The 144,179-nt window shown below is 39.5% G+C and overlaps 2 pseudogenes; one reads left to right on the forward strand and one right to left on the reverse strand.

Moving 5' to 3' along the window:
* Positions 1–2,130: 2,130 nt before the first annotated feature.
* Positions 2,131–2,865, reverse strand: LOC135230461 (calcineurin B homologous protein 1-like; annotated as a pseudogene).
* Positions 2,866–14,726: 11,861 nt separating this feature from the next.
* LOC100658168 (olfactory receptor 2T11-like) lies at positions 14,727–114,844 on the forward strand (annotated as a pseudogene).
* The last annotated feature ends 29,335 nt before the right edge of the window (positions 114,845–144,179 follow it).

Genomic DNA, 144,179 nt, shown 5'->3' on the forward strand with positions numbered 1-144,179 from the left:
GGTTTTCTCTATTCCTATGTTATGGAGCTTTTTTTTTTTTTTTTTTTGTACTTGTATGGCTTCAGGAAACCCTGGTGGCATAGTGGTTAAGAGCTATGGCTGCTAACCAAAAGGTCGGCAGTTCAAATCCATTAGAAGCTCCTTGGAAAACCTATGGGGCAGTTCTACTCTGTTCTATAGGGCTGCTATGAGTTGGAATCAACTCGATGGCAATGGCTTTGGTTTGGTTTGGTATAGTTTAATTTTATATATATATATAAATCTCTGATCTATTTGGAATTTATCCTGGGATATAATTAGAAAAACTGACCCAATTTTATCCCGTTCCATATGACTACATAGCTTTCTTTCTTTTTTTTCAGCCACAAGTATTTATTGATGAATTGAAAAATACAATTTTAATGGAACAATAGGGCACAACGATGGATTAAAACAGTTTGCTATACAGCCGAAAGGGGGAAAATCCATAACCTTAGGGATTTTAAATATGTAAGTAAAGGACCCTCTGAAGTACCTTTCTAACAGATCAGCATCAGACAATTCTTCCCTTTAATACAATTCCTCCATTACATCAGTTGATCACAAAATCAGGCTGATACTTCATAAAGAATTCATCATTCATTTATACTTCAGCCATCCAGTCTGGCCATTCCCCTGCTCCCTATCCCTTCCCATCTCTTTGCAGTGGCATTCTTTAGCAATTATCTTCTTAAAGAATTGTGTGTACATCCTAGATCACCTTCCAAAGCAAGGAAAGAAGGAAGGGAGGGAGGGAGTGAGCAAACAAGCATTGAGTCAAAGAAAGTCAGCCAAGGGCAGATACATAGATGAACAGATTCATACAGACAGATGTTAGGACAGCAACAGCCTGATTCAGTGTGGTCTAAACTAAGCTGATTTTGGAGATAAGTTGTTCTGACTTGCTCAAAGGCCTGTAATGCCAACTCAGGTTACCAATGCAGCTCCTTGTTTCTGAGGGATTAGCAGTGGTCTGCATGAGAAGCTAGGAAGCCAATATAACCAGGCAGCTAATGTTAACAACACATTCAATACTCTGTAGTATAGTCATTTTCTAAGTGTAAAATTCATAAAGAATTTTGTGCAAAATGTCAAGGCACTGAGGACAATCTTTAAACCTCTGGACTGGGATAAGTTAGGCACTTCCTTAACACTAATCTTTCTACTTGGAAAGGTGAAATGAAAAATATTCCAATGCACGTAACACTGAAGCATAAACCATGCTGCAGAGGTATGAATACGGGATACTTTATAGTGTACCCGAAGTTTCTCAAAAAAGCCACGAGAAAGTCCCTAAGAGTATTCTCAGAACAGCCATTCTGGTGGTGACAGTGCCCCCAAACTAAGCAAAAATCCAGGCATATGGCTGTTTTCTGAAGAGTCAATACTGCACTAACAAGAGTAGTCACATCGGTATGTATGCTGAGAATCAGAAGCCAGACACAGTGACCTGGCCAAGCCACCCAGAAGACTTGGCTTTATACCTCTCACCAAGACCATCACTTTTCAAGAACATCTCCATCTAGCAGCTCTTTAATGACAGAACAGGGTGTAGGGAACCAAGAGAGGGTCACATTCTTCTGAGAGAAGTGCTGGTTACCAAAAAGCTCCTGGAGAGGCAACATCCCAGACCCATTTACAAGTGAAGGTAGAGAAAAACTGCCAGGCCACCAAACAATCCTGCTGAGTCAGAAACATATTTAACAGGCATAGCTTGGGGTGCCAAGTAGAATAGAAGGGGGTTCTGAGGCTTAATAAAAAGCAGGGAGACTGACAGCCTAAGTGGATGGTATGTTGGGTGACAGAGAAGTAGGAAGTAAAGGACATATTAAAAAAGAGGATGAAGGAGCATGCTGGAGCTTAGCTAGAGTAAAGGCAGCAGAGCTACCGTTGACATCCAGTTAAAGAGCTTTGCTGGCAGGTACTTGGCATGACTCCTTCTCTCACTTTCTCAGACTGGATGGACATGTAAATGGAGAACCAGTGAATACATACTGAGAAGAAATGGGCTGGGTGTACCATTCTGTAATGTCTTGTTTACACCAAAGGCAGGTTTGTGTTGACAGATCATATCTGAAGGTCATGCAGTAGTAGTACTTTGGGAGAAGGGAAATGATGGGGTGGAGGTGGGGTGGGGCTGGTGGATAGGAGGACTCTCAATTTCCAGTTCTCAAACACTAAAAAACAAGGGAAAGTTTGGTCTCAGTCGTTTAGTGAAGAAGACAGATGTTCATTTTCTGTTCTAAGTCTACCTTTTCCAAAACCTTAACAAATTCTGTGAAAGACAGGGCACTGTCCCCAGTCTGATCAGCCTCCTGGATGGTTCTGTCTGCAATGCTGCGCAGCTGCTCATCCGAGATATTCATCATGTGTTGCACCTGTAACAGCTCACTGCAAGAGCGCCTGTCTTTTTCCAAATTATATAATGGAAAAGGAAAATGCAGTTTGTTGCTTTGGGTGTTGAGTGGTTTTTGTCCATTCACATCTTTGCTCTTTTCATTATTCTCAATGGTCTGGAAATTAGCCAGAGTTCTCATGAATCCATGGAAGTTTACCTGGTCCTCTCCCTCTGGAAAGAAGGCATTGGTGATCCGGTCCCCCAGTGGGTATATGGCAAGTTCTGGAATTCACTGGAAATTGCTGGAAATCTTCCTGGCTGAGAGTCTCATTCTCTCCTTTGTCCAGGCTGGTGAATCGGCTGTAGAGGTGGGTGATCCGACTGTACGGAAAGCCAGACTCCTTCTTGACCTCCTCATGCTCTTCCTCCCACAGTAACTTGGAGGCCCAAAACCCCATCCCCCAGCCAGGAGCTCTTCCATGAGCAGAAGCATCTTTTTGCGAAGGAGGGAGGGCTACATAGCTTTTTTAATACTGCTTATTAAAATGTTCTCTCTTGTCCCCACTGTTTTGAGGTGCTGCTTTTATCATATACTAATTTACAATTCAGTTGGGGCTATTCCTAGTTTTCTATTATGTTTCATTCCGCTGTCTATTCGTATGCCAATGCTACAATGTATGTAACCAAATTTTTTATAAACAACACATTAAAACTCTAATACTGACAACCTATAACACAAAAATATTAATTCTTTCAAAATTATAAAGATACAGAAATAATTAAATCAATCATGAAAAAAATAAGAATAAAGTTTTATGGCATAAAATACTGTATTTATACCCTTATAACATCTATCACTTTTTGTTGTCATTATCATTTTAATAGTCTTCCCTCCTTTAGTGTAAACTATATCTACCGTAAGGAGCCCTGGTGGCACAGTGGTTAAAGCACACAGCTGCTAACCAAAAGGTCAGCAGTTTGAACCCACTAGCAGCTCCACTATAGAAAGATAAGGCAGTCTGCTTCTGTAAAGATTATAGCCTTGGAAACCCTATGGGACAGTTCTACTCTGTCCTATAAGGTCAAAATGAATGGGAGTTGACTCAATAGCAATAGATTCAGTTTTTTTTTTTTTTTTTAATATCTACCATGCTCATCACTGTACTTCCAGTGCCTGGGATATCTTAAGCTGGACATCTTTATCTATGAAACAGAATGGGGCCCCCCAAAAATTACAAAAACATATACCTTTTAGACTGGCAAAAATTAGAGTACCAGATAATGCCAATAGTGATGAGAGGTGGAGATATGGGACCCCTCAAGCACAGCCAGTAGAAATGTGGACTGTTGCAGACCTTCTGAAGAGCATCTAAATAATATCAGTCAAATTAAGAAACACATACCTTGTGCTTAGCAATTTTTCTCCTGGTGTATACGTGGGGCCCTGGTGGTGCGGTGGTTAACAGTTTGGCTGCCAACCAAAAGGTCAGTAGCTTGAATCCAACAGCTGCTTCTTGGAAACCCTATGGGGGCAGTTCCACTCTGTCCTATAGGGTCTCTATGAGTCGCTATGAGCCAGAATCGACTTGACAGCAACAAGTTTTTAAAGATGTTCTTTCAGCACTGTTTTTAGTGGCACGGAGTCAAAATAACCTGGGTCTCTAATCAATGGGGAATTGATAAATTGAAAAAAAAAATGTAAGAAGCAGAACGAGCATACCACTTAAACGTAAATTAAAAACACATGCATACATACCAAATGAAAAACATTTTGCAGAATGCATACAAACAAAAGCCTGTTCTTTAAAGACATGTGAATGTTGTTATGACAGTTAGAGGTGACTAGAAGAGGAAAAGCCCTTTCTGAGTGACAATTATGATGATGTACCATGAATTGAGGAGCAAAATGAACTTAATCTTTATATCTCTAGGCCAACTGAAATAAGTAGCAAACTACCAAACTAATATTTGCCATGCCAGTACAGTGTCTTGAGAACTTCCAAAATCAGCCACAGCAGGCCTAGAACTAACTCATCTCAAAAATCAGTCCCTTATGTTGTGACTGGTCACCAGAAAGACTTCCAAGAACTGGCTTACTGCCCTATAGTTCATAATTAAGCACAGCCACCCATGAGATTTTCTCACAATAGCAAGAATCTTCACCAAAGTGACTTTCTATCTCCCTGTTAGACATAGAAGAGTGTGTGTCTGTGTGTGTGTTCCTATGCATATATGTATGTGTATAGGTAATTTTTGAAATATCCCTATACTAGTACCTTATTGGAAACCCTGGTGGTGTAGTGGTTACGTGCTACGCTGTTAACCAAAGGGCTGGCAGTTCGAATCCGCCAGGCGCTCCTTGGAAACTCTGTGGGGCAGTTCTACTCTGTCCTATAGGGTCGCTATGAGTTGGAATCGACTTGACGGCACTGGGTTTGGTTTTTGGGTTTTGTTAGTACCTTATTACAATGCATACAAAAACCAGACTTAGCAAAATAAATAACGAAGTAGAATTTTAGACAAAAGACATTAAAAGGTGAAAGAAATTTTATACTGACAAAAATTTACAATCCACGAAGCAAATCACACACCCTTCAGAAGTGCAGCACTGTGCAATACCTCAGGTGCCATTCACACAATAGTCTATGGTTCTCTGATTACCCCTCAACCCCAAGGCATGTCATTTACATGAACTGTGATGTGAATGCTGCCTTGGAGTTTTACATGTGTGAGCCTGGTTGTTGCTCTGAGCTATATAAGACAAAGAGTGTTAGTAATGCAATAATTCCAAAATCATAATGGAAGACCTTAACAAGCATCTCTTAGAATTTCAAAGAATAAGTAGATAAAAAGTAAATGAGGGTATAGATGATTTGAAGACAGAATAACAAGGTTGAAAATAGACACACACACAACACACATTTGGGTCCCTGGGTGGCAGAAATGACCAAGTGCTCGATTACTAGCCAAAAGGTTGGCAGTTTGAACCTACCCAGAGGTGCCTCAGAAGACAAGCCTGGCAATCTGTTTCCAAAAGGTCATAGCCTTGAAAACCCTATGAAGGAGTTCTACTCTGCACACATGAGGTCACATGAGTTGGAACAGACTTAACGGCAACTAACAACAACAATATACATGTATTTATACCCATAAACATAATTCGTTTTTTTCAAATAGGCATGGAATAGTTAGTGATATGTTGAAAGCTACTAATTAAAAAAAAAAGTCTCCAAAGAAGAATTTCTATACAGCACATTCTATGACCACTATGAAATAAAAACAGAAAAAAAGTTACACAAAAAAATTTTAAAAATATAATCGCCTGTAAAATATTAATATTTATAAAACTAATTTTGGGTCAAAGAAGAAAATAGATTAGAAATTAATAATTAGACCACTACATATTAAAACTTAAAGGATGTATATAAAAGTGTTCAGTGAATAATTTATGGCGTTGAAGGATTTAATTAACACTGGAGAAAGACTAAAAATAAATGAAATAAACTAAAAAAGTTGGAAAATAGTTAACTAAGAATACAAAGAAAAAATTAATTAAAAATGAAAAAGGAGAGATTAATAACTGAGAAAGTAAAAAGTGTACAAATGATGAATAAATGTTATCAGTTCTTTGAAAGAACAGTAAAATATGCACCACTTTGCTGAGTCTGAATTGATGTTAAAAGAGACAATAATAAAATTGATTTAATCCAGATATAAAATTTTCATTTTTTAGTAGAAAAGAATACTATACATAACTTTATGCCATTGCATTTGTAAATATAGATCATTATATTCACTGTCTTCTTTTTCATTGAACAGTTCCATAAGCTGTCGATGATTCATGGCATTTGCCTGCATATACTGAACAATTTTAACAACTTTATCCATGATACTTTCATAGAGTTTGCTTTCGAAAACTAAGACACCATTCATCACGGAAGTAATTTAATCATACTTAGCTGAAAATTTTCTTTGACACATGTAAAAGGTTAAAAATATCTATGCCATAAGTTTGATTTTTTTGGTTATGAATTGACATTTCTTCATAAATTTGGAAGTCCTTTGAGACAAAAATGTATTAATTTGGTTAGTGTTCTTATATTGAAGAACTTATCTAAAGCTAATGAAAAGTACTTGGAATTTTTCAAATTTTCTCTGAATTGACATTTGATACTGTTAGAAAGTTCTTGTGTTCTACATGCAATTATTGGCTTGAGGATTTTTCATTTTGTATAACAGTGTCTTAGTTACTTAAACCCAAAAAACCCATTGCTGTCAAGTAGATTCCAACTCATAGCAACCCTATAGGACAGAGTAGAATTGCCTCATTGGGTTTCCAAGGAGAGGCTGGTGGATTCAAACTGCTGACTTTTTGGTTAGCAGCTGTAGCTCTGAACCACTATGCGACCAGGGCTCCCTTATTTACCTACTGCTGCCTTATAAAAAAATACTATAAGTGGATGCTTTAAGGAACATTTATTTCTCACAGCCCTGGAGGCTAAAATTCCAAATCAGAGTCTCAGCAGTGTCAGTTTCTTCTGTGGTCCTCTCTTCTAGTTTCTGGTGATGGCCAGCAATCATCGGTGCTCCTTTGCTACTTATAGATGCATTTATAGAGCTTTCCCCTGTGTCTTTGTGTCTATTCTTCTCTTTTTATAAGACACCACTCAGAAGGGATTAGGTTCAGGAACCACCCTACTACAGTAGGATATCATTAACATAACAAAAGAAAATCCCTATTTCCAAAAGGGGCCATATTTACAGGTACAGGGGGTAGCAGTTCAATGTAAATTTCTAGGGGACGCAATTCAATGAATAAGAAACAGCTTTTGTCTTTTCATCACACCTCAGTGTTTTTTAACAGTAGCTGCAAATCAGACTCACTAGGGAAAATTAAAATAAGTAAAAGACAAAAATGAGGTCCAGGGCCAGGCCTGACCCATGTAAAGTAAATCAGAAATCCGGTGGTGGCCAGGAATGTACATTTTTCTTTAAGGTTCCAAGGTAATTCTAATGAGCAGCCAGGAGTGAGAGCAAAAAAGAGCCCTCAACCTTTAGATACATCCGCCAGTGGACCAAAATGAACTGTTTTTCACTAAGGAGGATACATGTGTATGCTCCCATGCTCAATAAGACCACTGTGTTCACCCATGGGTGTCACACTCCATCACTCTTCCAACTAAGCCCATGTATTTACTGATATCTTTTTCTTCCCCACTTCCCCTGCCATTAACCTCAGTTGCTGTTCACTCTCCATTCCCTTGACAAATAGTATGCATCTCCTCAAAGTTCATCAAATTCCTATACCTTTTCCCTAATCAAATCCAGTCTTCTGCTTCTACCCTGTGTCCAAACCAACCATTTCACTACTTGAGCAGAGCTCTACTGCTCTTATTCCTGCTTCTCTCATCGCTTTCTCCCATGCATGTCCTCATTCTCTAAATGACTTGGGACCTTCTAAAAGGCAGGGACCCAGTGACTGACTTTGGCCCTGACCCACTTTGTATGAGGCTGGGTACACAACGGGTAAACTTTGTTTAATGAGGAAATAAATGAACAATTGGCTATTCCTATGGAGAAATTAAGAGACATGAAAGAATGCATAAATAAAAAAATTCTTGTTTAATTCATAAATGGAGATGGCTGGACCCTTCCAAGGACTCAATGAAGTAGCTTTTCCAGGAAGAGAATAAAGAAGATGGGAGTTGGGGGTTGACTCTTGGCTCCATTTATGATGGCTGATCTGCAACGTATACTCTCATTAGCAACTGGCAAATTCATATAAGAAGTTACTGACTCTTCGCATAGATCTGCTTTTATGCATCTTTTCATTTCAATTGCTATGTTGCTAATACCTGCAAGAAAGCATAAATAAGACCTTTACTCTCCTCCTTCCTATACTCCCCTGTTTACTACTAGTCTGGAGTAGGATATAAGCTAGGCCACAGTCAAGTGTGTGAGTCATTCAACAGGGTTCTCCCTGGTAGAGGCAAGGGACTGGCATGGCATCAGTTAAACACAGAGCCATCAAATCCCTAAATCCCCTCACAACAAATGATCAACCAAATAATGTAAGATTTTCCTGAACTTTTAAGTGAATTTTTTTCCAATCCCTACTATTACTTAGGATTTTATCATAACGTTTTAAAGGCATTTTATGACCATGGTATTAAGAACTTCTTCCTCTTATTAGACCTCGCATGGCTTTGTTAGGATCATCCTGTATACTACTGATACTCAGGGATTTGGTGCATCTGTATTTCAGTTATGCATATGTTTTGTAACTTTAAGGACACACCTAATTTCTTCTTATCCTTGGTGTGAGCTATCTATTAAAAAAAAAGCTATCATCTTGATTGTGTTTACTGCTTTTCAAAGTGCCTTTAGATAGATTCTTTCACATGGCAGCTACTCTACGCTTTTGATGATTTCATCTGGCCTCCTCTGAGTGTCACCCTTAGTGCTTGCTTTTTTAAAGCAAAGAATCACACTCTGTTACGTATACTACAGAAAGTAGAAACATAAAATCCAAGAGACCAGCTGACAAGACTAACCCCTGCAATTACCTCACTGCTAATAAACTTGGAAAAAGATGAGCTCACTAGAGACAATTAGCAGCAGGAAGAAGTGAGTGAGATGGTAAAGAAGAGCTATGAAAACAACCCACCCCTATGGAACTCAGCCCACTGCTCTGTATGCTATACCATGCTACCACTGCTTATGCACTCTTAATTATGTTTTCAATTCGTTTAGAACTTTGTATTGGATTGTCTTAAAGCAAATATAGTAAAAAAGTTTTAGTCATTGCTTCTCTTCAAAAACTTTGAAAACAAAAATTCAGGGCAAAAAACACAAGTTGTTCCTGCATTTAAAAAATTAACCAAAGTCTGCAAAGGATGAAGATTCATCAAATATGCTGAACCAACTTCCTCAAAGTCAGCAGAGCCTACCAATAAATGCATAAATAAATTCATAAATGAGCAAATGAGTGAGAGAAAGCCAACTGAACATATTTTCAGTGAGGGCAGTGCTGTTTCCTCATTTTACAGATTTGGACAAAAGCTGGTTTCTCCTCAATCCTACACTTGGGACACATGCCCCATAAGCTCATGAGAACGCCATTTCTTCTTTGTCTACAGAATATTGAATGCTAGAAAAATACCTGTGTTTATGATGCCATGGAATTCAACACACTTTATTTTATCTTTTGCACACCATTTGAGTTCTGTGTCGCATTCTCCTCCCCGCACTGCAAGGCACGTTGGGCACTTAAGACCATTGGAGCTGAATTCATCAACATCCTTCTCCTCTAGGTCACTCATCTTAATCTCCCAGGAGACTGTTATTTAAAAAAAAAAAAAAGAAAACCAGTTGGCTATTTGCCAATGGCAGGCAAATCTACCCAGGCTCACAGGGCAGACTCTAGAATTAGATCTACCCCATTCACCCTACCCTACTCCCTGCTTCAGCACTCCTCAGGTGACACCCTTGAACTCATCCACCTCAACACTAGAGTTACAGCCAAAATACTGCCCTCCTGGAGGCTACCCTTCTGGTGAGGGTGGCAGACAAAAAATGAGTAAGAAAAAGGCATGGTGTGTCAGATGATGATAAACACTACAGAGAAAAATAAAAAAGGATAGGAAGTACAAAGTGGGGTTGCAATTTACAGGGTGGTCAGGAAAGTCCTCACTGAAAAGGTGACATTCTTTGAGTGAAGGCCTGAAAGAGGACTACTTCCAACCACTTACACAGAATAATTCAATCTTACAAGTAAAGGTCAAAGGATGAGGCACCCACAGAATGCTCAAAGAAGGGGCCCCAAATGACAAGGAGCCTTAAGCTCCTTCTTCATTCTGTGCTTCTGGGGCTCCTTAACAATTTCCTAGTGAACCAAAGTTGACTGACTTGCTGTCTCTACACAAGTGTCCCCACTGGCACCCAGGAAACCAGATGTCAAGGACAAAGACTGGGCTTGGCTGTTCCTGTGAAGGATGTCCCAAGGCAGAGCAAAGTGGAGGGGGCTACAAATGGGAGTAAAAGTCACGCTATTATTTATCTCCAGAATTATTCTCAGGCAATCAAAAGGTGGTTTCTATCTGTTTACATTCTGTCATAGATTGAATTGTGTGCCCCCAAAATATGTGTATCAATTTGGCTAGGTCATGGTTCCCAGTATTGTGAATGTATGCCATTTTGTCATCTGAAGTGACTTTCCTATATGTTGTAAATTCTATCTATATGCTGTTGATGAGATGGGATTTTTGGCAGTCATGTTAATGAGGTAGGACTCAGTCTACAAGGTTGGATTGTGTCTTGAGTCAATCTCTTTTGAGAAATAAAAGAGAGAAGTGTGCAGAGAGATGTGGGGACCTCATACCACCAAGAAAGCAGCGCCAGAAGCAGAACCCTTCCTTTGCACCCAGGGGTCCTGCTCCTAGACCGAGGGAAAATTGATGACAAAGACCTTCCCCCAGATGCGACAGAGGGAGAAAGCCTTCCCCTGGAGTTGGTGCCCTGAATTTGGACTTCTAGCCTACTAGACTGTGAGAGAATAAATTTTTCCTTGTTAAAGCTATCCACTTGTGGTATTTCTATTACAGCAGCACTAGATAACTAAGACACCTTCCCCCTCCGCCAGTAACTCTGCTAGACCCTCCTCTGGATCCACCTTTCCATACAGGGTGAGTAGTGCATGATACCAAGGGAGCATGCCCACCAGAAGCCTGCACACCCTCCCTTCACCATGCCGGAATTTCTTGCTCCAACAGATCAGAGGGCAGGCCAAGCACTTTGTAGAGGTGGTGGAAGTGGGGAGCTTGGATTTGAGGGCTGGTGTGTTCACACACATGATCACAATGCCCTTCACAGTGAAGGGGAAGTTTGGGTGAGAAAAGGAGGAGGTGGGCTGGGGACCAGAATCAGGATGTCTCAATGCTGCTATTCCCTCGCATGGAACTCTAGGGAGTTTGAAAATTCTAGGCCCTTTAGCTCTGAACATATATTTGTCCAGGAAAGAGAATAGCAACTATTTTAACAGTTTCTTAGCTTAAGGTTTACCTTGTTTAAATATTTAAACATATAGTCTGTGGGCCTCCATTTGTATCTTTGCCCCAGGCCCTGGGCAGGGGCCTGAACTGGGATGTGGGGGATTGGAAGGGAACACAAGGGGCCGGGAGCCTGAAGACACCCAGATGGCTCTCTGGATGGATCTTTAAGGCACTACAACCCTTAAAGATCTAGAGCTAACTTGGCCTGGTCTCTCTAGAGAGTCCTGTTTGAAGATGTACAGTCCAAAGAGCTAAGAATAATTTAAAAAACAAAACAACACAAAATAGAATCCCAATAATTAACATTAAAGGGACTTTCCAATTTTTAATTTCTCAGCAATACATCTATATCCCCCTTTCTCTTTCTAAAATTCTTCCACACCCCACTCTACTCCAAAACTGCCCTGTCAATGTGTCTATTTAAATTAATTAAAATTAAATGAAATAAAAAATTCAGCTCCTCAGTTGCACTAGCCTCATTTCAAATGTTTAGTAGCTACACATGACTGTAGATGTTGTCAGGTTCCGACACTTAGCGACCCCTATGTACAACAGAACAAAACACTGCCTCGTCTTGTGCCATCTTCACAATTGTTGCTATGTTTCAGTCTGTTGTTGCAGCCACTGTGTCAATTCATCTCGTTTAGGGTCTTCCTCTTTTTTTGCTGACACTCTTTTACTGGGAAGAAGGACCTGGTGATCTACTTCTGAAAAACTGGCCAGTGAAACCATATAGTGGCACCATATTGGACAGTGCAGATACAGACATTTTGATTACTGCAGAACGTTCTACTGGACAGCACTACCTCAGAGTATTTCACAGTAAGTGCAAATTAAAACTTAAAGTGTGTTGGGGCAAGTGTGGGGGATTAAGCATTCCCATCTATTTCTTGTGGGTAAATTAGTACAACTTCTATAGAAGGCAATTTGATTATATGGAATCAAAATTTAAATTACACAAACTCTTTAATTTAGAACTTCCTAGGTATTTTCCTATATGTATAATTGTATGTGTACAATGTCATTCACTGCAGCATTTTTAGTGATAACAAAAGACTGGAAATGATTTAAATGCCCATGGTTACATGGATTCTGGCATATCCATAAAAAAGTATACACAGCCATACCCAGAATGGGGTGTTCTATACGCCCTGATATGAAAAGCTCTCCAAGATGTACCTTAAGGGAAAAAAGCAAGAGGTAGAACATTAGGTATAAAAGGCTAGCATTGGAAGAAAAAAAAAAAAAACACATTTGAATATGTTTGTAAACAGAAAGAATATCTCTAGAAAGGTAAGCAAGAAACTGGTAACTATGGTTGCCTCCAAGGAGTTGAGCTGGGAGGGTAGAGGAAAGAGAGCAGAAGATGATACACTCTCCACTGTATACATTTTGCATTTCATACCATGGATATATATTACTTATTTGAAAAGCTATACAATTAAAACATAAATAAAAACAAGAAAAGAAGGATTCTGAAGTTTGCGTCTGTCTGTGGGGGAAAAAAATTATAGAAATATTCCAGCTAACTTCACCACAAATCACGTACACAAAGCAAGCTCTGTTCAGTAGAGTAAACAAGGCCACTTCTGAGAAACAAGTGGTCACCCTGGTTAAGATGCCCTCACACCTCCCCTACCACTCCCATACCCAGCTGGGGTGCTGATTCCCAGGGCAACTGCACCTGAACTGGAAGGGAATACAGTGTGCCATATGCAGACTGACAGGTGTCCCTGCCCTCAACCAAATGCACATTCCACACACTCTCCTATGCTTGATATTCCAATAAAAAAATTTAATTTTATTTAGCTTTGGGCTTTAGTTTCTATTAAAAGGCAGAGCACCTTGGACAGGATAACACTTCTCATTTATTCACAGCAACAGAAACAATGATTTTCCTATCCCCCTCTGAAAACAAGCTTCAAAAATGAAAATTCAGTGAGGCTGGCTTTAGGCTGTGGAGGAGGCAAGGTATGATGGAGTGGGGGAAGACAGGAATTGGGGAACGAAGAAAAGAACCTGAAGACTTGAATGCTCCAAGACAAACTTCCACATTTTACAAGTGATTTTCTGTCACCTTTCCTCAAGAGTAGAAAGCAGGGAAGGAGGAAAAAATAATAAGGAAAGACTTGGAGTTTCACGTTAAATTATACTGACCTTTTCAACAATTCTAAACTGGCTCATATTGAATTCTTACTAATTGATAACTGTTTATATTGGTATAGTTTATATACCAGGGAACTTTCTCTCCACTGGGAGATGAGTGGCAAGTCTATTTTCAGTCAGTCCTTCCCCTTCTTATCAAAGGAAAGATGAAAAATTGTGAGGATGAGGGCATAAGGGAAAGTGTGAGAGAGAGGACATGAACAGTCAAAGACCCTGGTGACTGAATTAGTGGACTATTCCAGTGATGGAGGATATCAGCCTGGGAGGTGACCCAGGATGCCCTGGCAATAACAGGGGAAATGCTAAACCGATTATTTGGTATTAACTGAATTACTCCTTCTCATAAGCAGTTCCAGAACATTCTGCAACTGGTGAGTAACTAAGGATAGCTACATGCTGTTCATACAGTACCCTATAGTGTCGCTACGAGTTGAAACCGACTCTATGGCACCTAACAACAACAACACAGTACCCCATAATTCTCAGCATTATCCTTGAAGAAACCAAACTACTTGGAAGAGGGCCCATGATTGGGTTCCAGCGGTGAACATTTTCTCTTTTCTTTCTTTTCTTCAATATGAAGCAGTCTCTGGAGAAAAACAAATAAAAAGCTACCATCTAATGAGAGCTTATTAAGTGCCAGGCACTGTGCCACCCTTCATTATCTCACTTATTCCTCACAACTCCTCCAAGAGGCAGGAACTGTGATTCTTAGTTTTCCAATAAAGACACAGAGGCACAGATGGGGTCAGTAGCTTGCCAGAGCCCAGGCAGTCAGTAAGTGGCTGCTCTGAAGGTGACAAACCAGATTCTGGCCCCACACTGGTCACAGACTGTAAATGTTATGAGGGTAGGAATCACGACGACTTATTCACTGTAGGTACCATGCTGTGAAGATCACAACAAGAGAAGGCGAGGCTGAAGTTTCAGGACAGAAAGCAGGCAGAATTAGGTGGGAATGCAGGCACGGCCATCTCACCTGCAAGGAAGGGCACCAAGGCAAGGCTGCAGGCCAAGAAGAGTCGCTTCAGCGCAGCCGGACACATGGCTGCTGGCACGTCCTCTTTCTCTCTCTGTGAAAGAGAGAAGCTAATGAGCCAAACTGATAAGGGGCACACCCAGGTTGCCCCCCGCCCCGCCACCCTCCTACGCGAATGGGCTCTGTGTTGCCCCCAAATGTTCCTCAGACACTAGGCCTCACACTGCCGGGTTACCTTGGGCCTCAGAAAAGACGTCTAGCCTTGCAGGCCCTGCGGGAACTTCTAACTTCTCAAGAGCAAGGTGAGCTGCTGGCTGTGGGTGTGGACAGTGGGGGCCGCGACCCGTTGGAGAACGCAGCACAGGTACCTACCAGGCACAGCTACCCCTGAACGCGGTGCTTCCTGGCACTGATGTGCTTCCTGGCACTGATCTGAAGGAACTGCGCAAGCGCGCGGGGGGGGGGGGCTTTCGCCTTCCGGTGGCCTGGAGGGGGAGGGCAGACGCCACTTGTCCCCACTGGTCCCTTGCTCCCGCTCTTTCTGCCTTAGGAACCCTGGCCTAAGAGGTCCCCGTGCCTTGGGGTGGGGGGCACGTGAGGGGGAAAGCCTGGAGGGCTATGTCTGCAGTTCTGAGATGCGGGAGAACACAGATACGTTACAAACCAAAAAACCACACCGGTTGCCGTGGAGGTGATTCTAACTCACAGTGACCCTATAGGACTGAGTAGAACGGCCTCATAGGATTTCCAAGGAGTGCCTGGTGGATTCGAACTGCCAACCTTTTAGTTAGCAGCCGTAGCTCTTAACCACTACGCCACCAGGATTTCCTCAGAGAAGTTGAGTCCCTGTTTTCCTGATGCTCTGGTTCTGATAGACACTCCCTTCCCCTCTCACCCCCCTCGCTTTCAGGAAGTAAAGAAGTGTTACTGTGGCTGACCCTCGCCCCTACTCCAAGCACCTCTGAGGAGAGAGTATCCAGATGCTTACTCTCTGCCCTGCTTTCTCCTGGATGTACACCATCCAGTACATTTAGAACATTCTGACACTTCAAAGTATCTTCTAATATACCCACAACCTCCTTAGACTGTACACTAAGTGGGCAGGGACCTGATGCACATGCATCATTCACCGTATGCCCAGTCAGTAGCACTGTGCCTAGGACATAAACACACTGTCATTATGTGTGAAATGAATGTAGGAGCCTTCTACCTTTGGGTACAAAACTATTAGAATTTTCCCCAATGCCCCACTGCTGCCTTCAGACTTTGCTTTTTTAGCAGCTGCAAAACCCTATTCCTTTGACGTTTATGACTACAGCCTTCATTCCCCCTCTTCATTTTTTGTGGTAGATTCACCAGCCACTAGGTCACTTCTAACCTTTATCAAGTGTTTTGAGCCTCGTTCATAACCTTCCTCTACACCAGCACTGTGCGAAAGAACTTTCTGCAATGATGAAAATGTTCTGTATCTGATACAGTGCTGTAATGGGTTGAATGATGACCCTAAGGATACATTCACGTATTAGTCCTCAGACCCTGTAAATATTACCTTACATGGCAAAGATGTTATTAAGTTAAGGATCTTGAGAGAAGAAGTTTATCTTGGATTATCTGGGTGGGCCCTAAATGCGGTCATATATGTATCCTTATAAAACAGGGACAAAGACTTTTGAGACAGAGCAGAGAAGACCATGAAGACAGAAAACAGAGTGATGTGATCACAAGCCAAACAACACCTACAGCCTTGGAAGAGGCAAAGAAGGATTCTCTTCTAGAGCCTCTGGAGGGAGCACAAACCTGAAGACATCCAATTTCAGACATCTGGCCTCTGGAACTGTGAGACAATAAATTTCTGCTGTTTTAAGTTGTGCAGTTTGTTGTAATTTGCTCCAGTAGCATTGGGACACTAATATAAGTACTCATGAGGCAAGTGTTGATAAAGAACACTTGAAATGTGGCTAGACTGAGAAACTGAATTTTTAGCTTTATTTAATTTTAACTAATGTAAATTTAAACAGCTCCAAACCCTAGATCCATCATCTTGAGTTCTCTCCTCTGCCTTTTGCCTGCTCTCCACTCCAACAGCTTACTACCACAGTCACATAACGAGATACCTAACTCCCTAGTTCCTGAATTGAATCTGCTATTACTTATGCTGTTTCTCCCACTTCTAGTCCCCTCAGTACTCTCGATCCCCCTCCACTGTAGCCTGTCCTAACCCATGGCTTCTCAACTTTCTTTTTTTAATTCTCATTTTCCCCCCTAAGAAGCCTTTTCAAGATCCTAAAGGTTGACAGTTGAAACCTACCCAGAGGCACCCCGAAAGACAGACTTGGTGATCTGCTTCCATAAAGATTACAGCCAAGAAAACCCTATGGAGCTCTGTTCTACTCTGTAACATATGGGGCTGCCACAAGTTGAAATCAACTTGATGGCAATGGGTTTGGTTTTTTTTTTTTGGAAGAAGCATTTTCAGACATATTTTTAGACATATTTTCCTAATTGGCCTCTCCCCATGAAATTTTAATTATGTTTATCTGTTTATGTACTATGATTCTTTGAAGGGCCACAGACCATTGTAATATCTAAGATTCCCCCTCCCCCACCAAAATCCCCAAGAATTTTGCCCCTTGTGTATGAAATCACCCCCATTGAGAATGCATGTCCTAGCCCAGTGGTCCTCAACCATGAGCAATTCTGCCCCCTCCTTCGTAGGGGACATTTGGCAATATCTAGAGACATTTTTGGTTGTCACAGCTTGGGAGGGGTGTTACAGGCATCTGGTGGTTAGAGGCCAGGGTTGCTGCTCAACATCTAACAATGCACAGGGCACCCCCTCTCCCCCCATCTCACAACAAAGAACTATCTGACTAAAAATGTCAATACAGCTAAGGTTAAGAAATCCTAATCTAGTCCAGCCAACTAAAGACCACCAAGGACAAACCTGTAGTCTGATGTAGTTAAATTTCTTGGTTTGATGAACTTTGGGGCATCTCACCAAACAAAGAATTATTATAGGATTTTCAGGAAATTTAAGAGAAATTTAAATGAAATTCAAAAAGCAAGTTGTATTTGACATCAGGTCTGAACTGTGAGGTGGACATAGGGTCCTGTTTCCTTGAAAACTACAAATTTAAGATAGATGTGGAATGTGGTGTCCAGAAACGCCTTATCCGCACCTTTGCACCTGGGTTGGAAATGAAGGTTGCTTCTCTGTCAAAGTGACTTAGATTCTCCAGGCAAGTTTTTTAGTGAATAAAATAGCAGTCATCACTCAAAGAGGAGGTTGTTATGACACTGAAGTATGTCCTTGGGAGAAATACTGCTTTTGTTAACTTGAACCTGTCTTTGTTTGTGTGTCTTCTCAGCCAGATAAATGGCAGAGAAGATGTTAACTCTTTAAGTCAGTTTTGTTTAAGCTGATTTTTACTTTCTCAAGTCCCATCAATACCTTAAATCCTTTGAAGCCATCCTTTGTCCCCTTCCACCAGAAAGTCCTTTTATTTTCTCAACTCATTGCTGATCCAGTTTAGACCCCAGTTACTATCCCTTTAGTCTCTGGCTTATGCACTTGCTGCCTTAGTGTCCTATAAAAGATGAAGCCAAAAGGGCAACACCTGCCCAAAAGCAATGACAAGAAGGCAGGAAGGAACAGGAAAATTGGATGGATGGAAACAGGGAATTGGGATGTGGAGCAAGGGGTTTTATGATAGGAAAAGCCGAGTGGAAGCCGCTAGAACTGCCCCTACCTAGGAAAATAGTAAACCAAAATCAATACCACACTCCTAGAGGGATCGCAAAGATTACTGCCACCATCAAGGACTTGAAGGATGCAGGGGTGGTGATCCCTACCACATCCCCGTTCAACTTGCCTATATGGCCTGTGCAAAAAACATATGGACCTTGAAGAATGACAGTAGGCTATCGAAAACTTAACTAGGTGGTCACTCCAATTGCAGCTGCCATTCCAGATGTAGTTTCATTGCTTGAGCAAATTGATGTCTCCTGGTATCTGGTATGCTGTTGATCTGGGTAATGCCTTTTTCTCCATACGTGTTTTGAAGGACCATCAGAAGTGGTTTGCCTTCAGCTGGCAAGGCCAGCAAAGCACCTTCACTTGCCTACCTCAGAGCTACATAAACTGTCCAGCCCTATGTCATAATTTAGTCCGGAGGGACTTTGATCGCCTTTCCCTTCCACAAGACGTCACACTGGTCCATTACATTGATGACATTATGCTGATAGGACCTAATAAGGAAGAAATGTCAATGACTCTAGACTTATTGATTAAACATTTGCATGCTAGAAGGTGGGAAATTAATCCCACAAAAATTCAGGCACCTTCCACTTCAGGTAAATTTCTAGGGGTCCAGTGGTGTGGGGCATGTAAAGCGAAGGATAGGTATTGCATCTGGCTGCTCCCACAACTAAAAAGGAGGCTTAACACCTAGTGGGCCTCTTTGGATTTTGGAGGCAACATATTCCTCATTTGGGTGTACAACTCTGGACTATTTATCAAGTGACTCAAAAATGTGCTAGTTTCGAGTGGGGCCCAGAACAAGAGAAGACTCTGCAACAGGTTCAGGCTGCTGTGCAAGCCACTTGGACCATAGGATCCAGCTGATCCAATGGTTCTTGGAGTGTCAATGGCAGATAGAGATGCTGTTTGGAGTCTTCGGCAGACTGCTATTGGTGAATCACAGTGCAGACCGTTAGGATTTTGGAGTGTTGCCCTGCCATCCTCTGCAGGTAACTACTCTCCTTTTGAGAAACAGCTTTCGGCTTGTTACTGGGCCTTAGTAGAGACTGAACGCTTAACCATGGAACAGGAAGTCACCATGCGGTCTGAGCTGCCCACCATGAACTGGGTATTGTCTGACCCACAGAGTCATCAAGCTGGACTTGCACAGCAGCACTCCATCATTAAATGGTATACATGAGATCGGGCCCAAGCAGGACCTTAAGGCAAAAGTAAGTTGTGTGAGGAGGTGGCCCAAATGTCCAGGGTCTCTACTTCTGTCACATTACCTTCCATCTCCCAGTCTGCACTTATGGCCTCATGGAGAGTTCCTTATGATCAGTTGACTGAAGAAGAGAAAACTCGTGCCTGGTTTACAGATGGTTCTGCACAGTACGCAGGCACCACTTGAAAGTGGACAGCAGCAGCACTACAGCCCCTTTCTGGGCCCTCCCTGAAGGACAGTGGTGAAGAAAAATCCTCCCAAAGGGGAGAACTTTAAGCAGTGCACCCCTAGAGGTCTTAGTTCCAAAGGGGAGAATGTTCCCACCTGGAGACACATCACTGATTCCATTGAACTGGAAGCTAAGAATGGTAGCTGGCCACTTTGGTCTCTCTATGCCTCCGGATCAACAGACAAAGAAAGGAGATATTATACTGGCTGGTATGATTGATCCTAATTACCAAGAGGAAATCAGATTGACGTTACATAACAGAGGTAAAGAAGCGTATGTCTGGAAAGCAGGCGATCCCTTAGGATGTCTCTTACTACTTCCATGCCCTGTGATTAAAGTCACTGGAAAACTACAGCAACCCAGTTCCGACATGACTAGTAATGGCCCAGACCCTTCAGGAATGATGGGTGCCACTGCGTAAAGAACCACGACCAGCTGAGGTGTTTGCAAAGGGCTGAGGGAATACAGAATGGGTGGTGGAAGAAGATAGTTCTAAATACCAGTTATGTCCATGTGACCAGTTGCAGAAATGAGGACTGTAATTGTTATGAGTGTTCCTGCTTTGTATGTGTGCATCAAATATTTTTGTTTTCTTTGCTTATAAAATATAAGATGTAAACTGGGCTAGTGTGTTTTTGGTTGCACACATGTTAGTTGTATCATGTCAGATGCAAGTATGACTTTGTATTTGTCTTTATTCAGAGATTATGTATGGTTTGGGGAGATGTGTATGGGTGCCAGGTTGACACCTGTGATGGTTAAGACTGTGTGTCAACTTGGCTGGGCCATGATTCCCAGTGTTTATATGTGATCACCGCCATGATGGGATCTGCTGTGAGCAGCAAATCAGTTGAAAGGGAGTTTCCTTGGGCATGTGGCCTGCGTCTGAATTTAAGTGAATGTCTGGCTTTTGCCTGCTTTGAATCCTGCAGCTGCCTCCTGTTTGTCTGACCTCCAGTCCTTGGGACTTGAACTAGCAGCTTACCTGCTGATCTTGGGATTTGTTGATCTTCACAGCCTACAAGCAAGAGCCCTGCTCTCTAACCTGCCGATCTTGGGTTTGCCAGCCTCTGTGGCTACGTGAATCAGGAGAAGCCTCTATTCTGATCCATAAATTTCAGATGTTACAACTCTACAATCATGGGGGCCATTTCCTTGACATGAGTCTCTGTATATACATATTCATACACTTTACTGGTTTTGCTTCTATAGAGAACCCAACCTAAGAGAGTAGGTCAGGAATCCAGGCACAGGTTACCTGATTGTTTGCTTGAGATCTCACTAGGGTAAAATCAAGATGTTGGCCAGGGCTGTGATCTCATCTGAGGCTTGGGGTTCTTTTCCAAGTTCTTTCAGGTTCTTGGTAGAATTCAATTCCTTGCTAGGACTGAGGCCCCTGTTTTCTCATTCGTTGATGCCTAAGGGCTATTCTAAGCTCTTAGAGGCCACCCTCATGTCCTAGGCACGTGGGCTCTCAGACATGGCACTTCAGAGACAGCAGGAGAATCTCTAGTCTTTTAGGATGGAGTCTTATATAATGTCAACATAATCATGGAACAACTATCCCATCACCTCACTCAAATAATGTAACCCATTCTATCAAATTCATAGGTCCCACCCACATTCAGGAGGATTATACAGAGTGTGTAAAGCAAGGTGCAGGGACCTTGGGGATATCTTAGGATTTTGCCACTTCTTCTAAAGGAAACTGGGAGATAGTAAGGCTTGAGGTATGAGCAGCATGGTAGTGGGTCAAAATAGCTCTTTTGTAGTACAGGAGATAAAGTTAATTATAAAAACCTAGGTCTGTGAAGTACACTAGAACTCACACTTGAAGTTGTACAGCATGGCTGTTTAGAAGGCTGTGTAGTTTTTCTCTAGAGCTCAGCAGCCAGGGTAGTCAAGGGGGAGGTTAACACATTGTTTGATTCAGCACTGGAGTTTTTCCAGGTGAATGTAACCTAAAGAACACAGAATAAAGTTGTGTATAACATTACCTAGAGAACTATTAGAAGAAATTTCTTATAGAGGTCTAGGCTGAGTAGATAAAAACATGAAAAAAGCAGAGTATAATGGGTAGTGAGGAGGGAGAACAGTCCTGAAAATAGCATGTTTTTGGGAAGACAGTGGTTTTGTTCAAAACAAGGTATCTGAAATAAAGATTTCAGGGGGAAACAATTCTTGGCGATGGCACAATTTTTTTTTTTTTTTTTACATTTCGTTGTGCTTTAAGTTAATTTCTCATACAAAATTTTTATACACATATAATGTGACAACACACACCCCATTTCTACCCCTCGTTTCCCATGTGCATTCAACCAGCTCTTATCCCTTTCTGCCTTTTCATCCTACCTCCTGACAGGAGCTGCTCATTTAGTCCCATGTATCTACTGGAAGGAAACCCTGGTGGCGTAGTGATTAAGTGCTACGGCTGCTAACCAAGAGGTTGGCAGCTCGAATCCGCCAGGCGCTCCTTGGAAACTCTATGGTGCAGTTCTACTCTGTCCTATAGGGTCTCTATGAGTCGGAATCGACTCGAAGGCAGTGGGTTTGGTTTTTGTTTTTTTTTTTATCTGCTGGAAACCCTGGTGGTGTAGTGGTTAAGTGCTACAGCTGCTAACCAAAAGGTCAGCAGTTTGAATCCACCAGGAGCTCCTTGGATACTCTATGGGGCAGTTCTACTCTCTCTTAAAGGGTCACTATGACTCAGAATTGATTCGGCGGCAGTGGGTTTGGTTTTTCGGTTTTTTTAATCTACTTGAACTAAGAAGCACACTCTTCATGAGTATAATTTTATGTTCTATAGTCCAGTGTAATCTTAGTCTGAAGAGTTGGCTTCAGGGATGGTTTTAAGTCTGGGTTAACAGAGAGTCTGAGGACCATGTCTTCTGGGGTTCCTCTAGTCTCATTCAGATGATTAAGTCTAGTCTTTTTACATGAATTTGAATTATGCACCACACTTTTCTCCTTCTCCATCAGGGACTCTGTTGTGTTCCCTGTCAGGGGGGTCATTGGTGGTAGCCAGGCATCATGTAGTTCTTCCGATGTCAGGCTGATAGAGTCTCTGGTTTATGTGGTCCTTTTGTCTCTTGGGCTAATATTTTCCTTGTGTCTTTGGGGTTCTCCATTCTCCTTTGCTTCAGGTGGGTTGGGACCAATTGATGCATCTTAGATGGTCGCTCACAATCTTTTTAAGACCCCAGATGCCACTCACCAAAGCGGAATGCAGAACGTTTTCTTAATAAACTTTGTTATGCCCATTGACCTAGATATCCCCTGAAACCATGGTCCTCAGACCTCTGCCCAAGCTACTCTGCCCCTCAAAGTGTTTGGTTGTGTTCAGGAAACTTATTAGCATTTGGTTTAGTCCAGTTGTGCTGACTTCCCCTGTATTGTGTGTTGCCCTTCCCTTCACCTAAGGTAATTCTTGTCTACTACCTAGTTAGTGAATTCCCCTCTCTCTCCCTCCCCACCCTTATAACCATCAAAGAATGTTTTCTTCTGTGTTTAAACTTTTTCTTGAGTTCTTATAATAGTGATCTCATACAATGTTTGCCCTTTTTCGACTGACTAATTTCACTCAGCATAAAGCCTTCCAGATTCATCCATGTTGTGAGATGTTTTTCAGATTCATCATTGTTCTTTATAGTTGTATAGTATTCCGTTGTGTTAATATACCATAATTTGTTTATCCATTCATCTGTTGATGGGCACCTTGGTTGTTTCCATCTTTTTACTATTGCGAACAATGCTGCAATGAACATGGGTGTGTATATATCTATTTTTGTGTGGGCTGTTATTTATCTAGGGTATTTTCCAAGAAGTGGGATTGCTGGATCATATGTACTTCCATTTCTAGCATTTTAAGGAAGCGCCAAATGAATTTTCAAAGTGGTTGTACCATTTTACATTCTCACCAGTATGTAAGTGTTGCCGTCTCTCCACAATCTCTACAACATTTATTATTTTGTATTTTTTGGATTAGTGCCAGCCTTGTTGGGGTGAAATGGTACTTCACGATTTGCATTTCTCTGATGGCTAATGATCCTGACATTTCCTCATGTATCTGGTAGCCTCCTGAATGTCTTCTTTAGTGAAGTGCCTGTTTATATCCTTTGCCAATTTTTCAGTTGGGTTGTCTTTTTGTTGTTGAGGTTTTGCAGTAGATTTTAGACATTAGACCCTGATCAGATATATCATAGCCAAACATTTTTTTCCAGTATGTAGGTTGCCTTTTTGCTCTTTGGGTGAAGTCTTTTGTTGAGCATAAATGTCTCATTTTTAGGAGCTCTAGTTATCTAGATTTTCTTCTAGGATTTGTGCATTGTTAGTTATGTTTCGTATTCTGTTTATGCCATGTATTAGGGCTCCTAGCATTGTCCCTCTTTTTTCTTCCAGGATCTTTGTCATTTTAGAGTTTATATTTAGGTCTTTGATACATTTTGAGTTAGTTTTTGTACATGGTGTGAGGTATGAGTCTTGTTTCATTTTTAGGCACATGGATATCCAGTGATGCCAGCACCATTTGTTAAAAAGACTGTCTTTTCCCCATTTAACAGACTTTGGGCCTTTGACAAATATCAGCTGCTTATAGCTGGGTGAAATTACATCTGGATTCTCAATTCTATTCCATTGGTCTGCGTATATGTTGTTGTACCAGTACCAGGCTGTTCTGACTACTGTGGCTGTATAATAGTTTCTAAAATCAGTTAGTGTGAGGTTCCCGCTTTGTTCTTCTATTTCAGTAATGCTTTACTTATCCGGGGCCTCTTCCCTTTCCATATGAAGTTGGTGATTTGTTCCTCCATCTCATTAAAAAATGTCACTGAAATTTGGATTGGGATTGCATTGTATCTGTAGATTGCTTTGGGTTGAACTGACATTTTCACAAAGTAGAGTCTTCCTATACATGACCAAGGTATGTTTTTCCACTTATATAATTCTCTTTTGGTTTCTTGAAGTAGTGTTTTGTCGTTTTCTTTGTATACGTCTTTTACGTCTCTGGTAAGATTTATTCCGAAGTATTTTATCTCCCTGGGGACTATAGAAAATGGTATTGATTTGGTGATTTCCTCTTTGAAGTTCTCTTTGTTGGTGTAGAGGAATCCAACTGATTTTTGTATGTTTATCTTGTATCCTGATCCTTTGCTGAAATCCCCTGTTCGTTCCAGTAGTTTTCTTGTGGATTCTTTGAGGTTTTCTCTGAATAAGATCATTATCTTCTGAAAATAGGGATACTTTCACTTGCTTCTTACCAGCGTGGATGCCCTTTATTTCTTTTTCATGCCTTATTGCTCTGGCTAGGACATCCAGCACAATGTTGAATAAGAGTGGTGATAAAGGGTGTCCTTGTCTGGTTCCCATCCTCAAGGGGAATGTGTTCAGACTCTCTTCATTTAGGATGATGTTGGGTGTTAGCTTTGTATAAATGTTCTTTATTATGTTGAGGAATTTTCCTTCTATTCCTATTTGCTGAGAGTTTTTATCATGAATGGATGTTGGACTTTGTCAAATGCCTTTTCTGCATCAGTCAGTAAGATCATGTGGTTCTTGTCTTTTGTTTATGTGATTGATTACATTAATTGGTTTTCTAATGTTGAATCATCCCAGCATACCTGGTATGAATCCCACTTGGTCTTGATGAATTATTTTTTCTGATATGTTGTTGAATTCTATTGGCTAGAATTTTCTTGAGGATTTTTACTTCTATATTCATGAAGGATATTCTGTAATTTTCTTTTTTTGTGGTGTCTTTATCTGGTTTTGCTATCAGGGATATGCTGGCTTCATAGAATGAGTTTGGGAGTATTCCATTCTTGTCTATCCTCCAAAATACCTTTAGTAGTAGTGGTGTTAACTCTTCTCTGAAGGTTTGGTAGAATTCTCTGGGGAAGGCATCAGGGCCAGGGTTTTTTTTCTTGGCCGGGGGGCGGAGGGGGGAGTTTTTAAAATTTCCTCTTCTATCTCTTCTTTTGTTATATGTTTACTTGTTTAGTTGTTTTGTCTGTCTTTGGGTTAGTTTATGTAGGTAGTATGGTTCTAGAAATTTGTCCATTTTCTCTAGGTTTTCAAACTTGTTGCAGTACAACATTTCATAGTATTCTGTTATGATTCTTTTAATTTCCATTGGGATATCACCCATCTCATTTCTTATTCGGGTTTTCACTTCCTCTCCTTTTTTTCTTTTGTCAGTTTAGCCAGTGGTTTATTGATTTTGTTGATGTTTTCAAAGAACCAACTTTTGGTCTGGTTAACTCAATTGTTTTTCTGTTCTCTATTTCATTTATTTCTGCTGTAATTTTTATTCTCAGCTTTCTTCTGGTGCCTGTGGGCTTCTTTTGCTGTTCTCTATTTGTTTGAGTGGTAGGGTTAATATTTTGATTTTGGCCCTTTTTTCTTTTTGCATGTGTCCATTTATTGCTATACACTGACCTCTGAGCACTGCTTTTGCTGTGTCCCATGCTGGTAGGATGTGTTTTCTTTCTCATTTGATTCTGTGAATTTCTTTATTCCGACCTTGATTTCTTCTATAACCCAGGCATTTTTGAGCAAGGTGTTGTTCAGTTTCCGTATATTTGATTTTTTTTCTTTCTTTTCCAGTAATTGATTTCTACTTTTATGGCTTTATGATCAGAAAAGATGCTTTGTATTATTTTGATGTTTTGGATTCTATTAAGTCTTGCTTTGTGGCCTATTCTGGAGAATATTCCAGGTGCATTGGAAAAGAAAGTGTTCTTGGCTACTGTTGGGTGGAGTGTTCTGTGTAAGTCTATGAGATCAAGTAGGTTGGTTGTGACATTTAGGTCTTCTGTGTCTTTATTGAACTTCTTTCTGGATGTTCTGTCCTTCACAGAAAGTGGTGCATTGTGGAGCTATCTATCTCTCTTTTCAATGCTGTTAGAGGTTGTTTTATGTATTTTGGAGAGCTGTTTTTGGGTGTGTAAATATTTATTCTGGTTATGTTATCCTGGTGTATTGGCCCTTTAATCATTATATAGTGTCCTTCCTTATCCTTTGTGGTGGATTTTGCTTTACTGCCTATTTTGTCAGAGGTATTACTGTCACTTCTGCTCTCTCTCTTTTTTTTTGCTCCTTAAAGTCTTTATTGTACACTGGGTTCACGTTGAGTTTGTGGAAAACAAAGAGTTCAATTATTTTCACATGAACTGATCTCTCCATTTTGGTGTGTTTACAATTCATTTCAACTTTTAATGTGCAGAGCCTTACATTTATCTCTGTCACATTTGCTCTTCTTGGCTTTGGGATGTTATTGCAGCCTATAAGATTCATGATGAACTTTGTTTCTGTCACCCAGAGTATCTGTTAGCAGTTTTTCAAAGTGTTTGTCATCTTCATTCCAAGTTGCCCTTGAGCCAGACAGCGAAGTGGAGAGCTCTGTGATCCTTCTTTCTTTCTTTCTTTTTTTTTTTTATTGTGCTTTAAGTGAAAGTTTATAAATCAAGCCAGTCTCTCATACAAAAATTTATATACACCTTGCTATATACTCCTAGAACACACTCCTTCTCTTCACCCTGTATTCCCCGTGACCATTCAGCCAGCCGTCTCATCTCTCCTGCAGAGGCTGCCCACATACTCTCATGTGTCTACTTGAGCCAAGACGCTCACTGCTCATCAGTATCATTTTCTATTTTATAGTCCAGTCCCTTTCATGTCTGAAGAGTTGGCTTTGGGAATAGTTTGAGTCTTGGGCTAACAGAAGGTCTGGATACCATGACTTCCGGGGTTTTTCTAGTCTCAGTCAGACCATTAAGTCTTATATTTTTATGAGAATTTGAGGTCTGCATCCAACTGCTTTCCTGCTCCATCAGGGACTCTGTTGTGTTTTCTCTCAGGGCAATCATTGGTTGTTAGCCAGGCACCATCTAGTTCTTCTGGTCTCACACTGATATAGTCTCTGGTTTATGTGGCCCATTCTGTCTCTTGGGCTCATAATTACCTGGTGTCTTTGGTGTTCTTCATTCTCCTTTGCTTCAGGTGAGTGGAGGCCAACTGATGCGTCTTAGACGGCAGCTTGCTACTGTTGAAGACCCCAGATGCCAGTCAACAAAGTGGAATGCAGAATGTTTTCTCAGTAGATTTTATTATACTAGCTGACCTAGGTTAGGCGTCCCCTGAAACCATAGTCCCCAGACTCCTGCCCCTGTCACTCTGGCCTTCAAAGCATTAGGTTTATTCAGAAAACCTCTTTGATTTTGGTTTAATCCAGTTGTGCTCACCTCTCCTGTGTTGCATGTTGTCTTTCCCTTCACCTAAAATAGTTCTTGTCTACTATGTAATTAGTAAATACACTCTCCCTCCCTCCCTCTCTGCTCTATGATGCTGAATTCCTCCCACACTAAGACACTCTCCTTAAACTTACCATAAGGTCTCAATGCCTTTTTTTTTTTTTTTTTGAGGCTCTTGCTTCTGCATTCACTCTGTTCTGTGTCATGTCTAAGCTAGATTTTAGGAAGAAGCCAGCAGACTGTGTCACTTCTCCATCTTATTAAAAAATGAAACTGTGTCCTTCTCATCTTTTCTTGGCTTTGAGGAATCAGGTTAAAGGTACCAAAATATATATACATATTTTTTATTGTGCTTAGGTAAAAGTTTACAAATCAAGTCACTCTCTCATACAAAATTTATATACACCTTGATATGTACTCCTAGCTGCTCTATCCCTGAGACATCATACTCCTTCTCTTCACCCTGTATTCCCTATGTCCTTTCAGCTAGCTTCTGTCCCTCTCTGCCTTCTCATCTCCCCTCCAGGCAGAAGCTTCCTACAAAAGAACATATAGAAAGAGAGCAACAATTGAAACCCCCAGGCACCAGAAGAAAGCAAATAATAAAAATCAGAGCAGAATTAAATGACATAGGGAACAGAAAAACAACTGAAAGAGTTAACAAGGCCAAAACTGGTGCTTTGAAAAAATTAACAAAATCGATAAACCACTGGCCAAACTGAAAAAAGAAAAACAGGAGAGAAAGCAAATAACCTGAATATGAAATGAGATGGGTGATATCACAACAGACCAAACTGAAATTAAAAGAATCATATCAGATTACTATTAAAAATTGTACTCTAGCAAATTTGAAAACCTAGAAGATATGGATGAATTTCTAGAAACACACTATTATTTACCTAAACTAACACAAACAGAGATAGAATAACTAAATAAACCCATAACAAAAGAAGAGATTGAAAAGGTAACTAGAAAACTCCCAAGAAAAAAAAAAATCCCTGTCCCTGAAGGGTTCACTGAAGAGTTCTACCAAACTTTCAGAGAAGAGTAACACCACTACTAATAAAGGTATTTCAGAGCATAGAAAAGGATGTATTCCATCCCAAATTCTTTCTATGAAGCCAGCCTACCCCTGATACCACAACCAGGTAAAGACATCACAAAAAAAGAAAATTATAGACCTATATCCCTCATGAACTGAGGTGCAAAAATCCTCAGCAAAATCCTAGCCAATAGAATTTAACAATATATCAAAAAAATAAGTCACCATCATCAAGTGGGATTCATACTAGTTACACAGGGATGGTTCAACATTAGAAAAACAATCAATGTAATACATTGTATAAATAAAACAAAAGACAAGGACCACACGATCTTATCAATTGTTGCAGAAAAGGCATTTGACAAAGTCCATCACCAATTCATGATAAAAACTCTCAGGAAAACAGGAATAGAAGGAAAATTCCTCAACATAATAAAGGATATTTATTTATACAAAGCCAACAGCCAACATCATCCTAAATGGAGAGAGTCAGAAATTATTCCCCTTAAGAATGGGAACCAGACAAGGATGGCCTTTATCATTGCTCTTGTTCAACATTGTGCTGGAATTCCTAAACAGAGCCATTGAGCTAGATACAGGAACAAAGGGCATTCAGATTGGTAAAGAAGAGGTAAAAGTATCTCTACTTGCAGATGACATGATCTTATACACACAAAACCTTAAAGAATCCTCAAGAAAACTACTGAAACTAATAGGAGAGTTCACCAGAGTATCAGGACACAAGATAAACATTCAAAAATCAGTTGGATTCCTCCACACCAGCAAAGAGTACTTCCAAGAGGAAATCACCAAATCAATACCATTTACAGTAGCTCCCAAGAAGGTAAAATACTTAGGAATAAATCTTACCAGAGACGTTCATGAGGGATATAGGTCTATAATTTTCTTTTCTTGTGGTGTCTTTACCTGGTTTGGATATCAGGGATTTGCCGGCTTCTTACAATGAGTTTGGTAGTATTCCATCCTTTTCTATGCTCTGAAATACCTTTAGTAGTGGTATTAACTCTTCTCTGAATGTTTGGTAGAACTCTGCAGTGAAGCTGTCCGGACCAGGGCTTTTTTTTGTTGGGAGTTTTTTGATTACCTTTTCAATCTCTTCTTTTGTTATGGGTCTATTTAGTTGTTCTTACCTCTGTTTGTGTTAGTTTAATAGGTAGATGTTTCTGGGAATTCATCCATTTCTTCTAGGTTTTCAAATTTGTTAGAGTACAATTTTTCATAGTAATCTGATATGATTCTTTTAATTTCAGTTGGGTCTCTTGTAATGTCATCCACCTTGTTTCTTATTTGGGTTATTTACTTCTCCTGTTTTTCTTTTGTCAGGTTGGCCAGTGGTTTATCAATTGTGTTGATTTTTTCAAAAAACCAGTTTTTGGTCTTGTTAATTCTTTCAATTGTTTTTCTGTTTTCTATTTCATTTAGTTCAGCTCTAATTTTTATTATTTGTTTTCTTCTGGTGCCTGTGGTTTTCTTTTGTTGCTGTCTTCCTATTTGTTCAAGTTGTGGGGATAATTCTTTGATTTTGGTCCTTTCTTCTTTTTGGATGTGTGCACTTATTGATATAAATTGGCCTCTGAGCACCGCTTTTGCTGTGTCCCAAAGGTTCTGATAGGAAGTGTTTTCATTCTTATTGGATTCTCTGAATTTCTTTATTCCGTCCTTAATATCGTCTATAATCCAGTCTTTTTTGGTCAGGGTATTGTTCAGTTTCCAAGTGTTTGATTTCTTTTCCCTGCTTTCTCTACCCACTCTTGACCCACTGCCTCTGAGGACCCACCCTCCTCTGCCTCATCTGCACCTTCTGCTTTTCCCCTTAGAACTCACCCTCCCTCCACTCTTTGTGTCCCTAGGACCCACTCTTTGCTCCCCCACATGATCCACTTTTCCTCCACCCACCGCCTCCCAGGACACACCCTCTCTGCACCTTCTGTCTCCCCAGGGACTCACACTCCCTCCACCTCTGCTCCCCCCACCACCAGGGCTCACCCTCCCTCTACCTCATGCCCCCCACCCATGTGTCCTGATCCCCACCCTCCCATTCATGGGGGACACAACCCTCTGTGTTTTTCTTCTGCTTCCTGAGCACTTGACACTCATCCTCCCCTAGAATGTCTGCTGTGTGTTCCATGGGTCTCTGCTGAACAAACTGGATAACTTCCTATTTTTGTTTTTTTTATTACTTGAAACCTTATGAATTTAGATTGAATAGTATCATGAACCCTCATACACCCATCACTCAGTTTCACCAGTTATTAGTAATGGCCTTGTTTCATCTCTATCTCCCTCCTGATTATTTTGATGCAAGTTTCAAATATAATATAATTTCACCCACAAATATTTCAGCACAGATCACTAAAAATTAAGTTATTTTCTCCAAGGCATAACAATTGGTCTCTATTCACCTGGAACAACAAAGGAAGAAGGAGAGTCAGGAATAGGAGGAGGATATGGAATGTGTGGTTAATTGCCTCCATGAACACCTGCCTCCTTTTGTCATGAGGCTAGAAGAACTGAATGGTGCCCAGCTACCATTATTGAACATTTTGATCAAAGATTCCATAGAAGAATCCTGATCAAAAGGGGGAAAATGTAGAACAGAACGTCAAATTTTCATAGACTTGAGACTTTCTGGAGCCATGGAGGCTGGATGAACCCCGAAACTATTGCTCTGAGATAATTTCATAGTTTTTTGTAGATTCTTTTGAATTTTTCTGTATGTAAGATCATGTCATCTGTGAATAGAAGTAGTTTTACTTCTTCCTTTCCAATTTGAATGCCTTTAATTTCTTTTTCTTGTCTAAGTGTCCTGGCTAGATTTTTCTGTTCAAAGTTGAATAGCAGTGGTGAAAACAAGTATCCTTGTGTTTTTCTTGATCTTAGGGGGAAAGCTTTCAGTCTTTCACCATTGAGTATGATCTATGATGTTAGCTGTGGGTTTCTCATGAATGTTCTTTTCATGTTAAGAAAGCTTCCTTCTATTCCTGGTTTTATGAGAGTGTTTTATAATAACGAAAAGTGTTGGATTTTATCAAATGTTTTTCTGCATCAACTGAAATGATGATGTGTTTCTTTCTTCATTACATTAATGTGTTTTATTGCATTGATAGATTTCCTTATGTTGAACCTCGCATTTTGGGGCAATCCTGTAAGTAACTTAATTCACATTAATATCCTTACATCTCCATGTTGTTCTATAATCAGCAAAAAGCTGTGTGGGGTTTGGCTTGGGCAAAGTACTATGAATATGTACAGAACTCTAGGACCTCCCTTATTACAACACCGTGACTTATTATAAAAACCAAACCAAATCAAGCCCATTGCCATCAAGTCGATTCCAACTCATTGCGACCCTATAGGACAGAGTGTAACTGCCCCATAGGGTTTCCAATCGGTGGCTTGTGCAGCTAAACTCTTAACAACTGTGTCGCCAGGGCTCCAGACTTGTTATAAATTCACAGAATAAATTCACCAGTTCTTGAAAATATAAAGAAAAAAAAGATAATTACATAAGCAACTAAGTTAATACTAGTTATTTTGTCTGGTTCACAGCACGGTGTGGATCTAAGGCACATAGGAGAGGCTTTGCAGTAATATGGGAAATGAAAAGAAGTGGATATTTGTCCTTGAACATATCATTTTGCATCTCATAGCCACATACTTTCTGACACTCAGGAGCCTGGGCTGTCATAATGGCCTTTCACAAAAGAAAAGCATTCAACATAGACCTATCTTTTCCTTAATTAACTCACCTGATTCTAGGTTATCTTTTCTTTGTATGGCCAGGAGCTGGGAGGAAAGACTCTAATTGTCTGATTTAGGTAATTCTGTGAATGAATTTTATACCACACTCTAGGTTGATATTTGTATTTTAACTGAGGTAACTCTCTGATTGTGGAATGTGTTTGAAAGGCATGTTGTTTGATGTGAAATTTGTTTCATCTTTTTTCCAAGTCTTTTCTTAGCCCCCCTTTTTTTTTGTTACCATGACTCTCTCTCTCTCTTTCTCTGTCTCTCACTCACACACATACACCACACAAATGGGCACCCTACTTCTGAAATATTGTCCCTTGTTTCCTCAAAATTGTACACACATGGGAAATCTAAATAGTTTAATGCTGGAAAAGTGCCTCCTTTATCTACTGCAACCAACGTCATCCTAAATATTCAACTCTCAATCTCTAGTCTTCACAGTTCTCAGGTTCATTGCTGAAGGGCCTGGTCAAAAGCCTTTGGAGTCAGAAATGAATCTGGCTTCATAATCTTACGTAAAATGGAGTAAATTACTAAATGTTTCTGAGACTCATTGTCTTAGATTCTTAGTGCTGCTATAACAGAAGTATGTGGGAGTGGCTTCAACAAACAAATTTATTTTCTCACAGCTTAGGAGGGTAGGAGTCTGAATTCAGGGCCCGGCTCTGGGGGAAGGCCGTCTCTCTCTCGCTGTTGGCTGTGGGGAAAGGTCTTTGTCTCTTTTCAGCGTCTATTCCCTGATTCCTTAGTGGCCGTCATGTGGCATCAATATTTACCCCATTTGTGCTTCCTTCTCTGTGTCCAATCTGCTATGTTTATATCTCAAAGGTGATTGGCTTAAAACACACCTTACACTGAAATGGTATTATTAACATAACAAAGAAACTCTTCTTCCCAAATGGGATTACATCTGCAGGTATACGAGTTAAGGATTTACAATACATATTTTTTGTGGGCACAATTCAATCCATAACACTAGTAGAAAATAGAATATCTACCTTGAATTGTTGTTGCATTGTGTAAATGAAATAATACACATGAAAAAGCCTCGTCTTGTGTTGCTTTTTGGTAGGTATTCAATAAAGAATGACTTGCAGACTGGATTGGAACACAATACTGAAATCCTTTAGTTTCAGTCTTTTCCTCAGGTAGTTAGCCTGACTTCCAACATCAGATACTAGGATATTGGAATCATGTTATAAACTTCCTAGTTTATGGGGATGGCTCACTATGTAATATAATTTAGTATTTGGTAGAAAGATTTTTGATGTTAAATTCTCCTTTCTGATGGACATAATATTTCATGCGTTTTTATTATGGTTTTCATTATTTCACCACTGAATAATAAAATTTTAGAATTGGAAGTGTTACAAAAAGGTGCTATTTTTGTCCTGTATGGTGAAAACCAGGCCCATAGATGCTAAGTGTTTGATATCTCCTGTTTAATTAGTAAAAGATCAAAGACTAAATCACTAATTTTCACATAACTAGTTAGTGGCAAATAAATGTTGTTTAATTTAAAAACAATAACTGCAAATTAAAAGTTGCTTGCCCAACTTTGTAGAATCAGCTGGTAGTGTCCAGGTAAGCTCTTTGAAATGTGCACTATACTGTTAAAATGTGAGAGATGGTAATGGTGACAAGTGCTATGATTGTAACCAATATGATACGCTAGTTATTGCTCTGTTCAGCATTAGAGATCAGCCATCATGACTCAAACTAAGAATCTTCTATTGTACCATTACAGTGCTTCTGGGTGATAGTTTGCCTTTGATTTTTGCTGGTCACTAAATCGCTCCTCATAGGAGCCTGGCAGTGCAGTGGTTAAGCGCTCTGCTGCTAACTGAAAGGTTGAGGGGTTGAACCCACCACCTGCTCCATGGGAGAAAGATATGGCAGCCTGCTTCCATAAAGATTACAGCCTTTGAAATCCTATGTGGCAGTTCTACTCTGTCCTATGGGGTTGCTTTAAGTCAGAATTGACTCGATGGCAAAGAGTTTGGTTTTTGGTTTAAATCACTCCTCACTGGTTTAAATCACTTGGTGATTTAAAATTTAAATTATTTGGTTTAAATCACTCCTAGGAGTGGTGATGACTTTTGCCAAATTTTTCTTCCCCTTGGCCACTTCCAACTGTAGCTAATACCTCACATTTATTTATTTTTATTGTACTTTAGATGAAGGTTTATAGAACAAACTAGTTTCTCATTAAACAGCACACATATTATTTTATGACATTGGTTAACAAATCCATGACATGTCAATACTCTCCCTTCTAGACCTTGGGTTTCCTATTACCATCTTTCCTGTCCCCTCCTGCTTCCAGTCCTTGCCCCAGAGATGGTGTGCCACTTTAGTCTCATTTTGTTTTATGGGCCTGTCTAATCTTTGGATGAAGGACAAATCTCTGGAGTGAATTCATTACTGAGCTAAAGGGGTGTCTGGGGGCCATACTGTCAGAGTTTCTCCAGTCTCTGTCAGGCCAGTAAGTCTGCTCTTTTTTTATGAATTAGAATTTTGTTCTAAACATTTTTCCGGCTCTGTCCAGGACCCACTATTGTGATCCTTGTCAGAGCAGTCAGTGGTGGTACCTGGGTACCATTTATTTGTACTGAACTCATCTGGTGGAGGCCGTGGCAGTCGTGGTCCATTAGTCCTTTGGACTCATCTTTCCCTTGTATCTTTAGTTTTCTTCATTATCCCTTGCTCCTGAAGGGATGAGATCAGTGGAATATCTTAGATGGGCACTCACAGGCTTTTAAGACCCCAGATGACTAATAGCTCACATTTTAAGGTGAGGTGACTGAAAATGGGAAAATTTCACTCTTAAAGAAGAAAATAATTCTCCTCCTCCTCTTTTACCTCTTCCTACTACTTCTTACCCTCTCTTTTTTCTTTTCCCTCTCCTTCATTAAATTAACATCTCAAATTAGCAAAAAGACTATTATAAGGATATGGTCTTTTCTTAGCTCGTATACATCGAGAAATGAGATTACTTTCTAAAAAAAAAAAACCTCATACAGTAAGTTAATAATACTAGTAAGTACTAGCTTTGTGAAGTACACTGATCAGGCAGGAAGGCACGAATGAGGAGAAAGGAACCCAGCACATTTTTCTTGTGGAGACTTTAGTAGAGCAGATTGGAGTATCTTTCCTCAAACTCTGAGAATCCAGAATTAGGGTATCCATGATGTCCAAACCATCATAATAAAAAATAAGAGATTCAATTAATGGAACACCTCTTTTTTGGTCTACATAATATGAAGCTATGGGTTTGACAAAATTTTTTTTTATTGTACTTTAGATGAAGGTTTACAGAGCTAACAAGTTTCTCATTGAACAGTTAATACATATATTGTTTTATGACATTGATTAACAACCCCACAACATGTCAACGCTCTTCCTTCTAGACCTTGGGTTTCCTTTTATCAGCTTTCCTGTCCCCTCCTGCCTTTTAGCCCTTGCCCCAGGGATGGTGTGCCCCTTTACTCTTGTTTTGTTTTATGGGCCTGCCCAATCTTTGGCTGAAGGGTGAACCTCAAGAGTGATTTCATTACTGAGCTGAAAGGTGTCCAGGGGCCATACTGTCAGGGTTTCTCCAGTCTCTGTCAGGTCAGCAAGTCTGGTTCTTCTTAGTTAAAATTTTGTTCTACATTTTTCTCCAGCTCTGTCCAGAACCCTCTATTGTGATCCCTGTCAGAGAATAGTCAGTGGTGGTATCTGGGCACTATCTAGTTGTACTGGACTCAGCCTGGTGTAGGTAGTGGTAGATGTGGTCCATTAGTCCTTTAGATTAATCTTTGCCTTGTATCTTTAATTTTCTTCATTCTTCCTTGCTCCCGAAGGGGTGAGACCAATGGAGTATCCTAGATGGCTGCTCACCAAAGTAGAACGTAGAACATTGTCTTTATAAAGTATGTTATGCCAATTAAGCTAGATGTTCCCCGAAACCATGGTCCCCACAGCCCTCAGCCCAGCAATTTGGTCCCTCAGGGAGTTTGGATGTGTCTATGGAACTTCCATGATCTTGCCTTGTACAAGTTGTGCTGGATTCCCCAGTACTGTGTACTGTCTTACTGTTCACCAAAGTTACCACTTATCTATTGTCTATCTAGTGTTTTTCCATCCCCATTGCTCCCTCCCCTTGTACCATCAAAGGTTGTCTCTTTTTGTGTGCAAACCTTTTCAGTACGGTAGTGGTCTCGTACAATATTTGTCCTTTTATGATTGACTTATGTCACTCAGCATAATGCCGTCCAGATTCATCCACGTTATGAGATGCTTCACAGATTCATCATTGATCTTTATCATTGTGTAATTCTCCATTGTGTGTATGTACCACAGTTTGTTTATCCATTCTTCTGTTGATGGGCATCTAGGGTGTTTCCATCTTTTTGCTGTTGTAAACAACAGTGCAATGAACATGGGTGTGTGTATGTCTATTTTTGTGAAAACTCTTATTTCTCTAGGATATAGTCCTAGGATATATTCTATGCTCTGATCTCAGATTTGAACTAGAAGTTGTAGAGAAAACAATAAAAAGAGTGTGTGAGATGTTCTAGCTTTTATTTTTCTTTTAACTTTAGCAAAATACTTCCTTTGAACACCAATATTAATGCAAAAACAAACAAACAACTCAAAAATTTTTAACAGCATCAGAGATTTTTATTAAGTAAGCTATCTTTGTCTCTTTTTTTGAAAATAGCTTACTAGACAACTTTCGGTATGAAAGGTGAGGCTCAGAGGCTGAAGGCTAGAAGACATAAAAGCTTTGCATCATCATTAACCTGGATTTGGAGATGGTGCAAACATTAACAGACTGAAAGGAAAGGGCAGAAAGAGTTGAGTTGACGGGATTCTTCAGAGAACAGTGGCTGGTGAGAAATCCACAGGGGTAGGATGGCCAATGTCTTTTAAGAATAGAAATGCATATTACTCATGTTAATAGTGCATGTGTGTGTGTGTATGAGTGTGGTGTGTTTCTGGCATGTAAATACTTTTTGTTGTCCTTGAACTTTGGACAATCGGCTACACATGTAACCTTGTGTTGAGTGCACCTGGGGAATGAGAGAGGAGGACAGGGCAATGTCTCGAACGGTGTGTTGTGATGCAGAAAAGAGGGTGCACACAAGGGTTGGCAACATAAACCATGTAGTGTCTGAAATCAGCAGAAACTGTGACTCAGACCCAGAGGTGCTCAGCTCCTTCTTAAATCCTAATACCCAAGAAGCCTATAGAAAATCTGGAAGGTTCTGGGTCTACTGTATACATGTGGCACACATTTAACCCAATTATATTCAAATTTGAAGGATATGGTAGCCTCAGTGGACACATCCCAGTTCAATAATCACTTCTAATAGAAGGCGTGAAACATGGAATGTTTGAAGCTTTGGCCCATGTGCACTAACATAATTTCAGAAGTATTTGTTTTCAAAACTAATGGTGAATAACATTACACGTACATGCTTCAAACACTGTACCTCTTCTACTATTCCTAAACAAATTCATTGAGAAGAAGGCTGAGCTTATTCTCTGACTACAAGTATTGTTTTGAATTAAAAAACAAAACAAAACACAAACAAACAGGTAGGCCAAGGGCCACATTTGGCATGCTGATGTGTTGTGTTTGGCCAAAACATTAAACGTGTAATTTGGCTGCTTTTAAAGAAGTCATGCATTCTCCAGTTTGCTTCAGCTTCCACCACTCCTTATTATATCACCTCTAGCCATATCATTAAAAAAAAAAAAATTTTTTTTTTAATTTAATCTGCCTGATTCATGAAGATATATGAGTTTGCAATTTATGGATCAAAAAAATTCAAAATATCTAGATGAATAAGCAAAAATATAGTTTTCGGATTTGGGTAAACTTTGACCATGTAAAAGCCTGAACTTGGTTAAGTGGAACCATTTGGATGAATGCCAGTATAATTGCCATGACCCTGGTTGCAATTATGGACCCATCTGAAATTATCTTCGTTGACATAGATTGCCTAATGTTGGTCTCTTTCACAAAGCTGGTGTCCTTTCCTCCTCTATTCAGTGCCCACAGGACACTTTACCCTATCTCTCTCTTCAGTACTCAGCAGTCCTGGGAGTCCATGCCTATTTGTACAATCTTCCTTCACAGCACAACCTCGCTCATACTCTGCCTCTCTGGATTTAAGGGTCTGGCCACACCAGTTCTGCCTGACAGACAGCTGATGATTTAATTCCCTATAAGATATATATATATATATTTTTAAGGTAAACTCCGGAGTCCTGATGTTGCAGCGGTTAGCAGCTTGGCTGCTAACCAAAATGTTGGCAGTTCAAATCCATCAGCCTTTCCTTGGAAACACTATGGGGCAATTCTATTCTGTCCTATAGGATCAGTATGAGTTGGAATCAACTCAATGGCCATCCGGTAGGGTAAACTCCATTTTCAAAGTGCTGCAGATTTTGGTGTAGGAAAAGCCACTGGAAGTCCTCTCTATGGGAGGTTTTTAACTTAAAAAGCACTAGCTCTAATTTTAAATACTGGCTGGTGTTAGAGTAACAGACTCTTAGGTGAGTGTGGGAGGCCCGAAATGACCAAAGTCACTGTTGGAACTATTCATCAACAAAGCCCCAATCTGGGCTCTTTCAGAACCTTGCTCTACCTGAATAATAGCCAGTTATATTATTTGTTCTTATGTTGGCACACTCTGCTCCCGGCCTGTCAAAAACATGATTGTTTTATTTATATTTTTTTCTCCAATACTAAGCCATCTGTGCCTGGCTTACAAGACTGCCCAATACTGTTCAAGGAAGAAAAGAAGAAAGGAGGAAGAGAGGGAGGGAGGAGAGAGAAAGAAAACCCATTAAGACCAGTCCCTCCTGGGAATCTCATTGATATTGTCTTAAGTACTCACCTACATGAATGAAAATTGTGATATTTCCTTCTTGAGCCTGGTTAAATGTAGGGGGTCATTGATGCGGAAAAAAAAATTACTCATGATTTTCTCAGAATGTCAACATAAGCCATCCTTAAAGCTTGGGTAGATCAGGTTGCAAGTCAGGACTGGTAGGTGCTGGGATGCTATCTTACAGCCTGCTGTCTCACGGTCTCTGTAATTGTTAATATAGATGGCTGGTTTTCATTAGACTTGAATGGGTTAGATTTAGTCCTGCCTGGTTCTCTTCTTGATCAGGTGATGCCAGAGTTTACATTGTTTTGACCAAAACATGAAGGGACATAAATAATTAATTATTACGTGTAAAATAAATGTCTGGACAGTTACATTACAAATGCCAATCAATTTACATGGCAGGGAATAATAGTTGAAATAGTCATAGTTAACACTTCTTAAGTTCAAATGGGTAACAGGTATAGAGTTTCGATTTGAACCAGGCAGCCAGGCAGAGTGGGTGTGTCATCTTTTACCCACTCACGACTTTACATAGCTACATTGTCTTCTCTTGTCCTTCCACTTAATTTCACCACTTCAGACCCGGCAGCACACAGGGCCACCCACACCCACAGTTCCCAGATCCTATATCTCACCTTGACTGAGAATTCAGTCAAGAATGCAGGGCCTGGGAAAACGTTGAAGAAGGGAAGGTGGAGTAATTGGGGAATGACATCACGCAGTGGTCTTTTCTCTTGCTGGCCTCTGTGTTAGTTACCTAGTACTGCTGTAGCAGAAATAACACAAGTGGGTTGACTTAACAAGTAGAAATTTATTTTCTCTCAGTTTAGAAGGCTATAGGTTCGAAATCAGGGCTCCAGCTCAAGGGGAAGGCTCTCTCCGTTGGCTCTGGGGGAAAGGTCCTTGTCTCTTTTCTGCTTCTGTTCCTTGGCTCTATGGTGATCTTCATGTGGCTTGCCATCTACCTTTCCCCATCTATGTTTTTCTTGCTAGCTTGCTTTTTTATACCTCAAAAGAGATAGGTTTAAGACATAGTGTACACTAATACTGGCTTATTAACATAACAAGGAAAATCCGTTCCCAAATGGAATTATAACCAGAGGTATAGGATTTACGGCACATATTTTGGGGGGACACAATTCAATCCACAACAGCCCCAATGCCTGCCTTCCAGCTCAAGCCCTGCCTTACAGATGAAACCTCCAGCCTCAACTCACCTCTTCACTGACTTCATCTAGAAACCAAGGTGACTGCTGAGATTTAGTGTCTCAATTTGAAGTTGAAGGTAGTACAAATTAACACCTTGACAGAACTGGCTTGGACATGAGCTTCACATCACTGCCTGACAAGGACCAGATTATTATTCCCAACAAAATGGAAGCCTTGAAACCTGCTCGTGCCCAGGCAGCATCGACCTTGAGAATGTTTAGCCTCTTCTCTTAGTGTCAGGCTTATTCTTTGCGGAAAATCCACTCAGATGATTAGTTGAATATCCACAGAAGAAAACTCAGCTTGAATGAGGAACGCCACATTGCAATGGGGCTGTGATCCTTCCGGAAAATAAGTATTAAATATGAGATTGTGCATCAGGCTGGAAAACACCTGATGAGATAAATGCCTGTTCTTCTGTAATTGCTTTGGGAGGCTCCTGTGCATTTGTCCTTTGGGAATTCTGTCCCCAGACACCAATTAACTCTGTTCTTGAAAGCTGCTGGGATTTTCTTCCAAATTCCAGAGTAATTATTTATTCAGGTGGAAGGAACTTTTGACTTTAGGGAATAATGATTAAGCCCCTTAGTATTGCATGTGAGGAAACTGAGGCTCAGCACAAGGTCAGTTAGGGGCAAATCAACGTTTCCAAGAAACTGACCTCAAGGCAGTCTACCACTACCTTCCTTTACACATAAATCTAAGGCCTGCTGTATCTCTTTCCATATGGCATACAAGGATTATTGCCCACCAGCACCCTCCAGGATTCCTCTACCCACTCAGATATTCTCATAATGAAGATGAGGACACAGAAAGTACTCATAGAAAATGGAAGAGCATATGCAAGTCTTCAAACTAAGGAAACCTGACTTGTTGCTTTGATAATTTTTTGCAGTTGGAGCTCAAGACCCCTGAGGGTTGGTGTGTCAGCAGAAATGAGACGCGATGACAGGGATCATTTCTACATTGCTTTAAGGATATATATATGAGGAAAGGATGCATCAGGTGATAAGGCTGATATGCTCACCTTGTTCTGGGGTTTGTGTGGCCACAGTAAGGCAGGTGAGACCATCTCCATGGTACCTGGGGGACTCTGTGGTCAATAATAGGATGGGTCATGGTCAACCTGGAACTCAGACGGTCCCTGGGGTAAGAAGCTGTAATACTGTGGGCAAAACCCTATGCTTTTGTAAGTCGCTTTTTAGTGTACATCCATAAGTCCTGTGGCACAGTCAGAAATCTAACACCTGTCCAAGATGGTAGATGTGGGTAGAGCAGTAATGACAGGGTAGTTTGTTTTGTGTTTCAGGGACTGTGGCTTGGGCATTAATTACATGACTTTCTGGAATATAGTGACTAAAAGTGCTGCTCACATAAGTCCCAGCAGTGCTAGGAAAGGTAAGGTACTGTGGATCCAAGGTCTCTCCTCTCTTCACTGTTATATCTTTTACTTGAAATAAGTAAATGCTGTACCAACTTTTTATGTCTGAGTATCTAATGTATGCTGAGCCACCGCTCATGGAGTTCTTATGCTCCAGAAATTGGGCTGGCAAACAGGTTAATGACAGTGAGAAAAATAAGGGAAAGAATAAGAGCACTATTTACTTGGGTGATTGGATGCAAGACAATAGTACTTATTGGTGGAGAGCTGTGGACCACGTGCAGAAAGAACCAGTATTTGGGTGAACTGGAGGGGTCTTCAGGTAGATAACGAAGGAACATCAAAATGAGTGGGAGTTCAGGAGGTGGAAGGTGATAGCTTGAAGACGGGGAATCAGAGGTGAGAATTCTCCAGTGCACGTGCAGGATTCTGAGAGGAAAACCTTTCTTTTCTCTTTGTAGTATTTGTGAAGCCCCAGGTCTCTGCTGCCTACCTTACAAAATTGTTAGCTAGTGGACAAGCCCATACATCACTCCTGATATTGCTCATACTTCCCACTCAGAGGAGAAGCATCCTAGGACACACACATACACACATGATATCAGAGGAAAACTAGAGGAAGTAATAGATTTATCTATACAGTTTGTCTTTCCTAAATATGGATAAAAATATGGATAGAAAACTAAAAATCATCAGATGATGAGAACATGTATCATGAAAGAGAAATAAACAGCAGAACAAGTGACTGCAGAAAAGAATGTTCAGGAAACAAGAAATAATTAAAAAAGAGGGAGACAGAAAAAAAAAAGAAGAAATCTTACTAATATGTTTAGAATTGAGAAGATGTTGCATGCTGTGATGGTTGAGATTGTGTGTCAACTTGGCTGGGCCATGATTCTCAGTGTTTATATGTGATCACTCCCATGATGGGATCTGCTGTGAGTAGCCAATCAGTTGAAAGGGACTTTCCTTGGGGGTGTGACCTGTATCCAAATATAAGCATATGTTCTGGCTTTTTGCTCAATCTGGATCCTTCGGCTCCCTCCTGTTTGTCTGACCTCCAGTTCTTGGGACTTGAGCTATCAGCTTATCTGCCAATCTTGGGATTCATTGATCTTCATAGCCTGTGAGCAGATCCCTGCTCTCTGACCAGCTGATCTTGGGTTTGCCAGCCCCTGCAGCTACTTGAATCAGGAGAAGTCTTGTGGTCTTAACTGCCAGTCTTGGGATTCATCAATATTCAGAGCCCGTGAACAAGAGCCCTGCTTTCCAACCTGATGATCTTGGGTTCACCAGCCCCTGCAGCTACGTGAATCAGGGGAAGCCTCTATCCTGATCCACAGGCTTGGGATGTTCTAGCATCTACAATCACGTGAACCATTTCTTTGATATAAATCTCCCTCTCTCTTTATAAATATATACATATATATTTATATATTACTGTTATATATATATATATATATATATATGGAAACCCTGGTGGCACAGTGGTTATGTGCTACGGCTGCTAACCAAAGGCTCGGCAGTTTGAATCCACCAGGCACTCCTCGGTAACTCTATGGGACAGTTCTACTCTGTCCTATAGGGTCGCTATGAGTCAGAATCGACTCGACGGCACTGGGTTTATTTATTTATTATATTTATATGCTTTACTAGTTTTGCTTCTCTAGAGAACTCAGCATAAGACACATGCATAGATCATGAGCAAGGTCCTTTGATAAATTTGCATTTTTTTAAAAAAGCAATCCTTCAGCATGTAAAGTAAAATGACAAGGTGATTAAAAAAATAAAATATCTAAGGGATATAGAGATTCAATCTATGACATCCAAAATATGCTTAACAAGGAATCTAGAAAGAGACAAGAGGTCTAATGGCAAGAGGAAATTATCAAAGAACATCTATAAATATTTTTTCTTCTAGAGCAGTAGGAAACAACAAATCCTAAGCTCACAAGGGCACAACATAGATTGTGGAAGATGAAATATGTTTATCTCTAGTTATTGTGAAGAGAACTAGAGAATTTCAGAGGAAGGAGAATCTATTAAAATTTTTCATAGGGGGAACAAAATGACACCCACCAGAAAATGAGAATTAGACTGACATCAGTGTACTTATCAACCATGTTGAACTTGAGAAAGCATTTCAAAAGTCTGAGAGAATGATTTTCAACCTCATTCCTCTCTACTGACAAATTATCAATCAAGTGAGAGAGCAAAAGAAAGGTATTATGAGACATAGAAGAGCTCAGAAAGTTCACTTTCTGTACACCCATCCTAAGGAAGTTACTTGAGACTATACTCCAGGAAAGAAGAATAAGAAACAAGAAAGGAGACATGTAACCCAGTACACAATGGAACTGACCTAGGATGGGCCAGTTGACCTCCCATAGGACATCATCCAAAAATGCTGGGCAAATTGCAATGACATAGTTTTTAATGCAGAGCTGAACTCTCAGGAAAGTAAATGAACCCTCCCAGAAGAAAAATTGGAACCTAGATGGTAAATTGGCCTCAATATGTGGCTGCCTTGAGGCCTTTGCCAATCTCAGAAGCAAAGAGGACCAGGTTACACAACAGAAATATGGCCAGGAGACAAGGTGCAGGCCTTGTAAGAGGAGTTGTTGAACTCAGACTACATAGAACTTGGGCCCTCAAGGGCAAAACACTCGGTGAAGGGCAAGCTAGGGAAGATCCTCCTGTCATAAAGGCAGAATGTCTTGGACTGAGCTCTAGGTAGAAAAAACTATTTTTCCTGATAATGAGTAAGTAGAAGCCTTCCCTGGTGTGGGTTTCCAGTTAAAGTTCACATTCCCTTTGTATTTTTTTTTTTTAAATCCCATGCCAAAAAATCATTGGTTTTGGCTTGGTAATCCCTTGGAGTGCCTGGCAGAAGAATTGCTGATCTCTGAGGAATACATATTCAACCAAAGGCCTCACAGGATTCCGATACACAAAGATCTGTTGAACCTGGGCTCACAGTCCCAAGGTACAAAATTATTTTCAAATGGTTGTATTAATTTACATTCCTCAGACATATGTGAGCTTTCCAGTTACTCTACACACTCATAAAAACTAGGTATTACCAGTCCATTCTCGTGGGTGAGTAGTGGGATCTTATTGTGGTTTTTATATGTATTTCCTAATGATTAGTAAGGTTGAGCACTTTTTCATATATTTTTTGTTCATTTGGGGTATTCTTTTTTGAAGTGCCCATTTTTCTGTTTTTGTTTTCTTCTCGTTAGAATTTCTTTATGCATTCTCAAATCTATTGTTTATTTTTTTATTTTACTCTTTTTGTAGGAACTAACTTTCTGAGTTTATTTAACATAAACATTGTTAAAGTTATACAAGTATGAATTGAAGAAATATTTTTTTGAATAAATGCTGCTGAATTACAAGGATGATGAATTTGTTTCTATGCTCATCGGATTTTAAATTTCACATCATGTAACAGGTATAGAATATGAAGCTGAAATAATTTCACACAGTGAAAAAATTGCCTTCATTTCTTTTTCATTTTTTTAACTTCAAAAATGCATGTATAAAGTTAGAAATAATTAAAATTAAAATCATTACAATACAGTGCTTAAAACATTACAACCTCCAATTAAATAGACAACCCCATGTCACACAATTATTTTCATTAAAATTCACATATGAATTTAATGCATATCTCAATTTGAAAAATATCCTGATGTATTATCAGAAAATTTAAATAATGCCTTATAAAAGATATGGAATTTTCCATTTTTGGTCTTTTATTTGACCTTGAATCATAAGATAAAATAAGTTCCAATTTCTGGCCAACATGGCACCGTAGACAGAAGCACCACGCCACCCCTCCACAGCAAAGACCTGAAAAACTAAGTAAGATGCAGACAAATGTCACTCCTGGCATCTGAAGTGTCAAATGAAGAGATAAAGAATTCAGCCAAACACCAAATGGAATAAGAAACTGACGCAGACAGAGAGCAAAGAGAGAGATGTGCGGCGGTTCCCTATCAGCTAATGCAGCACAGATCCACCATCTCGTACTCCTGTCAGAGATTGGAGGACAGGGAGCACAGGAGAGCAGCTTCACGGAGCTCCCAGCAGGAGACAGCGCACCTGGTAACCAGTGATACATGCTTTGCCACCCCCCATCCTCTGCCCGCTGCTTTACCTCTGCACTTCCTGGCTGGCAGCAGTGGGTCCACCGGCCGGGATGTGCAGTGTCCGTGCTGCCTGGATTCGCCCTGCCCACATCTAAAATCTGCAGACAGGGAGTACAGGAAAGCAGCTTCATGAAGTTACCAGCAGGAGACAGAGCACCTAGGAACCAGTGATATACACTTTCCTAACCCACACCCTTCTTCAATCCAGTCTTGGCCTACTCTGCTTCCCACCAGCTGCAGCCTCTTGGCCAGAACACAACTGTTTCTGCCCCGGGCCACTTGGATTCACCCTGCCCACGCTGGCTGGCTTCCTGAGTGCTATTTGTTAGTTGCTGATGTCACTTTTTTTTTCTGTTTCTTTTGGTTTCTTCTGTGCCTCCCACAACCTCCCCTCTCTTTCTTTTAAACACCTGGCTCCATATGCCATCTTTGATTCTTCTTTTGAAGAGAATTACAGAATTTTAGAGACAGAAGAATCTACTGAGATTCTTGAAAGGCTGTGAAGTGTTGCTTGACTGCGGAACCACTCCCCTGGCCCACGATACCATGCTGGTGGGATCCCCAGAGATTTATTTATTAATTTTTGTTTATTCTGTTCTATTTGTTTGTTTTGTTTTTCTTTTCACAGCTTGGGGGACCCTTCTAACTGGGTTGCACTTCATGGCTTAGGAGCCACTTCCTCAGTCAATGGGATCCCTGGGGGCATTTCCTTTTCCTTCTTTCTTTCTCTTTTTTTCCTTTCTGTCTTTCTTCATTTCTCAGCTCTCGCCTCTATACTTACCTTCTTTTCTTGTCTCCTGAATACCTGGCAATGTGTGACATCCATATCCTCTCTAGCCAGGCTATACCGTGCAGCCTGGAAATCACTCCCATGCTTTGCAGCTGCACTTGTGGGGCCCCTGGGGGCTTTTCTTTTCTTTCTTTTTTTTTTCTTCAAATGTTTATCTTGTTACTTTTTTCCTTTTTGTTTTTCTCCATTTCTTGGTTTCTCATCTCTCCACTCCAATGGCAATCTCTCTTAACACTCTTTTTAGTTTGTTTTGGCTCCTGTTCCTCTCTCCACTTTCTCATCTTTCCTATACCCATATTAGCTCCATATACCACAACCTCCCCCCTTCTTCCTGCCTACCTGCACCATACGCTGAACATCACAACCCCCAGCAGCACAGGCATGGCCTGCTCAGCAGTGATTCCTGGCCCTAGTACTTGTCACAAACAATCCATTCTACCCCTCCCCTTCAGGTGGACCTGCCCTGCTGCACGATAGCTGAGCAACTGGACCTGCCCACTGAACAAAGAGATGAAAAACATCATGACCACAGATGAGCAAACAACAAAGAATGCACAGCCTATCTGCTCAGACATAACCAAACAAAACAGAAAGCAGGAAAGAGCAAACAGATCTTCAATCAATAAACTAAGAAAATAATTACTGAATGTCTCAAAGACAGCAGACAATATCTAAATATATTAAAAAACAGGATAGGATGGTTCCAGTAGGTGTCCAAAATAAAGCATTGGATGACTTTCCAGTAAAAGGAAAAGCACTAACACTATCTGACAGGAATTAAAATCTCTAATATTCAGAGCTATCCAAGAATTGAAACAAAAGCAGATAAAAATGAGGGAAAAATAGACGAATTCATGAAAAAGGCAGACAAATTCATGGAAAATACAGACAAAAAAAAGAATTCAGGAAAATAATATAGGAACAAAATGCCAAAATAAATTCACAACTAGAAATTATACAAAAACAACAATTAGAAATACAAAAGGTAAACAACAAGATTTCAGAAGTGGACAGTGTCATAAAAGGGCTGAGGAGTAGATCTGAAATGATGGAAGACAGGATCAGCAAAACTGAAGACAAACACTTGATTACAACTCTGTTTGAGGAAAAATCAGAAAAAAGTACAAAGAAAAATGATGAAACCCTGAGAATTATGTGGGATAAAATCAATAGCAAAAATTTATGATTGATAGGAGGTCCAGAACAGGGGAAGAAATCAGAAAACACAGAGAAGATCACTGAAGAATTGTCGATAGAAAACTTCCCTAATATCATGAAAGACGAAAAGCTGACCATCCAAGAAGCTCAACAAACCCCGTATAGGATAGATTCCAAAAGAAAATCACCAAGGCATATCATGATCATAGTTAGTAAAACCAAAGACAAAGAAAAAGTCCCTAGAGCAGCTTGAGAAAAATAAAAAGTCACATACAGAGGAGAAATTATATGACTAAGCTCTGATTATTCAGCAGAAATGATGCAGACAATAAGACAATGGGATGACATATATAAAACCTTGAAAGAAAAAAATTGCCAACCAGGAATAATATGTCCTGCAAAACTCTAGTTCAAATATGATGATGAAATTAGGACATTTCCAGATAAACAGAAATTAGGGGGATATGTAAAATCCAAACCAAACTTACAAGAATTATTAAAGGGAGTCCTTTGGTCTGAAAACATACAACTTCAGACCACGGTCTGAATCTAGGATGCAAGATTGTACCAGCCAGATACCAACCTAGGAAATGAACTCTCCAGGACTATCCAAAACCAAAAGAAGCACAACAGGGAGCCAGAGAGGTTAATCTATAAATGACAACAACATCAGAACACTAAAAGAGGGAATAAATGGTGTAGGTATACAGCTTTCTAATGGAGAGGAAGGCAAAGTGATACCAAATAATAATAGACCACCAGTTCAAACCTAGGAAAATAAGGGCAAATTTTGAGGTAACCACAAAGAAAGTCAACAAGCCTACTCTTCGAAAACAAAAACAAAAAAAAAAAAGGAGAAAAACATGAAGTCTCAATAAAAACAAAATCTACAAAAACAAAAGAAATGAAAAGAAAATCCACAAACAAAAGGAATTCAACACAAGAGAGTAAGAGGAACAAAGAAAAACTCAGCACCACACACACACAAAAAAAGACTACAAAGTGACAGGAATAAACTCACACCTATCAATAATTACACTGAACGTAAATGGCCTAAATGCACCCATAAAGAGACAGAGAGTGACAGAATGGATAAAAAAACAGGATCCATCAATATGCTGTCTACAAGAGACACACCGTAGAAGAAAAAAAAAAAAGTAAATTAATTAAATACCAAAGAATGGAAAAAACATGTCAAGTTAAACAACTACCAAGAAAGAGCAGGAGTGGCAATACTAATCTCAGATAAAATAGACTTTAAAACAAAACCCACCATAAAAGACCAAGAAGGGCACTACATAATGACTTAAGGGATGATTCATCACAAAGATTTAACCATAATAAGCATCTGTGCACCCAATGACAGGGCTCCAAAATACATAAAACAAACTCTAACAGCACTGAAAAGAGAAATTGACAGTTCCAGAATAATAGTAGGAGACTTCAACACACCACTCTTCATAAGGACAGAATATCTAGAAAGAAACTCAACAAAGATACAGAAGAGCTAAAGGGCACAATCAGCCAACTTGACCTCACAGACATATATATAACACTCTACCCAACAGCTGCAAAGTGCACATTCTTTTCCAACGAAAGTGAAACATTCTCCAGAATAGACCGCGTCTTAGGCCACAGAGCAACTCTCAACAAAATCCAAAACATTGAAATAATAGAAAGTAACTTCTCTGACCATAACTCCATCAAGGAAGAAGAAGGAAAAAAAAATAAATTACATGAAAACTTAATAACACTCTGCTTAAAAACTAGCAGGGAATAGAAGAAATCAAAGATAGAATTAAAAAATTCCTAGAATCAAACAAGAATGAAAACACTTTGTACCAAAACCTTTGAGACACAGCAAAGGCAGTCCTCAGAGGTCCGTTTATGGCAATAGATGAACACATCAAAAAAAGAAGGGACAAAATCAAAACTTTAGCTACACAACTTGAACAAATAGGAACAGAACAGTAAAAGAAGCCCACAGCTACCAGAAGATAGGAAACAATATACAGCAGAGCAGAAATAAATGAAAGAGAATAGAAAAACAATAGAAAGTATCAACAAGATCAAAAGTTGGTTCTTTGAAAGGGTCAACAAAGTCGACATACCACTGGCCAATCTGACTGAAGAAGAACAGGAGACAATGCAAATAACCGAACTAAGAAATGAAATGGTGGACATTACAACAGACCCAACTGAAATAAAAAGGATCATAACAGAGTATTAAGAATGACTATACTCCAATAAATTTGAAAACCTAGAGGAAATGGACACATTTCTAGAAGCACATTACCTACCCAAACTAACACCAAATGATGTTGAAAATCTGAACAGGTCCATAACAAGAAGAGATTGAACAGGTAATAATAATAATAAAAAAGCTCCAAACAAAAAAAAAAGACTTGGCCCAGGTGGCTTCACTGGAGAATCTACCAAACCTTTAGAGAAGAGCTTACCCCAGTACGACAAATGATTTCACTACATAGAAAAGGAAGCAATACTTCTGCATTTATTCTATGAAGCCAACATAACCCTGATACTAAAACAAAGCAGTCACCACAAAAAAGAAAATTATAGATTTGGAGGCGGGGCCAAGATGGCGGACTAGGTAGACGCTACCTCGGATCCCTCTTACAACAAAGACTTGGAAAACCAAGTGAATTGATCAAGTACATAACAATCTATGAACCCTGAACAACAAACACAGATTTAGAGATGGAAAACAAACAAATACAGGGAAGCAGTGATTGTTTTTGGAGCCTGGAGCCAGCGTCCCAGTTAGGTAACCTTTGGCGCCCGATTTAAGCAGAGCCCAGGGGAGCTGACGGAGCAAACAAGGGGCCCAGCCCTACCCCCCTGAACTCACCCTGGGAGGGGGCCAAGCCAGTTCACGCGGGCGGCGTGGCCACGCAGCCGGTGGGAGAAGTCCCCAGGAGGCAATGACTGGTCTTGGAGCTGGGAGAGCAGCGTTCCTGCCGGGGAATCATGCCGCCGGACATTTGACTGGGCGCTGTCACGGCACAAGCATGGGGAGCTGCTCAACTCCCCTGAACTAACCCCGGGAGAGGGCCCAGCCGGTCCGCGGGGTCGGCGCAGTGACGAGGCTGGCGGTACAAGAAGTCCCCGGGAGGCAGCGACTGATTTTGGAGCTGGGAGTAAAGCGTCCCAGCAGGGGAATCTTGACGCTAGGATTTGGACTGGCAGCGGGTAGCTTCAGAGGGCCAGACCCCCGGGGCAATCTCCACACAGCCAGCACACATAGGCGACACGCCCTGCGGGAATCTCAGATATAATAGTCATTCCAAGCAAGACAAGCAACTCTGGCTATATTCTGAGGTGATACTTTCCTATCTCTCTGACCCCTCCCCCACTCTCCCCAGGCGGCTTCATTAACATTGGAATTGCCTGAGCCAGAGGGAAAACGGCTCCGGCTCCGCGGCGGCTTTGCTTCCCCCCCCCCTTCTTTTTTCTTTTGGCCTTTTCCTAACCCACTCTCTCGGCCTGAGAGAAGGAACCAAAAAAAAAAAAAAAAAAAAGACCCAGGGACCAAAAATCCACCCCTAATTGGACTAAAAACACAGAACCAGCTACAGCCAAGCATATATGATCCAAATCTCAGACTTTCATCCTTACAGAGAACAAGGTGGTGGTTATAATCCAAAGGCAATTCTGATAGGGATCTGACTGCATTTTTTTTTAGCGGATTTTCTGGAAAAACTAGTTTCCCGGTGATGGCTCGGAGACAGCAGTCCATATCAAACCACATAAAGAAGCAGACCATGACAGCTCCTACAACCCCCCAAACAAAAGAATCAAAATCTTTCCCAAATGAAGATACAGTCCTGGAATTATCAGATACAGAATATAAAAAACTAATTTACAGAATGCTTCAAGACATCACAAATGAAATAAGGCAACCTGCAGAAAAAGCCAAGGAACACACTGATAAAACTGTTGAAGAACTCAAAAAGATTATTCAAGAACATACTGGAAAAATTAACAAGTTGCAAGAATCCATAGAGAGACAGCATGCAGAAATCCAAAAGATTAACAATAAAATTACAGAATTAGACAACGCAATAGGAAAGTCAGAGGAGCAGACTCGAGCAATTAGAATGCAGACTGGGACTTCTAGAGGACCAGGGAAGTAACATCAACATAGCTGAAAAAAAATCAGGTAAAAGAATTAAAAAAAATGAAGAAACCCTAAGAATCATGTGGGACTCTATCAAGAAGGATAACTTGCATGTGATTGAAGTCCCAGAACAGGGAGGGAGGACAGAAAACACAGAGAAGATAGTTGAAGAACTCCTGACAGAAAACTTCCCTGACATCATGAAAGACGAAAGGATATCTATCCAAGATGCTCATAGAACCCCATTTAAGATTGATCCAAAAAGAAAAACACCAAGACATATTATCATCAAACTTGCCAAAACCAAAGATAAACAGAAAATTTTAAAAGCAGCCAGGGAGAAAAGAAAGGTTTCCTTCAAGGGAGAATCAATAAGAATAAGTTCAGACTACTCAGCAGAAATCATGCAGGCAAGAAGGGAATGGGACGACATATATAGAGCACTGAAGGAGAAAAACTGCCAGCCAAGGATCATAGACCCAGCAAAACTCTCTCTGAAATATGAAGGCGAAATTAAGATATTTACAGATAAACACAAGTTTAGAGAATTTGCAAAAACCAAACCAAAGCTACAAGAAATACTAAAGGATATTGTTTGGTCAGAAAACCAATAATATCAGATACCAGCACAACACAAGGTCACAAAACAGAACATCCTGATATCAACTCAAATAGGGAAAGCACAAAAACAAATTAAGATTAATTAAAAAAAAATGCTCAAAACAGGGAATCATTGAAGTCAATATATAAAAGATCACAATAATCAAAAAGAGGAACTAAATACAGGTGGCATAGAACTGCCATATGGAGAGTGATACAAGGTGATATAGAACAATACAAGTTAGGTTTTTACTTAGAAAAAAGGGGTAAATAATAAGGTAACCACAAAGAGGTATAACAACTCCATAACTCAAGATAAAAGCCAAGAAAAACGTAACGACTCAACAAACATAAAGTCAAACACTACGAAAATGAGGATCTCATAATTTATGAAGAAAAACGCCTCAGCACAAAAAAGTATGTGGAAAAATGAAATTGTCAACAACACACATAAAAAGGCATCAAAATGACAACACTAAACACTTATTTATCTATAATTACGCTGAATGTAAATGGACTAAATGCACCAATAAAGAGACAGAGAGTCTCGAACTGGATAAAGAAACACGATCCGTCTCTATGCTGCCTACAAGAGACACACCTTAGACTTAGAGACACAAACAAACTAAAACTCAAAGGATGGAAAAAAATATATCAAGCAAACAATAAGCAAAAAAGAAGAGGAGTAGCAATATTAATTTCTGACAAAATAGACTTTGGACTTAAATCCACCACAAAGGATAAAGAAGGACACTACATAAGGATAAAAGGGACAATTGATCAGGAAGACATAACCATATTAAATATTTATGCACCCAATGACAGGGCTACAAGATACATAAATCAAATTTTAACAGAATTGAAAAGTGAAATAGACACCTCCACAATTATAGTAGGAGACTTCAACACACCACTTTCGGAGAAGGACAGGACATCCAGTAAGAAGCTCAATAGAGACACGGAAGACCTACTTACAACAATCAACCAACTTGACCTCATTGACTTATACAGAACTCTCCACCCAACTGCTGCAAAGTATACTTTTTTTTCTAGCGCACATGGAACATTCTCTAGAATAGACCACATATTAGGTCATAAAACAAACCTTTGCAGAGTCCAAAACATCGAAATAGTACAAAGCATCTTCTCAGACCACAAGGCAATAAAACAAGAAATCAATAACAGAAAAACTAGGGAAAAGAAATCAAATACATGGAAAATGAACAATACCCTCCTGAAAAAAGATTGGGTTATCGAAGACATCAAGGAGGGAATAAGGAAATTCATAGAATGCAACGAGAATGAAAATACTTCCTATCAAAACCTCTGGGACACAGCAAAAGCAGTGCTCAGAGGCCCATTTGTATCAATAAATGCACATATACAAAAAGAAGAAAGAGCCAAAATCAGAGAACTGTCCCTACAACTTGAACAAATAGAAAGTGAGCAACAAAAGAATCCATCAGGCACCAGAAGAAAACAAATAATAAAAATTAGAGCTGAACTAAATGAATTAGAGAACAGAAAAACAATTGAAAGAATTAACAAAGACAAAAGATGGTTCTTCTAAAAAATTAACAAAATCGATAAACCATTGGCTAGACTGACTAAAGAAATACAGGAAAGGAAACAAATAACCCGAATAAGAAATGAGAAGGACCACATCACAACAGAACCAACTGAAATTAAAAGAATCATATCAGATTATTATGAAAAATTGTACTCTAACAAATTTGCAAACCTAGAAGAAATGGATGAATTCCTGGAAAAACACTACCTACCTAAACTAACACATTCAGAAGTAGAACTAAATAGACCCATAACAAAAAAAGAGATTGAAACGGTAATCAAAAAACTTCCAACAAAAAAAAAGCCCTGGCCCGACAGCTTCACTGCAGAGTTCTACCAAACTTTCAGGGAAGAGTTAACACCACTACTACTGAAGGTATTTCAAAGCATAGAAAATGACGGAATACTACCCAACTCATTCTATGAAGCCAACATCTCCCTGATACCAAAACCAGGTAAAGACATTACAAAAAAAGAAAATTATAGACCTATATCCCTCATGAACATAGATGCAAAAATCCTCAACAAAGTTCTAGCCAATAGAATTCAACAACATATCAAGAAAATAATTCACCACGATCAAGTGGGATTTATACCAGGTATACAAGGCTGGTTTAATATCAGAAAAACCATTAATGTAATCCATCACATAAACAAAACAAAAGACAAAAACCACATGATCTTATCAATTGATGCAGAAAAGGCATTTGACAAAGTTCAACACCCATTTATGATAAAAACTCTCACCAAAATAGGAATTGAAGGAAAATTCCTCAACATAATAAAGGGCATCTATGCAAAGCCAACAGCCAATATCACTCTAAATGGAGAGAGCCTGAAAGCATTTCCCTTGAGAAATGGAACCAGACAAGGATGCCCTTTATCACGGCTCTTATTCAACATCGTGCTAGAAGTCCTAGCCAGGGCAATTAGGCTAGACAAAGAAATAAAAGGCATCCGGATTGGCAAGGAGGAAGTAAAATTATCTGTATTTGCAGATGACATGATCTTATACACAGAAAACCCTAAGGAATCCTCCAGAAAACTACTGAAACTAATAGAAGAGTTTGGCAGAGTCTCAGGTTATAAAATAAACGTACAAAAATCACTTGGATTTCTCTACATCAATAAAAAGAAGACCGAAGAGGAAATAACCAAATCAATTCCATTCACAGTAGCCCCCAAGAAGATAAAATACTTAGGAATAAGTCTTACCAAGGATGTAAAAGACCTATACAAAGAAAACTACAAAGCTCTACTACAAGAAATTCAAAAGGACATACTTAAGTGGAAAAACATACCTTGCTCATGGATAGGAAGACTTAACATAGTAAAAATGTCTATTCTACCAAAAACCATCTATACATATAACGCACTTCCGATCCAAACTCCAATGTCATTTTTTAAGGTGATAGTGAAACAAATCACCAATTTTATATGGAACGGAAAGAAGCCTCGGATAAGCAAAGCATTACTGAAAAAGAAGAAGAAAGTGAGAGTCCTCACTCTACCTGATTTCAGAACCTATTATACAGCCACAGTAGTCAAAACAGCCTGGTACTGGTACAACAACAGACACATAGACCAATGGAACAGCATTGAGAACCCAGATATAAATCCATCCACATACGAGCAGCTGATATTTGACAAAGGACCAGTGTCAGTTAATTGGGGAAAAGATAGTCTTTTGAACAAATGGTGCTGGCATAACTGGATATCCATTTGCAAAAAAATGAAACAGGACCCATACCTCACACCATGCACAAAAACTAACTCCAAGTGGATCAAAGACCTAAATATAAAGACTAAAACGATAAAAATCATGGAAGAAAAAATAGGGACAACCCTAGGAGCCCTAATACAGGGCATAAACAGAATACAAAACATTACCAAAAATGACGAAGAGAAACCTGATAACTGGGAGCTCCTAAAAATCAAACACCTATGCTCATCTAAAGACTTCACCAAAAGAGTAAAAAGACCACCTACAGACTGGGAAAGAATTTTCAGCTATGACATCTCTGACCAGCGCCTGATCTCTAAAATCTACATGATTCTGTCAAAACTCAACCACAAAAGGACAAACAACCCAATCAAGAAGTGGGCAAAGGAAATGAACACACACTTCACTAAAGAGGATATTCAGGCAGCTAAGAGATACATGAGAAAATGCTCTTGATCATTAGCCATTAGAGAAATGCAAATTAAAACGACGATGAGATTCCATCTCACTCCAACAAGGCTGGCATTAATCCAAAAAACACAAAATAATAAATGTTGGAGAGGCTGCGGAGAGATTGGAACTTGTACACTGCTGGTGGGAATGTCAAATGGTACAACCACTTTGGAAATCTATGTGGCATTATCTTAAACAGTTAGAAATAGAACTACCATACAACCCAGAAATCCCACTCCTCGGAATATACCCTAGAGAAACAAGAGCCTTCACGCAAACAGATATATGCACACCCATGTTTATTGCAGCTCTGTTTACAATAGCAAAAACCTGGAAGCAACCAAGGTGTCCATCAATGGATGAATGGTTAAATAAATTGTGGTATATTCCCACAATGGAATACTAAATAAATTGTGGTATATTCACACAATGGAATACTACTCATCGATAAAGAACAGTGACGAATCTGTGAAACATTTCATAACATGGAGGAACCTGGAAGGCATTATGCTGAGCGAAATTAGTCAGAGGCAAAAGGACAAATATTGTATAAGACCACTATTATAAGATGTTGAGAAATAGTAAAAACTGAGAAGAACACATACTTTTGTGGTTACGAGGAGGGGAGGGAGGGAGGGAGGGAGAGGGTTTTTTATTGATTAATTAGTAGATAAGAACTACTTTAGGTGAAGGGAAGGACAATACTCAATACATGGAAAGTCAGCTCAATTGGACTGGACCGAAAGCAAAGAAGTTTCCGGGATAAACTGAATGCTTCAAAGGTCAGTGGAGCAAGGGCGGGGGTTTGGGGACCATGGTTTGCGGGGACTTCTAAGTCAATTGGCAAAATAATTCTATTATGAAGACATTCTGCATCCCACTTTGAAATGTGGCATCTGGGGTCTTAAATGCTAACAAGCGGCCATCTAAGATATATCAATTGGTCTCAACCCACCTGGATCAAAGGAGAATGAAGAACACCAAGGTCCCACGACAACTAAGAGCCCAAGAGACAGAAAGGGCCACATGAACCAGAGCCCTACATCATCCTGAGACCAGAAGAACTAGTTGGTGCCCAGCCACAATGGATAACTGCCCTGACAGGGTGCACGACAGAGAACCCCTGAGGGAGCAGGAGATCAGTGGGATACAGACCCCAAATTCTCATAAAAAGACCATACTTAATGGTCTGACCGAGACTAGAGGAATCCTGGCGGCCATGCTCCCCAGACCTTCTGTTGGCACAGGACAGGAACCATCCCCGAAGACAACTCATCAGATATGAAACGGACCGGACAGTGGGTGGGAGAGAGGTGCTGATGAAGAGTGAGCTAATTATATCAGGTGGACACTTGAGATAGTGTTGGCATCTCCTGTCTGGAGGGGGGATGGGAGGATAGAGAGAGTGGGAAGCTGGCAAAATTGTCACGAAAGGAGAGACTGGAAGGGCTGACTCATTAGGGGGAGAGCAAGTGGGAGTATGGGGTAAGATGTATGTAAACGTATATGTGACAGACTGACTTGATTTGTAAACGTTCACTTGAAGCTCAATAAAAGTTAATAAAAAAAAAAAGAAAATTATAGACGGTGAATATATATGCAAAAATTCTCAACAAAGTTGTAGCCAATAGAATTCAGTATCATGTCAAAAAATAATACACCACAACCAAGTAGGATTCATATCAGGTATGCAAGGGTGGCTCAACATTAGAAAATCAAACAACGTAATCCACCACATAAATAAAAGGCAAGAAAATTGTCACATGATCGTCTCAATCATCTCAAAGGATATCTATGCAAAACCAATGGCCAACATCATTCTTAATGGAGAGAGGCTGAAAATATTCCCCTTGAGAAGAGGAACAAGACAAGGATGCCCTTTATTACCACTCATATTTAATATTGTGCTGGAAGTCCTAACTACAGCAATAAGGCAAGAAAAAGAAGTAAAGGGCATCCTAATTGGTAACAAAGAAGTTAAACTGTCCCTATCTGAGGATGATATGATAAACTAACTACACTGAAAACCCAAAAGGATCTGTGAGAAAATTACTGGAACAAATAGAAAGATTTGGCACAGTGTCAGGATACAAGAAAAACATACAAAAATCAGTTGGATTCCTATACACCAATAAAGAGAACAATGAAAAGGATATCAGGAAAACAATACCATGTATAATAGCCCCTAAAAAAAAATAAAATACTTAGGAATAAATCTAACCAGGAATGTAAAAGACCTATACAAAGAAAGCTACAAAACACTACTACAAGAAACCAAAATATATCCACATAAATGGAAAAATGCCATGTTCATGGATACCTAGGCTCAACATTGTGAAAATGACAATTCTACCCAAAACGATTTACTATACAGTGCAATCCCAATCCAAATACCAACAACATTCTTTAAAGAGGTGGAATAAATTATCATTAACTTTATATGGAAAGGGAAGAAGCCCCAGATAAGTAAAACACTACTGAAGAAGAATAAAGTAGGAGTACTGACACTACCTGGCTTCAGAACCTACTATACAGCTATGGTAGTCAAAACAGCCTGGTACCTGTACAATGACAGATACTTTGACCAATGGAACAGAATTGAGAACCCAGATGTAAATCCATCCACCTATGGTCACCTGATCTTCGACAAGGGCCCAAAGTCCAACAAACGGGGAAAAAGACAGTCTTTTTAACAAATGGTGCCCGCAAAACCGAATGTTCATTGGCAAAAAAATGAAACAGGACCCATACCTCACACCATGTACAAAAACTAACTCAAAATGGATCAAAGACCTAAATATAAAGCCAAAACCTCTGCAGTTCATAGAATAAAAAATAGGATCAACGCTAGAGGCCCTAATGTATAGCATTAACAGGATACAAACCACAACCAACAACACACAAACTCCAGAAGATAAGCTAGATAACTGGAATCTTCTAAAAACTGAACACTTATGCTTATCAAAAGATTCACCAGAAGAGTAAAAAGAGAATCTACAGACTGGGAAAGAATTTTTGGCTATTACAAATCAGACAAAGGTCTAATCTCTAAAATCTACAAGAAAATCCAGCACCTCTACAACAAAAATGCAAATAATCCAATTAAAAAGTGGGCAAAGGAAATGAACACACAGTTCAGCAAAGAAGATATTCAAGTGGCCAGCAGAGGAAATGCTCGTGATCACTAGCCATTAGAGAAATGCAAATCAAAACCAGAATGAGATACCATCTCACCACGGCATTATTGGCATGAATCAAAAACAAAAAACAGGAAATAACAAATATTGGAGAGGCTGCAGGTAGGTTGGATCTCTTATGCACTGCTGGTGGGAATGCAAAATGGTAAAAAAAAATTACACTTTGGAAAATGATATAGCTCTTCCTTAGAAAGCTAGAAATAGAAACACAGTATTATCCAGCACTCCAACTGCTAGGAATATATCCTAGAGAAATAACAGTTGTCACACGAATAGACATATGCACACCGTGTTCATTGCAGCATTGTTCACAACAGCAAAAAGATGGAAACACCCTAGATGCCCATCAACAGAAGAATGGATAAATTAACTGTGGTACATACACACAATGGAGAATTACACAATGATAAAGATCAATGATGAAATCTGTCAAGCATCTCATAACATGGATGAATCTGGAGGGTTTTATGCAGAGTGACATAAGTCAATCACAAAAGGACAAATATTGTAGGAGACCACTAATGTACTGAAAAGGTTTACACACAGAAAGAAGCAATCTTTTATGGTTACAAGAAAGGGGAGCGGTGGGGATGGAAAAACACTAAGTAGACAATAGATAAATGGTAACTTTTGTGAAGGGTAAGACAGTACACAATACTGAGGAATCCAGCACAACTTGTACAAGGCAAGGTCATGGAAGTTCCATAGACACATCCAAACTCCCTGAGGGACCAAATTGCTGGGCTGAGGGCTGTGGGGACTGTGGTCTCGGGGAACATCTAGCTGAATTGGCATAACATAGTTTATATAGAAAATGTTCTGCATTCTACTTTAGTTAATAGCTTCTGGGATCTTAAAAGTCTGTGAGCAGCCATCTGGGATACTCCGTTGGTCTCACCCCTTCAGGAGCAAGGAATAATTAAAAACACTAAAGACATAAAGGAAAGATTAGTCCAAAGGACTAATGGACCACATCTACCACATCCTCTACCAGACTGAGTCTAGTACAACTAGATGGTGCCCAGCTACCACCACTGACTGCTTTGAAAGGGATCACAATAAAGGGTCCCAGACAGAGCTGGGGAAAAATGTGCAACAAAAGTCTAACTCAAAAAGATACCAGATTTAGTGGCCTGAGAGAGACAGGAGAAACCTGAGAGTATGGCCCCTGGATACTGTATCAGCTCAGTAATGAAGTCACTACTGAGGTTCACCCTTAAGCCAAAGATTGAACAGTCTCATAAAACAAAATGAGACTAAAGGGGCACACCAGCCCTGGGGCAAGGATTAGATGGCAGGAGGGGACAGGAAAGCTTGTAATAGGGAACTTAAGACTGAGAACGAATAGTGTTGACATGTTGTAGGGCTGTCAACCAATGTTATACAATAGTATGTGTTCTACCTATTTAATGAGAAACTAGTTTGTTATGTAAACCCTCATCAAAAGTACAATAAAATAAAAAAAGATAAAATAAGTTCCAAAAATTTAAGAAGATAACATTTTGCATTCTTTATTAAGACATTTACCCTGTTTTTCAAAACTATGCCTATGCATGATAATTACAAAAGCAGAAGGTAGTCGATGAAAAGTTTCCTTGTTCCTCTTCCTCAAAGTATATAAATGCCCTACCAGTTTTAAGTGTACCTTTCCAGTTTTATGTGTCTTGATGTTATTAGTTTTTTATTGTATCTTAGAGATATTTCCATATTTATACACAATTATCTTATTCTTTTTATTCACTTAATTGCTATAACCCTTGACTGGGCAATGTCTAAACCGCAAGAAACCTTTTGTTTTCTACACACTCTGTCTTGGTATGGGCGTCTTAAAGTGGCAATGGTGGCCTGCATTCATAAAGAGAGCCTGGCCTCTGGCTCTAGATGGAACAGAGTTGACTTTATTTAGAAATTACTGTGTGTGTCTCTTCTAACCTGTCTGGTGGATGCCTGAAGGACTGAAGCAGGCCACTTATCATAGTTTGGCCTGTCTCAGATCTCACAGAGGACTGAGAGACTTCGAACGACATCTAAATGCTATAACCTGGGGCCAAATAGTACAATTAATGCTTAAAATCGGCATCTAAAGACTAGAAAAAAGAAACCAGGAAGGGGCTTTCTTTCAGAAATTAAGACTTTCAAAAGCATCGAGTATACAGAGGAATTGAAATGGCCACACACATGCCTGGGGAAAGACACATGCTTAGAAATTATCTGAGAAGATCATACAATTCCATCTTAGGGTGATTTCTAGGCTCAGACCAAGCCTTATTAAGTGTTGAAGGAGGGCCTGGGCACAGTGCCAATTTGCAAAGACTAGAGGAGAAATTTTTATTTTGTGTTCCCCCTGGAATTCAGGGAAGTGCCTGTCAAAACACTAGTTGAATATAAGCTAGGGAACAGAGACCTTAGTATCTACACAGTCCCAGGAAGGCAATCTTCATGAAAATAGTAAGGGGAAGTAAAAAAATAGGCATCCATTGCCATTGAGTCAATCCCTACTCATAGCGACCCTATAGGACAGAGTAGAACTATCCCATAGGGTTTTCAAGGAGTGGTTGATGGATTCAAGCTACCGACTTTTGGCTAGCAGTTAAGCTTTTAACCACTTCACTACCAGGGCTCCATAAATAGACATATGACTATAATATTCAACGATCAAGTTAAAAATAAAAAAAAAAAACCCAGCAAATCATGGGGAATGGGGATAATCTGATTTCCTGAGTTACAACATTATAATATTAGAACATACAAAGAAACAGGAAAGACTGGCCCATTTAAAAGAACAAAATAAAGTTACAGAAACCATCCTCACGGAAGCTCAGATAACGGGGTTACCTAATGTAGACTTTAAAATGGCAGTACTATATATGCTCAAAGACCTGAAGAAAAACACAGGCAAAGGACTAAAGAAAATCAGGTAAACAAAACAAAAATATAAAGATATAGAAATTACAAAAAGGAACAAAACAGAAATACTGGCACTAAAAAGTACAATAACTGAAGTGAAAAATTCACTGAAGGAATTCAGCAGAAGATTTGAACTGGAAGAAAAAATAATCAGTGAACTTGAACATAGGACAAATGGAATTATCAAGTCTGAGGAGAAAAAAAGAATAAATAATGAGGAAAAGTGAATACAGCCTAAGGGACTTGTGGGACACCATGAAGGGGACCAATATACACATTATGAGAGTCCCAGAAGGAGAAGAGAAAGAAAAAGGTACAGAAACAATATTTGAGAAATGAATGGTAGAAAACTTGCTAAATTTGATTAAAGGCATGAATCTACACTTCCAAGAATCTCACCAAACTCCATTTAGGATAAATCCAAAGGATCTACACCAAGACACATTATAATCAAACTCCCCAAAACCAAAGGCATAGAATCTTGAAAGCAGCAGGAGAGAAGCAAACTTTCACATATAAGTGATCCTCAATAAGATTATACACCAATTTCTTAGAAACCATGGAAACCAGAAGGCAGTGGAATGTGTAAAAAAAAAAATGTTATTAAAAACAGATATTTTACTTTTTTTTTTAAGAGGCTTTTCTTACCCAAAAGCCTAAAAATACCTGACTCAAAATTGATCTTGCCTGCAGCTTTCCTGACCTTTTTTTTTCTTACTTAAAGTTGCTAATCAAATTTTTCACCTGAACTTGCCAATCAACTTGCAGCATGGTTAAATTTTTTTTTTTGCTCAAAGACAGCAGCCAGTAACAAAACCATTACCTTGAAATAAAATTTAACAAAAAAGACTCTGGGCTTCCACAAATTTAATTTCAAGTGGTCTCATAGCTACCAAGGTGTACAGGGCCAAATTTTCAAGTGCCTCTTTCTAGTACTAATGTAGTAACCATTAAATACCTCATCACCATGGAAATTTGTAGTCATTAAGCAAAAATTATTTAAGTCTGTAAAATTTCCTTTCCCTGGAAGTGGTTTCCTCTTGCACGAGGAAATTTGAAAATTGTTTATTACATCACAGGGCAATAGAAGATTTTATTTTTAAAAAGTGACTTGTTTAAAGTGCTGAAAGAAAAAGAATTTTTAATAAGGAATTCTGTATCTAGCAAAACTATCCTTCAAAAATGAGGGCAATATTAAGACATTCCTAGATAAGCAAATGTTGAGGGAATTCATTACCACAAAACCTGCCCTACAAGATGCTAATAGGTGAGTGTATAAAGACTAATGTTTATTAGTGGTTACCAGGGGTGGGAGAAAGAGAGGGGGAATTGAGACTCATTGCTTAGGGGACACTGATATTCTGTTAAGGATGATATAAAAATTAAAACAATTTTAAGTATATAGGCACCTAACAAGAGTCCCAAAATACATGAAATAAACATTGACAGAATTAAAGAGATAAGTAATAGTTGAGGACTTCGATACACCACTTTCAATAATGAATAACACATTTAGACAGAAGATCAATAAGGAAATAGAAGACTATACACAAACTAGATTAACAGACATGTATAGAACACACCACTCAACAAGAGCAGAATACACATTCTTGTACAGTGCACATGGATCATTCTACAGGAGAGACCATATGTAAAGCTACAAAACAAATCTCATTAAGTTAAAAAAAATCTGAAATCATACAAAGTAACTTCTCTACCGTTATGGGTTGAATTGTGTCCCCCAAAATGTTGTTGTTGTTAGGTGCCATCGAGTCAGTTCTAACTCATAGCAACCTTATGTACAACAGAATGAAACATTGCCAGATCCTGTGCCATCCTCACAATTTTTGCTAAGCTTGAGTCCATTGTTACAGTACTGTGTCAATCCATCTCATTGAGGGTCTTTCTCTTTTTTTCTGGCCCTCTAATTTACCAAGCATGAAGTCCTTCTCCAGGTAGTGATCCCTCCTGATAACATGTCCAAAGTATGTGGGATGAAGTCCCCCCATTCTTGCTTGTAATGAGCATTCTGGCTGTACTTCTTCCAAGACAGATTTGTTCATTCTTCTGGCAGTCCAGGGTATATTCAATATTCTTCCCCAACACCATGATTCAAAGGCATCAATTCTTCTTCAGTTTTCCTTATTCGTTGTCCAGCTTTCACAAGCATATGAGGTGATTGAAAATACAGTAAGTACCTTGGGTCAGGCGTACTTTGGCCCTTAAAGTGACATCTTTGCTTTTTAACATGTTAAAGAGGTCTTTTGCTGCAGAATTGCCCAATGCAGTGAGTTGTCTGATTTCTTGACTGCTGCTTCCAAGGGTTTTGATTGTGGATCCAACTAAATGAAATCCTTGACAACTTCAATCTTTTCTCCATTTATCATGATGTTGCTTATTGGTTCAGTTTTGAGGATTTTAGTTTTCTTTATGTTAAGGTACAATCCATACTGAAGGCTGAGGTCTTTGATCTTCATTAGTAACTGCTTCAAGTCCTCTTCACTTTCAATAAGAAAGGTTATGTCATCTGCATATCACAGGTTAGTAACAAGTCTTCCTCCAATCTTGATGCCCCATTCTTCTTCATATAGTCAAGCTTCTTGGATTATTTGCTCAGTTTACAGATTGAATAAGCATGGTGAAAGGATACAACCCTGATGCATACCTTTTCTGATTTTAAACCACACAGTATCCCCTTGTTAGTTTGAACAAGTTCCTCATGCAGTGTTATCCATAATTTATTATGATCCACACAGTTGAATGTCTTTGAGTAGCTAATAAAACTCAGGTAAACATATTTCTGGTATTTCCTGTTTCAGCCAGGATCTATCTGACATCAGCAATAATATCTCTTGTTTCAAGTCCTCTTCTAAATCCAGCATGAGTTTCTGGCAGTTCCCTGTCGAGGTACTGCTACAACCTCTTTTGAATGATCTTTAGCAAAATTTTACTTCTGTGTGATATTACCCTCAAAAATACGTGTTGTGAAATTCTAACCTCTATGCCTATGGTTATAATCCCATTTGGAAATGGGTAAATGGGTGGTCTTTGTTATGTTAATGAGACAAAATTAGTTGGGTGTGTCTTGATGCAATCTCTTTTGAGATATAAAGAAGATTAAACAAGCAAGTGAAAGAAGCAGAGATGGGGGAAACGAAGCCAAAGCTACAGAAGGAAATAAATAATAATAATTAGAGCGAGGCAAAAGAGAGATTAGAAAGATGATAAAGCGATTCAGTGAAACCAAACATTGATCGTTTCTAAAGATCAGTAAAATCTACACGTATTAATCAAGATAATGAAGAGACAATCTACAGAATGGGAGAAAATATTTGGAAATCATATATTTGATAAGAATTTAATATCCAGAATATATAAAGTTCTCCTACAACTCAAAGGCAAACAACCGAATTTAAACATATCTGTAAAGAAGATATACAAAATGGCCAATAAGCTCATGGAAAGATGATATATCTCTAAATAAATACCCAACAAACTCATTAGCCTCTAGGAAAATGCAAATCAAAACCACGATGAGATACCACTTTACACAAACTAGGATTGCTATTATCAGAAAAATGGAACGCAACAAGTGTTGTTGAGAATGTTGAGTAACTGAACCCTCATCCATTGTTTGTGGGTTTGTAAACTAGTGCAGCTGCTGAGAAAGCCGTTTAGTGGTTCCTCAAAAAATTAAACCAGCAATTCCACACCTATGTATATATCCAAAAGATTTGAAAGCAGGGATGCAAATAGATAATTGTACACTAATGTTAATTGCAGCACTATTCACAATAGCCAAAGGTGGAAACAACCCAAATGTCCATAAACAGATAAGAGGATAAAAAAAGTGTATACATACAATGGAATATTATTCATCCATGAAGAGAAATAAAGTTCTGATATATGCTACAACATGGATGACTCTTGTAAACATTACGCTGAGTGAAATAAGTCATACACAAAAGGGTAAATAAATATTGTATGACCCCAGTTACATGAAATATCTAGAATAGGCAAATGCATAGAGACAAAAGTTTATTAGTGGTTACCAGAGTGGAAAGGAGGGGAAAAGTGAGAGTTATTGTTCAGCAAGTACTGGGTTCCTATTAAGGACGATGGAAAGATTCAGAAATGAATACTGTGATAGGTTGCACAACATGGCGAATATAATTAATGTCAACAAGTTGTACATGTGAAAATGGTTGAGTGGCAAATGTTTTGTTCTCTCTCTCTCTCTCTATACACATATATGCGCACTTATATATTTTTTAACCACAATAAAAACAGACAAATATTGTATGAGCCCACTTAAACGAAATATCTAGAGTAGGCAAATGCCTAGAGACAAAAGTTTACTGGCGGTTGCTAGGGGCTAGGGGGATGGGCAAATGGGGAATTATCATTTAATGGGTACTGAGTTTGTGTTTGGGGTGATGAGAAACTTTTGGAAATAGTGGTAATGGTTGTACAATATAGAAAATATAATTAATATCACTGAATTTTTAAAAATGGTTAAAACGGCAATTTTTTTGTTATATATAGCTTACCACAATAAAAAAAATGTTATTTTGTTGTACTCTGTAAAATATTTACCTGATTCTAGAGGGATATCTGCTGAACAAAGTATTTTCAAAGAATACTAACTCATATCTCTTTCTGCTACGCATTCTTTTCTCCTTCCTATTATAGGTATCCTTCATAGCTTGATTTTAAATATAAGCAGGTACATATATTTAAGTTCATAAGTTTGATTCTTCATTTGTATGACAGGGTCTGCCCAGTGTCTCTCAATAACCATTTCAGTTGGAGCACAATCAGAAAAGTTATATATGACCATAAACATTTTACATTTTCTGACCTAGAGATCTCCTTTTTTGGAATTTACGCCGTGGATTATAATTAACGAGAATAAGAAAACATGAGCACCAACTGCTCATTATTGTTGAGCCATAATAATGCACGATAGTAAATGAAATGTTAAGAAATTAGGGGGTGGCTAAATTACAGTCAAATCCATACAGTAGATTATTGGGTATCCAGTGAAAGTGACAACCAACAAGAAAATCTTTTCCTACCTCTGACTTAAAAAAAACCTTTTACCATGTCTGACTTAAAAAAAATCTAAAAATTACGGAAATGTAGGTCCAAGTAGATAAATTGATTTACCCAAAGTCATACAGTTAGTCAAGTGCACTACGATTTTAATATTAAAGTCAGTTTAATGGGACACCTTGGCCACTGAGAAGCTTTATTTATAGACATTTTTCATACATATTATGGAAAATTTCACTTAGCATCGGCAGTGAGGTCATAATGTGACACTTTATATCTATTACTGAATTGAAATTTTGTTAATCTATATTTTGCCTAATTTCCAAGAAATGGATTTCAATTAAGTATTTTAAGTATGGTTTACACAAACATACACATGTGTACTTAACATGCACACATTCATATTCATAGTCACTTTTTCTTTGTTTGAAATTAAAAAAAAATTTTATTGTGCTTTAAGTGAAAGTTTACAAATCAAGTCAGTCTCTCACAAAAAACTTATGCACACCTTGCTATATACTCCTAACCGCTCTCCCGCAATGAGACAGCCCACTCCCTCCCTCCACTCTTTCTTTTCGTGTCCATCGCTCCAGCTTCTGAACCACTCTGCCCCCTCATCCCTCTCCAGATAGGAGATGCCAACATAGCCTCAAGTGTCTACTTGACCCAAGAAGCTCGTTCTTTACCGGCATCTTTTTCTATTCCATTGTCCAGTCCAATCCCTGTCTGACGAGTTGGCTTTGGGAATGGTTCCTGTCTTGGGCCAACAGAAGGTCTGGGGGCCATGACCACAGGGTCCTTCTAGTCTCAGTCAAACCATTAAGTCTGGTCTTATGAGAATTTGGGGTCTGCATCCCATTGCTCTCCAGCTCCCTCAGGGGTTCTCTGTTGTGTTCCCTGTCAGGACAGTCGTCGGTTGTAGCCAGGCACCATTTAGTTCTTCTGGTCTCAGGCTGATGTAGTCTCTGGTTCACGTGTCCCTTTCTGTCTCTTGGGCTGGTAGTTACCTTGTGTCCTTCGTGTTCTTCATTCTCCTTTGTTCCAGGTAGGTTGAGACCCATTGATGCATCTTAGATGGCCACTTGCTAGCGTTTAAGACCCCAGACACCACTCTTCAAAGTGGAAGGCAGAATGTTTTCTTAATAGATTTTATTATGCCAATTGACTTAGATGTCCCCTGAAACCATGGTCCCCAAACCGCTGCCCCTGCTACACTGGCCTTTGAAGCATTCAGTTTATTAAGGAAACTTCTTTGCTTTTGGTTTAGTCCAGTTGTGGTGACCTCTCCTGTATTGTGTATTGTCTTTACCTTCACCTAAAGCAGTGGATTCCCCTCTCCCTCCCTCCCTCCCTCCCTCCGCCCTTTCATAACCATCAAAAATATTTTCTTCTCTGTTTAAACTATTTCTTATAATAGTGGTCTTACATAATATTTGTCCTTTTGCAATTGACTAATTTCTGTCAGCATAATGCTTTCCAGATTCCTCCGTGTTATGAAATGTCTCACAGATGCATCACTGTTCTTTATCAATGTATAGTATTCCATTGTGTGAATATACCACAATTTATTTACCCATTCATTCTTTTTGCTACTGTAAACAGTGCTGCAATGAACATGGGTGTGCATATATCTGTTCGTGTAAAGGCTCTTATTTCTCTAGGATATTTTCCAAGGGGTGGGATTGCTGGATTGTATTGTAGTTAGCTTTCTAGCTTTTTAAAGAAGCGCCAAATTGATTTCCAAAGTGGTTGTACCATTTCACATTCCCAGCAGCAGTATATAAGTGTTGCAGTCTCTCGACAACCTCTCCAACATTTATTATTTTGCATTTTTTGGATTAATGCCGGCTTTATTGGAGTGAGATGGAATCTCATTGTAGTTTTGATTTGTATTTCTGTAATGGCTAATGACCCTGAGCATTTCCTCATGCATCTGTTAGCTACCTGAATATCTTCTTTAGTGAAGTGTCTGTTCATATCTTTTGCCCATTTTTTAATTGGGTTGTCTTTTTGTAGTTAAGTTTTTTGCACTATCATGTAGATTTTAGAGAGCAGGTGCTGGTTGGAAATGTAGTAGCTAAAAACTTTCTCCCAGTTTGTAGGTAATCTTTTTACTCTTTTGGTGAAGTCTTTGGATGAGCATATAAGTGTTTGATTTTTAGGAGCTCCCAGTTATCTAGTTTTTCTTCTACGTTCTTTATAATGTTTTCTATACTGTTTATGCCATGTATTAGGGTTCCTAACGTTGTCCCTATTTTTTCTTCCATGATCTTTATCGTTTTAGATTTTATATTTAGGTCTTTGATCCATTTCGTGTTTCTTTTTGTGCATGGTGTGAGGTATGGGTCTTGTTTCATTTTTTTTTACAGATGGATACCTGGTTATGCCAGCACCATTTGTTAAAAAGACTGTCTTTTCCCCATTTAACTGTTTTGGGGCCTTTGTCAAATACCAACTGCTGATATGTGGATGCATTTTTGTCTGGATTCTCAATTCTGTTCCATTGGTCCATGTGTCTGTTGTTGTACCAGTACCAGGCTGTTTTAACTACTGTGGCAGTATAATAGGTTCTAAAATCAGGTAGAGCGAGGCTTCTCACTTTGTTCTTCTTTTTCAGTAATGCTTTACTTATCTGGGGCCTCTTTCTCTTCCATAAGAAGTTGGCAATTTATTTCTTCATCTCATTAAAAAATGTGTTGGAATTTGGATCAGATTGCATTGTATCTATAGATGGCTTTTGATAGAATAGACATTATTACAATGTTAAGTCTTCCTATCCATCACCCAGGTATATTTTTCTACTTATGTAGGTCTCTTTAAGTAGAAAAATATACCTGGGTCACATCTCTTTTGGTTTCTTGCAGAAGTGTCTTGTAGTTTTCTTTGTTTAAGTCTTTCACCTCTCTGGTAAGATTTATTCCTAAGTGTTTTATCTTCTTGCAGGCTACTGTAAATGGTCCTGATTCGTTGATTTCCTCTTTGATGTTCTTTTTTGTTTGTGTAGAGGAATCAGACTGATTTTTGTATGTTTAGCTTGTATCCTGAAACTCTGCTGATCTATTAGTTTCAGTAGTTTTCTTGAGGGTTCCTTAGGGTTTTCTGTGTATAAGATCATGTCATCTACAAATAGAGATACTTTTACTTCTTCCTTACCAATCTGGATGCCCTTTATTTCTTTATCTAGGCTAATTGCTCTTTTTTAATTGCTCTGGCTAGGACCACCGGCACAATGTTGAATAAGAGTGGTGGTAAACGGCATCCTTGTCTAGTTCCCAATCTCAAGGGGAATGCTTTCAGGCTCCCCATTTAGGATGATGCTGGCTGTTGGGTTTGTATAAATGCCTTTTATTATGTTGAGGAATTTTCCTTCTATTCCTATTTTGCTTAGAGTTTTTATCATGAATGGGTGTTGAATTTTGTTAAATGCCTTTTCTTCATCAATTGATAAAATCATGTGATTCTTGTCTTTTGTTTTTATTTTTCTGATGTTGAACCATCTCTGCATACCTGGTATAAATCATACTTGGTCATGGTGAATTAATTTTTTGATATATTGTTGAATTCTATTGGCTAGAATTTTGTTGAGGATTTTTGCGTCTAAGTTCATGAGGGATATAGGTCTGTCATTTTTTTGTGTGTGTGTGGAATCTTTATTTGGTTTTGGTATCAGGGATATTCTGGCTTTATAGAATGTGCTTGGGAGTATTTATTCTGTCCTTTTCTATGCTCTGAAATACATTTAGTAGCATTGGTATTAACTCTTCTCTGAAAGTTTGGTAGAACTCTGCAGTGAAGCCTTCCAGGTCTGGACTTTTTTTTTGTTGAGTGTTTTGATTACCTTTTCAATCTCTTCTTTTGTTATGGGTCTATTTAGTTGTTCTACCTCTGTTTGTGTTAGTTTAGGCAAGTAGTGTGTTTCTAGACATTCATCCATTTCTTCTAGGTTTTCAAATTTGTTAGAGTACAATTTTTTGTAGTAACCGGATATGATTCTTTTAATTTCAATTGGGCCTGTTGTAATATAGTCCATTTCATTTTTTATTCGGGTTATTTGCTTCCTCTCCTGTTTTTCTTTTGTCAGTTCGGCCAACGGTTTATCAATTTTGTTAATTTGTTTCAGAGAACCAGGTTTTGGTCTTATCAATTCTTTCAATTGTTTTCCTGTTCTCTAATTCATTTAATTCTGCTCTAATTTTTATTATGTACCTTCTTCTGGTGCCTGAGGATTTCTTTTGATGCTTTCTTTCTATTTTTTCAAGTTGTAGGGATAATTCTTTGACTTTGGCCCTTTCTTCTTTTCATATGTGAGCATTTATTGATATAAATTGATCTCTGAGCACTGCTTTTGCTGTGTCCCAAAGGCTCTGATAGGAAGTGTTTTCATTCTCATTGGATTCTATGAATTTCTTTGTTCCTTCCTTAATATCTTCTACGATCCAGGCTTTTTTGAGCAGGGTATTGTTCAGTTTCCAAGTGTTTGATTTCTTTTCCCTGCTTTTTCTATTACTGATTTCTGCTTTTATGGCCTTATGTTTAGAGAAGATGCTTTGTACTATTTCAATGTTTTGGATTCTGCTAAGGCTTGCTCTATGACCTAATATGTGGTCTATTCCAGAGAATGTTCCGTGTGCACTAGAAAAGAAAGTATACTTGGCTGCTGTTGGGTGGAGCATTCTGTATATGTCTATGTGGTCAAGTTGGTTGATAGTGGTATTTAGATCTTCCATGTCTTCATTGAGCTTCTTTCTGGATGTTCTGTCCTTCACCGAAAGTGGTTTGTTGAAGTCTCCTACCATTATTGTGGAGCTGTCTATGTCACTTTTCAATGCTGTTAGAGTTTGTTTTATGTACCCTGCAGCCCTGTCATTGGGTGCATAAATATTTAGTTAGGTTATATCCTCCTGGTATATATAGTGTCCTTCCTTATCCTTAATGATGGATTTAACTTTAAAGCCTATTTTGTCAGAAATTAATATTGCCATTCCTGCTCTTTTTTGATTGTTGCTTGGTATTTTTTTTCCATCCTTTGAGTTTTAGTTTGTTTGTGTCTCTAAGTCTATGGTGTGTCTCTTGTAGGCAGCATATACACGGATCGTGTTTTTATTATCCATTCTGCCACATTCTGTCTCTTTATTGGTGCATTTAGTCCATTTACATTCAGTGTAATTATGGATAGGTATGAATTTAGTGCTATCATTTTTATGTCATTTTTTTGTGTGCTGTTGACAATTTCTTTTTCCCACTTATTTTTTTGTGCTGAGCACATTATCTTTATGTATTATCTTTTCCTCATATTCATTGTTATTGATTTTGTTTCTGCTGAGTCTCAATTTTTTTCCTGTATTTTATTTTGATGCGTAGGATAGTTTATCTCCTTTGTGGTTATCTTAATATTTACCACTATTTTTCTAAACTTAAACCTAACTTTTATTTCTTTGTATCACCTTGTATACCTCTCTATATGAAAGACTACATTTCTTAGTCTCTCTTTATTGTTTTAGAGTTGTCTTCTTTTACATAATAACATCAATGTTTCCCTGTTATGAATGTTTTTTAATCTTGATTTATTTTTATGTTTTCCCTGTCTGGGTTAACATCTGATTGCTCTGTCCAGTGTTCTAGTCTTGGGTTGATGCCTGATATTATTGATTTTCTAGCCAAGGGCCTGCCTTTAGTATTTCTTGTAGTTTTGGTTTGGTTTTTACAAATTCCCTAAACTTCTGTTTATCTGAAAATGTCCTAATTTGCCTTCATATTTCAGAGACAGTTTTGCTGGGTATAAGATTCTTGGCTGGCAGTTTTTTTCTTCAATTCTTTGTATAAATCATCCCATTGCCTTCTTGCCTGCGTTGTTTCTGCTGAGTAGCCCAACTTATTCTTGTTGACTCTCCTTTGTAGGTGACTTTTCGTTTATCCCTAACTGCTCTTAAAATTCTCTCTTCATCTTCGGTTTTGGCAAGTTTGATTATAATATGTCTTGGTGACTTTCTTTTAAAATCTACCTAATGTGGAGTTAAACGAGCATCTTGGATAGATACCTTCTCATTTTTCATGATATCAGGCAAGTTGTCTGCCAATAAATACTGAAAAATTCTCTCTGTATTTTCTCTTATGCCTCCCTGTTCTGGTACTCCAATCACTCGTAAGTTATTTATCTTGAGAGTCCCACATGATTCTTTTTTTTTTTTTATAATTTTTATTGTGCTTTAAGTAACAGTTTACAAATCAAGTCAGTCTCTCCCATAAAAACTTTTATACACCTTGCTACATACTCCCAATTACTCTCCCCCAATGAGACAGCCCGCTCCCTCCTTCCACTCTCTCTTTTTGTGTCCATTTTGCTACCTTCTAAGCACCCTACCCTCCCTACTTCCTTCCAGGCAGGAGATGCCAACATAATCTCAAGTGTCCACCTGATTCAAGTAGCTCACTCCTCAGCAGCATCCCTCTCCAACCCATTGTACAGTCCAATCCATGTCTGATGAGTTGGCTTCAGAATGGTTCCCGTCCTGGGCCAACAGAGGGTCTGGATGCCATGACCACTGGGGTCCTTCTAATCTCAGCCAGAGCATTAAGGCTGGTCTTTTTGTGAGAGTTTGGTGTCTGCATCCCACTGTTCTCCTGCTTCCTCAGGGGTTCTCAGTTGTGTTCCCTGTAAGGGCAGTCATCGGTAGTGGCCGGGCACCATCTAGTTCTTCTGGTCTCAGAATGATGTAGTCTCTGGTTCATGTGGCCCTTTCTATATCTTGGGCTTGTTATTACCTTGTGTCCTTGGTGTTCTTCATTCTCCTTTGATCCAGGTGGGTTGAGACTCATTGATGCATCTTAGATGGCCGCTTGCTAGTATTTAAGAATGCAGATGCCTCTCTTCAAAGTGGGATGCAGAAAGTTTTCTTGATAGATTTTATTATGCCAATTGACTTAGATGTCCCCTGAAACCATCATCCCCAAACCCCTGCCCCTGCTATGCTGGCCTTCGAAGCATTCAGTTTATTCAGGAAACTTCTTTGCTTTTGGTTTAGTCCAGTTGTGCTGACCTCCCCTGTATTGAGTGTTGTCCTTCCCTTCACCTGAAGTACTTCTTATCTACTATCTGATTAGTAAATACCTCTCTCCTACCCTTCCTCCCTCCCCCTCTTGTAAGCAAAAAAGAATGTGTTCTCCTCAGTTTAAACTATTTCTCATGATCTTAAAATAGTGGTCTTCTATAATATTTGTCCTTTTGCAACTGACTAATTTCACTCAGCATAATGCCTTCCAGGTTCCTCCATGTTATGAAATGTTTCACAGATTCCTCACTGTTCTTTATCGATTTGTAGTATTCCATTGTGTGAATATACCATATTCATCTGTTAATGGGCACCTTTGTTGCTTCCATCTTTCTGCTATTGTAAACAGTGCTGCAATGAACATGGCTGTGCATATATCTGTTGGTGTAAAGGCTCTTATTTCTCTAGGATATATTCCAAGGGGTGGGATTGCTGGATCAATGGTAGTTCTATTTCTAGCTTTTTAAGGAAACGCCAAATCAATTTCCAAAGTGGTTGTACCACTTTACATTCCCACCAGCAGTGTAGATGTGTTCCAATCTCTCCACAGCCTCTCCCACACTTATTTTGTGTTTTTTTCATTATTGCCAGCCTTGTCAGAGTGAGGTGGAATCTCATTGTAGTTTTGATTTGCATTTCTCTCATGGCTAATGATCGCGAACATTTCCTCATGTATCTGTTAGCTGCTTGAACGTCTTCTTTAGTCAAGCGCCTGTTAATATTCTTTGCCCATTGTTTAATTGGGTTGTTTGTCTCTTTGTGGTTGAGTTTTAGCAGAATCATGTAGATTTAGAGATCAAACACTGGTCAGACGTGTTTTAGCTGAAAATTTTTTCCCAGTTTGTAGGTGGTCTTTTGACTCTTTTGGTGAAGTCTTTAGATGAGCGTAGGTGTTTGATTTTTAGGAGCTCCCCCAGTTATCTGGTTTCTCTTCGGCATTTTTACTAATGTTTTATATTCTCTTTATGCCATATATTAGGGCTCCTAACATTGTCCCTGTACTTTCTTCCATGATATTTATTGTTTTAGACTTATGTTTAGGTCTTTGATCCATTTGGAGTTAGTTTTTGTGCATGGTGTGAGGTATGGGTCTTGGTTCACTTTTTTGCAGATGGATATCCAGTTATGCCAGCACCATTTGTTAAAAAGACTATCTTTTCCCCAATTAACGGACACTGGGCCTTTGTCAAATATCAGCTGCTCATATGTGGATCGATTTATATCTGGATTCTCAATTCTGTTCCATTGGTCTATGTGCCTGTTTTTGTACCAGTACCAGGCTGTTTTGACTACTGTGGAGGTATAATAGGTTCTAAAGTCAGGTAGAGTGAGTCTTCCCACTTTTTTTCTTCTTTTTCAGTAATGCTTCACTTATCCAGGGTTTCTTTCCCTTCCATATGAAGTTGGTGATTTGTTTCTCCATCTCAGTAAAGAATGTAGTTGGAATTTGAGTTGGAAGTATATTGTGTATATAGATGGCTTTTGGTAGAATAGACATTTTTACAATGTTAAGTCTTCTTATCCATGAGCAAGGTATGTTTTTCCACTTGTGTAAGTCCCTTTTGGTTTCTTGCAGTAGTACCGTGTAGTTTTCTTTGTATAGTTCTTTCACGTCTCTGGTAAGATTTATTCCTAAGTGTTTTATCTTCTTGGGGCTACTGTGAATGGTATTGATTTGGTGATTTTCTCTTTGATTTTTTTTTTTTTTATAATAATAACAGCTCTTGTTTATTGAGTGCGTCAAATTCCAGGCACTTGCCATATATTATTTACACTCCCTATTTGGAAACCCTGGTACCATAGTGGTTAAGAGCTACGGCTGCTAACCAAAAGGTCGGCAGTTCGAATCCACCAGGCACTCCTTTGAACCCACATGGGGCAGTTCTACTCTGTCCTATGGGGTCGCTATGAGTCAGAATCGATTCGACGGCAACGGGTTTATAACAACTGCAAGGTAGACATTATCATGTTCCTTTTTAGACAAGAAAATGGAGGCTCAGAGATGTTAACAGGCTTGCCTAAGTTTACACAGCAGATATATAGTTGTCCTTGGATGCAAACCCGAATTGGCTCAACTCTGAAACCTGTGCTTTCTTCACTTTGTCTCTAACATGGCTGTTGTCCTGACTCCCTTGTCTAGGCTTTTTTTTTTTTAATTAACTTTTATTGAGCTTCAATTGACCTTTTACAAATCAAGTCAGACTGTCACATATAAGTTTATATACATCTTACTCCATACTCCCACTTGCTCTCCCCCTAATGAGTCAGCCCTTCAAGTCTCTCCTTTCGTGACAATTTTGCCAGCTTCCAACTCTCTCTATCCTCCCATTCCCCCTCCAGACAGGAGATGCCAACACAGTCTCAAGTGTCCACCTGATATAATTAGCTCACTCTTCATCAGCATCTCTCTCCTACCCACTGTCCAGTCCCTTTCATGTCTGATGAGTTGTCTTCAGGAATGGTTCCTGTCCTGTGCCAACAGAAGGTTTGGGGACCATGACCGCTGGGATTCCTCTAGTCTCAGTCAGACCATTAAGTATGGTCTTTTTATGAGAATTTGGGGTTTGCATCCCACTGATCTCCTGCTCCCTCAGGAGTTCTCTATAGTGCTCCCTGTCAGGGCAGTCATCGATTGTGGCTGGGCACCAACTAGTTCTTCTGGTCTCAGGATGATGTAGGTCTCTGGTTCATGTGGCCCTTTCTGTCTCTTGGGCTCTTAGTTATCGTGTGACCTTGGTGTTCTTCATTCTCCTTTGCTCCAGGTGGGTTGAGACCCATTGATGCATCTTAGATGGCCGCTTGTTAGCATTTAAGACCCCAGAAGCCACATTTAGAAGTGGGATGCAGAATGTTTTCACAATAGAATTATTTTGCCAATTGACTTAGAAGTCCCCTTAAACCATGGTCCCCAAACCCCCACCCGTGCTCCGCTGACCTTTGAAGCATTCAGTTTATCCCGGAAACTTCTTTGCTTTCGGTCCAGTCGAGTTGAGCTGACCTTCCACGTATTGAGTATTGTCCTTCCCTTCACCTAAAGCAGTTCTAATCTACTAATTAATCAGTAAAAAACCCTCTCCCACCCTCCCTCCCTCCCCCCCTCGTAACTTCAAAAGTATGTGTTCTTCTCAGTTTATACTATTTCTCAAGATCTTATAATAGTGGTCTTATACAATATTTGTCCTTTTGCCTCTGACTAATTTCGCTCAGCATAATGCCTTCCAGGTTCCTCCATGTTATGAAATGTTTCACGGATTTGTCACTGTTCTTTATCGATGCGTAGTATTCCATTGTGTGAATATACCACAATTTATTTAACCATTCATCCATTGATGGACACCTTGGTTGCTTCCAGGTTTTTGCTATTGTAAACAGAGCTGCAATAAACATGGGTGTGCATATATCTGTTTTTGTGAAGGCTCTTATTTCTCTAGGGTATATTCCGAGGAGTGGGATTTCTGGGTTGTATGGTGGTTCTATTTCTAACTGTTTAAAATAACGCCAGATAGATTTCCAAAGTGGTTGTACCATTTTAGATTCCCACCAGCAGTGTATAAGAGTTCCAGTCTCTCCGCAGCCTCTCCAACATTTATTATTTTGTGTTTTTTGGATTAATGCCAGCCTTGGTGGAGTGGGATGGAATCTCATCGTCGTTTTAATTTGCATTTCTGTAATGGCTAATGATCGAGAGCATTTTCTCAGGTATCTGTTAGCTGCCTGAATATCTTCTTTAGTGAAGTGTGTGTTCATATCCTTTGCCCACTTCTTGATTGGGTTTTGTCTTTTTGTGGTTGAGTTTTGACAGAATCATGTAGATTTTAGAGATCAGGCGCTGGTCTGAGATGTCATAGCTGAATATTCTTTCCCAGTCTGAGGGTGGTCTTTTTACTCTTTTGGTGAAGCCTTTAGATGAGCATAGGTGTTTGATTTTTAGGAGCTCCCAGTTATCGGGTTTCTCTTCGTCATTTTTGGTAATGTTTTGTATTCTGTTTATGCCTTGTATTAGGGCTCCTAACGTTGTCCCTATTTTTTCTTCCATGATCTTTATCGTTTTAGTCTTTATGTTTAGGTCTTTGATCCACTTGGAGTTAGTTTTTGTGCATGGTGTGAGGTATGGGTCCTGTTTCATTTTTTTGCAAATGGATATCCAGTTATGCCAGCACCGTTTGTTCAAAAGACTATCTTTTCCCCAATTAACTGACACTGGTCCTTTGTCAAATATCAGCTGCTCATATGTGGATGGATTTATGTCTGGGTTCTCAATTCTGTTCCAGTGGTCTATGTGTCTGTTGTTGTACCAGGACCAGGCTGTTTTGACTGCTGTGGCTGTATAATAGGTTCTGAAATCAGATGGAGTGAGGCCTCCCACTTTCTTCTTTTTCACTAATGCTTTGCTTATCCGAGGCTTCTTTTCCTTCCATAAGAAGTTGGTGATTTGTTTCTCTATCACCTTAAAAAATGACATTGGAATTTGGATCGGAAGTGCATTGTATGTATAGATGGCTTTTGGTAGAATAGACATTTTTACTATGTTAAGTCTTCCTATCCATGAGCAAGGTATGTTTTTCCACTTATGTCGTTTTTAATTTCTTGTAGTAGAGCTTTGTAGTTTTCTTTGTATAGGACTTTTACATCCTTGATAAGATTTATTCCTAAGTATTTTATCTTCTTGGGGGCTACTGTGAATGGTATTGATTTGGTGATTTCCTCTTCGATGTTCTTTTTGTTGATGTAGAGGAATCCAAGTGATTTTTGTATGTTTATCTTATAACCTGAAACTCTGCCAAACTCTTCTATTAGTTTCAGTAGTTTTCTGGAGGCTTCCTTGGGGTTTTCTGTGTACAAGATCATGTCATCTGCAAATAGAGATAAGTTTACTCCCTTTTTGCCAATCCGGATGCCCTTTATTTCTTTGTCTAGCCTAATTGCTCTGGCTAGGACTTCTAGCACAATGTTGAATAAGAGCGGTGATAAAGGGCATCCTTGTCTGGTTCCCGTTCTCAAGGGAAATGCTTTCAGGTTCTCTCCATTTAGAGTGAAGTTGGCTGTTGGCTTTGCATAGACGCCCTTTATTATGTTGAGGAATTTTCCTTCGATTCCTATTTTGGTGAGAGTTTTTATCATAAATGGTGTTGGACTTTGTCAAATGCCTTTTCTGCATCAATTGATAAGATTATGTGGTTTTTGTCTTTTGTTTTATTTATATGGTGGATTACATTAATGGTTTTTCTAATATTAAACCAGCCTTGCATACCTAGTATAAATCCCACTTGGTCGTGGTGAATTATTTTTTTGATATGTTTTTGAATTCTATTGGCTAGAATTTTGTTAAGGATTTTTGCATCTATGTTCATGAGGGATATAGGTCTGTAATTTTCTTTTTTTGTGATGTCTTTTCCTGGTTTTGGTATCAGGGAGATGGTGGCTTTATAGAATGAGTTAGGTAGTATTCCGTCATTTTCTATGCTTTGAAATACCTTTAGTAGTAGTGGTGTCAACTCTTCTCTGAAAGTTTGGTAGAACTCTGCAGTGTAGCCATCCAGGCCAGGGCTTTTTTTTTTTTGTTGGGAGTTTTTTGATTACCGTTTCAATCTCTTTTTTTGTTATGGGTCTATTTAGTTGTTTTACTTCTGATCGTGTTAGTTTAGGTAGGTAGTGTTTTTCCAGGAATTCATCCATTTCTTCTAGGTTTGCACATTTGTTAGAGTACAATTTTTTGTAATAATTCGATATGATTCATTTAATTTCATTTGGGTCCGTTGTGATCTGGCCCTTCTCGTTTCTTATTCGGGTTATTTGTTTCCTTTCCTGTGTTTCTTTAGTCAGTCTAGCCAATGGTTTATCAAGTTTGTTAATTTTTTCAAAGAACCAGCTTTTGGCTTTGTTAATTCTTTCAATTGTTTTTCTGTTCTCTAATTCATTTAGTTCAGCTCTAATTTTTATTATTTGTTTTCTTCTGGTGCCTGATGGATTCTTTTGTTGCTCACTTTCTATTTGTTCAAGTTGTAGGGACAGTTGTCTGATTTTGGCTCTTTCTTCTTTTTGTATGTGTGCATTTATTGATATAAATTGGCCTCTGAGCACTGCTTTTGCTGTGTCCCAGAGGTTTTGATAGGAAGTATTTTCATTCTCGTTGCATTCTATGAGTTTCCTTATTCCCTCCTTGATGTCTTCTATAACCCAGTCTTTTTTGAGCAGGGTATTATTCAGTTTCTAAGTATTTGATTTCTTTTCCCTAGTTTTTCTGTTATTGATTTCTTGTTTTATTGCCTTGTGGTCTGAGAAGATGCTTTGTACTATTTCGATGTTTTGGACTCTGCAAAGGTTTGTTTTATGACCTAATATGTGGTCTATTCTAGAGAATGTTCCATGTGCGCTAGAAAAAAAAGTATACTTTGCAGCAGTTGGGTGGAGAGTTCTGTATAAGTCAATGAGGTCAAGTTGGTTGATTGTTGCAATTAGGTCTTCCGTGTCTCTATTGAGCTTCTTACTGGATGTCCTGTCCTTCTCCGAAAGTGGTGTGTTGAAGTCTCCTACTAGAATTGTGGAGGTGTCTATCTCACTTTTCAGTTATGTTAAAATTTGATTTATGTATCTTGCAGCCCTGTCATTGGGTGCATAAGTATTTAATATGGTTATATATTCCTGATCAATTGTCCCTTTTATCATTATATAGTGTCCTTCTTTATCCTTTGTGGTGGATTTAAGTTTAAAGTCTATTTTGTCAGAAATTAATATTGCTACTCCTCTTCTTTTTTGCTTATTGTTTGCTTGATATATTTTTTTCCATCCTTTGAGTTTTAGTTTGTTTGTGTCTCTAAGTCTAAGGTGTGTCTCTTGTAGGCAGCATAGAGACGGATTGTGTTTCTTTTTCCAGTTCGAGACTCTCTGTCTCTTTATTGGTGCATTTAGTCCATTTACATTCAGCGTAATTATAGATAAATAGGTGTTTAGTGTTGTCATTTTGATGCCTTTTGATGTGTGTTGTTGACAATTTCATTTTTCCACTTACTTTTTTGTGCTGAGACGTTTTTCTTTGTAAATTGTGAGATCCTCATATTCATAGTATTTGACTTTATGTTTGTTGAGTCGTTACGTGTTTCTTGGCTTTTATTTTGAGTTATGGAGTTGTTATACCTCTTTGTGGTTACCTTAATATTTACCCCCATTTTTCTAAGTAAAAACCTAACTTGTATTGTCCTATATCGCCTTGTATCCCTCTCCATATGACAGTTCTATGCCACCTGTATTTAGTCCCTCTTTTTGATTATTGTGATCTTTTATATATTGACTTCAATGATTCCTTGTTTTGAGCATTTTTTTTTAATTAATCTTAATTTGTTTTTGTGATTTCCCTATTTGAGTTGATATCAGGATGTTCTGTTCTGTGACCTTGTGTTGTGCTGGTATCTGATATTATTGGTTTTCTGACCAATTTCCTTTAGTATTTCTTGTAGCTTTGGTTTGGTTTTTGCAAATTCTCTAAGCTTGTGTTTATCTGTAAATATCTTAATTTCACCTTCATATTTCAGAGAGAGTTTTGCTGGGTCTATGATCCTTGGCTGGCAGTTTTTCTCCTTCAGTGCTCTGTATATGTCATCCCATTGCCTTCTTGCCTGCATGGTTTCTGCTGAGTAGTCTGAACTTATTCTTATTGATTCTCCCTTGAAGGAGACCTTTCTTTTCTCTCTGGCTGCTTTTAAAATTTTCTCTTTATTTTTGGTTTTGGCAAGTTTGATGATAATATGTCTTGGTGTTTTTCTTTTTGGATCAATCTTAAATGGGGTTTGATGAGCATCTTGGATAGATATCCTTTCATCTTTCATGATGTCAGGGAAGTTTTCTGTCAGCAGATCTTCAACTATCTTCTCTGTGTTTTCTGTCCTCCCTCCCTGTTCTGGGACTCCAATCACATGCAAGTTATCCTTCTTGATAGAGTCCCACATGATTCTTAGGGTTTCTTCATTTTTTTTAATTGTTTTATCTGATTTTTTTTCAGCTATGTTGGTATTAATTTCCTGGTCCTCCAGATTTCCCACTCTTCATTCTAATTGCTTGAGTCTGCTCCTCTGACTTCCTATTGCATTGTCTAATTCTGTAATTTTATTGTTAGTCTTTTGGATTTCTGCATGCTGTCTCTCTATGGATTCTTGCAACGTATTAATTTTTTCTACTATGTTCTTGAATAATCTTTTTGAGTTCTTCTACTGTTTTATCAGTGTGTTCCTTGGCTTTTTCTGCAGTTTGCCTTATTTCATTTCTGAGGTCATCCCTGGTGTCTTGAAGCATTCTGTAGATTAGTTTTTTATATTCTGTATCTGATAATTCCAGGATTGTATCTTCATTTGGGAAAGATTTTGATTGTTTTGTTTGGGGGGTTGTAGAAGCAGTCATGGTCTGCTTCTTTATGTGGTTTGATATCGACTGCTGTCTCCGAGCCATCAGTAAGATATAGTAGTGATTTATTCTATAGTTGCTCACTGAGTCTTGTTTTGTTTTCTTTTAATATACGTGGATGGGCTACTAGATTGTGCTGTTTTGATTGTTGTAGCCCTTGACTTACTTATGAGCTATTACCAGCTGGTTTGGGCTGTTGCCAGATATATATGCCTGAGTCTATTCACTATTCTTGAGTAGAATCTGATTTTGGGTCATCATGTGTGTGCTGCACACTAACACCTATCCACCTCGAGAAGTAGTGGTGATAGTTGTGTGCACCAGATTCTATTAGCAGTTGGGGTTCACACTCCAGGGGGGCAGGATGCTGACAGGCTTCCCCCAAGTGTCAGTGAGGTAGGTGTGTCTCTATTCCTATAGCACCTTGGTGGGAGGGCTCTGCAGCTGTACCTTAGGTCCCCAATGCAAGTACCTCTACTGATTGGTAGGTGTCACCCTCCTTAGACCCCTAAGGCAAGAGGCTAGGTGGTCTGGGGGAGCTTCATCCCTCAGTTCCCTGTTGTGGGTCAGTTAGGGCTCTGTTGAATAAGCAGAGATATCAGACCTGGGAAACTTGTTTTTCCAGCAAATCCACTAAAAAAAATGCAGTCAGATCCCTATCCGAAATGCCTTGGCATTATAACAGCCACCTTGTTCCCTGTAAGAATGAAAGCCCGAGATTTGGATCATACATGCTTGGCTGGAGCTGGTTCTGTATTTTCAGTCCAATTAGGGAAGAATTTTTGGTCCCTGGGTTTTTTGTGGTTGCTTCTCTCAGGTCGGAAGAATGGGTTAGGAAAAGACCAAAAAAAAAAAAAAAAAAGGGAAAAGCAAAGCTGCAGAGCTGGAACCTTTCTCCCTCTGGCTCAGGAAATTCCAATGATGTTAATGAAGCTGCCTGGGAAGGGGAGGGGAGGGTTCAGAAAAACAGGAGAGAGTAGCAACCCGGAATATAGCCAAAGTTGCTTATCTTGCTTGGGATGACCATTTTATCTGAGATTCCCGAGGGGCATGTCTCCTATGTGTGTTGGCTGTGTGGAGATTGTCCCTGAGGGTCTGGCCCGCTGAAACTACGGTCAGATCCTCCGCTGCCAGTCCAAAGCCCAGCGTCAAGTTTCCCCTGCTGGGACACTGCACTCCCGGCTCCAAAACCAGTCACTGCCTCCAAGGGACTTCTCCTCCCGCCAGCCGCGTCGCCACACCGCCCGAGCGGATCGGCTGGGCCCCCTCCTGGGGTCAGTTCAGGGGGGTAGGGCTGTGCCCCGTCTTTGTGCTGTCACAAGATGTTGTGTTCAGCTTCCCTTGGCCCAGTCCTAAGCCCGGCGCCAAGGTTACCTGACTGGGACGCTGGCTCCAGGCTCCGAAAACAGTCGCTACTTCCCCGTAGTTGTTCGTTCTCCATCTCTGTCACTCAGGTCAACTCTTTAAATCTGTGTTTGTTGTTCAGGGTTCGTAGATTGTCGTGTATGTGATCGATTCACTTGTTTTTCCGAGTATTTGTTGCAAGAGGGATCCGAGGTAGCGTCTACCTAGTCAGCCATCTTGGCCCCCTTTGATGTTCTTTTTATTGATGTAGGGGAATTCAACTGATTTTTGTATGTTTATCTTGTAACGTGATACTCTGGTGAACTCTTCTATTAGTTTCAGTAGTTTTCTTGAGGATTCCTTAGGGTTTTCTGTGTATAAGATCATGCCATCTGCAAATAGAGGTAATTTTACTGCTGCCTTGCCAATCTGTATGCCCTTTATTTCTTTGTCTAGCCTAATTGCTCTGGCTAGGATCTCTAGCATAATGTTGAACAAGAGTGGTGTTAAAGGGATCCTTGTCTGGTTCCCATTGTCAAGGGAAATGCTTTCAGGCTCTCCCCATTTAGGCTGATGTTGGTGGTTGGTTTTGTATAAGTGCCCTTTATTATGTTGAGGAATTTTCCTTCTATTCCTATTTTGCTGAGAGTTTTTATCATGAATGGGTGTCGAACTTTGTCAAATGCATTCTCTGCATCAATTGATAAAATCATGTGGTTTTTGTCTTTTGTTTTATTTATATGGTGGATTACATTAATTGGTTTTCTAATATTGAACCAGCCTTGCATACCTGGTATAAATCCCACTTGGTCATGGTGGATTATTTTTTTTGATATATTGTTGAATTCTATTGGCTAGAATTTTGTTGAGGATTTTTCATCTATATTCACGAGGGGTATAGATCTGTAATTTTCTTTTTTTGTGCTGTCTTACCTGGTTTTGGTATCAGGGATATGCTGGGTTCATAGAATGAGTCAGGGAGTATTCCATCCTTTTCTGTGGTTTGAAATACCTTTAGTAGAGTGGTATTAACTCTTCTCTGAAAGTTTGGTAGAACTCCGCAGTGAAGCCGTCCTAGCCAGGGCTTTTTTTTGTCGGGAATTTTTTTGATTACCTTTTTAATCTCTTTTTTTGTTATGGGTCTATTTAGTTGTTCTACTTCTGTTTGTGTTAATTTATGTAGGTAGTGTGTTCCTAGGAATTCATCTATTTCTTCTAGGTTTTCAAATTTGTTAGCATCCAATTTTTCATAGTAATCTGATATGATTCTTTTCATTTCAGTTGGGTCAGCTCTGATATGGCCCATCTCATTTCTTATATAGGTTATTTGTTTCCTTTCCTGTGTTTCTTTAGTCAGTCTGGCCAATGGTTTATCAATTTTGTTAATTTTTTCAAAGAACCAGCTTTTGACCTTGTAAACTCTTTCAATTGTTTCTGTTCTCTACTTCATTTAATTCTGCTCTAATTTTTATTATTTGTTTTCTTCTGAGGCCTAGGGTTTCTTTTGTTGCTCTCTTTCTATATGTTCAAGTTGTAGGGATAGTTCTTTGATTTTGGCTCTTTCTGTTTCATGTATGTGTGCATTCATTGACATAAATTTACCTCCGATCACTGCTTTCACCTTGTCCCAAAGGTTCTGATAGGAAGTGTTTTCATTCTCATTGCATTCTATGAAATTCTTTCTTCCCTTCTTAATGCCTTCTGTAACCCAGTGTTTTTTGAGGAGGGTATTGTTCAGTTTCCAAGTATTTGATTTCTTTTCCCTGGTTTTTCTATTATCGTTTTCTACTTTTATGGCCTTGTGGTCTGAAAAGACACTTTGTAATATTTCGATGTTTTGGATTCTGTAAAGGCTTGTTTTATGACCTAATATGTGATCAATTCTAAAGAATGTTCCATGTGCACTACAAAACAAAGTATAGTTTGTAGCTGTTGGGTGGAGTGTTCTTTATATGTCTGTGAGGTCAATTTGATTGATTTTAGCAATTAGATCTTCCGTGTCTCTATTGACCTTCTTACTGGATGTCCTATCCTTCACCAAAAGTGGTATGTTGAAGTCTCCTAGTATAATTCTTGAGGTGTCTATCTCACTTTCCAATTCTGTTAATGTTTGTTTTATGTATCTTGCAGCCCCGTCACTGGGTGCATAAAAATTTAATATGGTTATATCTTCCTGGTAAATTTTCCCTTTAATCATTATGTTGTGTCCTTCTTTATCCTTTGTGGTGGATTTAACTTTAAAATCTATTTTGTCAGAAATTAATATTGCCACTCCTGCTCTTTTTTGATTGTTGTTTGCTTGACATATTTTTTTCATCCTTTGAGTGAGGTAGCTTGATTATTTTTGCCTTTGAAGTTCTGACATCCTGTCCCCTGATGGCTAGAGCTGCTATCAGGTATATCAGTCTAGGAGTCCATTCACTTTCCTTGTATGAATTCACCTCAGGTGTCCAGGTAGTTGGTCATTAAGTGTGTGGTAAAGGCCTGTCATATAGTCTTAGATGGGCAGGGGTGATTGGTGAGGGTACCGGTATCTGGTTGTAGCAGGGGGTCACACTCTGAACAAGGCAGGGGCTGAAAATTGTCGCCCAAGTGTCTCTGAGGAAAGAGTGTCCCTGTTCCCTAGAGCATACAGGTAGGGGGATTCTGCAGATGCACCATGGGCACCCAATGTTTTTAGTTGTAAGGACTGGGAGGTACCAGTTATCCTTGGACCACAGTTGTGGCTAGCTGGGTGGCCTGAGTGGGGCCACCAGTCCTTATGCCCCTGTTGTGGGTAGGTGAGGATCCTGTTTAACAGGCAAAGCTATGTCATACATCAAACAACCACCTCTCCACCTCACAGCTGAAACAGTTGTAGTCTGCCAACAAGGTATTATTCTCCTGAAATAGGCCCACACAGGTCCATGCAGGGGAGAAAGTTACTCAAAGTCCATGGATCATTTATGCCTGGACAGGAGCCGCTTCTTTCCTGAGCTCCTCCAGTTCGCGGAGCTGGCAAATTATCTTTTCCCCCAGTTGCAAATTTATTCTTTCTCCAAGGCCAGGAGGATGGCTCTAGGCCCCCATCAGGGCCTATCTAAGGCCCAGGGATATCAACAACTGCTGAAGCCTGGCTTGGGGGAGCAGGGTGGCAGTAAAATATACGCAAGTACTTAGCTTTTGCTGATAGCGGCATTCTTCTCTGGTTCCAGAGGTGTGAGTAGGCTGTGCAGCTGGCTGCTTCTTCCTGAGGAAACTGAGGCTGAACACTAGTATCAGTCTGCCCCAGCCCCTCCCGGGAATGGTGCCTGAGGGCTCCTGGCAATTCAGGTCCAGTAACTCCTCTCTGCTTCTGAAGCTCCTCTTCTTCCACCTGCTGCTCAGTTCATTTTCTAACTTTGCCTTTGATGTTCAGGACTCCTAGCTTGTCATAAATATACCAGTTCACTTGTTTTTTCAGGTCTTTGTTATAAGAGAGCTTGCCAGAAGCATCTGTCTATTCCGCCATCTTGGCCCCACCTTTTTGTTTGAAATTTATGGCTTCAAATTGCACAGACTGAACAGAAGAATATTTTTATAGAAATTAAGCCAGGATCTCTCTATAATGAATGGTTCCTGGTTCCACATTGCTCTGTGTCAGGCATGGCATCTCTTAACTTAGGAGCTAGAATCCCAGTGGCCATTCTGGATGTGATAACTTTCTCCAACACACCCCAGTCTTCTGCTGACCTCCTCTTTAAGGTTTAGCTCTGGTGTGCATGCTTACATAGGCCAAGGACATGCCCATTTTGAAACCCTTTACCAGATGCAATCTGGAAACAGATTTTGTATGTCTTTAAAGTGGTGAAATCCTATGAGTTGGTTTTATCTTATGGAGCCCAGGTGGTGCAGTGGTTAAGAGTTCAGCTGCTAACCAAAATCAGCAGTTCAAATCCACCAGCTGTTCCTTGGAAACCATATAGGGCAGTTCTACTCTGTCCAACAGGGTTACTATGAGTCAGAATCGACTCAACGGCAACAAGTTTGGTTTTTCTTTTTTGGTTTTAATGTGTAGAAAAGCCTACATTCAGCCTAAATCACCAGACTACTCCATGGTGGTGCAGTGGTTAAGCACTCCACCTACTAACTGAAAGGTTGGCAGTTTGAATCCACCAGCCCCTACACAGGAGAAAGAAGTGGCAATCTGCTTCTGGAAAGATTACAGCCTTGGAAACCCTATGGGACACTTCTACCCTATCCCATAGGGTTGCTATGAGCTGGAATCAACTTGATGGCAACAGGTTTAACGTTCATCTATGGTGTTTGGAAGATGACTTTCATTGCTATTTTGAGAGTTGGACAAATCTGCCAAGGTTTGAAGTTTTGAATTTCACCCACTCACTTTCTGGAAAATCTTCTCCTCAGACACTCTCCCTAATCTTTTGCAATCAAGAGGCCTTCCACATAAGTCAGTTTCTCTGCACTTTGTACCACTCCCTCTGATTCTGTGAAGATGGACTTTTTAAATTCTATCCTGCACTCAAATTCTTTTCCCTTCTACACTTGATACTTAAACACAAAGGTGACCACACTTTCTGCCCTGGCTCAGCCGCCCTTATTGGCCCATTTGCTCTGATGTAATTATTAGTAGTGCTCCTGTTACACTCAGATTTGTCAATGTTTGAATAACTAATTACATAATCATTATTCTCAGAGGACAGATGTACGATGGTCTAATTTAAGTATAACTAAGAGACAAAGGAATTTAAGAACATTTTAAAGTGATCTGGGGAAACCTTCTTGAGGAGGTGAGATTTCCTTGTTGTACACTTCTGCCATCCTCCTCTTTGCCACTGGCAAGCTGAGGTAGCTGGGCGCTCTACTTCCGAACTCCCATTAATTATTTCCCCCTGTATCCTGAAAATGCAGTGAAAAACTTGGGGTATTTATGTCAGTTATCTATTGCTGTGTAACAATTTCCTAGTACTTAGCATCTGGAAACAACAAACTGATTATTTCACATTTTCTTTTCATCAAGAATTCAGGAGCCTCATGGATGGGTGGTTCTGGTTAGAGTTTCTCAAGGGTTGAAATGAAGCTGTCACAGGGAATGCACTCATCTCAAGATTCAACTGTGAAGGATCCTCTTCTGAACTCACTCATATATGCCTCTCTCCAAGGATGCCTCCTGACTTGATAGCTGGCTTCTCCCGGTGTGAGTAAACTGAGAGAGCAAGAGAGAAAGCATTCACACAGAAACCAGCCTTTTAATAACCTAATCTCTGAGGTGACATCTGACATCCCAGCACTTCTATAGTGTTCTATTTATTAGAAATCAGTCAATAAGCCCAGCCCTTGCTCCAGAAGATGGGATTACAAGAGTGGGAATCTCAGGAGTCATGGAACGTTGGGTAATTTAGGGGCTGCCAACCACAAAAGTTAATGTTACAAAATTTCCGTCTTTCTTCTCTACCAACCACCTGATTCTAAAGACTCATTCTAAGTATAAACTGTGATCTACATATCTGCCTGTGTTTGAAAATTGTATAATATGAAAAGACTTTGAATCCTATCAAAAATCAGTCTCTGAAGTCATATCTTTAATATTTTGAATAATTCTGCTTTTCCCTTTCATGTCCTTTCACTCGATTTTTGACACAAAAATTTTTTTTTTCACATTTTTCAAGGATCTGGGGCATGACATGAATAGATATAGAAGAAAGTAAAGGTCACCTGGAATCTTGTTAGCCATAGTTAATATTGTTGTGAGATGTTGTCCAGTTGGTGCCTATGTACAACAGAATGAAACACTGCCTGATCCTGCACCACCCTCAGAATTGTTGTTATGCCTGGGCTCGTTGTTGAAGCCACTGTGTCAGTCCACCTCATTGAGGGTCTTCTTCTTTTTCACTGACCCTCTACTTTACTAAGGATGATGTCCTTTTACAGGGATCAGTCCCTCTTGATAACATGTGCAAAGTATGTGAGACATAGTCTCACTATCTTTGCTTCTAAGGAACGTACTGGTTTTACTTCTTCTAAGACAGATTTGTTTGTTCTTTTGGCAGTCCATTGTATATTCAATACTCTTCGCCAACACCACAATTCAAAGGCATCAGTCTTCTTTGGTCTTCCTTATTCATTGTCCAGCTTTCGCAAGCATATGAGGTGATTGAAAACACCATGGCTTAGGTCAGGCTCACCTTAGTCCTCGAGGTGACATCTTTGCTTCTCAACACTTTAAAAAGGTCCTTTGCAGCAGATTTGCCCAAAGTAATGCATCATTTGATTTCTTGACTGCTGCTTCCGTGGGTATTGATTGTGGATCCAAGTAAAATGAAATTCTTGACCACTTTAATCTTTTCTCCATTTATCATGATTTTGCTTGTTGGTCCAGTTGTGAGGATTTTTGCTTTCTTTATTTTGAGGTGTAATCCGTACTGAAGGCTGTGGTCTTTGATCTTCATCAATAAGTGCTTCAAGACCTCTTCACTTTCAGCTAGCAAGGTTGCGTCATCTGCATATCACAAGTTGTTAATGAGTCTTCCTCCAATCCTGATACCACCTTCTTCATACAGTTCAGGTTCTCAGATTATTGGCTTGGCATACAGACTGAATAAGTATGGTGAAATGACACAACCCTGACGCACACATTTCCTGACTAAACCACGCAGTATCTACTTGTTCTGTTTGAAAGGCTGCCTCTTGGTCTATGTACAGATTCCTCATGGGTACAATTAAGTGTTCCGGGATTATGATTTTTCACAATGTTAGCTACAGAAAATAGCCATTAGCATGTTCTGCATCCTTTGATGTGTCTGTTTCACACACCCATACACACAAACACATCATTTACAAAATTAAGGTAGAAATTTAAAAATTTTTTTAAAATAATGGATGACTTTCTTCCCCTTTTCTGTCTAATCCCTAGATTAGGCACCCAATTTTGAGCAAACCATGGAAGTAATGTTGTTTCTTTCCATAAGAAGACCATAGATAGGTGTATATACACACACACACACACACACACACACAAATGTACACAAATGTTTTTGGCTGCTCTTTATTTTTCAAAACATGGACTTTTATTATACACATTTATTCCCTCTATCATGTTTTCCTCCTCAAAAATTCCTTGTGGTAACTCTTCTAATTTATCTGGAATAGGTTTCATTCATTCTTAGCAATGGCAACATAATTTTCTACAGTATGGAAGTATCATAATTTATTCATTCATTATCATGGGGTTGTTGTCAGTCTTTGAATAAACAATCTCACAAAAATCCATGTACATATGTTCTTAAATTTTGATATCTTTATTTTTATGGGAAGGTTGCCAAAGGTAGACTTCCTTAAAAGGGGGGCAAACACATTTTTAACTTTAATATGTTGTCTTCCCCAAAATCCACAGCACTGCAAATTTTAAAAGCAATGTACAAGTGTGACCTTTTATACACATTCTACTCACCAGTGATTTTAGAGTACTTTTTTTACTTTTAGATGGCCTGATGGGTGTTAAATAACATGTATTGTATTTGAATTTTTATTCCCTATGGCATTATGATGGATTATTGCTGACAATGGAAGCAATGGTATATTTCAGTTGTAAAGTTTTAATTATGATTGATGTGAGTTGACATCCCAGAATCATTTCCTTAGTTGTAAAAAAATAAAGACAATCTTTTCTCCATTAAGTGAATCTTGCCTAGGTTCTAGCATGGAGATTCATCAATTCCAATAGGACTTTATCTTCTTTTGTCATGAGAAAGATGCAATTGTCCTAGATGGAATTGTCATAAAGTCACAGAAACAAGCCTGATCTGGTTGCCCAACGAAGCCCTTGTTCTCAGTATCAGCTGTCTCCCTGCTTGAGTTATGTGCTCTGGAATCATCCTTCATGTTGGTCTTAGGCTGAAATCTCTGTCTGTTCCACATGTAGCCGCAGATCTCCTGAGGATCCTAACACACACGTCCCTGATGCTTATATAACCAACTGTGAAATTTTACTCATATCTATTGGTTATGTCATCCTTACTCATGACCTGCTATTAACTCTAACCTCTTTCTTTCGTTGATGAACCTGATGATTACATTTACTGTCTACCTAAAAAAGACCCCAGTCACTTTAATCTCTATACATTCATGGTGACCTATTTATACCTTTATTATAGAGGATCTGAAGCTGGTGCTTGTAAATGGGTGGAGGTTGCAAATGGAAGAGAGAAACCGATTGCACCCACAGTAAGTCATAACAAGGGTGTGAAGGGAAGGAGGAATCGAAATCAACTAATATGATCTATTACAATTCCTCTCAAAGCTCCTACCACCAAGTTCTTCAATTTCATGTTCTAAATGCTGGGTTTTCAGATACTTTAAGCCTTGAATTCTTAGTCTTTTCTTTGATGTATTCTGTTAAAATCTAATAACGGAGACCTATGGGTTTTATGTGATTACAAATTTCCACTATGGCCAATAACTTGGGTTTTATGTGATTACAAATTTCCACTATGGCCAATAACTTGAGGTCATGTATGGCTATTCAATATATCCATAACTAAACATGCAATAGTTAAATATATAAACTCTTACATGGATTTTTACCTGTGAATCTGGTTATGTATGTCCACAGAAGAAAACATGTACTGGTGTGAAATAGAGTGAAGTAGAATAAATTTATAATCTATGTATGGGAGTAGAAACTGGGAAGTCATTTTCTTTAGCAGGGCACATGAACCAAGCAATTTACTGATGTAATCAGTGTTTTGTACTCCTTTAGATACATTTATACCAACCCAGTGATGAATCACATTTAGATACATTTGGAAATTATCAATCAGCTTTTATAAGCTGCAAATGAAAACTTAGATTGTACCTACTTTAAAATGGGAGAATACCCCTGCCAATGACCAAGATTATAGATAGAAGTGGAGAATAACCTACTCTAAGCAGCTTTGGGCAACCTGGAAGCAATTAAGTGTAATATACAATTTTCTTTGTGGTCACATCGATAATTACTCAGAGGGTACTTAGGCACTAAGGAAACACATCAACTCACCATAAACATGAAAGGTAGGAAAGTACAGTTGAAGGGTGGGGTAAAAAACATTTCTAAAGGAAAGCTTTGAACAGGACATGAAGAATGCATTAAGATATTCCCACTGTCCAGATCAAACCTGACCAAGTAGTGCTTCCTGGGAGCATCAATGACGGCATGCAAATCCTTATTGAAAACATGAAGGGACACTGAAGATCTACTATTAATGCTGCTTCCCTGATAGTTATTAAGTTCGCTTACTTTTTTGGCTCAATAATTGTGATTTACAGTGGGTTGTCTACTGCATTTCCAGGTAGAATATATGGAAAGCTCTTGAGTACAAAAAGGAGGTGGAAATTAAAGAAAGAAACAAGATCCAGAAGGTAATGTAATTTAGTTAAAATGTTCTTAATGGTAGCTCCATATTATTAAAGTTGCATCTGGCTACTTGAACTAAATATTCTCCCCTGGCTTCTCGAGTTGCCACAAAGGGCTCTACTAAGGTGAAGAACTACCCTGTGGAGGGGGCAAAACAGCAGATGTGATTATTGAAAGTCAGGCCAGTCTTTTTTTTATATTGCCTGTGCTGGTGTACCTACACAGATTGGTTTTTCTTAGCGTATCATGCTTTTCCAAGTAGTGATGCTCCAGGTTACTTCCTGCAGAGGACTGACTATTGAGACACTAGAGGATTTTAGATTACACACGCAGTTTCAGTATCTATGAGATGATATGGACAAAGATGTTGAGTTCCCGTTACAAGTTATATGTACACATGACAACAGCAAGTGCCCCAGAGGGTCCTTAAGACAAATAGGACAACACAGAAGAGGTGAGTCCCTAGTCAACCATTAATAAATTTGTGTATCTCCATTGTATTGGATTTTCCTCAAGACTTCAAGGTGTAAAATTATCCTGTTTATCCAGAACTTTATTCTGCTGATTTGCTTGAATATGTGCCATCTTTTGGCCTTTCTTGGGGTCCCTTATTTAGGGGGTTGATTTTTCCTATTCTATCAACAAGATATCACATTGTGGTAAACACTTCCCAAATGTATGTGACAATGAGAAATTTTACTTTCTTCCCATGTGGAAGGGATGTTTCTTTCTTGCAGATTCAAAAAATATTGTCCTTCAGGACAAAACACCATGCAACCTGGCCATTTTGATTTTTTAATAATTTATTTTTTGATAGCTTCCCTCAAGTAAGGTATGAACACATTATCAGTTAAATAGCTTTTAAAAAAATACACAATTACAAGTAGTAACTGTGAAAAAAGTCCCTGGGTAGTGCAGTTCGAGTCCATCCAGAGACACTTCAGAAGAAAGGTATCACAAAATATCAGAAGAAAGGCCTAGTGTTCTAGTTTTGAAAAATCAGTCATTGAAAGCCCTGTGGAGCACAGTTCTACTCTGACACACCTGGGGTTGCCTTGAGTTGGAATCAACATGACAGCACTCTTTAGTGTCCTACTTCTTCCCTAATTATTGGTAACAAATTGACATACATCATTCCAATCTTTTTCTATTTAAAATAAATACACAAGTCATTTTTTATGTTTTGTTTTGGCCCTTTTTCCCCAATAAACTTTTTACTTTGAATGAATTTTAGATTTACAGAAAAGTTGCCAAGATAGTACAGAGAATTCTCATGTACTCTTCACCTTGCTTTCCATAATATTAACCATGGCAAATTTGTCAAAACTAAGAAATTAACATTGGTGTATTACTATTAACTGAACTTAATACTTTACTTGGATTTCACCTTTTTTTCACACTAATATCCCTTCTCCGTTTCAGGATTCAATCCAGGATATCACATTTCGCTTAGCCATCATGTTTCCTTAGTCTCCTCTGGTCTATGACAGTTTCTTAGTCTTTCCTTTTTTTTCATAACCTTGACAGTTTTGAAGAGTATTGGTTAGATATTTTGTAGACTGTCCATGAATTGAGTTTGCCTGATGTTTTCCCACAATTATGTTGGGATTATTAGTTTAGGGGAAGAATATCACAAAAATTATTTATACCATGTCAGAGGATATATGGTATCAACATGATATCATATCAGAGGATAAGTGATATCAACACGACTTATCACTGATGATGCTATCCTCGGTCAATTAATTAAGGTAGTGTTTGCCAGGTTTTTTATTGTAAAGTTACTGTTTTTCCATTTGTATACTCTATTCTTTGAAAGTGAGTCACTAAATCCAGTTCACACTCAAGGGAGAAGATGTTAATCTCCACCTTTGAGAGGGAGTATCTACATATATTATTTGGAATTCTTCTGTAAGAAAGTTTTTTCCCTTATCCCTCATTTTTTATGCACGCATTCATTCAATCGTTTATTTTTAGCCATATGGACTCTTGCTGTTAGGCTGGCTTCTCTAAAGAAGCAAAACCAGTGAAGCATGTGTGTGTGTAAAGAGAGAGAGAGAGAAAACGATTTATATCAAGGAAATAGCTCACTTGGTTGTAGAGCTGGAAAGTCCCACAGTCCGTGGGTCAGGGTGGAAGCTTCTCCTGACTCAGGGGCTAGCAAATCCAAGATCAGCAGGTAAGATAGCAGGCGACTGGCTCACAGGCTGCAGAGGCTGATGAATCCCAAGGTCAGCAGGTAAGCTGCTAGCTCAAGTCCCAAGAACCAGAGGTCAGATGAACAGGAACCAGCTGCCTGATTGAGTGAGCAAAAGCCCACAAGCCATACCAGAAAGTCTACATATATTGGATGTAGGCCACACTCCCAAGGAAACTCCTTTTCAACTGATTGGCTACTCACAGCAGATTTCATCATAACTGTGATTACATTATTACATAGCTGCTAAACTACATCATAAATGCCAAACCACTGAGAATCATTGCCCAGCCAAGCTGACACACAACCTTAACCATTACACCTGCATATTTATTTTAAACTTTGTGTTATAATCTGGTACTATGTTATTTATTTTGTTGCCCAAATTGTTCCAGTTTTGGTCATGGCAAGCTCTCTCAGATTGACTCTCGTTTTCCTGTAAGAAACCCCCATTTTTTTTTGTTTTTGTTTTTTGAGCATTTCCTTACTTCCTGGCACTATAAGATGCTCCAAGGTTATTTTGTCTTTTTTTTCTCTCCCCCAGCTCTGGAATCAGCCATTTCTCTAAGGAGGACTGGTTCTTCTTATTGAAGAACGGCATTTAGAAACCAATATCTGGGCACAGTTGTGCTTGTCGTTACTCAAGTGTCACTGATTTTAGGCCCTCTTAGTGGAAAGAGCTGGGAAATATATTTGTGTATACCCACATATCTATTATTATTTATGTATTTAGCTATATATCTTATATATTAAATTAAAACATACGTTCATATTGATGTCTCTTACCCTAATCTAGTATCACATGGTTCTTTCTAGCCTTTCCCACTTGCTTATTTTTAACTTATTTCTCTGATAGTGAGAAGTATGATTGCCATTATTTACCATTTATTGGCTTATTTGTTCAACCTTTTATACATGTAAAATAGTTTCATATCCCTGTGAAAAACAAATTTACCAACTTGAGTATAGTGTTTATGTACAGTTCATTTTGTTTTTAGCCTTAGTTTCCAAACAAAGCTCAATTTTTCCCCAAAGTTACTTAGGTCAGCTCCTTTGCTCCCTTTCTCCTCTAGTGAGGTTATATTATACATTTGTTATATGTTGTTGTTAGGTGCTGTCGAGTTGGTTCTGACACATAGCGACCCCATGCACAACAGAACAAAACACTGCCAGGTCCTGTGCCATCCTTACAATCATTGTTATGCTTGAGCCCATTGTTGCAGCCACTGTGTCAATCCCCCTTGTTGAGGGTCTTCCTCCTTTCCACTGACCCTGTACTTTGCCAAGCATGGTGTCCTTCTCCAGGGACTGATCCCTCCTGACAACATGTCCAAAGTACGTAAGATGCAGTCTCACCATCCTTGCTTCTAAAGAGCATTATGGTTGGTTGTACTTCTTCCAAGACACATTTATTCGTTCTTCTGGCAGTCCATGGTATATTTAATATTCTTCGCCAACACCACAATTCAAAGGCATAATTCTTCTTCAGTCTTCCTTATTCACTGTCCAGCTTTCACATGCATACGATGCCACTGAAAATACCATGGCTTGGGTCAGGCGCACCTTAGTCTTCAAGGTCTTCAACACTTTAGGTCCTTTGCAGCAGATTTACCCAATGCAATGCGTCTTTTGATTTCTTGACTGCTGCTTCCATGGCTGTTGATTGTGGATCCAAGTAAAATGAAATCCTTGACATTTGTAGTATAGCCAGATTCATTTGTGACTGTCTGCATTCCATCCTGGGATCCCCTGATATCTTGGTTAATTTTTTTTTGCATAAATTAAGGTTTATTCTTTGTGATATACAGGTATATGCATTTTGACAAATTCATAGAGCCATGCGCGTACTATCCCAGTGCCATAGGGAACAGTTCTATCACCCTAAAAGTTTTCTTGTACATCCCCTTTGCAGTAAACTCTCCCTCCTCCCACAACCATTGGCATCCACTGATCTGTTTTTCCCTCTCTATAGTTTTGCCTTTTCCTGAATGTCATATGAATGGAATCACATAATACGTACTGTGGTAGGCCGAACAATGGCTCCCAAATATGTCCATGTCCTAATCCCCTGAACCTGTGAATGTTACCTTCTGTGGAAAAAGGAAATTTGCAGATGTGATTAAATTAAAGATATTGAGATTACCCTGGTGAGTCTGATGTAATCAAAATGGTCTTTATAAAATGAACACAAAAGGGTTCATGGAAGAGAAGGCATTATGACAATGGAAGCAACGGGAGAGATGGAGAGAGATTTGAAGGTGCTACTCTTCTGGTTGTGAAGATAGAGGAAGGGCCATGAGCCAAGGAATAGAGGTGGCCACTGGAAGCTGAAAAAGGCAAGGAAATGGATTTCCCCCTCAGAGTCACAGAAGGAAGTAGCTCTGCCAATACCTTGATTTTGGCTAGTTAAACTGATTTTAGACTTTTGACCTCAAGAACTATGAGACTAAATATGTATTGTTTTAACCACCAAGTTTGAATAACTTATTATAGCAGCAATAGGAAAATAATACACGTAGCTTTCGTTGTTGTTGTTAGGTGCCATTGAGTCAATTCCGACTCATAGCTACCCTATGCACAACAGAACGAAACACTGCCCAGTCCTGAGCCATCCTCACAGTTGCTGCTATGCTTGAGCTCATTGCCACAGCCACTGTGTCAATCCACCTCGTTGAGGGTCTTCCTCTTTTCCACTGACCCTGTACTCTGCCAAGCATGATGTCCTTCTCCAGGACTGATCCCTCATGACATCATGTCCAAAGTATGTAAGACGCAGTTTCGCCCCTCTTGCCTCTAAGGAGCATGCTGGCTGTACTTTTTCTAAGACAGATTTGTTTGTTCTTTTGGCAGTCCGTGGTATATTCCATATTCTTTGCCAACACCACAATTCAAAGGCGTCAATTCTTCAGTCTTTCTTATTCATTGTCCAGCTTCCACATGCAATGTGGCTTATTTCACTCAGGAAAACGCATTTAAGATGCATCTATGTTGTTAACATGAACCAATAGCTGGTTCTGTTTTATCACTGATAAGTATTCTAGTATATAGATGTACCATAGTTTGCTTATTTATTTACCTGTTAAAGGACATATTGGTTGGTTCCAGTTTTTGCCGATTATAAATAAAACTTCTACTATAAACGTTCTTGTACACGTTTTCATGAACTAAAGTTTTCAGTTCACCTGTGTAAAAACTTAGAAGTGGGATTTCTGGGTTGTATGGCAAGTCTACACATAGCTTTGTAAGAAATTGTCTATTTGCTTTCCAAAGGGACTACATCATTTTGCATTCCCACCAGCAATGAATAAGAGCTCCTGTTTTTCCACACACTCATCAGCATTTTGTATCATTAGTTATATGGATTTTAGCCTTTCTAATAGGTTTTTTTTAATAGGTGAAGAATATTGAATACAACATGGAGTACCAGAAGAACAAAGAAATCTGTCTTGGAAGAAGTACAGCTAGAATGCTCCTTAGAAGCAAGGATAGTGAGACTTTGTCTCACATACTTTGGACATATTATCAGGAGGGATCTGTCCCTGGAGAAGGACATCACACTTTGTAAAGAAGATGGGCAGCAGAAAAGAGGAAGACCCTCAATGAGATGGATTGACACAGTGGCTGCGACAATGGATTCAAACGTAGCAACGACTATGAGGATAGAGCAGGGCCCGGCTGTGTTTCATTCTGTTGTACATAAATTTGCTATTAAAATGGACACAACAGCACCTAACAACAAAAATAGGTGTGTGAGGATCCCTGGTGGTGCAGTGGTTAAAGTGCTTAGCTGCTAACCAGGTGGGCAGTTTGAACCCAGCAGCCTACTCCATGGGAGAAATGTATGGCAATTTGCTTCTGTTAAGATTTACAGCCTTGAAAACCCTATGGGGCAGTTCTACTCTGTCCTATACAGTTGCCATGAGTTGGAATGGACTTGATGACAATGATTTTTTTTTTTTTTTTTTTTGGTTTAATAGATGTGTAGGGATAGTTTGCTGTGGTTTTAATTTTGATTTATGTTTCTCCAGTGGCTAATGATGTTTAGCATCATTTCATGTGCCTATTCATCATTACTTCTTTAGTGAAGTATTTGTTCAAATATTTTGCCCATTTAAAAAATGTTTGTGTATGTGTCTTTGTCTCTCTATGTATTATTAGGTTTTGAGAGTTCTTTATGTATTCTCATACGAGTTCTTTATCAGATATATGATTTGTAAATATTTTCTCCCAGTCTGAGTCTTGTTTTTTTCATTCTCTTTACTATGATTTTTTTACATGTGTACATTTATACATACATAATTCACATACCACAGCATTCACCATTTAAAGTATATAATTTAGTGGTTTTAGTATACTGATGGAGTTGTGCAACCATCACCAAATTTAGTTTTTATCATCCTGAAAGGAACACCCATATCATTAGCAGTCATTCCCTATTTCACCCTATTCCCACCAAGCCTCTCCCCATCCCTGCTCCAGCCTTAGGCAACCACTAATCTACTTTCTGGATTGACCTTTTTATCTTTATGAAAAGTCCCTCTTTAGTATTATTTTTGTTTTATAGCCTGTGTTGTGGGATATTAGGATAGCTAATTCAGGTCTGTTATTATTGCCGTTTGCATGGTGTATCTTTTTCCATCATTTTACTTTCTACTTACTTGTATTTTTTAATCTTCCTTTTTTAATTTTATCTGACAATCTCTGTCTTTTGCTTGGATTGTTCAGTTTATTCACAATTAGTGTTATTGTTGATATGGTTGGATTTAAACCTACCATTTCATTTTCTGTTTTCTATAGATCTCATATCTCTTTGCTCCTTTACTATTTTCTTTTGTAGTGAGTATATAATTTCTAGGGTAGCGTTTTAATTCCTTAATACTTTTTTTAAATATTAAAATACTATGGCCTTGTATCTAACCATCCAAGTAAATGGTGGTCTTATATTTGCCCTTATTTTCTTCCTTTTTACCGATAGATCATTGTGGCTCACCTGCTTGCCAGGTCAATTTCTGGAGCACAATAACCCCATGGGAAAGTGGATCAAAAGAAGTGAGACACCCAGACACTTGCATGCTAGAAAGAATTTATGTTCAGGTAAAGAATATAACAGGTAAGAGGAGTTCCTGTATCCTGTGTTCCTCCTTTTTCCCAAAACTGCTTGGAATTGTGACCAGTGCTTTAGTCCTGATAACACAGGATGTTAAGTAATCAATATATTAGCCTCAGTCTCTGAACCACCCAACAATAAACTACCCTGTCATTACCACTGTACTCATATCCACCTTCTTGGACAGTTGTCAAATTTCTGACAGTGCTGCAGGACCTAGGGCTCTACAATAGAGTGACTCACAAGAATATAGGTCTCCCTCCACAGTACTGCAGCTTTTTACCCCAGGGACTGTCCAAATGCCAGGATGGCCATGATCCACCCCAGTATTGACCACATGATTCCCTAGGTACCATGGGGATGCTCTCACCTGTTGGAACATCCCACTTATGGTGAGCACAGCAGCCCTAAACCAAGGGAAGCTGTATCACCTGATACAGCTTTTCCTTAGTCATATCCATAACAGCAATGAGGAAGCTCTCCCTATCGTAACATCTCATTTCTCCTGACCCATCAACCCTCAGGTCATTGGGCTCATGATGCAAAGGAACTATCAAATCATCAAGTCAAATTTACCATTTGAAGACGTGTATATACTCTTCAATTTTCTCTGAGTACATTCTATGTCCTCACCTTTATTATGAGAATGCCTGAGTGGGAGCAAGGTGCCCTGGGGGGGTCCTGGTGGGCGACAATCCTTGTATGCCAGATGGAAAGGGACAGAGCAGGCCTTAGATCTATCTGTAAAGGAAGCTAGTCATAGGTTACATTGACGTCACTTGGTTGGAACCATTGATTTGCCCCTAACTGGCCTTGAACTGAGTGTTCCTGAGCCTCGGTTCCTTTGTATGCAACACTAAGGTGCTTAATGATTATTCTCTAAAGTCTAAAGTTCCTCCTACTTGAATAAACAATTACTCTGGCATCTGAAAGAAATTCCCGGCAGCTGTCAGAGAACAGAGTTAATTGGTGTCTGGGGACAGAATTCCCAATGGACAAATGCCACAGAAGCAGTTACGGAAGGACAGGCATTTATTTCATCAGGTGTTTCCCAGCCTGTTGCACAACCTTATATTTAATACTCATTTCCTGGAGAGTTCACAGCTCCATTGCAATGTGGTTCCTCATTCAGGCTATGTTTTCTTCTGTGGATATCCAACTAATCATCTGAGTAGATCTTCCACAAAGAATAAGCCTGAAACTAAGAGAAGAGGCTAAATTTTCCAAAGGTCAGTGCTGTCTGGGCATGAGCAGGTTTCAAGGTTTCCATTTTGTTGGGAACAATAATCTGGTCCTTGCCCAGCAGTGAAGTGAAGCTCATGTCTAGGTCAGTTCTCTCAAAGTGTGTTAACTTATGCTCCCTTCAACAGTTTATGAAAGCTTCCAGTTCCACACCCTGAAAATCTATTACTAGGACAATCCAGACATAACCTGCACAGGCATATTGGTTTCTAGATGGAGTCAGTGAAGAGGTGAGCTGGGGCTGGAGGCTTCATCTGTAAGGCAGGGCCTGATCCGAAAGACAGGCATTGGAGCTGTTATGGATTGAAATGTATCCCCCCAAAATATGTGTTGTAAATCCTAAACCTCTATATCTGTGATCATAATTTCATTTGGGAATGAATTTTCCTTCTTATGTTAATGAGCCAGTATTAGTGCGATATAAAAAAGCAAGCTAGCAAGTGAACACAAATGGAGAAGATAAATGCCATGCCAGGTGAAGATCACTGTGGAGCCAAGGAACAGAAGCGGAAAAGAGAAAAGAACCTTCCCTCCAGAGCCAACAGAGAAGGAAAGTCTTCAGCTTGATCTGGAGCCTTGATTTCAAACTTCTAGCCTTCTAAACCGTGAGAAAAATAAATTTCTGCTTGTTAAAGCAGCTCATTTGTGATATTTCTGTTATAGCACCACTAGATAATTCAGACATGGCCTGTAGGAGAAAAGACCACCACGTAATATCATTCCCCAATTACTCCACCTTCCCTTCTTCAACGTTTTCCCAGACTCTACATTCTTGACTGGATTCTCAAAGAAGAAGTGGGATGGGATCAGGGGACTGAGGTGTGGTTGATGCTGAGTGCTATAGGGATTGAAGTGGTAGAGGTAAGTGGAAGGACAGGAGGGGACAATGTGGCTATGCAAAGTTGTAACTGGGTGAGAGGTGACACATTCACCCTGAGTCAGATTGCCAGGTTCAAATCAAAACTCTCTACCTGTCACCCATTTGAACTTAAGAAGTGTTAACTATGACTATTTCAACCATTATTCCCTACCTTGTAAATGGGCATTTGCAAATGTCCATATTTTAAATTTAATTATTCTTTTCTCTTCATGTTTTGGTTAAAACAGTGTAACTCCGGTATCACCTGGTCAAGAGGAGAAACAGGCAGGATGAAATCTAACCCATTTGAATCTAATGAAAACCAGCCATCTGTATTAACAATTACAGAGACTGTGAGATAGCAGACCTTGATCATGCATTCCAGCAGCTACCAGTCCTGGTTCGCAACCTGATCCACCCAAGCTTTAAGGCTGATTTATGTTGATGTTCTGAGAAAATCAAGACCATCAATGACCCACCACATTTAACCAGACTCAAGAAGGAAATATCACAATTTTCATTTATATAGGTGACTACTTAAGATAATATCAACGGGATTCCCAGGAAGGACCGATCCTAAATTGTTTTCTTTCTCCCTCTCTTCCTTCAACAGTATTAGGTAGTCTTGTATACCAGGCACCAATGTCTTATTATTGGAGAAAAAATAATAAATAAAACAGTCAAGTTTCTGACAGGCTGGGAGCAGAATGTGCAGACATAAGAATAAATAGCTGTAACTGACTATTGTTCAGATAGAGCAAGATTCTGAGAGAGCCCAGATGTGGGCTTTGCTGATGAACGGTTCTAATACTGACTTCAGTCATTTCAGATTGCCCATTACCTAAAATCTGTTACTCTAATATCAGCCAGTATTTAAATTACAGGTAGTGCTTTTTACGTTAAAAACAACCCTTCTAGAGGATTTTTTAAAATTGCGCTTTAAGTGAAAATTTACGGTTCAAGTTAGTTTTTCATACAAAAATTTATACACACATTGTTATGTGACCCTAGTTGCTCTCCTTATAATGTGACAACACACTCCTTTCCACCCCAGATTCCCCTTGTCCATTCAACCAGCTCCTGTCTTTTTCTGACTTCTCATCTTACCTGCAGACAGGAGCTGCCCATGTAACTACTTGAGCTAAGAAGCATGCTCCTCAAGAGTATCATTTTATGTCTTATAGTCCAGTCTAATCTTTGTCTGAAGAGTTGGCTTCGGAAATGGTTTAGTTTTGGGCTAAACCATTTTTCCAGGCCATGTCTTCCAGGGTCCCTCCAGTCTCAGTCAGACCATTAAATCTGGCCTTTTTTTAAAAAAAATTTTATTGTGCTTTAAGTGAAAGTTTACAAGTCAAGTCAGTCTCTCATACAAAAATTTATATGCACCTTGTTGTATACTCCTAATTGCTCTCCGCCTAATGAGACAACCAGCTCCTTCCCTTCATTGTCCATTCCTCCAGCTTCGTGTCCATTCCACCAGGTTCTGACCCCCTTTGCCCCATCCTCTCCTCTCCAGAGAGGAGATGCCTACATTGTCTTAAGTGTCTACTTGATCCAAGAAGCTCATTCTTCAGCAGCATCTTTTTCTATCCCATGGTCCAGTCAAACCCCTGCCTGAAGAGTAGGCTTTGGGAATGGTTCCTGTCTTGGGCCATGACCACCAGGGTCCTTCTAGTCTCAGTCAGACCATTAAGTCTGGTCTTTTTACAAGAATTTGGGGTCTGCATCCCACTGCTCTCCTGCTCCCTCAGGGGTTCTCTTTGTGTTCCCAGACAGGACAGTCATCAGTTGTAGCTGGGCACCGTCTAGTTTTTCTGGTCTCAGGCTGACGTAGTCTCTGGTTTACGTGGCCCTTTCTGTCTCTTGGGCTCATAATTACCTTGTATCGTTAGCGTTCTTCATTCTCCTTTGCTCCAGGCGGGTTGAGAACAATTGATGCATCTTAGGTGGCCGCTTGCTAGCGTTTAAGACCCTAGATGCCGCTGTCCAAAGTGGGATGCAGAATGTTTTCTTAATAGATTTTATTATGAACTCTGGTCTTTTTACTAGAATTCAAGTTCTGCACCCCACATTTCTCTTGCTCCATCAGGGACTCTGTTGTGTTCCCTGTCAGGCTGGTCATTGGTGGTAGCTGGGTACCATCTAGTTCTTCTGGTCTCAGGTTGATGGAGTCTCTGGTTTACGTGGCCCTTTCTGTCTCTTGGGCTCATAATTTCCTTGTCTTTGGTGTTCTTCATTCTCCTTTGCTCCAGGTGGGTTGGGACCAATTGATGCATCTTAGATTGTTGCTCACAATCTTTTTAAGACCCCGGATGCCACTCACCAAAGTGGGATACAGAACATTTTCATAATAAACTTCGTTTTGCCAATTGACCTAGATATCCCCTGAAACCATGGTCCCTAGACCTCCACCTCTGCTACTCTGTCCCTCAAAGTGTTTGGTTGCATTCAGGAAACTTCTCAGCTTATGGCTTAGTCCAGTTGTGCTGACTTCCTCTGTATTGTGTGTTGCCCTTACCTTTGCCTAAGATAATTCTTGTCTGCTGTCAGGTTTGTCAGGTTAGTGAATACCCTTCTCCCTCCCTCCCCACCCTTGTAATCATCAAAGAATGTTTTCTTCTGTGTTTAAACCTTTTCTAGAGTTCTTATAATAGTGGTCTCATACAATGTTTGTCGTTTTGTGAATGACTAATTTCACTCAGCATAATGCCTTCCAAGTTCAACCATGTTATGAGATATTTTGCAGATTCATTGTTCTTTATCATTGCATAGAATTCCACTGTGTGACTAGGCCATAATTTGTTCATCCACTCATCTGTTAATAGGCACCTGGTTGTTTCCATCTTTTGTCTATTGTGAACAGTGCTGCAACGAACATGGGTGTGCATGTATCTATTTGTATGAGGGCTATTTTTTCTCTAGCATGTATTCCAAGGAGTGGAATTGCTGGATTGTATCGTACTTCTATTTCTAGCTTTTTAAGGGAGCACCAAATCGATTTCCAAAGTGGTTGTACCATTTTACTTTCCCACCAGCAGTATGTAAGTGTTCCAGTCTTTCCACAACCTCGCCAACATTTATTATTTTGTGTGTTTTGGATTAATGCTAGCCTTGTTGGGTAAGACGGTATCTCGTGGTAGTTTTCATGTGCGTTCTCTAATGGCTAATGATTGTGAGTGTTTCTTCATGTATCTGTTAACCACCTAAATGTCTTCTTTGGTGAAGCACCTGTTCATTCACTTTGCCCATTTTTTTAATTGGGTTATTTCTCTTTTTGTTGTTGAGGTTTTGCAGTATCTTGTAGACTTTAGAGATTAGGCCCTGATTGGATTTGTCATAGCCAAAAATTTTTCCCAGTCTGTAGGTTGTCTTTTTACTTTTTTGGTGAGGTCTTTCGATGAGCATAAATGTTTTATTTTTAGGAGCTCCCAGTAATCTAGTTCCTCTTCTGGTGTTTGTGTATTGTTAGTTACAGTTAGTATCCTGTTTATGCCATGTATTATGGCTCCTAGCATTGTCCTTACTTTTTCTTCCATGATCTTTATCTTTTGAGGTTTTATATTTAGGTCTTTGATCCATTTTGAGTTAGATTTTGCGCAAGGTGTGAGGTATGGGTCTGGTTTCATTTTTTTTGCAAATGGATATTGAGTTATGCCAGCACTATTTGTTAAAGAGACTGTCTTCTCCCCATTTAATGGACTTTGGGCCTTTGTCAAGTATCATCTGCTAATATGTGGATGGATTTATATCTGGATTCTCAATTCTGTTCCATTGGTCTCTGTATTTGTTGTATCAGTACCAGGCTGTTTTGACTACCGTGGCAGTATAATAAGCTCTAAAATCAGGTAGTGTGAGGCCTCCTACTTTGTTCTTCTTCTTCAGTAATGCTTTACTTATCTGGGGCCTAGTCCCTTTCCATATGAAGTTGATGATTTGTTTCTTCATCTCATTAAAAAATGTAATTGGAATTTGGTTTGGAATTGCATTGTATCTGTAGATCGCTTTGGATAAATAGACATTTTCACAATGTTGAGTCTTCCTGTTCATGAGCAAGGTATGCTTTTTCGCTTATGTAGGTTTCTTTTCATCATAGCAACCCTATAGGTCTCTTTTGGTTTCTTGCAGCAGTGCCTTGTAGTTTTCTTTGTACAGATGTCTTATGTTTCTGGTTAGATTTATTCCTAAGTATTTTATCTTCTTGGGGGCTTTTGTAAATGGTATTGATTTGGTGATTTTTTTCTTCGACTTTTTCTTTGTTGGCATAGAGGAATCCAACTGTTTTTTGTGGGTTTATCTTGTATTCTGAAATCTATTAGTTCCAGCAGTTTTCTTGTGGATTCTTTAGGGTTTTCTCTGAAAAAGATCATATCATCTGTAAATAGAGATACTTTTACTTCTACTTTACCAATTTGGATGCTCTGTATTTCTTTTTTAACCTAATTGCTCTGGCTAGGACTCCCAGAATTGAGGGCATTGATTGGGAAGAAACTGGGTCCTGAAACTTGGGATAGGGACATATGGGCAGATAATCAGGAAGCTGGAGACACTGAGCCCCTAAATTCTGTTGAATTATCACTCCTGCCAACAGAACCACGCCCATCTGAAGAGATTATTTCATGTTTGTCTGCTACACTACCCTGCCCATGAAAACCATTGGCTCCTCCACTCCCATTTAATGAGATTAGCCCTAGCTCAGCTGCTTTAAGGGGCCCTTGCTTGAGTCTTTGCCTGGGGCATCTCCTGAGTCAGATGCTTTACAAAGCAATGCTGAATGTTCTCAAAACAATTCCACACTACCAATTCTGTCTTCTAGGCCTCTAACTAGACTTAAGCCCCAGTGAGCCCCAAAAGGTGTAGTATAAAATGTGACCCAGAAGGATGTACACTACACTTTAAAAGAACTGCTTGACTTTTCTAATACATACAAACAGAAATCTGGAGACTATGTGTGGGAGTGGCTATTAAGGGTGTGGGGTAATGGTGCAAGGAACATAAAGATGGATCAGTCTGAGTTTATTGATATGGGTCCACTAAGCACAGAGTCTTCATTCAATATATCAGGTGTAGAAGTTAGGAAAGGTTCTAATAGTTTATTGGGTTGCTGAAGCATGGATTATGCGGTGGCCTACACTAAATCAAGTTGAAGTATCAGATCTGCCTTAGTATACTGTAGAAAAATGTATCCAGAGTCTTAGGAAAATTGGCATGCTAGAGTGGATTTATCAGGTTAGACCTGCAGACCCACATATAGAATACCTACAGGACACACCTTTTATCACAACTGTGAGAGAAAAATTTATGAAAGGAGCTCCAGCAACCTGGAAGACTGCTGTGATTACTATTTTATATAAATCAGTTTTGACAGCGGGAACAGCTATAGCAGAATTAAGACACCTAACTACAATGGTGTTGATTGGACCCTGTGGTAGTAGGGGCCAAGTGGCTGCACTCAATAGACAAAGAAAAGGTCCGTGTGTTTACAGTAATAGACAGCGAAGTCAAAGAAGTAATCAGAATAGTCTGCCTAGTGTGGAGTTATGGTGTTGGCTCCTTAGTCATGTTCCTAGGAGCGAAGTAGATAGGAAATCTGCTAAATATTTACTTGATCTGTACAAACAGATGAATTCTAGGTCAGGTTAAGGAAAGTTTAACTTGAATCGCCAGAATAGAGAGTCACAGGCCCTCAATCAACTCCTAGATTTGAGCAAGTTTAAAGACCCACAACCCATCGAATGAAGAGGAGGCCGGGTTCCCTTAGGAAGGACTCCAATACACTGCCAAAAATGTATACTGTTAATTTCTCTCCCAGACTTCCCCAAAATGATCTATGGCCTTTTATGAGGGTGACTGTTCACTGGGGAAAAGGAAATGATTGGACTTTTTGGGGATTATTGGATGCAGGATCTAAACTGACACTAATTCTGGAAGATCTAAAATGTCACTGTGGCAGGTTATTAATGGAGTCTTGGCTCCTGTCTGTCTCACAGTAGGTCCAGTGGGTCCCCGGACCCATCCTGTAGTGATTTTCCCAGTTCCAGAATGCATAATTAGAATAGATACACTCAGCAACTGGCAGGACCCCCATGTTAGATTCTTGACAAATAGAGTAAGGGATATTATGGTAGGAACAGCCAAGTGGAAGCCGTTAGAACTGCCCCTACCTAGGAAAATAGTAAACCAAAAGCAATACTGCATTCCTGGAGGGATTGCAGCGATTACTGCCACCATCAAGGACTTGAAGGATACAGGGGTGATTTCCAGCACATCCCCATTCAACTCGCCTATTTGGCCTGTGCAAAAAACAGATGGACCTTGGACAATGACAGTAGATTATCAAAAACTTAACCAGGTGGTGAATCCAATTGCAGTTTCTTTTCCAGATGTAGTTTCATTGCTTGAGCAAATTAATAAATCTCCTGGTACCTGGTATGCAGCTATTGATCTGGGTAATGCGTTTTTCTCCATACTTGTTTCACAGGACCATCAGAAGCAGTTTGCCTTCAGCTGGCAAGGCCAGCAAAGCACCTTCACTTACCTACCTCAGAGCTACATCAACTCTCCAGCCCTATATGATAATTTAGTCTGCAGGATCTTGATCACCTTTCCCTTCCACAAGATGGCACACTGGACAATTACATTGATAACATTATACTGATTGGAGCTAGTAAGGAATAAGTGTCAATGGTTCTTGACTTATAGATTAAACACTTGCATGCTAGAAGGTGGGAAATTAATCCCACAAAAATTCAGCTACTTTCAACCTCCATGAAATTTCTAGGTGTCCAGCAGTGTGGGGCATGTTGAGACATTTCTTCTAAAGTGAAGGATGTTATTGCATCTGACTGCTCCCACAACTGAAAAGAAGGCACAGTGCCTAGTGGGCCTCTTTGGACTTTGGAGGCAACATATTCCTCATTTGGCTGTGCTACTCTGGCCTATTTATCAAGTGATTCAAAAAGCTGCTAGTTTTGAGTGGGGCCCAGGACAAGAGAAGGCTCTGCAACAGGTTCAGGCTGCAGAGCAAGCCACTGTGCCACTTGGGCCACATGATCCAGCTGACTCAATGGTGCTTGAAGTGTCATTGGCAGATAGAGATGCTGTTTGGAGTCTTTGGCAGGCCCCTATTGGTCAATCACTGTGCAGACCTTAGGGTTTTGGAGCATTGCCCTGCCATCCTCTGCAGATAATGACTCTTCTTTTGAGAAACAGCTTTTGGCTTTTTACTGAGCCTTAGTAGAGTCTGAACACTTAACCATGGGACAGCGAGTCACCATTCAGACTCAAATTCCCATCATGAACTGGGTGTTGTCTAACCCACAGAGTCATAAAGTTGGACGTGCACAACAACACTCTATCATATAGGAGATTGGGCCTGAGCAGGACCTGAAGGCACAAGTAAGTTGCATGAAGTAGTTGCCCAAATACCCATGGTCTCCACTCCTGTCACATTATTTTCCATTTCCCAGTCTGCACCTATAGCCTCATGGAACTTTCCTTCTGATCAGTTGACTGAAGAAAAGAAAACTCTTGCCTGGTTTACAGATGGTTCTACATGATGTGCAGGCACCACTTGAAAATGGACCATGGCAGCTCTACAGCCCCTTTCTGGGCCCTCCCTGAAGGCCAGTGGTGAAGGGAAATCCTCCCAGTGGGCAGAATTTCAAGCAGTCACCTGGTCGCGTTGCTTGGAAGGAGAAATGGCCAGATGTGTGATTGTATACTGATTCATGGGTTGTGGCCAATGGTTTGGCTGAAAGGTAAGGAATTGGGAAGGATGTGATTGGAAAATCTAGACGAGGGTTTATGGGGAAGAGGTATGTGGATAGATCTCTCTGAATGGGCTAAAGAACTGAAGATATTTGTGTCTCATGTGAATGCTCACCATAGGTGACCTCAGCACAGGATGATTTTAACAATCAAATGGATAGGATAACACTTTCTGTGGAAACCGGTCATCCTCTTTCCCCAGCTATTCCTGTCATTGCTGAATGGGTTCATGAGTGAAAAGTGACCACGGGCAGAGATGGGCCCAGCAACATGGACTTCCACTCACCAAAGCTGACTTGGCTACAGTCACTGCTGAGTGCCCAATCTACTGGCAGCAGAGACCAAAACTGAGTATGCAATATGTCACCATTCCTTGAGGTGATCAGCCAGCAACCTAGTGGCAAGTTGATTACATTGGACCACTTCCATCCTGGAAAGGACAGTGGTTTGTCCTTACTGGAATAGACACTCTCAATATGGATTTGCTTCCCTGCATGCAGTGCTTCTGCCAAAACTACCACCTGTGGACTTACAGAACGCCTTATCCACCATCATGGTATCCCACACAGCATTGCTTTGGATGAAGGGGCTCACTTCACAGCAAATGAAGTGTGACAGTGGGCCCACGCTCATGGAATTCACTGATCTTACCATGTTCCTCCTCATCCTGAAGCAGCTGGCTTGATAGAATGAGGTATTGGCCTCCTAAAGACACAATTACAGCACCGGTTAGGTGGCAATACCCTGCAGGGTTGTGGCAGTGTTCTCCAGGAGGCTGTATATGCTCTAAACCAGCGTCCAATATATGGTGCAGTTTCTCCCATAGCCAGGATCCATGGGTTCAGGAATCAAGGGGTAGAAATGGGATTGGCACCACTCACTATTACCCCAAGTGACCCACTTGCAAGATTTTTGCTTCCTGTCCCCGCGACCTTATGTTCTGTAGGTCTAGAGGTCTTAGTTCCAAAGGGAGGAATGCTTCCATCTGGGGACGCATCACTGATCCCATTGAACTGGAAGCTAAGAATGACACCTCACCACTTTGGGCTCCTTATGCCTCTGGATCAACAGACAAAGAAGGGACTTATCGTACTGGCTGGTGTGATTAATTCTGCTTATCAAGGGGAAATCAGGGTAATATTACATAATGGAGGTAAAGAAGAGTATGTCTGGAATTCAGGGGGTCCCTTAGTACTACCATGCTCTGTGATTAAAATCAATGGAAAACTACAGCAACCCAATTCCAACATGACTACTAAAGGCCCAGACCCTTCAGGAATGATGTTTTGGGTCACCCCACCAGGCAAAGAACCAAGACCAGATGAGGTGCTTGCTGAGGGCAAAGGGAATATGGAATGAGCGGTGGAAGAAGGTAGCTCTAAATACCAGTTAAGTCCATGTGGCCAGTTTCAGAAACAAGGACAGTAATTGTTATGAGTGTTTCTACTTTGTATGTGTGTATCAGATATTTTTGTTTTCTCTGCTTATAAAATATAAGGTGCAAATGGGACTAGTGTGTTTTCAGTTGTACATGTGTTAGTTATATAATATTAGGTGCGAGTATGACTTTGTAATTTTCTTTACTTGGAGATTATGTATGGTTTGGGGAGATGTGTACAGGTGCCAAGTTGACAAGTGATGGACTGTGATGGTTAAGATTGTGTCAACTTGGCTGGGCCATGATTCTCTGTGTTTATATGTGATCACCCCCATGATGAGATCTGCATGAGTATCCAATCAGTTGAAAGGCAATTTACTTCAGTATGTGGGGTGCATCCGAATATAAGTGGACATTCTGAGTTTTGCTTGCTCTGGACCCTGCAACTATCTCCTGTTCGTCTGACCTCTGGTTCTTGGGATTTGAGCTAGCAGGTTATCTGTTGATCTTGGGGTTCATTGATCTTCACAGCCTATGAGCAACAGCCCTGCTTTCCAACCTGCTGATGTTGAGTTCATCAGCCCCTGCAGCCTCTATCCTGATCCAGGAACTTGGGATATTCCAGCCTCTACAATCATGTGAGACATTTCCTTGATATAAAATCTCTGTCCCTATATATTTATGCACTTTACTTGTTTTCCTTCTCTAGGGAGCCCAGCCTAAGACACACACCAAGCACACCACACACAGACACACGCAAATACACAGACATGCACACACAATTAACAAATACACAGACACACAGACACACAGACACACACACACAATTAACATGAAAAATATGCATATCTGTTCCTAAAAGACATTGGCCATTCTACCCCTGGGAATTTCTCACCAGCCACTGTTCTCCAAAAAATCCAGTCAATTCAACTCTTTCTGTCCTTTCCCTATGGTTGGTTCATGCTTGCACCATCTCCAAATCCAGGTTAATATTGATGCAAAGGTTTTACATCTTCCAGCCTTCAGTTTCTGAGCCTCAACTTTCATATCCAAAGTTGCCTAGTAAAGTGTTTCCCAAAAGAGAGAGAACTTATTTAACAAAAATCTCTGGTGTTGTTAAAAAGTTTTTTTGAATTAATAGCGATGTTCAAAGGAAGTGTTCTGATAAAGGTATAAGAAAATAAAAGCTAGAACACCTCACACACTCTTTTCTGTTGTTTTCTCTACACCTTCTAGTTCAAGTATGAGATCAGAGCATGGAGAGAGGGAATGGAGCCCTGACTGATTTCTTCCTCTTGGAGCTTTTCCCAAGAGCTGCAGTCTCTCAGCATCCTCATCACTTCCATTCTTCTTGTCTATATCTTCGCCTTCACTGGAAACACCATCCTGATCTTCCTGATCTGGGTGGACTTCCACCCCTACGCTCCCATGTACATACTGCTCAGCTGTTTCTTTCTCATTGACTTGGCCTTAATTTTCACCACAGTCCCAAAAATGGCCATCAACTTTTTCTCTGGGAAGAAATACATCTCAAAAGTTGTCTGTGGAACACAGAATTTCTTCTTCTTTGTCTTTGTGGGTGTTGAGTGTCTCCTTTTGACCCTCATGTCTTATGACTGCTATGTAGCTATCTGCAACCCCCCTGAGATATCCAGTTATCGTGAACCCTAGAGTCTGACTGTTGATGGTCCTAGTGTTGTAGGGTGGCGGTACCTTGAATTCCCTCATCAAAACCATTTATACCATGCATTTTTCTCTTCTGTGGCTCCAGGGAGATCCAACACTTTTTTCGCGAGATGCCTGCTGTCCTGAAGCTCTCTTGTGAAGAGATTTCCTTGTCTGAGACAGTGTTATCTGTCATCTGCATTGTGTTTGTTCTTCCCTTGGGACTCACCATGGTTTCCTACATGCTATCTTTCTCAAAGTCCTCCACATGAATTCATCGGAGGGCAGGAAGAAAGCATTGCCCACCTGCTCCTCTCATCTGGCTGCAGTGATCCTCTATTATGGACCAGCCATGATCATCTACATGACCTCTCACTCCTTTCACACTTCAGATCAAGATGAAATACTCTCCATAATTAATGACTCTTCACCGCCATGCTGAAACCCCTCATTTACAGTCTGAGGAACAAGGAGGTGCTGGCCTTCCTGAAAAAAAAAAAAATAACGGAAGATTTATTTTGAGGTAGAAACCAGTAGCCTCTCATCGATACAGAAACTCTTGACTACAAAGTAGGAGATTAGCCACATCTTCACACTTATAGCATCTAATTTATCTCCTAAGGTGTCCACACGACTTTGACTATTAACTTTGCATAAGTAATCTGAGAATCTGAATTCCTAGGCATGGCCCTGGCATGGACACCTGTCAGCTATGTGACCTAAGAACTTTATTTAACTTCTCTGTGCCAAATGAGGAATCGAAGATCATTTTCAGGTCTAAAATTTTTCAAGATTCTATCCTAAAGTTCTATGACACTGATAGGCATCTATACAAGCCTCAATCTCTGGTTCATATGTCAAAAATGGACTTAAAATGTTTGCTTATTTGCATCAACTGGTCTCAACCCACCTGGATAAAAGGAGAATGAAGAACACTAAGAACACAAGGTGATTATGAGCCCAAGAGACAGAAAGGGCCACCTGAACCAGTGACTACATCATCCTGAGACCAGAAGAACTAGATGGTGCCCAGCTACAACCGATGACTGCCCTGACAGGGAACACAACAGAGAACCCCTGAGGGAGCAGGACAGCAGTGGGATGCAGACCTCAAATTCTCATAAGACCAGACTTAATGGTCTGAGACTGGAAGGACCACAGTAGTCATGGCCCCCAGACCTTCTGTTGGCCCAGGACAGGAACCATTCCCGAAGCCAACTCTTCAGACATGGATTGGACTGGACAATGTGTCAGAGAGGGATGCTGGTGAGGAGTGAGCTTCTTGGATCAGGTGGACACTTGAGACTATGTTGGCATCTCATGCCTGGAGGGGAGATGAGAGGGTGGAGGGGGTTAGAAGCTGGGGAAAAGGACACGAAAAGAGAGAGTGGAGGGAGAGAGCAGGCTGTCTCATTAGGGGGAGAGTAATTGGGAGTGTGCAGCAAGGTGTATATGGGTTTTTGTGTGAGAGACTGACTTGATTTGTAAACTTTCACTTAAAGCACAATAAAAATTATTTAAAAAAAAGTTTGCTTATTTGTAAAAATTGATACTTTGCCTCTGCCATAATTAAGTTTCTCTAGGCTTTTTGGTAGAAGTATGATTTCCCCCCAAAGTTATCTGTGACCAATTCATTAAGAAAAACATTTTCAAAAGGAAAACAAAGGATTTACAGGTTTTGAGCCAACACATTCTGAGAACCAGAAATAAGTAATTTGTTCTTCATGCTGCCATGTTCCCTGGGAGATCATGGGACCATCCTGCTATTTTATATAGGACTTGCCCTGGCTTGAAAAACAGTGCCTTATGAGAAAGGTTTTCTTTTTATGAGAAAGGTGTGATGGAAAAAGTAGCAAGGAGTTGGTGGTGGGCTGCTGCTAGACTTGCTGGTCACAGCTGTGAGCTATTGCTATCTCTAAGTAAAGAGATACTGAAAGAATCATCTCCAGTGAATTCTTAAAGACATTCCATGAGTGTAACTGGTTGAGTTAGTCTGTTCAAATAAAATATAAGAAAAAAAGTTTGTCAAACCCATAGTTCTGTATTATGTAGACCAAAAAAGAGGTGTCCATCAACTAAATATCCTATTTTTTCTTATGATGGTTTGGACATCATGGATACATTAAGTTATGGGTTCTCAGGGTTTGAGACCCTACTAGAGTCTCCACAAGAATAATGTGTTGGGTTCCCTTCTCCTCATTCCTGCCTTTGTGCCTGATCAGTGTTCTTCATATGCTAGTACTTACTAGTAGTATTAATTTACTGTGTGAGATTGGAAATGAATCTCATTTATCAAAGTATATGAACTAAGTCCATATCCTTACAACAGTCTTTTTGCTAGTTTGAGTTGTTAAGTTAATGAATGGGAGGGAGAAGAAAAAAGGGAGGGAAAGGAGTAGAAAGAGGAAGAAGAGGAGGAGAATTATTTTCTTCTTTTTAGTAGTGAAATTTGCCCATTTTCAGTCACCTCATTTTAAAATGTGGGCTGTTAACTACAGTTGGAAGTGACCAAGGGGAAAAAAATTTAGCAAAAGTCATCACCACTCCTAGTTAATGTTTGATGAGGAATAATTTAAACCAAAAACCAAACCATTTGCCTTCGAGTTGATTCTGACTCATACAGATCCTGTAGGACAGAGTAGAACTGCTCTATAAAGTTCCCAAGGCTGTAATTCTTACAGAAGCAGACTGCCACATCTTCCTCCCATGGAGTGGCTGACGAGTTCAAACCACCAACCTTTCAGTTAGCAGCAGAGCACTTAACCACTGCACCACCAGGGCTCCTGTGAGGAGTGATTTAGCCACCATCAAAACCCAAAGGCAGACTATCACACAGAAGCACTGTAAGGATACAATGGGAGATTCTTAGTTTGAGTCATGATGGCTGAATTCTAATGTGAACACAGCAATAATTAGTGTATCATATTGGTTACAATCATACATTGTCACCATCACCAACTGTTGTATTTTAATAGTGTATTGCACATTTCAAAGAGCTTACCTGGCCACTAGGAGTTGATTTTACAAAGTTAGGCAAATAACTTTTCAGTTATAGGTATTATTTTTAAATTAAACATTTACTTGCCACTAACTAGTTATGTGAGTTAGTCATTTAGTCTTTGATCTTTTACTAAACAGGAGACATCAAACAACTATCATCTATGGGCCTAATTTTCATCATATAGGCCCAAAACAACATCTTTTTGTAACACTTCAAATTCTAAAATTTTATTAATCAATTGTGAAGTTATGGAAACCATAATAAAAATATATGAAATATTATGTCCATCAGAAAGGAGAATTTAATGTCAGAGAACTTTCTGCCAAATGCTAAAGCATGTTGTGTAGTAAGCCATCTCCATAAACTAGGAAGTCTATAACAATATTCCAATATCCTAGTATCTAATGTTGGAAGTCAGCCTCGCTCCTTAAGAGAAAGAATGAAACTCAAGGATTTCAGTATTGTGTTCTGGTCCAGTTTAGGAATCATTCTTTCAATTCTTTCAAAAGCAACATAAGATGAGGCTTTTTCGTGTGCATTATTTCATTTACACAATCCAAAAGCAATGCAAGATAGTTATTCTATCTTCCATAACTGTTATGGATTGAATTGTGTCACCACAAAATATATACGTTGTAAATCCTAAATCTCTATGCTTAGGGGTGCAATCCCATTTGGAAATAAGAATTTCTTTATTATGTGAATAACACGGTATCAGGGTAGGGTGTGTCTTAAGCCAATTGCCTTTGAAGTATAAAAAGAGCAGATTAGACACAGGGAAGTATGAATGGGGTAAAGATAGATGCCACATGAATATCTCTAAGGAATCGAACCAATGCTGAAAAGAGACAAAGATTTTCCCCAGAGTCAACAGAGAGAGAAAGCCTTACCATAGAGCTGGGCCCTGAACTCAGACTTCTAGACTCCTAAACTGTGAGAAAATGAATTTATGTTTGTTAATGCCACATGGATTGAATAGTATCCCCCCAAAATGTGTGTCAAATTGGCTAGGCCATGATCCCCCGTATTGTATGATTGTTCACCATTTTGTCGTCTGATATGATTTTCCTGTGTGTTGTAAATCCTATCTCTATGAAGTTAATGAGGCAGGATTAGAAGCAGTTATGTTAGTGAGTAAGGACTCAATCTACAAAATTAGGTTGTGTGTTAAGCCAATCTCTTTTGAGATATAAAAGAGAGAAGGGGGCAGAGAGACATGGGGATCTCATACCACCAAGAAACCAAAGCCAGGAGAATAGTGCATCCTTTGGATCCAGGGTCCCAGTGCTGAGAAGCCCCTTGATCAGGAAGATTGATAACAAATATCTTCCCCCAGAGCCAATAGAGAGACAAAGCCTTGCCCTGGAGCTAGCACCCTGAATTCAGATTTCTAGCCTCCTAGACTGTGAGGGGATAAATATTTTTTGTTAAAGACATTCACTTGTGTATTTCTGTTATAGCAGCACTAGATAATTAAGACAGATACTCACTTGTATTTTTGTTGTAACAGCACTAAGAAACTAAGATAATGAGTTCCAGAGACATTTAGTAATTTACTCCATTTTACAAAGGCTTCTTACCAGGCTTTTCAACATTGAATCTGAGAATGGTGAAGATCAGAGATTGAGGGTAGAATATTTAGGATGATGGTGGTTACTGGTAGAGAAAGGAGATACTTTTCTGGCATTAAACCATTTAGAATTCCCATGTGTATACACTATGGAAGAAACAAGGGACAATATTCCTGAAGTGGGGTACCCATTTGTTTGGTGTAAGTGTGTGTGTGTGAGAGAGAGAGAAAAAGCGAGAGAGTTGTAGTAACAAGGGAATATGAAAAGACTAGGAAAAAAGATGAAACAAGGCTCATATCAAGCAATATGTCTTTCAAACACATTCCACAACCAGAAAGTTATATGGGTTAGGATACAAATATCATCCTAGAGTGTGGTGTAAAATTCATTCAGAGAATTATCTAAATCAGAAAATTAGATTTCTTTTCTTCTATCTCCTGGCCATTCAAAGAAAAGATAACCTAGAAACAAGTGGGTTAGTTAAGGAAAAGATAGGTCTATGCTGAATGCTTTTATTTTGTGAAAGGCCATTATGACAGCCCAGGCTCCTGAGCGTCAGAATGGATGTGGCTATGAGATGCAAAAGGATATGTTCCAAGGACAAATATTGATTTCTTTTTAGTTCTAGTACCCTTATTTATCACTGCAAAGCTTCTCCTATGTGCCTTAGATCCACACCGTACTATGAACCAGACAAAATAACCAGAATTAAATTAATTGCTACTTAATTATCTTTTTTAAAATTCCATTTTTAAGAATTTTAGTTAATTTATTTCCATGAAATTACAATAAATCACAGTGTTGTATGTGGGGAGGTTCTAGAGTTCTCTATGTATTCATAATATTTTGTTCCAACCAATCCCCACACAGCTATTCATTGATAATAGAAGAACATGAAGAGGTAAGGGTATTAATGTGAATTAAGTTACTTACAGAATTGATCCAGAAATGCACGGTTCAACATAAGGAAATCTGTCAATGCAATATATCACATTAACGTAATGAAGAAAGAAACACATAATCGTTTCAGTTGATGCAGAAAAACACTTGACAAAATGAATGCCTTTTCATTATAAAAGCACTCAAGGCCAAGATGATGGAATAGCGAGATGCTTCCGGCGATCCCTCTTACAACAAAGACCCAAAAAATCAAGTGAAACAATTATATTTATGACAAGCTAGGAGCCCTGAACATTGAAGGCAAAGTTAGAAAACGGGCTGAGTGGTATGGGGAGAGTGAGGTGGTTCAGAAGCAGAGAGGAGTTGCTGGACCTGAATCACTGAGATCCCTCTCGCACCATTCCCAGGAGCGGCTGCAGCAGGTTGGTAGTAGCATTTGGCCGCAGTTTCCTCAGGGAGAAGCAGCCAGCTGCACAGCCTACTCACACCTCCAGAACCAGAGAAGAACAGTGCTCTAGGCAAAACTAAGAGTGCTCTCTCTGCAAAACTAAGTATTTGTGTGTATTTTACTGAGCCCCCAGCCCTCAAAACAGCTTCGGTGGCTGTTGATTTCCCTGGGCCTGAGACAGGCCCATTTGAGCACCCTGAGCCATGCTCCCAGTCTTGAAGGAGGAATAAATTCACATTAGGGGGAAAAGATAATTTGCCAGCTCCACTAACTGGGGAAGGTCAGGACAGAAGTGGCTCCTGTCCAGACATAAACAGTCTGTTGACTTTGAATAACTTTCCACCCTGCAGGGACCTTTGTGAGCCTGTTTCAGGAGAATAGGCCCTTGCTGGCAGACTTCAACTGTTTAAGCTGTGTGGTGGAGAGGGGGGTGTTTGATATTTGACACCGCTTTGCCTATTAAACAGGGTCCTCACCTACCCACATCAGGGGCCTAAGGCCTGGTGGCTCCATTCAGCTCACCCATCCACCCTCGACAAGGGTCCAAGGATAACTGGTACTTCCCAGCCCTTAAAAACTAAAGCATTGGGTTCCCATGGTCCATCCGCAGAACGCACCCACCTGTATGCTCTAGAGAATAGGGAAGCAATTTCCTCAGAGACACTCGAGGGATGGTTCTCAGCCCTCTGACATGTTTAGAGCATGACCCCCTGCTGCAATCAGATACCAATACCTTCACCAAACATCACTGCCCCCTAAGACTGTATGACAGAGACTGTATCATACACTTGATGATCAGCTAACTGGACACCTGAGCTGAATCCACACAAGAAAAGTGAATGAACTCATAGGCTCATATACTGGATAATAGCCGTAGCCATCTGGTGACAGGACGTCAGAGCTCCAAAGATGAAAATAATCAAGCTAGCTCACTCAAGCAACACATCTGGGCAAACCAAAACTAAACAAAGTAAGAAAATAAGATACTGTAAGCAAACGTAAAATAAACTAATATGATAACTTATAGACAGCTCAGAGACAACAGTCAATATCAAACCACATAAACAAACAGACTATGATCACTTCAAAAAGCTCTCAACACAGAAAATCAAAGGATCTCCTGGATGAAGGTGCCTTCCTGGAATTACCAGATGCAGAATACGAAAGATTAATATATAGAACTCTTTCGAGGCACCAGAGAGAAGATTAGGCAATATACAGAACAAGCCAAGAAACACACAGAAAAAACAGTTGAAGAAATTAAAAAGGTTATTCAAGAACGTAAGGAAAAATTTAATAAGCTGCAAGAATCTGCAGAGAGACAGCATTCAGAAATTCAGATTAATAATAAAACTACAGAATTAGACAACTCAATAGAAAGTCAGAGGAGCAGAATCGAGTAAGTGGAAGGCAGAATTAGTGACCTTGAAGATAAAGAACTTGGCACCAATATATTTGAAGAAAAATCAGATAAAAGAATTTTAAAAAATGAAGAAAACTTAAGAATCATGTGGGATTCTATCAAGAGAAATAACCTACGAGTGATTGGAGTACCAGAGCAGGGATAAATAACAGAAAACAGAGAGAATTGTTGAAGATTTGTTGGCAGAAAACTTCGCTGATGTCATGAAAGACGAGAAGATATCTATCCAAGATGTTCAACGAACTCCACATAAGGTAGATTTTAAAAGAAAGTCACCAAGACATATTATAATCAAACTTGCTGAAACCAAAGATAAAGAGAGAATTTTAAGAACAGCTAGGGATAAACAAAAAGTCACCTACAAAGGAAAGTCAATAAGAATAAGCTTGGACTACTTGGAGGAAACCATTAAGGCAAGAAGGCAATAGGATGACTTATATAAAGTACGGAAGGAAAAAAATTGCCAGCCAAGAACCAGATATCCAGCAAAACTGTCTCTCAAATATGAAGGCAAAATTAGGACATTTCCAGATAAACAGAAGATTAGGGCATTCATAATAACCAAACCAAAGCTACAAGAAATACTAAAAGGAGTTCTTTGGTTAGAAAATTAATAATATCAGGTATCAACCCAAGACTAGAACACCAGACAGAGCAATCAGATGTTAACCCAGACAGGGAAACCACAAGAATAAATCAAGATTAAAAAGTGCTCAAAACAGGAAAATAGTGATGTCATTATGTAAAAGAGACAACATTAAAATAAAAAAGAGGGAATAAGAAATGTAGTCATAGATCTTTCACATGAACAGGAAGATAAGGTGATATAAAGAAATAAAAGTTAGGTTTAAACTTAGAAATATAAGGGTAAATATTAAGGTAAACACAAAGAAGAATAACAATTCTACTCAGCAAAATAAAATACAGGAAAAAAAATACAGACTCAGTAGAAACAAAATCAACACCAACGAATAATAGGAAAAGACAATATAAAAAGATAAACTACTCAGCACAAAAAATTAACTGGGAAAAAGAAAGTGTCAACAATACACAAAAAAGACATCAAAATGACAGAATGAACTCATACCTATCCAAAATTACACTGAATGTAAATGGACTAAATGCACCAATAAAGAGACAGACAGTGGCAGAATGGATAAAAAAACATGGTCTGTGTATTTGCTGCCTACGAGAGACACATCTTAGAGACACAAGCAAGCTAAAACTCAAAGGATGGAAAAAATATATCAATCAAACAAGAACCAAAAAAGAGCAGGAGTGGCAACATTAATTTCTGGCAAAATAGAATTTAAAGTTAAATCCACCATAAAAGATAAGGAAGGACACTATATAGTGATTAACGGGACAATATAACAGGAGGATATAACCATATTAAATATTTATACACCCAAAGACAGGGCTGCAAGATATATAAAACAAACTCTAACAGCATTGAAAAGTGACATAGCTCCATGATTATAGTAGAAGACTTCAACACACCACTTTTGGTGAAAGGCAGGACATCCAGAAAGAAGCTCTGCAAAGACATGAAAAATCTAAATGCCACAATCAACCAACTTGAACTCAGAGACATATACAGAACACGCCACTCAACAGCAACCAAGTATACTTTCTTTTCTAGTGCACATGGAACATTCTGTACAATAGACCACATATTAGGTCATAAAACAAACCTCTGCAGAATCTAAAACTTTAAAATATTACAGAGCATCTTCTCTGACCATAAGGCCATAAAAGTAGAAATCAATAAGAGAAAAAGCAGGGAAAAGAAATCAAACACTTGGAAACTGAACAATACCCCACTCAAAAAAGATTGGATTATAGAAGACATTAAGGATGGAATAAAGAAATTCATAGAATCCAATGAGAATGAAAACACTTCCTATCAGAACTTTTGGGACACAGTGAAAGCAGTGCTCGGAGGTCAATTTATTTCAATAAATGCACACATTCAAAAAGAAGAAAGGGCCAAAATCAAAGAATTATCCCTCCAACTTGAACAAATAGAAAGAGAGTAACAAAAGAAACCCTCGGGCCCTAGAAGAAAGCAAATAATAAAAATTAGAACTGAACTGAATGAAACAGAAAACAGAAAAACAATTGAAAGAATTAACAAGACCAAAACCTGGTTCTTTGAAAAAATTAACAAAATTAATAAACCATTGGCCAAACTGACAAAACAAAAACAGGATAGGAAGCAAATAACCCAAATAAGAAGTGAGATGGAAGATATTAAAACAGACCTAACTGAAATTAAAAAGATCATATCAGATTACTACAAAAAATTATACTCTAACAAATTTGAAAAACTAGAAGAAATGGATGAATTCCTAGAAAAACACTACCTACCTAAACTAACACAAACAGAGGTAGAACAACTAAATAAACCAATAACGAAAGGAGAGATTGAAAAGCTAATAAAAAAAAAAAACTCCCAACAAATGAAAGCCCTGGACTGGGTGGCTTCACTGCAGAGTTCTACCAAACTTTCAGAGAAGCTGTAACACAACTACTACTAAATATTTTCCAGGGCATAGAAAAGGACGGAATGCTCCCAAACTCATTTTGTGAAGCCAGCATATCCCTGATACTAAAACCAGGTAAAGACACCACCAAAAAAAAAAAAAAAAAGATAATTACAGACCTATATCCCTCATGAACTTAGATGCAAAAATCCTCAACAAAATTCTAGCCAATAGAATTCAACAACATATCAAAAAAAGAATTCACCGTGACCAAGTGGGATTCACACCAGGTATGCAGGGATGGTTCAACATTAGAAAAACAATTAATGTAATCCATCATATAAGTAAAACAAAAGATAAGAACTGCATGATTTTATGAATCGATGCAGAAAAGGCATTTGACAAAGTTCAACACCCATTCATGATAAAAACTTCCAGCAAAATAGGAATAGAAGGAAAATTCCTCAACATAATAAAGGGCATTTATACAAAGCCAACATCATCCTAAATGGAGAAAGTCCGAAAGCATTCCCCTTGAGACTGGGAACCAGTCAAGGATGTCCTTTATCACCACCCTTATTCAACATTGTGCTAGAGGTCCTAGCCAGAACAATTAGTCTAGATAAATAGAAATAAAGAGCATCCAGATTGTCAAGGAAGAAGTAAAAGTATCTCTATTTGCAGATGACGTGACCTTATACACAGAAAAACCTAAGGAATCCTCAAGAAAACTACTGAGACTAATAGAAGAGTTCAGCAGAATATCAGGATACAAGATAAACATATGAAAATCAGTTGGATTCCTCTACACCAAAAAAAAGAACATCGAAGAAGAAATCACTAAATCAATACTATTTACAGAAGCCCCAAGAAGATAAATTACTTAGGAATAAATCTTACCAGAGATGTAAATGACCTATACAAAGAAAACTACTGCAAGAAACCAAAAGAGACCTACATAATTAGAAAAACATACCTTGCTCATGGATAGGAAGACTTAACATTGTAAAAATATCTATTCTACCAAAAGCCATCTATAGATACAATGCAATCTGATCCAAATTCCAATGACATTTTTTAATGAGATGGAGAAACAAATCATTAACTTCATATGGAAGGGAAAGAGGCCTCAGATAAGAAAGCATTACTGAAAAACAAGAACAAAGTTGGAGGCCTCACTCTACCTGATTTTAGAACCTATTATACCTCCACAGTAGTGAAAACAGCCTTGTATTGGTACAACAACAGATACATAGACCAATGGAACAGAATTGAGAATCCACACATAAATCCATTCACGTATGAGCGGCTGATATTTGACAAAAGCCCAAAGTCATTTAAATGGGGGAAAAGACAGTCTTTTTAACAAATGGTGCTGGCATAACTGGATATCCATCTTCAAAAAAATGAAAGAAGACCCATATTTCACACCATGCACGAAAACTTACTCAAAATGGATCAAAGACCAAATATAAAATCTAAAATGATAAAGATCATGGAAGAAAAAATAGTAACAATGCTAGGAGCCCTAATATGCAGCATAAACAGTACACAAAACATTACTAACAATGCAGAAGAGAAACCAGAAAACTGGGAGCCCCTAAAAATCAAACACCTATGCTCATCCACAGACTTCACCAAAACAGTAAAAAGATTTCCTACAGACTGGAAAAACATTTTTAGCTATAACATTTCCTATCAGAGTCTGATCTCTAAAATCTACATGGTACTGCAAAAACTCAACAACAAAAAGACAAATAACCCAATTAAAAAATGGGTAAAGGATATGAACAGAAACTTCACTAAAGAAGACATTCAGGCAGCTAACAGATACATGAGGAAATGCTCACGATCATTAGCCGTTAGAGAAATGCAAATCAAAACTACAATGAGATTCCATCTTACTCCACTAAAGCTGGCATTAATCCAAAAAACACAAAATAATAAATGTTGGAGAGACTGGAACACTTATACACTGCTGGTGGGAATGTAAAATGGTACAACCACTTTGGAAATCAATTTGGTGCTTCCTTAAAAAACTAGAAATAGAACTACCACAGGATCCAGCAATCTCACTCCTTGGAATATACCCTAGAGAAATAAGAGCCTTTACGTGTACATATATATGCACACTCATGTTCATTGTAGCACTGTTAACAATAGCAAAAAGATGGAAGCAACCAGGGGCCCATGAATGGATAAACAAATTATGGCATATTCACACAATGGAATATTACCCATCAATAAAGAACAATGATGAATCCATGAAACATTTCAAGACATGGAGGAATCTGGAAGGTATTATGCTGAGCAAAATGAGTGAGTTACAAAAGGACAAATATTGTACAAGACCACTATTATAAGAAATCAAGAATAGTTTAAACAGAGAAGAGAATATTCTTTGATGGTTTCGAAAGGGGGAAGGGAGAGAGAGAGGGAGGGAGAGGGTTTTCACTAATTAGATACTAGATAAGAACTATTTTAGGTGAAGGGAAAGACAACACACAATACAGGACAGGTCAGCACAACTGGACTAAACCAAAAGCAAAGAAGTTCCCTGAATAAACTTGACACTTCAAAGGTCAGTGTAGCAGGGGTAGGGGTTTGGGGACCATGGTTTCAGGGGACATCTAAGTCAATTGGCATAATAAAATCTATTAAGAAAACATTCTGCATCCCACTTTTGAGAGTGGCTTCAAGCAGCTGTCTAGGATGCATCAATGGGTCTCAACACAACCTGGAGCAAAGGAGAATGAAGAACACCAAGGACACAAGGTAATTATGAGCCCAAGAGGCAGAAAGAGCCACATAAACCAGAGACTACATTAACCTGAGACCAGAAGAACTAGATGGTGCCCAGCTGCAACTGAAGACTGCCCTGACAAGGAACGCAACAGAGAACCCCTGAGGGAGCAGGAGAGCAGTGGGATGAAGACCCCAAATTCTTGTAAAAAGACCAGACTTAAGGGTCTGACTTAGACTAGAAGGACCCTGGAGGTCATGGTCCCTAGACCTTCTGTTAGCCCAAGACAGGAACCATTCCCAAAGGCAACTCTTCGGACAGGGATTGGTCTGGACTATGGGATAGAAAATGATACTGGTGAAGAATGAGATTCCTGGATCAAGTAGACACATGAGACTATGTTAGCACCTCCCATTTGAAGGGAAGATGAGAGGGTAGAGGGAAGGGGTCAGAAGCTGATCAAATGGACAGGAAAAGAGAGAGTGGGGGGAAGGAGTGTGCTGTCTCATTAAAGGGGGAGCAATTAGAAGCATATAGCAAGGTGTTTATAAATTTTTGTATGAGAGTCTGACTTGATTCGCAAACTTACACTTAAAGCACAAGAAAAATTAAAAAGAAAAAACACTCAAAACCAGGAATAGAAGGAAACTTTCTTATCATGAACATCTATGAAAAAACGTACAGCTATTTTTTTTTTTTAACATCAGAGTATCTTACTCAACTTTGAAAGATAGATATCTTTCCCTCTAAGATCAAGAACAAGAACAAGACAAGGATACTTGTTTTTACCATTGCTATACAAAGTTTGAGCTGGAAATTCTAGCCAGAGCAATTAGACAAGAAAAAAAAAAAAAAAAAAAAAGGAAAGGCATTCAAATATGGAAGGACAAAGTAAAACTATTTCCTGTCACAGACAATATGATCCTACATATAGAAAAACCTTGAAGAATCCACAAGAAAATTTCATATTATCTCAGGGCAATAGCTCCAGGAGTTCATTCAGCCTCCATGGCTCCAGGAAGTCTGGAGTTCATGAAAATTTAACATTCTGTTCTGGATTTTACCCCTTTTGATCAGAATTCTACTACGGAATCTGTGATCAAAATATTCAGTATTGGTAGCCAGAAATCATCCAGTTCTCTGGTCTCATGGTAAAGGAGGCAGTTGTTCATGGAGTAAATTATCCACACACCCAATATCCTCCTCCTATTCCTGATTTTCCTTCTTCCTCTCTTGCTCCAAGAGAATAGACACCATTGTTGTGACTTCGATGGCCGCTTGCAAGCTTTTAAGACCCTAGGCACTACACAACAAACTAGGAGTTAGAACAGAAGTATTAAGCACGTTATTAGACCAATTAATATCCCTTGAAATCTTAAAAGCAAACAATAGTTTAGCTTAACTAGTAAAAAAGGTCTGCCTGAAGTATTATGCACTTTTAAGAACTACCTATACGAGATTTAATTGACAACAGCAACTTGAAAGACTAGATAGGAACCTTAGGGTGCAGTGAGTTTATGTCAATGTGGGAAGAACAACTCAGAAAAGTAAAGTGAGATTGGTTGAACAAATGAAAGAGTGTAATCAATGTCACTGATTTGTATGCGTAGAAATTGTTGAATTTGTGTGTGTTCTGCTGTGTATATTCTCAACAAGAAAAGTAAAATAAATTATATTTAAAAATGGAAAAAACTTGAATAGACACTTCTCCAAAGAAGATGTGCAAATGGCCAACAAGCACATGAAAAGATGCTCGAGATCATTAGTCATTGTTGTTAGGTGCCACCAAGTCAGTTCTGCCTTGTAGTGATCCCATGCAACAACAGAATGAAACAGTGCCAGGTCATGAGCCATTCTCACAACCATTGCTACGTTTGAGCCCATTGTTACCACCACTGTGTCAATGCATCTCATTGAAGGGCTTCTTTTTCACTGACCCTCTGGTTTACCAAGCATGATGTCCCTCTCCAAGGATTGGTCCCTCCTGATGACATGTTTAAAATATGTGAGACGAAGTCTCACTATCCTCGCTTCTAAGGAGCGTTCTGGCTGTATTTCTTCCAAGACAGACTTATTTGTTCTTCTGGCAGTCCATGGTATATTCAGTATTCTTTGTCAGCACCTTAATTCCAATGTTTCAATTCTTCTTTGGTCTTCCTTATTCATTATCTGGCTTTCACATGCATGAAAGTACCATGACTTGGGTCAGGCTCACCTCAATTCTCAAAGTGACGCCTTTGCTTTTTAACACTTGAAAAGAGTGTCTTTTGGAGCAGATTTGCCCGATGCAACCTGACATTTTATTCACTGACTGCTGCTTCCATGGGCATTGATTGTGGACCCAAACAAAATGAAATCCTAGACAACTTCAATCTTTTCTCCCTTTATTGTGATGTTGCTTATTGGTCCAGTTTGAAGATTTTTGTTTTCATTATTTTTAGGTGCAATCCATACTGAAGGCTGTAGTCTTTGATCTTCATCACTAAGTGTTTCAAGTCTTCTTCACCTTCTGCAAGTAAGGTTGTGTCATCTGCACACCTCAGGTTGTTAATGAGTCTTCCTCCTATCCTGATACCTGTTCTTCTTCATATAGTCCAGTATCTTGGATTATTTGCTCAGCATACAGATTGAATAAGTATAGTGAAAGGATACAACCCTGATGCACAGCTTTTCTGATTTTAAACCACATAGTATCCCCTTGTTTTGTTTGAACAACTGCCTCTTGGTTTATGCACAGGTTCTGCATGAGCACAATCAAGTGTTCTGAAATTTGCATTCTTCAGTGTTATCTGTAATTTGTTATGACCTACACAGTCAAATGCCTTTCCATAGTCAATAAAACACAAGTAAACACATTTCTGGTATTCTTTGATTTCAGTCAAGATCCATCTGAAATGAGCAATATTATTCCTTGTTCCACATCCTTTTCTCAATCCAACTTCTATTTCTGGCAGTTCCCTGTAGACGTAATGCCGAAATCATTTTTGAATTACCTTCAGCAAAATTTTACTTGCGTGTGATATTAATGATATTGTTTGATAATTCCCACATTTCATTGGATCACCTTTCTTTGGAATGGGCACAAATAAGATCTCTTCTTGTCAGTTGGCCAGGTAGCTGTCTTTCATATTTCTTGGCACAGACAAGTGAGCGCTTCCAGCATTGCATTTATTTGTTGAAACATCTCAATTGACATTCCTTCGATTCCTGGAGGTTTGTTTTTCTCCAGTGTTTTCAGTGCAGCTTGGAGTTCTTCCTTCATTACCACCAGTTCTTGTGCATATGCTACCTCCTGAAATGGATGAATGTCGACCAGTTCTTTTGGGTACAGTCATTAGGGAAAGTCAAATCAAAGCCACAGTGAGGCATTACTTCACATCTAGTAAGATGACTATGTAGTTATTGTTAGTTGCTGTGGAGTCGATTCCACCTAAGGACAACCATGGGTGCAGAGTAGAACTGCTTCATAGGATTTTCAAGGCTGTGACCTTTCAGAAGTAGACCACAAGGTTTATCTTCCAAGGCACCTCTGAATGGGTTTAAACCACCAACCTTTTGTCTAGTTGTCAGTGCTTAACCTTTTGTGTCACCATCCTGCCCCCCCAGAAAAAACTAAAACGAAAACATTGCCTTCGAGTCGATTCTGATTCATAATGACCCTATAGAACAGAGTAGAACTGTCCCATAAGTTTTCTAAGGCTGTAAATCTTTATGGGAGCCGACTGCCACATCTTTCTCCCACGGAGTGGCTGCAACCTTTCAGTTAGTAGCCAAGGGTTTAACTGCTGCACCAAGAAAAACTTAGTATGTGTCACCCAGGGACCCTAAAAAAAGAAAAAATGAGTGTTGGCAAGGATGTGGAAAATTTGGAGTCCTCATACATCGATGGTCCCCAAAAAACCCCAAAAAACCTATTGTCCAGAAGATTCTGACTCACAGGGAACCTATGGGACAGAGTAAAACTTCCCCATGGGGTTTCCAAGGAGCAGCTGGTTGATTCAAACTGCTGATCTTTTGGTTAACAGATGAGCTCCAGATGTGCCACCAGGGCTCCAAAATATTCGGCCACTGTGAAAAACAGTTTGACAGTTCTTCGAAAAGTTAAACATAGAATTACCATTTGACAAAGCAACTCTACTCCTAGTTATATACTGAAAATAATTGAAAGCAAGTACTCAAACAAGTACATGTTTATAGCAGTATTATTCTATTTACAATAGCAAAAAGTTAGAAATAGGCCAAATATCTATCAATGGATGAATGCATAAGTAAATTGTGGTATATCCATGCAAAATGGAATATTATTCTACTCTAAATGAACACTGATGATACCACATGATGAATTTCAAAAACATTTTGCTGATTGAAAAAAGCCAGACACACAGAAGCACAGTCTGATTCCATTTGTATGAAATATTCAGAATAGATAAATTCATAGAAATAGAAAGGTGATTAATGTTTGCCAGGTGCTAGGGGTAGGGAGACTGGGGAAAAACTGCTTCATGGGTATGGGTTTCCTTTCAGAATGATTAAAATGCTTGGAACTAGACAGAGATGGTTGTGGTACAACATTGTGAATGTACTAAATGCCATTGAATTGTTTATTTTACTTTAAACTGGTTAATTTTATGTTATGTGAATTTTACCTCAATTTTTAGAAAATGCTCCAGTGGTATTATTTTTCAGTAATTCTTGAATAGTTATGAATCCAGTTGTGGACATGACATATATAGCATGCAATGTTCTCATAAAACTCCATGGGCATATTCTGGGGGAATCTGTGTATTCGCCATGAAAATTGGCAAGCATTGCACAAACATTTTAATTATATTAAAAATTAAAACTAGAATATATTATCTCCTACCCAAACAAAAAACCAAACCCAAATCTGACCCATAGCAACCATATAGGACAGAGTAGAACTGCCCCATAGGGTTTCTAAGAAATGACTGGTGGATTCGAACTGCCAGCATTTTGGTTAGCAGCCCAGATCTTAACCGCTGAGCTAACAGAACTCCTAGCCAGTATACTTAAAGCAAAGATTCTAGAATCCTGGATCTGACATTTCCCAGCTCTGTGACCTTGGAAACATTACTTAATATCTTTGGCTTCAGTTTTCTCATCAGTCAGAAGGAATGATAATAGGGCCTGCCTCACTCAGTATTGTGGTGAGGAATGCATGCATTATGTAATACCTAAAGACTGGTACATCATTTCTTCTCCTTTTAGTGATATCCCACAGATGCTCTACAACAACTTGGCATTATAATACTTAACTTTTAATAAAGGGTTTTTCAAACTGGGGCCCATGTTCTCAAGCTAAAGAAACACAGCTTTGAAAGACTTTTATGTGTCAAATGAGTAGTACATTAAAAAAAAATAATAAAACAAGGTGTTAAGGTGGCTTAGTAGAGAGAAAAATGACACATAAATATACTCTGGCCAGCCACAAGATAACATTTCTTTAAAAGAAGAACCAGCCTGGAAGCAAAACCATCCAAGGACAAAATGGCTGTTTCTGTGGGGATCAAGGTGGAGGCCATTGGGTTTTAAGAAAGATCACTTCACTATCCACATTCAAGTGTCAACATGTAGTGAGTACTGCAATTTTGCAGAGGCCCCAGGAGGGCCTAGGAATTCTGCAATGAGTCTCCAAGGTCCCCGATGGTGATGGGTCACAGGGGCCCACACTAACAGTCTCTTCAACAGCATGATTTAGAAGTGGGGGCTGATTATCTACAGTCCACACTGGTCTGCCTATACGATTCAGGGCTGCTCACCAAGTGTGACTGAGGCAGGGTAAACAGGGAGGCAGGGCTGAGGGTGAGCACTCCTGCAGCAGCCCCTCAAATTCTCCAAAGAAAATTCAGAAGGGTTGGCACGTTCATGAGTCTGCATGGTCACTGGTTTAGTTCATCTTCCTTCAATTTGTTCATCAGAGACCAGGCAAAAACAAGGAATTCTCTGAGTTCTCTGTAGATACAACCCGAACAATCCATGAAAAATTGCTTTGCTTTTCTGGGTTTTAGTTATCCTCATCATTAATTCAAAGTCAGGAGAATGATTTCATATAAGTAAGCAAATGTGATTATCTCTGCTCTCTCAAGCGTGGGAGAGTATAGAAACTGACTTTAAGTTTTCATCAGTTTCTTAGAGATAAGCTAGAGAAAAAACATGTTTAGGAGTAATTAAAGCCATGATTCAGTCTAGCTAAACCCAAAAACCAAACCCAGTGCCATCGAGGCGATTCTGACTCATAGCGACCCTATATGTGAGTCAGTCTAGCTAAACAACCTGATATTTTAAAGATTATTAATGACTGATTGAAGGTAATCAATTTGATATTATTGTATTTATTATTTTTAAGTTATTATAATACTTACAGAAATAGAAGTTAAAAAAATCACCCATTGCCCACTAACTAGATTCAAATTCTCTCCCATTTCTTTTTCATGTATACAACTACAACTATAAAAATAGTTGTAATTATATTTTTATATTCTGCTTTAAAGTTTTATTATTATCATAATATTTTCTCCATGTTGCTACATATTTTAAGCATTTATGATTTTCAAAGGATTAATGTTACTGCATAGAGTGGATGAACAAAATTTATTTCCCTATAGCTGGACATTTTGGTGAGTTTTCCCCACTTTTTACTAATCTAAGCTAAACAGAATATATTTGTGTATGCAATTTTTTCATTTTATTAATAATTGTTTATCATAAATTTCAAAACATGAAGCTACAGGGTCAAAATGTTGTCTAAATGGCTGTGTTAAATTACACAGCTACAATCAAACTTTGAATGTGTACACAAAAATTTTGCACACACAATTTGTATTTTGGTATTAAAAAAAATAATATGACATACTATGAAGTGAGTCCATCTGTAGGTTTATTTAAAAGATCAGGATATTCTACACATTCAGCTGCTCCAGAGATCTACTGGACTAATGGGTATGAGGGACCTGGCTATTCTAGTTCTTAAACTAGCCAGGTGGAGGCAGAATACAATGACTGCTCTTGAGAACTCCCAATTCCTTCTAAATAGTTTGAGTAGTTGTTTTAACCAATGGGTAGTGGTGGTATACAAGCGTTTTCTGAGTTGGTTTGGGAAATATGAATCCAGTGACAAATCACAAAGACATTCTAGAGTAGTATATTTGAAAACACATCTCTAATAAATGAGGCTTCAGAGACTGACATTCCCTGATTTAAAGCCTGGCTCTGTCATTTACCAATGGTGAAGCCTTGAGAAAGTTGCTTAAACTTTCTGGGCCTACATCTGATCTACAGGTGTAGTAATCCTGTGTTCCTTGTCTCTAGCTTCTGCTTCCTGGTTTCTTGGCCTCTTGGCTCCTCAGACCTCTCCACCTGAGCCTGCCCTGCTGGAGCATGTGTTCCAAAGCTCTGTTGCTCCACTGATAAGTGTCTGGAGGCACCCCACTCCACCAGTAAACTTCAGGCTGGAAGTTACTTAGTTCTCTTGCTCCCTGATTCTGCAAGCCTAACTCTACCAATAAGTGCCCAGAGGTACTTCACTCCACCAGGAAACCTCCTGCACAAAGGCACTCAGCTCTCTCACTCTGTGGGTTGGCTCCAGTGCTGTCTCACACTGGTCTCCTGCCTCTGCTGCTGCCATTTTCTCTGATGCTGCTCCTCACCATCTGTGCCATCTCCAGTGTAACAGCTCTTCTCACTTCCTTCTGAATCCTTACCAGAACTGTCTCTGATGTCCATAATTCCTCCAACAGTCTTCAAGGCAATCTAGGCTTTTACTGTTAGTCACTTTAAAACTCTTCAAGCCTCTGTTCATTCACAGCTTCAAAACTGCTTCCACATTTTAGGTATCTGTTAGAGCAGCACCTCACTCTCCCAGTACCAAATTCTTAGTTATCTAGTGCTGCTGTAAGAGAAATAACACAATTGGATGGCTTTAACAAACAGAAATCTATTCTCTCACAGTCTAATAGGCTAGAAATCTGAATTCAGCATGCCAGCTCCAGGGAATGCTTTCTCTCTCTGCCGATTTTGGGGGAAGGTCCTTGTCATCAATCTTCCCCTGGTCTAGGAGCACCTCAGTGCAGGGACCACAGGTCCAAAGGATGTGCACTGCTCCAGGCTCTGACTTCTGGGTGGTAGGAGGTTCCCCTGTCTCTTTGCTTACTTCTCTCTTTTATATCTCAAAAGAGATTTACTCAAGATACAACCTAATTTTGTAGATTGAGTCCTGCTTCATTAGCATAACTGCCTCTAATCCTGCCTCATTAACATCATAGAAGTAGAATCTTTAACACATAGGAAAATCACATCAGATGACAAAATGGTAGACAATCACACAACACTGGGAGTCACGGCCTCGCCAAGTTAACACACATTTTTGGGGAACACAATTAAATCCATAACACAGAGTTTGTGAGATAACAGACCCTAACCATGCATTCCAGCATGTACCCGTCCTGGCTCACAACCTGATATACCTAAGCTTTAAGACTGACCTATATTGATGTTCTAAGAAAAATCAAAAGTAAATTTTTCTCATCAATGGCTCCCTAAACTTTTAACCAGACTCAAGAAAGAAATGTCACAATTTTCATTTACATGTTGCTGCTGTTGTTAGGTGCTGTCAAGCCAGTTCTGACTCATAAAAAAAAAAAAAAAAAAACATAGTGACCCTAAATACAACAGAATGAAACACTGCCTGGTCCTGCACCATCCTCACAATCGTTGCTATGCTTCAGACTATTGTTGCTGCCAATGTGTCAATCCATCTCATTGAGATTTTCCTCTTTTTCACTGACCCTCTGTTTACCAAGCATGGTGTCCTTCTACAGTAACTAGTCCCTTTTGATAACATGTCCAAAGTACATGAAAAGAAGTCTTGCCATCCTTGCTTCTAAGGAGCATTCTGGTTGTACTTCTTCCAAGACAGATTTATTTTATTTTTTTTTTCTGGCAGTCTGTAGTATATTCAAAATTCTTTGTCAACACCGTAATTCATAGGTATCAATTCTTCTTTGATCTTCCTTATTCATTGTCCAGCTTTCACATGCATATGAGGCAATTGAAAACACCATGGCTTGGTCAGGCACACCTCACTCCTTAAGATGACATCTGAAGCCTGTAATATTTACTTATTTCTTCTTCTTTTTTTTTTTTTTTATTGTACTTTAGATGAAGGTTTACAGAATAAACTATTTTCTCATTAAATGGTTAGTACACATATTGTTTTATGGCATGGGTTAACAACCCCATGACATGTCAACACTCTCCTTTCTCATCTTTGGGTTCCCTATTACCAGCATTTCTATCCACTCCTGCCTTCTTGTCCTTGCCCCTTGGCTGGTGTGCCCCTTTAGTCTTTTTTTTTTTTTTTTTTTATAGGTCTGTCCAATCTTTGGCTGAAGGGTGAACATTAGGAGTGACTTCATTACTGAGCTGAAAGGGTGTCGAGGGGCTTTACTCTCAGGGTTTCTCTAGCGTCTGTCAGGCCAGCAAGTCTGGTCTTTCTTTTTTAGTTAGAATTTTGTTCTACATTTTTCTCCAGCTCTGTTCTACATTTTTCTCCAGCTCTATTGTGATCCCTGTCAGAGCAGTCAGTGGTGGTAGTACCGTGGTAGCTGGGTACTTTCTAGTTATACTGGACTCAGGCTGGCGGAGGTCGTGGTAGATGTGGTCTATTAGTCCTTTGACTAATCTTTCCCTTGTATTTTTAATTTTCTTCGTTTTTTCTTGCCCCCAAAGGAGTGAAAACAGTGAGGTATCCTAGATGGCCGCTCACAGTGAAAGCTGTAGTCTTTGATCTTCATCAGTAAGTGCTTCAAATTTTGTTCACTTTCACAAGCAAGGTTGTGTCATCTGCATAACACAGCTTGTTAATGGGTTTTCCTCCAATCTTGATGCTGAATTCTTCTTCATATAGTCCAGCTTCTCAGATTATTTACTCAGCATGCAGATTGAATAAGTGTGGTGAAATGATACAACCCTGATGCACACCTTTCCTGATTTTAAATTGCACAGTATTTCCTCGTATTCAAATGACTGCTTCTTGGTTTACGTACAGGTTCTGCATAAGCACTATTTTGGAGCTCCCATTCTTTGAAGTATTATCCATAATTTGTTATGAGCCACATAGTCAAATGCTTTTGCATAGTCAATAAAACACAGGTAAACATCTTTCTGGTATTCTTGATTTTAGCTGAGATCATTTACATAGGTGAGTACTTAAGGTAATATAGATGGTATTCCTAGGAGAGTCCAGTCCTAGCAGATTTCCTTTCTCTCTCCTCCCACACTGCCATCCTTCTCCCTTTTTTCTTTCTTGTGCAATATTGGGTAGTCTTGTGTTCCAGGAACCAATGTCTTGGCAGTGGAGATAAAAAGGTTAATACATTTTTGAAAGGCCAGGAGTGGAGGCAAAAATATAAACAAGTAACTATAAAAGCCTACTATCCAGGTAGAGCAAGGTTCTGAGAGAGCCCAGATGGAAGATTTATTGATAAATAGTGCCAGTACTGACTTCAGCCATCTCTGGCTGCCCACTCACCTAAGAATCTGTTATTCAAACACTGGTCAATGTTTAAGATTAGAGCTAGTGCTTCTAATGGCTCTTTCCACATCAGCATCTGCAGTATTGTGAAAACGGAGTTTGCCTTACAGAGATTTGAATTACCTCATCAGCTCCTTCTTCAGAAGGAGGAGTGGTGCAACCAGGCCCTTGAGCCCAGCGGGGAAGAGCAAGAGCGAGGCTCCACTGGGGAGGAGGTAGCTGTGGACTTCCAGGACTTCTGGGCACCATATGCAGAGGTGGGGTCAAGAGGTATTCTGTGAACACTAGATAGGGAGGGAAAGGACACCAGAAACTAGCATCTACATCTACTATTTTATTCTTCCAACTTTGTGGAGAAGTCCAACATAGGCATTCTATGTTATCTCACATAGCTCTAGATGGATCCATAATTACCAGGTCATGAAAATCACACTGGCTGTCATCCAAGTGGTTCCAGTTACCCAAGGAATTGGCTTTTACATGGTCAAAATTTACCCAGATTCATGGACTACATTTTTATCCAAGTGGATGATTGAGGCCATCAATGTGGATAGTGATTCTTCTAGATATTTTGAAAATTTGTAAATCATACACTGCAAACTCATTGTCTCTTCATCATGCACTATAATATAATAGTGATAATAATAAAAAAGTGAAAAGCCTTGATGTTAGCAATAAGGAGTGGTGGAGGCTGATTTGTAAGAGATCATTTTGGTTACTTTCAATTCATCCTTTCATATCCACCCTTGTTGTGATTCACTCTGGGTGGTGTTTACTTCCCCACCACATTCATTTTGAGCTTATACCTGTGACTTGCATTAGCCAATGGAATGTGGGTGAAAGTGACAGAGTCAGTTTCAAGTTCAGGCCTTAAGGGCATTGTGTTGTTCCACTCATCTTTTTTGCTTCTGCCATCCTCCTTGAGAAGAGCAAGCACTGGGTAGCCTGTGATGACAGGATGAGAGATATATGGCGTATACCTGAACCTGACCTGCTACCTAAAACAAAATGTTCCCGCTGACTCAGAGACCTAGGAGCAAGAAAAAGAAATGTTTCTTGTAGTAAGTCACTGAGCTTCAGGGAGTTATTATACTGTTTTATTGCAGCAATAGCTGACTGATAAAAACATTTGAAAAGGCTGTATAAGATTTCATTTGACTTTTGTTTTTCTTGCTTTCTTTTGGCTCAGCCAGATCAGTCACAGCCATGGAAGGGGAAATGAGACATTAACAACAGATTTTATTCTCACGGGACTCTTTGCCAATATGAAATATGTCAGCATCCTTGTCTACACTATCACCCTGATCTACTTTCCTGCAGTCACTGGGAACTTCATCCTGCTCCTCCTGATATGGATGGATTTGAGGCTTCATACCTCAATGTATTTTCTGCTTCAGCCAGCTTTCTTTCATAGACCTGGCTTTCATCAGTAGCACTCGTCCAAAGATGGCTATCAACTTTTTCTCTGGGAAGAAGAACATTACACACCTCACCTGTGGAACCCAGCCATTTTTCTTCTTTACTCTTGGAGGTGCTGAAAGCATCCTCTTGGCCCTCATTGCCTATGACCATTAGGTAGCTTTCTGTAATCCTGTGAGATACATAGTAATCATGAACCAAGCGGGTCTGTCTGAAAATTGCCGTAGCATCCTGGATTGGGGATTCTAGCTTCCACATCTCCTATATCCTATGCCATAAGTTGGCTTATCTGTGGGTCCAGAGAAATCCACCATTTCTACTGTTAGGTGCCAGGGATTATGAAGATCTCATGCAAAGATACTTTCACCTATGAGCTGGTGGCCTTCATGATGGGCATTGCATATATGATTATCCCCTTTGGACGTATCATGGCTTGTTACACCCTCATCTTCCTCACTGTCCTTCAGATGAAAACACCCCAAGGCAGGAACAAAACTTTAGCTACCTGCTCCTCCCATCTTACAGTGGTAAGTATGTGGGACCATGTGTTTATATGTACATGACACCAAGTCCCTCCCACACCCCTAAGCAGGAAAAGGCTGTGTCTGTATTTTGTACTCTCCTCATGCTTATGTTAAAACCCTCATTTACAGCCTGAGAAACAAGGATGTGGTGGGAGCTCTTCTGAAGGTCCTGGGGGAAACATCCAGTCTCTAAAGAGAATACATAAACATCAAGGTGGAAAAACAACTACCTAGAGAGTAAAGAGGCAAAGATTCCAGGACCATCTACAATCACATTCTCCAGCATGAGATACTTTGCTCCAACCCTGTGGACAAATCTTATGATTAGATTCAATCTTGGATTCAATCTCCATTATTAACTCAATCCAAAAAACCCTTGCTAAGAACTTTTTTAAAATCAGCAAATAACCAGTTTTTTTTTTTTTTTTTCCCAAACTGACTGAATTCACCTTGTGTTCTTCTTCACACCAGTTGATGAGAATAGACAAAGTTCCCATCTTTATACCTGCTTTAGACATTTCTCAATTTCCTTTGATGGTCACCTCTATTCAGTGTTACTGGTCATTCAGGTCTTGTTAATCTCCCTTGTTGGAAGAAACAAGTTCCCAGAAAAGACAAACATGACTGGTATGTAAAAAGAGTGGGTCTTGTCAGAGGACATCATAACACAACATTTCTTTTTTCTCTTAGTTGACTTGGCAAATCCAATACATTGACTCTATTCTGCTTGCCTGTCTAGGGTGAAAATGCTCCTGATCATTCTTATATAAGCAAAAGTCCTTAGCTCAGGTATCCAAAAACCATAAAAACAAACCTGTTGCCGTAGAGTCGATTCCAACTCATAGCAACCCTACAGGATAGAGTAGAATGGCCCCATAGGGTTCCCAAGTAGCAGCTGGTAGATTCAAAATGCCGACCTTTTGGTTAGCAGTTGCAGCTTTTAACTACTGCACCACCAGGACTCCTAGCTCAGGTATAGATTAAAAAAAAAAAAACCTTTTGCCGTCAAGTCGATTCTGACTCATAGCGACCCTATAGGAAAGAGTAGAACTGCCCCATAGGGTTTCCAAGGAGTGCCTGGTGGATTTGAACTGCTGACCTTTTGGTTAGTAGCTGTTGTACTTAACCACTAAGCCACCAGGTATAGATAGTCAAGAAAAAATTTTATGTAATTAATGGAAGAACCTTCTTTCAGTAATTAACACACCCAATCTTGAACAATAATTAACACACCCAATCTTGAACAATAATTAACAAGTCTGCAGTGGGCTAGAAAGATGCAGCTGTCTTCTCTCCTGGCTTTGCAGCCTCCCCACCTCACACCTCACTAGTTCACTAGCTCTAGCTTCAAGCACCTTCTCCTGTGAGGGCAGGTGGAACTCAGAGGAGAGAGAAAAAGTAAAGGACTGCAAAAGCCTCACCTACTGCCTATTTAGAGAGGGTCCCCTCCAGCCACGACAAATATTTAACTAACTCTACATGGTATGTGCTTCAAAGCTAAGTTATTTTCCTGATGAGATACTTTTCATTTTTAACGGATACTGTAATTAATCAAAAAAAAAAAAAAAAAAACCAATCCCAGTGCCTTCGAGTCGATTCCGACTCATAGCAACCCTATAAAGCAAAAAGATATAATCCATCACCATGCACAGAGATAAAAGTGACAGAAGCCTTTCTGCAGTTGGCAGTAAATATGAAGTAATTATAAGGTTTCCCAAGGAGGAAAATAGATTGGAGATAATTTAGGGCCATGAGCAGTGCTGACATGAACAATAGAGACAAGTAGTTTCACAGTTGGTTATACGAGCATCAGAGAGGTGTTGGGTTGGAGTCTTCTGGAAGAGATCTATGACTGCATGTGTGACAAACACTGATTGTAGCCTAAAACTAACATGGAGGCTGCCTTCTGAGCACAGAACACGGTCAGGCAGGCCAATCAGCTGAAACTGAAAATAAGGGCTGTGATAGGCAACCAGGCCAGGCTTTTCTCTGGGACTTTGTGGTAATTCCACCTAGGATAACTGTTGGAATTTGTAGTCCTGACGCTAGGGCCCTAGTCAAGATTCTTCTGATGGAGAAAATGTTTTCTGTGACGGAGAAAATGTTTTCTGTGTCAAAGAAAATGGTTTGGTTTGTTAACCTTAGTGAATCATATAATAAAACCTTTGCAATTAAAATGTATTTCATTTGTCAATATGTTTCCAGTCAATACATCACCAGTCATGGTCCACAGGAAAAAAATTAAAACACCCGTTTGACCATTAAAAACTAAAAATCAATCCAAAATCTATGGATGGAGAGGATTTGTGGAAAAGGGCAACATTGTGCTCCCAGAAATGTATGGTGTTAGGACTTGTTTTGGAAGGCAATCTATTAAAATTAAAAATATACTTGCCTCTCTTATTAGGGTCCACTTTTGGGAATATTCCAGAAGAAATAAAAGTGTGAGAGAGGAGCATGTGTGTGTTTGTGTGTGAGTGAGAGACAGAGAATCAGGTACATAAAAGGGTGTAGTATGTGCTAATGGTGGTTATCTATGGGTGAAAAGATTCCAGCTGACTTTTATTTTCTTCTGTGTATTTTTATGTCATGTTGCAGTTATTTTTACAATGATCTTCCATTAGTTTTGCAATCTGAAAAGATATTTTATGAGAAAAATAAAATGAAAATACATAAAATGAAACAGTAGACTTATCATAACTGTTGTTGTTGTTGTTAGGTGCTGTCAAGTCAGTGCCGAATCACAGCAACTGTACGTACAACAGAAAGAAACACTGCCTGGTCCGGCGCCATCCTCACAATCATTTTTATGTTTGAGCCATTGTTGCAGCCACTGTGTCAATCCATCTCACTGAAGGTTTTCCTCTTTTTTGCTGCCCCGCTACTTCATCAAGTATGATGTCCTTCTCCAGTAAATGGTCCCTCCTAAAAACATGTCCAAAGTACGTGAGGCGAAGTCTTGATATCTTTGCTTCTAAGGAACATTCTGGCTGTACTTCTTTCAAGACAGATTTGTTCGATCTTCTGGCAGTCCGTGATATATTCAATATTCTTCACGAACACCATAATTCAAAGCCATCAATTCTTCTTCGGTCTTCCTTATTCATCGTCCAGCTTTTGCATGCATGAGGTGATTGAAAACACCATGGCTTGGGTCCGGCGCACCTTAGTCCTTAAAGTGACATTTTTACTTTTTCACATTTGAAAGAGGTCTTTTGCAGCATATTTGCCCAATGCATTGGGTCGTTTGATTTCTTGACTGCTGCTTCCATGGGTGTTGATTGTGGATCCAAGTAAAATGAAATCCTTGACAACTTCAATCTTTTCTTTATTTATCAAGATGTTGCTTACTGGTCCAGTTGTGAGGATTTTTGTTTTCTTTATGTTGAGATGTAATCCATACTGAAGGTTGTGGTCTTTGATCTTCATCAGTAAGTGCTTAAAGTCCTCTTCACTTTCGGCCAGCAATGTTGTGCCATCTGCATACCGCAGGTTATAAATAAGTATTCCTCCAACTCTGATGCCGTTTTCTTCTCAGATTATTTGCTCAGCATACAGATTGAATATATATGATGAAAAAATACAACCCTAACTCACACGTTTCCTGACTTTAAACCATGCAGTATCCCCTCGTTCCGTTCTAACAACTGCCTCTTTGTCTATATACAGGCTCCTCATGAGCACAGTTAAGTGTTCCAGAATTCCCATTCTTTGCAATGTTATCCATAACTTGTTATGATCCATGCAGTTGAATGTCTTTGCATAGTCAATAAAACACAGTAAACATCTTTGTGGTATTCTCTGCTTTCAGCCAAGATCCATCTTACATCAGCAATGATATCCCTCGTTCCACATTCTTTCCTGAATCCTGTTTGAATTTCTGGCAGTTCCCTATTGATGTACTGCTGCAACTACTTTTGAATTATCTTCAGCAAAATTTTACTTACTTGTGATATTAATGATATTGTTTGATAATTTCTGAATTCTATTGGATCACCTTTCTTTGGAATAGGCATAAATATAGATCTCTTCCAGTTGGTTGGCCAGGTAGCTGTCTTCCAGATTTCTCGGCATGGATCAGTGAGCACTTCCAGTGCTGCATCCATTTGTTGAAACATCTCAGTTGGTGTTTTGTCAATTCCTGGAGCCTTGTTTTTTGCCAATGCCTTCAGTGTGGCTTAGAATTCTTCATTCAATACCATCAGTTCATGATCATGTGGTACCTGCTGAAATGGTTGCATGTCAACCAGTTCTTTTTGGTACAGTGACTCTGTGTATTCCTTCCATCTTCTTTTGATGCTTTCTGCATTGTTCCATATTTTGCCCATTGTAGGGGGACAGCCCCAGCAAGGGAAAGACCCTCGCTGTGCATCCTGGCAGATAATCCAAAGAACTGACACTTAGCCCTTTCCAGATTCATATGTTTATTCAGGGAAACTTACTTACATGGGAAAGCAGCTGCTCTCTCCAGTGGCGGCCAGCTGAAGTATTTCCTGCAACCACCTAGCAAGGGACCTAAGCTTATACACCATTCCAGCTGGGACCAAGACTCACCGTTTTCTCCTGCATACTTGGGCAGTCAGTGTTCCCAGAGACTTCACGTCCAGGCCCAGATGTTTTCCTTCTTGTTGCAAAGGCATTCTTTGGCCTTGGCCGCTGTCCTAGTCATGCCCCTCCTGGCTTTGTACCTTAGCCCGAGTCCATCCCGAA

The sequence above is a fragment of the Loxodonta africana genome, chromosome 2 (genome assembly GCF_030014295.1).
Source record: "Loxodonta africana isolate mLoxAfr1 chromosome 2, mLoxAfr1.hap2, whole genome shotgun sequence".
Classification (NCBI taxonomy): Eukaryota; Metazoa; Chordata; class Mammalia; order Proboscidea; family Elephantidae; genus Loxodonta; species Loxodonta africana.